Raw genomic sequence first — 114,951 nt, 5'->3', positions numbered from 1 at the left:
GATGGAATATTTCAGCGCAATCAATTCGGAATTTTAACACATGTTGAGATCATTTATAGCAATTTCTTTCTTTCAACATATAATTTTGTGGGGCAAAAATCGATCATCTGTTGCGCGCAAAAAAAAACACTGCGCCCCCATTTTCTACACCGAATGAGCGAGTTCAATCAGTTACGTCACTCTTTAGTTTGCTGTTTAAAGACCTAGACCAAAAAGTACGTTCAACTATGCTCGCGAAAATATTAACGGTCATCCGGTCAATGTCATTTATTCGGTTACAGAAGTAAAATTGGGAAATCTAATAGATTATGAAGTGATAAAATCACTTTATGAACGTCATTTTGAAGCAAAAATAGGTAAAAGCTATGCGCTATAATACCAAATATGATATAGCACCCCTAGTTGACCGAGAGCTCATTTACCGTAAGAACCAATAATTGAAGCGAAGAAAGCGAAGAATATTTAGCTTATAAACAATGAGAATGCCGCACTTTCAGCTGCCAGCGCAGTTTTTAAACAGACCAATGGAATTAAAGAAACTAAAAATCATGATTTTTAAACAGATAAATTTTGCAAAATAAAATTTGACCAATTCCATCTCATTTTGTCGATTCGTCAAATTAAATAGTTTAATAATCGCGGTCTTATTTTAAACAATTACGAGGGCAATTCTTACTTTCGTTTCCATTGTCCATTGGTGAAGAGAAAATATAGTATTATTTAGATATATAGGGTAAGCTAAAATTATAAAATGACATTAGTGTCACCTATTTACCGTGAGCGTATAATGAGGGTTCGACGAAAAGGAATGACCATTCTTAAGGATTTTCTTTAATTATGCTCTCTAACTTCCCGAAACTGATGATGGAAAATGTTTTTTTTACCATTTTTTGGTCCTTATAAATAATAACTGGTATATTAAAAGAACCTTTACTAATAAGAGTAGTATTCATTACTACAGGTAGTCCACCCTTGATAGGTGTATTATGAATCGTCCCGGAGGATTAATTCACAGCCTTAGTGTTTCAGTGACACTTGGCAACATGAACATTGATCCTAATCTGTTCCCTTCTGACGCTTCTCATAATTTATAACTCCCTGCCTGCCGATCTGCATTTTAATATTCTCAAAAATGAAACTTCAATCGAATTATTAACGTTAATCTCACTTTAATTAATTAATCTAAAATTCAATTATGTCGTCGGCGTAAACAGCGCACCATCGTTTATAAATAAATGGACTTCTCTTTCGGAGTCTGTTCCTCGGAGGTATCGTTCCCGCCCTCGGATGGAGTGCCACAAACCACATATTTTGTACCCCAAGGCACGAGATTTCGCCTCATCAGCCCTATTGGTTTAATACGTCTTAACCTTAATGTTTGATTGGTTGTTTTGAGGGTGAATGTTTATATGCAAGATGGCGATGTTGAAGTCAGACCTGGAAGAAGTCAAAGAGACCGAGAAGGAGTTCAGAGAATACATAAATGAAGGAGAAGAGTGAATCGTGTTCTTAAGTCCCGAAGAGAAATATATCATCTCTGTATTTACGTGTATAGCAAGCCCAGAGGAGAGGTTGGAGGGTGTGGTTTTTTAGGAAGTTTTTTATACTCGTATTAGTGGGCCATATTGGTATTAAATTGGCGTGAGCTTGAGCCATGCGAGTGTCCATTGCAGTGACTTTGATCTGCAGATAAAATCTTTTGCTGAATATGAAAGCATTTTTTGTCCGTGCGAGTTCTTTGGACGAGGAGTCGGCGGAAGGAATTTGTGGTGTGTGGCGTTTGGAGAGGAAGTGTCTTTAAGAAATCAGGCCTTCATAGTGAGGTGTGGATTTGCGAAAGGAAATAACATGTATGGTACATTTTTACTTGTGGAGGTATTTAGATTGAATGTAGCAAGTTGGGAAAGTGGTACGAATTCTCGCACGTATGAATCTATAATAAAGGATGGGAGGGACGAGACTATAGTTTGAAGGTGATCGTCTGAGGATGCATAAACCTGTTATATCGAAGATTTTTAGCTATGAACAATAGGACGACCGGGGATGTTGGCGTAGTGGATTTTTTTGGGGGGAGACCGCGGCGGGGGAGGCTGGTACGTAGAAACCAGTGTCCAGGTCAGACAGACTCGCGGGTGTGAGACTCTTGAGATACAAGGCAAAGCCAAGGCGGAAGTATGGAGAGAGTAGGTAGCTTTATGACTCTGATAATGAGATTTCGAAGTGATGACGAAAAGATGTCCTTGAGTAATGGGATTAAGTGACGGCCCAAAAGGTACAGGGGGTATGGTTCTTCGTACTTAATTTTTTTACACTCTGCTGTAGTTAAGAGTAGCCTCATTAATGATCATTCGGATGAATGCTCTTCGGCCTAATGGGATCAAATTCTACACTTTCTTCACTGTGGAAACATCGTCTGTTTGTGATGATGTTTCACTTCTTGGATGACCTGTTAGGGACATGACATGTGGCTGCCAGTTTAAAAATTCCTTTTCCACTTCACAGCTATGTCATATAACGGGCTATCATTTCCACAGCCATCATTTCATCGGAGACTTTCTGGGCACTGTAATTTTTCAAATGAAGGAACTTAATCACACTGGGAGGCTCTATCTTATCCATACTGTGAGTTACATCAATCTACCGCTTTCAGAAAATAAACTTATCAGCATTAATAGCTCTGATGTAGAGCATTATGTACAAAAGAATCAATGAATATGCAGAATAAATTTTAACCATATTTCTCGGTTATTTCTTAGTAAAAATTACTTTAAAAGGATACCCCCACGTACGATCTTGGCGAGTGAAAAAAAGTTTTTTTGCTTTTGATTTACTTGTGAAAAGCCATGAGTGAGGATATGGCGCGTGAATTCAAATGATTTGTGAAAAATGAAGTACACAGGTGTGGATGTAGGTTAGGTGGAATGCCTGAAAGGGGAGATTTTATAATGTAACCATTGGGGACAATGCCTAGGGATAATGGTGAGGTTAAATACTCGTAATTACTCACCAATTGGGTATTTCTGTGGAGAGCGCAAATGTAGCGAAATGGGTAGGGGGTGGGGGAGTCCATGGGGATATGTTAAAATAAGATTTATACTTATTTTTATTTATTTATTAAAATCCACATGTTCTAATAGATAGTGTCCGGCGACACACAAGCCCCAAGTAATCACAAAAGATAATAGGTGAAATCAGTCATTAATCAAAAACACACTTAAAGGAAACTTCCAAAAACAAATCTCTTCCACAAAGCAAGAAAATCCCCATCTCATTAACATCAATCAATCAGCAAGGAAAAAAAGGTGAGTTAAAAAAAATTAAGCCGTTACATATAATTTTACAGCACACATCAATCAAATTATTACATATATTCCTCACGTATTTTCTTAAAAGTATGCACTCTGTTAAAAAGGGGTCGAATAGTTTTGCGGGTAAGGAGTTCCAAACAGCATTGTTTTATTTAGAAAAGAATTTTTTTTTATTCGTTCTTTGTGCCCGGCATGCTACCCCTTGAATTTGTGGTCATATCTCACTACAAAATTCGGGTTTCCCGCCTCTTCCAATATTTGCCCAAGCTTTCTCCCCCTTCACAATGCGGAACATTCCACAAAGTCTGCTTATTTTTCTTCTAGTGAAGATGGAGGAAGGAAGAAAAGGCTAAAGAGACAGTGGTGAGAGGATGAGAACAGAACACACGAAAGACACGCGTTGACAATACCCATTAACTGGGATGAAAAGAGCGACAAATGAAGGAAACAGTATGTGAGATTCAGAATAAAATTATTATTATTAGGTAATCTGCCGGTTAAGTTAGGTTTTGGATGGATACAACTTTCAAATATGTATGTTGTTTCTCCTAACAAAACACAGCCCAACATCATACTCTACAACAAGTCCCTCTTCATCTTTGGGTACTTCCTTCCTCCCTACATCCCATCCAACATCCTTATCCCATTCCTTCCCCTGCCTCTTTTGCCTAACATTCTCCCCTCAATTACAGTCTTCAACACCCCACTCCCGATCAACACGCCCTTCGTCCATTTTTCGTCTCCTTAGGATTTCTTCCAACAAACCCCTCTCCTCGCCCACCATACAAATTACTTCCTCATTTGTTTTCCTTTCGGCCCATTTCACTTTCTCCATCCTTCTCCACACCCGCATTTTAAAAGTCTCCAATCTACGTCTATCCTCCTGATTTAGTGACCTCGTTTCCGCGCCGTTCATAACTCCGCTTCATTTCACAGTTTTTACGTCTTTTCTTAACATCCTTACTCAACGTCCCCGTCATCAATTCCCTCCTCCTTGTGAAAGCCTCTTTGCCTAGCGCAATTCTTCTCCTTACGTCCCTACTACTTTGACCGTGTTGGTCCAAAACACTACCGAGATACGTAAACTGTTCTACCTGCTCTAGTTTTTTCCCTCCCATTTTAATGTTTAGCTTAGCCTTTTTCTTTCTAGAAAATCGCATAACCTTTGTTTTCTTAATATTAATTATCATCCCGTATCCATCGCACTGAATTTCCTATTCACCCAGCAATGCTTACAACCCCTTGGCTGACTGACAAACTAAAGCTTGGTCATCAGAAAAATTAACTGATTTTACGAATTCCCCGCGCACTTTCATTCCTACCTCCAGTTATTACCATGCCTCTTTAATCATTTCCTCTGCATACAGGTTGAACAGCAACGATGACAGGGCAACCTTGCCTTACATCTCTTCCTAACACTGCCCAACCGGACTCCCCGTTCCCCACTCGCACCTGAGCAGTCTGAGACATATACAGGTTGCGGATTAGCCTCCTTTCCCTCCAATCTATTCCTATTTTCTACAATATACTCATTAGTTTTTCCCAATTCACTCCATCAAACGCTTTTGCGAGATCTACGAAACAGGCAAATACGTCCTGATTGTATTCTATATTCCTCTTGATTAGTAATCTCATTACTGCAATGGCATCGCAAGTGCCTCTACCCTTCCTTAACCCTAGCTGATCATCCCCTAGGTAATTCGTTCATGCCCTTTCTATCTCATCATCGAGTATACCTGGACCTAAGCTACCTTCTTCTACACAATGTTCTCTTTCTATGTCTAACCTTGCGGGCCTAAGTTCTTTACCATACAGTTCTGCTATATATTCCTTCCATCTTTCTTGTATCTTTTCTGTTTCAACTATTTTCTTATCCGCCTTATCTCCAACTGTTAGCATAGATCTTACCTTCTTACTTCCCGATAAAGATTTAACTCTGCTGTATAGCGCACCAATGCCACCCTTCTTCTGCAAACTTTCCATATCCTCGAACTGCGTCTTCCACCATGCTTCTTTTGCCTTATTTGTTGACCGTCTGAAATTATTATGTAACTCTTTGCAATTCCTTCTGCCTAGCTCCGTGTTTACATTCTTCCATTTTATTCTCTCATCTTTCTTTCTAATCATCTCATCCGCGATCCATGGTTTCCTTGTCCTTTTCCCATTTACGGTTCCTATAGTATCATTTACGGCTTTCGATATCCCTTATTTGATATATTCCCATTTTTCCTTAATAATACTCAGCTCTTTACCCTCATCCAATGTATTCTCTACAGAATGCTGATGATCCTTCCTAGTCAATCAATTTAATTCTTCTAATTCCATTTTCTAACCCGCCGCCCCTGCATTATCTTTTTGAAACGGATGCTACACTTCATAACAACCAAATTGTGGTAAGAGTCGGCATCCGCTCCCTGTGCGAATTTATCCGAAGCTGTGCGAATTTATCATACTGTTCCTAAACCTGTGTCTAATCAGAATATAATCTAGCTGATACCTTTCTGAGCCAGCTGGCATTTTCCATGTATACCTACGCCTTTTGTGGTATCTATACTAAATGTTGGTGATTACTAACCCCTGTCTCCTTCTTAACTCAATTGCTTTCTCTCGCCGTCATTCCTCGTAACTAAACCGTAGTCCGTCACCTGATCACCATCCCTTCCTTCGCCTACCGTCGAATTCCAATCCCCCATCACTATCAAATGTTTCCCTGCGGGAACACACGCGATTATGTCCTCTAACTGTTCGTATATCCTATCGACCCCTTCCATCGTATGGTTGATCGGTGGCATGTATACCTGAATAATAACCAAGTTCGTCGGTTCTGCTTTTATCTCTACTAATAATATTGCTTGTCCTATGTTGACTATGCTTCTTGCTATCTCTTTATTCAATATTATGGCAACCCCTCGGTTGCCCTCTTCCCCGCCGCTGTATATTATTCGATAATTATCTCTCCAGTAATCCCCGCTATCTTTCCATCTCACCTCGCATAAACCTAAAATATCTATATTTCCCCTTTCCATCTCTCGCTTAACATTCTCCTATTTCCCTGTCCTCATCATTGTCCTAACGATCCACGTTCCTATCCTAACTAATTTGGTCTTCTTCTCCTGCGTCTTCTGCCCTCCTGCTGTCGGTTTTTCCTTGCAAGGGTTTCGTTGGATGATGACCGCGGAAGCCTTTCCTCCCCCGCTGCCGGGCACGACAGAAGCCGATTGGGCCGAGCCCCGTAGTTGCCAGAACTCATATTCTCTATAGTGCCCATCATTTTAGTCTTGGGAATGATAATTGAGGTGGTTTCCCGTTGCCTTCCTCAATAGTATTTTTAACGTGACACCATCACTCACTGGCCGCCCCACTGGGGTCAGACGCCATTGCAGCCGCCTCACTGAGGAACAGACGCTGCGTGGACTACCTTTCGTCTGGTTCCTAACCTTCGACCCATCCGGTACGGGTGACCCTACCAGGAGGTTGTAGTCCATGGTTCAATCCATGTATGTAGTCCATGAGTTTTCAATCTTTAAATACAGAATTGAGAAGATAAATCATGGAGATCCACATGACAAAAACACTCTTCAAAATGTTGTGTTAAATTGAGGAGCAAGTACTATGTGCTTAATTTTAATTATGTTTCATAATATTAAAAATAGATATAAACTAAAAATAGAGGTAAAAACACAATTAATAGTAAATGCTAAGAAACAACTGGCAAACTCTAATGGCCAGTATAAGGAATAACTAGTGGTAATTTAATTATCTGACATATGCTTTACACTTTCGTGAATCGTGAATACCCATGTTAACTGAGTTTGTAATTTTCCACAGACTATGTTTAGACTTCATAAGTCTGTGGAAAATGCAAAACTCGTTTCACTATCTGACAGATTTTTTTCCGAAATTCCGTCAGCATTCATTATCAAGGAAAGTGTAACTTGAAGTAGGGAGGATATTTTTTCCGCATCAAGTATAATGTGCACAGCAAGTAGTCCGGGCTGTTTTTTCTCCTTATGGGGCTAAGCATGGGAAGTGAGGCACTCTCCTCGAAATAATGAATAATAAATTAAACGGTTCATTAGCAGAGTCCACACGCGCGATATATAATATAAACTCCCTTAAAAATTGGAAAGCTGACAAAAAATTACGAAAAGTTAATTTTTTTAGGATCATAAAACGCCTTTAAACTGTAGCATAGGTATATGAAAACTCAGACCAGCGAAAAGTGAAAATATGCTAAGATTAATGGTATGTATTTCAGAAGAGTTTCCATATTTTGATGGACACTTTTTTGGCATGCCTATACTCATAATCGGGAAGCCTGGAATCTCATTGTGAACGTTACGGTCTAAATATTTTTTCACTAATGTAATCATTCCTGAATCCAGTATGTAGTTGAATAATGAACGAAAAGAGTATTTTTTCTCAAAACTTCTAGATATCCTCTAGTCATTAATATCCATTGCCATATTATTAAAATCATGTGTAATTTCTCATATACGCATACTCAGGAGACTCTATGTATCATTATCACTGTTTACCGGTATAATAAAGTGGCCTATATCATGTTTTGAGAGCATTTTTTCACCAAGTGACTCAATTATTACTTCTAGACTGGGGGTCGACAAACTTTCACAGCTGTGGGACAGTTCATCTCACAAGCCCTCCTCTGTACTAAATAAAATTCAGTCATAAGCAAAATAAGAAAAATCTCCACTCAATTAGAGAAATAAAATAAAATATTTTGCTAGAAATCCAAGCGGAATATCGTCCCAGTACTCATCGGCCCGGAATGAAACCCTTCACTGAACGTGATTGTACCACTGCTATCTTTGGTTAGGCGAAAGTTTTTTGCTTTGAAGCAAAAATACTCTTTGCGCTGGCTCCTTTTCTCATAGCTTACCGTATACCGGTTGAGAGAGAAAATGGGAAAACAGTCAGTCCCTGTGGCTCACAGTTCCCTGCAGGGAAAGGTTTTACAATGAAGTCAACCACTCACTAACTCTTAGACAGCTCAATGTCAGTAAAGTAATTAGAATAAAAAACCTTGCTGCATTTTTTTTATTTCTTTTATGCAACATTTAAGACTTGGAGCGGGAAAGTCGTTAGCTAAATAGCACACGTTAGAAAAAACCACGAGGCCCTTCGACAGAAACTGTGAACGGTAAAAAGAAACGGCGAAGTTTTATTTTCATACTCGTAGTTAGTTTCTCCACATATAAATTTACGGATTTTAGATAATGTTATGCATGAATAATCGGCCTCGTTATAGAAGATCAAAACATTCATTTATGCCACACTATCTCCGGGATTCAACAAATATGATCTAAAATCTCCCTACAGGACATTTTTCTGATTATAAATCGATTCCATCCAGCATTTTCATTTTGAAATCGAAAAAAAGACTGATATTTTTGCATAGCAAATTTCTCGCAAAAAGTTACCTATTACTAATTAAATCACCATGACGCATGGCTAAATAGGAAATATATTTAGTTCGATTTTTACTTCCCGCAGTTGAAAGCCATGATTAATATTAATTCTCATGCCTACAAAGCCAAATTATGTCATTCACATTTATGATTTGCCAAAAACTGTATTTGAACCCACACACCATGAAGAGAAGTCGAGAGCTTTGAATTACGGCTAATTATCTTCTTTTCAAAGACCTTTAATGTTTAATTATTTGATTCAATAAAATTAGTTTTCAATTACCTCAGTTTTAACAAACAATTCCAGAAATCCTTTGACACAATTAAAATTTGATATTTCAGCCGGGTGGTTATATTTTTATTGGAACCAACCACCAAATTTAATTACTGCGTCTATTATTAGAAAATGTTTAATTAGAAGTCATTTCCTGATAGCAGTCTCTCCTGCAGAGCGCTTAAAATGGGTGTATACGGGGACGTGCATTTTATAAACTTTATTAATTTTACGACGCCTCAGTCGTTTTGTAGTTGGAAGGATTGGGACTCACAGTCAGATGGAATAATTCGGATGGAAAGTGAGATTGGCCTCACCACCTTGACCGTGAATTATTCTTGCCCCACCCAATCAGTTGCGCACGGCCAATGTCGAGGACGCGGGGGTCTAAGCATGCGTCCCTGAAACAATACGCGACACCCTAGTAGGCAGCATAACCGCAAGATGTCTCACGCAACTTCTGAGCATCAACAAAACCAGACCGATACGTGGCTCGGGAAGGCATTAAGGAAAACTCCACCAGCTGTGTCAGTCGGTGCTCTCATCAACGATCGCCCGGACACTGCTGCCTCCACCTCGCCTCTCCTTGAGTGCCTTATCTGAAAACGCACGCCCGTAACAGGTAAGTGCCCCCCACAAAGCCGTGCATAAACAGAAGGTCGAGCCAGTCAAATAGTGGAACGGAAGTTTACGTATCTTACCGCAACTAGTTTCACTTAAAATCAAATTTAGTTCCTCGCTTGACAGTCAACTGTATAGTTCAAAAGCTTTCGACAACTCGCTCTTCCTTGGACAGCTCCGTACACTTTAAAATCTCCGTTAGATCCGTTCGATCATTACTTGTTTCGGGAAAGGTGAAATGAATGGGCATTTGGCCGAAACCCGACGTGTCGTAGAAATACGTTAACGTTTTGTTGCATGGTTAATGACGAGGAAACCAATTAAGCTTCGCACAAAGGAAACTTGATGAATGTAATCTCCAACGAATTATTTATGAAGAATTCTTGAACCAACTCTTGGGGGACAGCTGCACTCAACGCGATTTTACCGCGGAAATTACACCTTTCACTTTCAAATTCAAATGAACAAATTCATCAGTTAAGGCGTCGGATTTTTTTCTTTAAAGAGAAAGTGTGCCAACGTGAAAGCGTCCGTTTAAATACGCACTGAGTACTCGCGACAACGGCATAAGACGTATTCGGTAGATACGTTGCTACATGGTAACTGACTCACCTCGGGGGATCGATCTTTCTTAAGATTGGTCTAGATTTTTTTCAATTTGAGAGTGGTCGCTCTTTTTTGCCTCCTCAAAATTAGTGCACATTCTAAAAGGGCGGGGACCACAGCCAGTTAGCTTCAAGGCGGCCGAAGGATCCTCCTGAAAACGGTTTTCTGAAGCTGGAAAAAGCTGCCTGACGGGAGGCGACCCTCTTAAGAAGCTTACCTATGATGACCCGAAACAACGGACTTCGGTGCCCGTTCAAGGTCATGTGCGGCAGGCTTGCAGACTTCTCGCTCACGCGCATTGAAAATTAGATGATAAGACGAAACGGAGACGATGATTTTCACTACCGGCATGAGCGGCATATCTTATGTGAAACAACATGAACAAAGTTGCCATGTTTTCCATTGAAGACGTTGGTATAAGCACCGTCCAGTCGCCGTAAAATTCGCCTAAATCATTCTTTCGGTCGCAGTTTAGCATTTTTGGAATCATATTATAGACACCTCTTCAATATAGCTGTTGGATAATTAGCCTATCGATGTGTAAAACCTACGCAAGCTTATTTTTTGTATTTAAATCTATTTCTTTCACAAAAAATCTCATATTTTTTGATATTTTAAAACAGTGCGCAGGTAATTTAACTATCCCTTAGTTGACTTTTTATTCTGAATTTTGAATGCTTAACTGGTGATTTTTTGTGTGACTATAAGGCACTCCTTTTCAGCTGAATTAAGCGGCTCATTTATTTACTCTTTCGTTCGACGGTCTTTCCTTGGGAAATGTAAATTTTAACCTCAACAATTTTCAAACGTCACCATACAAAAATATTTAAATTGGAGTTTTGTGATAAATATGTCCATTCCAAATCCATTAAATTAGGCTTCAGAATAGGTGGCAATGGGACGGAGCCTCTCGGCAGTGGGAGAGGAAAAAATACCATGGGTCCTTATTAAGGGCCAACGATAGAATTTCATGTGAGACAAAGCAACTGTTGATTATATTTTTTACAGAACTGCCTGAAAATTATTAAGTGAAGAAACATGAAGCAACATAACTTCGGAGTGAAATTAAACTGAGAAACTATAAACTCGAGGGCTTAATGTTAGTGAGTTCCCGTTTGTTCAATCACAATATTTCAGAAATTCATTACGAAGTGAAAAAGCAAAAGTTTAACCGGTAGGTCATTAAAAACGTTTCATGAAAATTCTTAGCGATATTTTGTAAAACAATTATTTTTTCTCCCAAAATAAGAAATAATATTACAAAACGCATGTTTAATTTGCCAAATCAAATACATTAATTTTTTTAATTAAAGTCCCGGGCAAAACACCATCCACATAACTTATTCAATTTTCCTCTTTTTGTTGGCGTATTGGCCAAAACTCCATTTAGTTTCATTTGACTAGTTATCAACAATCTCCATAACATAAAAAGGCATTTTCCCTTATTTTTAGAATACTACATTTTTAGTAAATGGTTTCCATGCAACAGCATATCTTTTGTTTTCGTATAGGCAGCATCATCTTTCGTGTTCATAGTTTCGCTTTTTTTGGACCCCAATCACCCCTTTTACATCACTAAGTACGCTTCAGGCATTTTCAAAAGGAAAAGCTCGTTTGTAAAAAAATCTCCATCAGTAACTTAACTTGTCGTATAAAATTTGGTACTCTGCAATCACCAGTGGTTACTCGAAATTCGACAAAAATGCTCTGTTTCTGCTTGAAAAGCAATGAAGAAGATTCTAATCTTATACCCGGAGCACCGGGAGGTCGTACTTGGATATACTGTCAGTTTTAGGCCACTCATTAAACCATGGCTATCAATGTGGGACACGAAAATTGGCACTGGCACGATGTTTACAAATTGTAGTGTAGTTTTGAAGCTTTCCGTGTACTCACCATCGTGTTAAAAATTAGGCTTATTTCACCGCCAAAAATTGTTTATTACGCAACTTGCCAGTTTCTCATGCAAATTGTGTGTGAAGCTTAATTTGGGTAAATATATTTTATGAGTTGTGGGATGCATAAGTATTTTAAAAGTTATCTATTGTTATAAAGTGTCTACTTTAGTATTTCTACTTCCCAGTGATCGTATTAACTAACTGCAACATTAAGTATTTAACTGCATCTGTGGGTAATTAATTGTTATATCAGGAATTTTGTGTTGTTTTTTTCAGTAGAATTAAAATATTTCAATGTATGCACAATTAGTGCCGATGTTTTTAGCCGGTGTGATGGAAAATGAAAAATTATTTTTGACGCGCTGATTCCCGTTTGCTTGGGAGTATACAATTTTAGTATTCTGCATTTAAGCACTAAGAGAGATATTTTCGAGTATTTAATTTGAACAACCATATTTTGATATACGAAAAATTATCTTTGAAATCTGGGAGAACTTGTGCCCAAATTTATAATCCTCGCAGTTTTAGAAAAATGTAACTCCTACTTTTTCTTTCGTGACTCTGTAAACAAATTCGAAAACAAAATTCATTCGTGTGTTAATTCATGTGTAATCGCAGTTCTCATTCGTCAGTTATTCCTTCGTAATCCTTAAAAATAACTAAAGCCTCTAGATGATCATTCATTTCCTCTTATCAATTACATATTGCCTTTTTGGTTTTTTTTATAAATTCCATTTTACGCATTTACAAGAAAATAGCCCAAGACTGAAAAGCACCAAGGAATTCACAACAAAGTAATATAACGAAAACATAAAAATATAGTGTCAAAGCAATGTGTCAAAAGCTAGAAAACGCGTTTAGAATTTTTGGAGTGTTCTATGATTCATATCTATGCAGTCTCCGCAGCTATGCACGGTTGCAAAATCTAAAAGAAACAAGGGGACATGTTGCCATTTTCGTAAGCCTCTGCCGCCTGGAGAGAGTCAATTTCCCTTGGTTCATTGAACAGTGTCGGAGTTGCTGAAAAAATCTGTTTAGGAATTTTCACCAAAGGCACAAATATTTCTTTAAAATAATTCTTCTCAACAGTTCATTTTTTTCAAAGAAGTTGAATAAATCGAGTCCATCAAAATTTTATGAACTAAAGAGGTCAATTAACAAAATTAATTGATAACTAATTTTAAAAAATAGGTAAACTAATGAAAATAAATTTAATTTTGAAAAAAATTATAAAAACTGGAATGTAAGAGGGCCAAAGTTACTCCGGAATCTTCATTTTTGCCTATATTTTCATTAAATCTCGACTAGAGTTATTTCTATAAATATAAACAGTAGTTAATACGATATAATAATTTTAAATTTCTTAGAGACGTGGATTCGCATTAGCTTTATACTCGAAGCCTCTATGACGGCTAGATATATTAAAAAGAAAAAAATTAGAGCCATGTATCTAATTACTGTGAGGGCAGCGATAGCCCTTGGAATACTTGCAGATTAAGACGGTTTTGGAGGCTGCTGGCACCATAACCTTGAACGTATGGACAAACTATTAATAACCCAATCGTAAATGGCTTTGAAGTGTATTCACTACATCAAGCGCAAAAATAAGCAATCACCGCCAATACATCGGTAATAATCGCATTCAATCGTAATCCAAGAGGAATTTCTCAAGGTTAAATTTAGAATAAGTTTACTTTGTGAATCCGTGCGCTAATTCCATGATTTGAATCACAGGGTCCTTCGATTGACCTTGTCGATCTATTGGATTTTTCCGGACGGTAGGCGTAGATTTGAACAATTGGCTATCAATTGATATAAAACTTGCACTTTCAGAAGAAAAACACTTCTTCATACGACATCACGGATCCCATGATAACATCATAAGTTAATGAAACATGCATAGTAGTAACAGAAAGTTAAGAGTAAGAACTCAGTCTACTTGCAGTAGAAGACAGTATAATAGATTACACCTTGGCCATAAGTTATAGTTACGGGCTAACGGCGCTTATGTCGATCGCGTTGCGCACGGACTTCAAGCTTTATAAATACACCAATTTATAAAGATATCAATTGGGCGCTAGGTAATACTATAGATTATACCATATTTTAGTGGATAAACAGTACACATTCATGACAATTTCTGGTTTAGGCAGGTATTGTCGTTTTATTATTTTGGGTATTTAATAATGCCAATTCTTTCGTTTTTTATTTATAAAGCAAAGACTTGCTAATATAAGTTGAACAAACAAGAATAAATCCGTGGATTTTAATTCATTTATATTCTCCCAAAAATTTTCAAGCGTAGTATAAATATCGTGACTTCATCGTGTCTACTAGTTGATGCCCATATTGGCTCATAGGTATTTTATGGGGATTTTGGACATATATGCGATCCTAAAGGAGCGGAAACGACTTTTTATCCTCAGGCATAAGTTTCAGGATGAGAAATGACTTCTCTGTTAATGTTTGTTGTGGTGGATATAGTGAAATAACCAATATAGCATCCAAGTAAATGTAAAAGAAGTGCTTCCAGGACCTTATCGATTTAATTTCAATATATGATTTAGGAGCTTAAGGAAAATTCTTATACTGTTTCTAGTTTATTATCACTCCCCTTACTTTCAATGCTTCACAACTGATATGAAATATTTCCGTGAGCAAACAAATAGCCGTAAGCACTAGCACTGAGGAAATAAGTAAGCACTCAAGCATGGAGAGAAATCACCAGGGTTGCGATCATATACAGCGCTAGTTGCAATGAAAATTTCGTGGCAGGAATCAAAACTCATTTAATTGGTTACTGTTGTCCTTCGTTATCAGCATTCTAGGATTTGAGTCACAGCAGACGGCAGTCCAAAGCGTATTTACGGAACTCAATTGTTTTTGCATACGAAAGAGCCGAGCTGGAAAAGTTCAAATCAGAAGTTAACCTTTGTTGATATATGCTGTTGCGCAATGACTAAATTTCTTGACGCTCGCATTTCTGTGTCCAATGCCGAAAGGAAGAATCCTCACGACTCCGTGTTCACCAGTATTTTATGTCTAGAGTGATATAAGATTGGTAGCACTGGGTCAAAATTCATGTTTTCTGTTCCCTGTAGCTAGCACACTGTGGTGAAAATGGAGCGAGCAGGTTTTCAAACGGTGGATTATGTTGTTTTCGCCCTGATGCTGGCTATATCGGCTTCCATTGGAGTGTATTACAGGCTGACTGGCGGGCAACAGAAAACCACCCAGGTATGAATAGTAATCAATTTTCTGATTTTCTTACCTATTGATTTGTGAAATGATGCATTATTCTGATCTTTTCAGGAATATTTACTTGGAGACAAAAACTTGTCAGTTATTCCTGTGGGATTTTCTTTAATGGCAAGCTTTATGTCTGCCGTAACTATTCTTGGTGTTAGTATGGAAAACTATAGTTATGGTACCCAGTTCATAGTGATAAATTTTGCCTATGTCGTGGCGACTCCTATTGCAGCTTATTGTTTTTTGCCGGTCTTCTTCAAGCTTCAAGTAACAAGTGTTTACGAGGTAAGAGCGACTAAATTTGTGATTACATTCCGTTTTTACTAGAGTATTCGGATAGGCATTATTGACTCCCAGTATCAACTGTTATATTTTTATAAAAGGTCATAAATTTAACTAAGTCGAAGTTTCATATTACTCTGTTTGCTGCATACGAGTTTACATTAATTTGGTCACTTCATTGGTAAGTTACTTATGGCGCACCTAGTCTTATAGGGTATGACCAGAATGTCATAGCCAAAATTCAGCTAACGGCCTCATACTTCCTCGCATGTGGAAAAAAATTGAAGGTTGAACTAGACTTAGCTGCTTCTTGCGGCCTTTTGGAGTTATTGATTCAAGAAAATGAATAAGGAATTAACTCTCAAGTGTAACAATAAATATCTACCCGTTTCACATGCTAAAGTCCAAAGGAAACGTAAAACATCATGTAGGCATTGAATGCCAGCAAGGTCTTCTAAGATAAAACCACAACACTCCACACAAGATAGTGATGCATTGTGGTTAAGTAGCTTGAAATGAGAACTAAAATATCATATAATTTATCCGAACATGTTCAGTGCAAAACAGAAATGGGCTGTTGCATCAGAAGTACAAGAAAATTCCTTCAACTTAATCAGAAGTAATTTTAATCGATAAATTTAAAGTATTCAGCATTCATGAAATTATTAAATCTTCTAGCAGTTATAGGTGTGTGTGTGAGACATATTCGTTCACCAGGAGGGTTCCTTATTTGTGGGTGTGAGATTTATAATCTTTGAAAAAGACAGAAGCTATAGTTCACAGCGTAACATTTATATGTTCCCTTGTAATTAAACAATTATAGCCCCTGATTAACTGTTAGTGTCCCAATTTTTGTTGCTTGATTTAGTCTGAGAAAAAAAATATTACATGCCAAAAGGGAGTGTTTTTTCCTAATTATTTTTGCTGTTTACCTTTACAGTATTTACAAATGAGGTTTGGACTGGTAACCAGGCTTCTGTGCTCAATAGCATTTTCAACTCAAATGATACTCTACATGGGCATTGTACTCTATGCTCCTGCCCTTGCTTTGTCAGCTGTTACCAACCTGTCATTAGTCACTGCCATTCTTTCCATGGGCATTGTGTGCACTTTTTATTCCACTATTGGTGGAATGAAGGCTGTTGTGGCAACTGATGTTTTTCAGGTGAGATGGATGAATGTTCTCTCTGTCTTGTGTAATTATCTGTTTTGTCTCTTGAGAGCTGACAGAAATGATAGTACAATAGTCTTGGTTATGAATCCCAATTTACCTGTGTTCTGTATTGTCAAGGTGCTCATTTAACCACTCAAGTGCAGTCAAACATATTGCATAAGAAAATTTGTTGTGGCTATTTCAAGCCAGTTAATTGCTGGCAAGTAAATGTCAGCTGTGAGGAATGCAACCTAATGAAAGTGAAGTGTTGTTTTTGTTGAGGAAAGGAAATAAAAATATTTAGTTAGTGAAAATTTCAGTTTTGAAGTTGTTTGTTTAAACATTAATAGTTAACCCTGTAGCAAAGCATGGAAATATTTTATTTTAGCCATTTTTTTGGTCAGTCAATCTGTGGGCATTATCCAAGTCTTCAATTAACGGAAATTCTTTTGGTCCACAGCAATTTGAATAATCAAAACTACTGTAATTTTCTTTAACTTTTAAATTTGGAAAGGTAGTTCAAGATTGACTATATGGCATCCTAGAAAACAACTGCTCTTTTTATTATCTTTATAAATTTGAAGTGGAAAGGGCTTAATTATTTCTAAGAATACAGTAGTATATTTATGATGTTCATTCATGATGATTCACATTTATTGCTGAAAGATAATTCTAAAATATGATCGTGTTGATGACATATTGCAAAATTTAAAAGACTATTTCTAAGGAAATTATTTGTTTGGAAATGAAGCGATGGTCGTACTTGTATTAATAAGCAATTTGTATTTTATTTAAATATTAATTTGATTTGTGGTCAACTGTGTTATTGTGACGTATTAAAAATAAACAAGATGGTACTAGTCCATACTTTCTTGCAAAATCCCCACCTGTTTAATCTAATCTCTCAAAGATGACTAAGAAGCCTTTCAAGAATGATGCAACTGCCATGGCTATGAAGTTTAATGTATTCATAGTGTACAATGTGAACTATTACAAAGTGATTTATTTTTCAATGATTTGTGCATGTCAAAGTTGCTCTCCAAACGTCAGCACCTGTTACCTGATTTAATCATTAAAAAAATTGCTCTTTAGTAGTTAATGTTCAACAGATAGCTTCAACTTTAAACTGAGAACTATTTAAAAATTGCCAATTCAATTTTATCAAGGTATGAGTTTCCTTTTCATGGTAACAAAGCCAAAATATTGAGATTTTAAGCACTTTTATTACAAGGCAACGTGGTAAAGAATATGTATTTATTTATAGTGGAAATACTGCATTAATATTTTAAATATTAGTGTGTTTAAGCTGGTTTATTCTTTCATATTTTGAGCAATCATTTCAGAGAAGATATCAATATCTTTTTAAGAGTCTATTTTAATTATACTATTGTTAAAAGAGGCACAGAAAAACTAACTTCAAAAGTGCAATTCGAAGCATTGATCTGGAAATGTGAGAAGAACAATTTCATAAATTATGCTTCCATTTTTAAAATTATATCTCATGGCATGAAACATAAATTAATTCAATTTTATTTTATAACTATTTTATATATGGTAGGGGTGATGGATATGTAAATTATGTACTCTTCCCTGAAAAGGGTGATTGTGTTCACATATAAAACAAGTAGTCACTTGTTAGAATCAATTTGTAATGTAACCGTTAAAGATTTCTTTGATTAAATTGCAAACATCCCCATTTCAGTCGCTTCTCATGTTTGCTGCTGTTTACAGTGTGATTGCAATAGCAGCCATAGATGTTGGAGGTCTTTCTGAAATATGGAACATAGCCAATGAGGGAGGAAGAATTGAATTTTTCAAGTAAGTTCAGGAAGATGTTCATGATTTGATGGATTTGATCTTTTTAGGGTCCCAAGAGAGTTTGATTTTTTGGCAACGAAACACCTAACATTGCTTATTGTAATGGGTATTTCAAAGTAATATTGTGAAATATGTATGTAAGCCTGGATATTGGTCATAACACACTAATGTTCAATAGCATAGTATGCCTCATCCCATGTTGATCGACCCCCGCGGGTAGGGGGGTAGAGAATACTCCCGCAGTATCCCTGCTTGTCGTAAGAGGCGACTAAAAGGGCGGGGAGAAAACCCCAAAAACAAACCCCAAGCCAGCAAGGGATGCGTCCGGACTGTGCTGTGGATCCACTATCTGTGAGCGGCCATGCCATCTGGCCTGCGATCCGCCCAGGTGTTTGCCGTGCCTAGAGACCCGTAAGGGAGAGAATGGGATCCTGGAGGGTGAACTTTCTGGTTCCCAGTAGGGTGTCGGATGCCCTGTATGGACAAGGTAGTGATACCCCTCTTCGGCCCCGGATTTCGTGTAAACGGGAGGCCGGGAGCTAGCCACTCCTAGTCAATCGGCTTCCGTCTCATTTTCGCTCCGGTGGCGAGTGCCAAGGTTGTGGGGGTCTGCGTAGGGAGGTCGGAGATGTAAGGGTTTTGGTGGGCCCTTGCACCGAAGATTCACCCGGAAACAGACAACCACTCCTGAAGCGCTATATCCCTCGAGTTAGCCCTGGCGACCGCTCCGGTTTGGCGGAGTGGCGTCCCAAATGTGTGGCTCCGTGGTGGGTGGGGAGGCCGAGGGACGAATCATTTATTATTATGGAGGAAAAACCCTTTCCACCACTAAAAAGATCCCGTCCGGACACCGGCGGGGGAGAGAAGTGTATTGGCGCATGTAAGCGCTATTTGATTATGTCGTGTGTAAAGGAAGGTGAGACCTTGAAAAAGGTTTCTCCTTTCTTAATTTGCAGAGTGTTGTCACATATTGTGCCTGGGGACCCAAAGAGCGTGAAGAAGCTCCGGGATGGTACACTTCTTATAGAGACCCTGAACGATACACAGAGCGAAAAACTGCTAGCTATGGGAATGCTCCATGACATTCCGATAAAGGTGGAGGTGCACCGCACTCTTAACACCTGTCGGGGAGTCATCAGTCACTACGACCTCCTATACGTGGACATCGAAGAAATCAAGAGAGAAATGTTCTCTCAGGGAGTGACTGATTGTCGTCGACTCACTACGAGGCGCAACGGAGAAAACGTGAACAGCACCTCCGTGATCTTGACGTTTGCGCATGATAGACTACCCGACAAGGTGTTTGTGGGCTATGAATCGGTACCAGTGAGCCCATTCATCCCAAACCCTGTGCGTTGTTTCAAATGCCAACGGTTCGGCCATGTCGCGTCACGCTGCGAGGGCAAGGCCACCTGCCCGCGCTGTGGCAAAGACGCGCACGAGGATAAAGAGTGCTCTTCGGAACCTCTTTGTGTCAATTACGAGGGTACACACCCAGTGTACTCTCGTGATTGCCCGAAGATGAAAGAAGAAAGGAAGGTCATGGAGATCAAAACATTAGAAAAAATCCCATATGCGGAAGCGAGGAGAAAATACAGAGCGCTAATCGCCCCAACTTTCTCCCGGTCCTTTGCTTCCGTTGCAACCACGCCATGTGTAAAGTGTACCATCGCCACGCAGACAGAGATCCCGAAAGAATCCCCAATGGACACGCAAGTGCCTAAACCCAAAAGGGTAAAGGACACGAAGAGTAAGGTGGACAAGGAGCCACCTACTCCTGTGGGCCCTTCAAAGAAGAGCCCACAAAAAACCACCAAGGGGAACACGCCAAAAGGGCGTGAGAATACACCTTCCCCGCCGCCTCCAGTCAAGCCAAAGAAGCCGGAGGTAATTGAAGAGGACCAGAGTATCTCTGATACAGAGGTCTTCGCAAGTGAGTGGAAGAGGAAACATCGCTTCAAGCGATAACCTCAATAGAGTTGGTCATCTCCCTTTTTAGTCAACTTATTTATTTATTTATTTATTCATTTTAATTTAGAACTTTAAATGTGTTCCATATTGCAGTGGAACTGCAATGGTTTTTATCGGCACAAGGAGGAGCTGGCCATTTTAATCGAAGATTTTAAACCCTCTTGTATTTGTCTCCAAGAGACCCATTTTAAGGCTGAAGATAAGGGTATTCTGAAGGGGTTCACTGTTTTTAGAATGGATGACCTAAGTTGCCAACGAGCCCAAGGGGGAGTAGCAGTTGCGGCCCGTGAGGCCCTTTACACCTCCCGAGTCCAACTGAACTCTCCATTCCAAGCCGTCGCTGTCACGGTGCACACCCCTGAGAGGATGACGTTATGTAACGTGTATCTGCCAGAGGGTGCACCGGTGACCCGCCTGAACCTTGAAGCCCTTGTCCGCCAGCTTCCTCAGCCGTTCATTTTGATGGGAGATTTTAATGCCCACGATCCTCTCTGGGGAGGGCCAGAAACCCAAAGTAATAGGAGAGGTCGAATCTTATCCAACTTTATTGAGGATTTTAACCTGTTTTTATTAAATAGCGGCAAAAAAACCCGCTTTAACAGCTTCAATTGGGAATTCTCAGCAATAGATGTTTGTTTATGCTCGAGAAGTCTAACCCCAAAGCTGAAAATGTCCCCCCACAACGATCTCTGTGGGAGTGACTATTTTCCTCTTCTACTCGTTAAAGAAGACTCTTCGCCCAACATTTCAAAACCTCCGGAAAAGTGGCGTATTAACCATGCGGACTGGCCACTTTTCAAGCGTACGTTTACATATAAACATGACGCTAGTTTCGACGCGTTGCACAACGTCGATAAACTAAGTTCAACGCTCTTGGCGGCAGCTACCAAAAGTATCCCTCGTACGTCCGTGAATCTTAATCGAGCTCCTGTCCCTTGGTGGAACGGGGAATGCGACAGGGCGTTCCGGGCGAGGAAAAAAGCGTTGACTATTTTTAAAAAATATCCCACGGCAACTAATCTGGCATCGTACCGCCACCTGAGAGCACGAGCTCGAAGGGCCGTCAAGGAGGCCAAGAGGGCTTCCTGGATAGAATTCGTCTCTACCATCAACCATCGCACGCCACTTGGTCAGGTATGGGACAAAGTTAAGAAAATCTCCGGGTCCAAGGGCTCATTTGTCATCTCGCCATTGCTTGTTGCTGGCCGGGTGGTTAATTCACCTGTCAAAATAGGCAACATATTTGCCAGTCAGTTCGCGGCCAATAGCAGTGACGAGGGCTATGCCGCGGACTTTGCGAACATGAAGAGGAGATGCAAGAGAGTCCCTCTCAATTTTGGTGCAGGTCCTACATCTGAATATTACAATGAGCCTTTCACGCCCTGGGAGCTTAAATCCGCCATCGAAGACTCCCATAACACCTCCCCAGGGGTGGACGAAATCCACAACGCATTTCTCCGGAACATTCCGGAAACTGTGATTGGGGATGTCCTAAATACCCTCAACCAACTTTGGAATGAGGGCAGTTTTCCAAATGCCTAGCGAGAGTCCATTGTGATACCAATCCCAAAACAGGGCGAGGACAAAAATGACCCGAATAACTACTCTCATATCTCTCACCAGCTGCCTGTGCAAGGTGATGGAACGGATGGTAAACCGACGTCTCATGTGGTGCTTGGAGAGTCGACACCTGCTCTCCGACGCTCAGTGTGGCTTTCGGCGTGGCAGGTCCACGACAGACCATCTGGTGCACACTGAGAACTTCATCCAGGAAGCCTTTCTCCAACGTCAACACGTCATAGCAGTCTTCTTCGACCTGGAGAAGGCCTATGATAGTGTGTGGCGATGGAGAATCCTCAACACGTTGCACAAGTGGGGATTTAGAGGCAACATGGCCCTATTTATCAGAAATTTTTTAACCAACCGCCTTTTTAAAGTAAGGACTGGGAAGCACTTATCCCGATCTTTTACACAGGAGAATGGGGTACCCCAGGGTTCAGTACTGAGCGTGACGTTATTTGCCATAGCCATCAACGACGTGGTGGAATGCATCAATGTCCTGGTGATGGCATCGCTCTATGCGGACGACCTAGCAATATTTTGCCGGTCGACACGACTGCCAAACGCTTCCAGGCAAGCCCAGGTGACTCTAAACAAACTGGGAGAGTGGTCGCGAAAGAACGGATTTCGTTTCTCCATGGAGAAAACGAAATGCGTACACTTTCACCGTCTTCGCGGTTTCCACGTTACCCCGACCCTAACCCTGTTGGGTAGGATTCTCCCATTTGTGGAGTCCGTCCGCTTTCTCGGCATGATCCTTGACCAAAAGCTGAACTGGCGGGAGCATATCCACGTGTTACGTGAGAGTTGTCGGCAAACCCTCAACGTTTTAAAGTTTTTAACTCACTCCACTTGGGGAGCAGACCGCACCACCATGCTTTTATTGTACAGAGGCTTGGTGCGATCCAAACTGGACTATGGTTCCATAGTGTATTCCTCAGGATGAGAGTCTTACTTGAAACCAGTTACATGTGTCCACAATGCTGGGATACGGTTGGCCACCGGGGCATTTAGAACAAGCCCAGTCCCAAGCTTACTTGCAGACGCAGGGGAGCCTCCGTTGGAAACCCGCAGGATGATTTTAATGGGCAACTATGCCTGTAAAATTTTATCAGAGACAAACCACCCTTGTTTTAACATAGGTTTTAACCAATGGTTTTTAGACTTAATTAACAGGCGGAGAAGGGCAACTAGGCCCTTTGCCGTTCGTTTTAATGATTTTATTAATGAGGTAAATTTTACATTTCCTCAAGTATGCCCCGTCTCCTATGCTAAGTATCCGCCTTGGTTAACGCCAATGCCGGATATTAAATTCATTGCCAATGCACGCCGCAAAGCCAAGACGACCGATTCCGCATACCAGCAGCTCTTCAGTGCCGTCCTCGGTTCACTTTCTGACTTTGTCCCCGTCTACACCGACGGGTCAAAGTCAGAATCTGCATGTGCCTATGCGGTCGTGTCCCACTACCATGGAGTCGTGAGGAAAAAACTACACACTTCTTGCAGAATTTTCACAGCCGAGCTGTTGGCCATAAGGACGGCCCTAGGAGAAATAAAAGAAAGCAATGGCTCTTTCCTCATCTGCACAGACTCGTTGAGCGCCCTAAAATCTATATCAGTCTTTGCACCTGTGCACCCGATAGTCCAGGAGATCCATTATACCCTCTTGTCACTTCAGAGAAATGGGAAACGAGTCTCCTTTATATGGACTCCTGGTCACGTTGACATAAGAGGTAATGAAAAAGCTTACCAGGCAGCGAAGGATGCCCTTCGAAAACCCGAGACCGACTCCACCTTTTTTCCAATGGAGGACGTAAAGGCTGCCTTACAGAACTCGGTTCTGCATCAGTGGAAGGAGGCTTGGCAGTCTCTGCAAAACAATAAACTAAGGGCAATAAAACCAGTCGTTTCATCATGGTCCTCATCCATCCGGAAAACTCGGAGGGAAGAGGTCATGATTACGCGCCTGAGAATAGGGCACTCTGCCCTCACTCATTCGTACCTCTTTGCGGAGGTAAAAGAACAGCCCCGCTGCAATGAGTGCCTCCAACCCCTGACAATAAAACATATCCTGACAGAATGTAGAACATACCAAGGGATCAGAGACATGTTTAATATAAGGGGAGATTTAAGTTATATTTTAGGGGATGACTCTGGGTTCATAAATCGAGTCTTAAATTTTTTAAGGGCAACTGGTTTAATGAGGCAGATATAGTTTTAGATCTCATAATTTTAATGCCTTTTGATTTTAACAATTATTTTTTTATTTATATATTTAATCGTATTTATTTATTCCTAATTAAAAAGGAATTTTAGTTTTAAATTTTAATGAGTGGTGCAAAATGACCTTAGCTGTCGACGCACCCTAAAACTCTCAATACTACTACTACTATCAATCATATTGCCATTATTATTGTGAGATTAATGCACTATTATATTGCTGCTCTTGAATCGTAGGCTTGTGCTAGCAAAATTTAAACAAAATCAGCTTAATCATCAATGTTGAATTTCAATATATCATAAGGTTACAATTTCAAATTGTAAAAATCATTCTGCTTGAGTGGGATTCAAACCCAGATCCCTCAATGTCTGGCTAAGTGCTTTATACAGTTAAACTAATGAGGTGTTCTCTTACCAACCACAATTTTGGGGGCTCTAAAGGACTTAGATATTATGAAAAAAGACCGTACATGCAATGTCACAGGTATTCAAACACTGTCTCTTCATGGTACGAGGGTCATCCGGAAAGTAGTACCCGTTCGTGCCGCATGAAGTGCTGACGACGCGAGTAGCCGCTGGACGAGGTCAGATAGCTTCAGTGGCTTGTCTGCCTTCTCTGAGCCAAGTTGCGTGACGCTAGCATTGCCTGTGTTGTTTCTGTGATTGTTTACAATGTTTAAAAAAATTGAGAATGCCGCCAGTTGTGAAGTGAGGGCAGTGATTAAATTCCTCAATGCAAGAAACGTTCGCCCATGTGATATTCATCGCCAATTAAAGGAGGTGTATGGAGACAATGTAATGGACGAGTCGTCTGTTCGGCGGTGGTGTCGCAACTTCAACATGGGGAGGGGGAACACACACGACGATGAGCGTTCGGAGAGACCGTCTGTCATTACAGACCAACTGGTGAGCTCAGTTGACGAATTCGTGAGGAACGATCGGCGCGTCACAATTGATGACATCTGTGAGCATTTTCCCAATGTTTCTCGAACAATTGTTCATGAAATTGTTAAACACCATCTGCATTATGCAAAAATTTGTGCAAGATGGGTCCCTCACGTATCTCAATGAGCTGGCGGCGAAGGACTATGCAGCAGGAATACAGAAACTTGTCACACGTTATGACAAATGCCTTAATTTGCTTGGAGATTATGTTGAGAAGTAGTTTAAAGTATCCTCTTTCAAATAAAATTTTTTATGTTTGTTAATATTTACTTTTGTGTCTTTATTTCACGAACGGGTACTACTTTCCGGATGACCCTCGTATTTACTTCATCCAAAGCTGTTGTGCACTCTGGCTTGCCTTTCTTCGGCTGTAACTTCAGGTCCTCCCCATCTGCTTTGTTGTAAGCCCGAGGGCATCTGCATAGGTGGTTTTGAAAAGATTATCTAGTGATTCTTAAAAATTTGAAAATTTGGCTGAATTTATGCATCACATTGATCTCTTTCATATTTCTCACAACTTTTGCACTTTATTCCACTTTGATATCATAGTTGGGTATTGGTCCTGTAGTGATAATATTTATCTGCAAATTCATATTTGGTAAGGTAAAAAAATGAAAAGTATAAATGTCTAAAGATAGATACACTGGTGTGGAATATCGTGGAGCAAAATTCAACGGGAAGGTATTGTATTGGACGAAGCAAGTCTGAGTCACCATCATTGGGTGCAATTGTATTGATATTAACATGTCATAAGATTGGAGCCCTCACAGGAAAAAAAATTGACTAACCAGCATGCTCCAGATTGGTTTAGGTAGCTGGAAATTGTAAGCATATTGATGGTAGTTAATTTTGATTTTCTTTTTTGTTTCAATATTTAATTTAGAAATACAACATGAGTAATATCATTGCTTGTTTTTCCTTCAGTTTGGATCCTGATCCAAGAGTTCGGCATACAGTTTGGTCTCTTACCATTGGGGGAATGTTTACTTACCTATCCCTATATGCTGTAAACCAGGCTCAGGTGCAGCGCTTACTATCTCTCAGGTGAGGGTTAAATGTAATTCTTGAACATGTACAGCTATAAAAGGTTTTTCTGTGGTTTGAAATATCATTCTCACTTAGTTGTTGAAAATATTTTTTTCTTTTCCTGATGCATAGCTTATTGTGTTAGTTATGGGAAATACACTTGACTTCACTGAAGAGGAATTTTCTCTTTTTTTCATGAATTCTTACTACTGGTAAGATAAGGTGCTACAAGATAACTGTTTTACCACATTTTTATACACAGAAATCTGGAAACGTCTCAGAAGGCTTTGTGGCTCAATTTACCAATCTTGATGTTACTCAGTTTGAGTACATCATTTTCTGGCCTGGCAATTTACTCCCGATACTACAAATGTGATCCTTTGGCGGACAAGAGGATTAAATCACCTGACCAGGCATGTTGTGATAAGTTTACGTATCTTCTTTGTTGTAGAATACAATTCAACTGCATGTAACCTCGTTTTTTTTTTTACAAGTTTTCTCAAGTTTTTAGCATGAAGAAATTTCCTGAAAAAATTTGTAATTATAGTTTGCTTGGTTTCTTTTTGAGACTTGGTTATGTATATTACTACAGTATAATGGCAGTGGACCGAAAGATTTAATTTTTCAATCACATCTTTCAGTCCATTGGTATTTTTTCTCCTCTCATATACATTTACCATGTGTGTGTGTATTCCGAATCTTATTTCCTGATTTATTTGTCATTTCCGAGAGTATATTATTGATCCCTGGTGTCCTGGGTAGCCTTAATTCCTTTACTGAAGTTTCAAATTCAGACCTAAGAATGCAGGCTCCTGTTCATTATAGTGTGTGCTCTCTTCTTCCAGAATCCTAGCATGCATTTCTTTTCAGACATAAAAATTCCAACTGATTAAAATAGTTCATAATAATGGGTGATAAAAATCACTTAAACTTCTTTAAAGTCATCTGCCTTCCTCTCTGTTTGCTTCGGGAACATCCAAGAAATGCAATTTAATATTAGTGTCCATATTTATCTTAAGTCATATTTAGACAAAATTTCACAAATGTTCTCATGGTCTGTAGCTTGGTCAACCATGAGCAACACGTGGTAGAAGTTAGTACCCAATACAAATAGCTATAGCTAATTGAATAGTGCAATGCCTCTATCTGTATCAGTTCCTGTCACAGTTCACATCCGAAGATGAAGTGCCTTTGCACTGATTTTATTTTACTTTTCCTAAGCAAAATTCGCACTATATTTTGAAAGAAAGTACTATCAGGTTTGAAGCATTGGTATTTTTCTTTGAATTACTGTTTAAATTTCATATCAATATCATTTTTCCAAATGTTGCCACTGGAAAAGAGGTACTGCCCGTAAAATCGAATCAACTCTTCTAATTTAGAATGGAAATTTCTGTAAACTATTGCTTTGTCTGGATCAACACTCATCACATTATTGTGCCTACAATATTCCTGTGTGTATGCATGCTCAAGCAGGCATTATAAGAATAATTGCCTCAACTTGGTCAGTGAACACTGCCATTGAAATCTTCCTGTCTTTTTCTTCAGAGAAATAACATTTCCCCTCTTCTGCATAGTTGAAAGTGATGCACATGTAAATTGATGATTGTGAAAATTCAGAAGAATAATTTTTCCCTTGCCAATTCAGGATAATCTTTGTTACATTCCACTCATTTAGCTGATGCCGCTGTTTGTGATTGAGACAGTTGGGCACATACCAGGCCTTGCAGGTCTCTTTGTTGTCGGACTCTTCAGTGGTTCCCTTAGCACTGTCTCTTCAGCTCTGAACTCACTCTCTGCTGTTTCTCTGGAAGATTACATCAAGGTGAGTACAATTTTATGGGTAATTTGGTTTGAGCCATTTTTTGTAATGGTCATTTATTCATTTGCCTTTGTTTCCAGTAAATCAATAGTCCTGTGTGATTATCATCGTGATCGCTGTTTCAATATTCAATAAATGATTACAGAGGTGGTTTATGTTCATAAACTATATACGAGGGTCATCCGGAAAGTAGTACCCTTTCGTGAAATAAAGACACAAAAGTAAATATTAACAAACATAAAAAATTTTATTTGAAAGAGGATACTTTAAACTACTTCTCAACATAATCTCCAAGCAAATTAAGGCATTTGTCATAACGTGTGACAAGTTTCTGTATTCCTGCTGCATAGTCCTTCGCCGCCAGCTCATTGAGATACGCGAGGGACCCATCTTGCACAAATTTTTGCATAATGCAGATGGTGTTTAACAATTTCATAAACAATTGTTCGAGAAACATTGGGAAAATGCTCACAGATGTCATCAATTGTGACGCGCCGATCGTTCCTCACGAATTCGTCAACTGAGCTCACCAGTTGGTCTGTAATGACAGACGGTCTCTCCGAACGCTCATCGTCGTGTGTGTTCCCCCTCCCCATGTTGAAGTTGCGACACCACCGCCGAACAGACGACTCGTCCATTACATTGTCTCCATACACCTCCTTTAATTGGCGATGAATATCACATGGGCGAACGTTTCTTGCATTGAGGAATTTAATCACTGCCCTCACTTCACAACTGGCGGCGTTCTCAATTTTTTTAAACATTGTAAACAATCACAGAAACAACACAGGCAATGCTAGCGTCACGCAACTTGGCTCAGAGAAGGCAGACAAGCCACTGAAGCTATCTGACCTCGTCCAGCGGCTACTCGCGTCGTCAGCACTTCATGCGGCACGAACGGGTACTACTTTCCGGATGACCCTCGTATTAGCACTATGGTGTGAAAGTATCAGTCAGTTCCAAACCATAGTGACTTATGATTTGATTTTCTATTGTGCACCTACATGTTTTATGTTTAATATGTAGGTATTTATAAATGAGAATGTTAAATTTACACATGTGAGGCATGTGAATATTTAAGTCTGGAAGTGAAAATTCGTACTGAAGGTACTCTTCTTTTTCAAAATTGTATGGACTATAAAAATGATATTTTGCTGCCCAGGGAATGAATAATTATAGTGACTCAGTGATGGATATCCCTAGATTTAAGTCAATTTGTAGTTTCCGTCAACATAGGCACTTTTTATTTTTTCTCCCTGTAAAACTAGTCTCTCGTTATTATGGTATCATCTGGCAATGTTTTGAAGCATACATTAATGTGTGAGGTGAGGATTGGAAGTAGGTTTGGATTAGGTTTTCAAAGGACGTTGAAGGGATGCCGCTCTTTTTTTGTGCCGAAAAATTTTGCCCAAAGATCGAGGATATGTTTTCTTGCTGTACTGTCATTCATTGTGGTGCTTGCATTTGATATCAATTGCAGGGTGCAATTTAAAACGAGAAACCTTTGTGATTCTTTGGCTCCTAATCTGAAGTTGTGTCCTTTAATGGTGATGAAATTTCATCACCGCAATTTATTTATATTAAAACATTATTCATATACAGCAGTAGCACCAATTTACAATGAAAAATATAACAAACATGAAAGAGGACAAAAGACAATAACAGCATAACAATAACAACGAGAACCGAGCATGGACCAGGGAAAAATTTAATTTGTTGAAAGGTGGGATAAAGCTTGGGTGGTGAAATTGCTGCATGATAAATTAAAAGGATGGAGAGTGTGAGGGAGTGAATTTAGAATGGAGGAGAGGCAAAATAAAGGTGAGCGCTTGGTTAGAGATATTCTAGGAATAGTAGGCAGATGGAGTAGGGAGTGGGTGCGGGTGGATCGAGCTGGTATCCTGAAGTTGAAGAGAGAGAGAGAGCACTTCAGGGCAATCAATAGTCGAGTTTAGGGTGTTGTAGAGAAGTTTTAAATCAGCTTTAATTCTGTGGTTTTGGGGAATAGAAATGGATAAAGAAAACAGAACAGCCGCATTGGACCAATATTGGAGAAAAGAAACCAGAAATACTTGATCTTCAAGAAAATTGATTTTGTAAGTTTTACATTAAGCTTCCATCAAATTCCATCATTTCCCTGAGTTATGCTTAGGTAATCATTATGGGCCATGGCAACGAAAATGGAATGAATTAATGTAGCCTCACACATATGATGTGGTGCAGTGACCACTGAATTGATTTTCCACAATGATACTCTCTTGTTTATTTCTTTTCACCTAATAAAAGAGAGTTATCAAATCACACATTTTATTATATAAATATGATACATGCATTTATACTGTATATATTGTACGGTAAGTAAGGGTGCAAGTGCCTTGTGGTTATTTATTAGTCTGTAAACTCATTCAGGTTCTAATGCTGAATTTTATGTTTGGCTCATAAAATAGTAGAATATCTAAAAAATTTTTATGTTCTATTTTCAGCCTGCATACATTTTCATAAAAGGGAGACACCTTCCTGATAAATTATGTGCTGTGCTTTCAAAAATCCTGGCCCTTGGCTTTGGAATACTATGCATTGCCTTTGCCTTCTTGGCACAGTCCTTTGGTGGAGTGCTACAGGCTTCCTTGACAATATTTGGTGTTATCGGTGGTCCCCTTCTTGGGGTATTTACTCTGGGAATATTCTTTCCGTTTGCCAATCAAATGGTGAGTAATTTTCAATGTATTACCCACACTTTCATGTATCTGAATGTCTAAAATTGTATGCCTACGTATTCACCATCATTGGTGATTGGTTTCAACAATACATATGTATTTAAACTAAAGGGTTTAGAAAAGTATAATTAATTTTCATGGAAATCTATTAAATAATTATCACTTTTATGAGTCTGTAATGCAATAATAAACTTTTGAAATGGTTTTAAAATGTTGCAAATGAATGGATACCTTCTTTCTTAAAACTGCTATGTACATATATGCATACATAGTTTCTAGTGTTACCTATGATTTTTGAGTAATATGGGTGTCCTTTGATGTGAACTTATGACTTTTGAAGAGTTTATTGTTTCAGAATTACTGTTATGACAATGCTAAATTTATACTATATTTATTTGATACTCAATATGCCATAAGTATTTTCTCCCTCCATTAGGGTGCTGTTTTTGGTCTATTGTCCTCAGTGTCTTTTGCACTATGGCTTGGTTTTGGTGGTCCAAAACCTCCTCTGCCTACACTTCCTATTTCAACAGAAGACTGCGGACATAACCAGCAGGAATCTAATTTTTCTGTTGTTATTAATGCAACTAGCTCATCTTTAAAGGGGTGAGTCTTATTTGAATCTGTGCATATTTGTTTGTGCCACTGGTTTTATGTTCATTTTAAAATTTGCAGAGAATATTGTGAATCCAAAAGGGTATATCAAAATTCAGAAAGGAAACATTACAAAAATGTCAGTATTTCAAATGACAAAACTCTAATTCCTATGGAACTTTGCTGTATTAATTGGTGTTGCGTGTATCCTCTTCTTGTGTGTTTGTTGTAAGTTTGATCTTTTTAAACCACATTGAAGTATTTATTTATTTGGTTCTGTGTATACATCTGATATCTTTCTCAAATGCATTTGTATTTATTGTTTAATTGAAACTATTTTCGTAATTCTTCATACTTCTGTGGTTGCTGTTTGCTTCCTTGAAGCTTCAAATTTTAGAAGAGGTGGAAGGAAATTTTGCATTTTGTTTAATTCTTTATTTTCTATTCCTTTGTCATTGTTTTCTTCACCTTCTTGAATTGAAGATGGCATTTCATGATCACAATTTTAAATTCTATGTCAATATCAGCCAAGGTAATCTTTCATCTTACTGTTTAAATTTCCTTCATTAAATGTTTGACCAAATAAACTAGTACTAACAGGCAATTAACTTCCTCTGTCTGTGTGAAGTATGCTTCATTGGGAAACTTTGCTATCCAATATTATACCAGTTGCCTTGTGTTATCGAGTTCATTGTTCTTATCCTGTTTACCTATACCAAGTCATTGATTAATAAAAACTTTCTATTTGACTGAGGATGTCATCCAGCTAGGCAGTCACAGAGGGTGGTTACTGACAAGCTATTGTATATTTTATGTATCTGATATTTTTTAAATGAAAAATCTATCTTAGCAGCCCATTCCATTGCAGTATATGTAGTTATTCTTTAAGAATTAGACTTTTAATGAAAATTTTTATTTTCTATTTTGGCAGGGAGGAGGAATATTTTATTCTGTACCAATTGTCCTACCTGTGGTGTGTGGTCATTGCATTCCTGATCACAGTGTTGGTTGGAATCCTTGTTAGTCTGGCTGTTGGAGCAAATTGTGGTTCATGGGGTTCCAAAAAATCAAATGTAAACCTTTTTACTCCCTCAGTGAGGAAATGTTTGTTGGCAAGAACATCAAAGACTAATGTAAGTATGATAATGGCTATCTTATTCTTTGAATATATTTGGAAAACTTGTATTTAATTTAAAACTTTGCTTATGGATAAGCTTAAGAAGTTATAGTGACAGTGTAAAAAGTATTGGGAAAAGATTCATAAAAATGTATTTATTTCGGATATTGCTATAATGCCACAAATTTCTTCAAAGGACATCCCTTGAGCATTGGCACCCTTTTGCCATGTGGCTCTTTGGCCACTCGAAGACTCCTTGGTAGGTTAATTGCATAAGGTCTTTCATGGGGCACTTAGGGCCCCATGGTGGTGTCCTTCAAGGGAGGATTTCAATTTTGGGAATAGGAAATAGTCTGCAGGTGCCAAGTCAGGACTGCAAGGGGTTTGGTGAATCGTCGCGATGTTGTTACAGAAGGTCTTCGGAAGCAGGCGCTCGACTCTGCTCTTGGTAGTCCATCAAGACCATGGGACGAATTTAGTGCAGATTTTTCTTATCGCCAAGTTTTCGGTGATATTGGAGGCTACTGTAATCTTTTCAATGCTAATATATGACCTGCAATCATGCACACCCTTGACTGATGGTCTGAGTTCAGCGCTTCACATACAAATAAGGAAAAAATTGATACCAATACTTTTTATAGGAACCTTGTAGCTCCATCTTTAAGCATTGGAGTCAAAGTTAATGTGATGGATCTCACCATTTTGTGAAAAAAACATTGGCAAGCATTGTTTACTCTAGACTTTGGTGATAGTCCTGGAGGTGATAGGATTTAGGACTGAAAAAAACTGTTTGTCAATTGACAGTGAGTTTTTTTATTAATATAATTTATTCAATAAATTTAATCACCAATCAATAAACCTGCATGCACCCTATCATATATTGTTTCTATATGTTTACTGTGAAACGAGTGGTTAGATTCTCTTCAAAATACCCATTTACAATTTGGAATTTTAATGGCAAAAATAAACTCATTTATTGATGCGGATAAATGCCTCTCTTATTCTGTTGTTGTAGTTATGATCCTTTTGACCTCAAGTACTTGTATGAATCAACATTCAATTTACTAAATGCACGCTGGATGCGCAAATTTGTTGCAAATCTGTGGGAGTGATAAGTTATATTGTTTCATCATCATAAATAATTTTTTCTTGTAACATCATTGTAAATTTAAGGGTAAAGAACCAGACAGAGCAAAGCACCTAGGTTGCTGCAATAGTGAAAAATGTTATGTACCACCCAAAATCAAGTTGCCTGATGTTTGCTAAAATTACATCAACCTACACGAATTACATACTCCTTTCAAATGTATCATGATTCTTGTCATGGATTTCAATTTATTGACGCTCTGCAAGGGCACTCACCAGTCTTAATGTCTTTAAATAGGAAAATTATGATAAACCCATGAATAGCCCATGGGATCATCCCCAGAAACATTTTTCATTATATTATGGGTTTCCAGGAGCAAAGGTCTCCTTGTCATCAGTGCTCATCCATCTTGATTTGCCTGGCACTGTTCTCCACTCCACTCAGCTCTCCTAGCGGTTACTTCTAATATGCAATTTTCATAATCTTCTGTTAGTTGATTCGTATGCAGCTGTGTTAGTTTTCATCTATTTGCTTCCACTTTTAACTTTTCACAATCATCCTCAGCGAGGTGTTGTACTTAAAAGTCTGTTCATCAGGACTATACGTTTGGCTTTTAACTGTTTTCCATAGGTTTCTCTCCTTACCCCAATTTTCAGAGAGTTTTTCTTTTGTCTTTTAATTTGTCCAATTGATCTGCTTCAATCTCTTTTAGCTCCACTTGTCTATTTCTAATCTTATTTACTCTGCTGCAGCCATGCACTTTCCAATTCAGTACACATGTCTTTTTTGAGGCGCTACTTGATTTACGCTTGTTGTTCATATTTTGGTACATGTTTAGTCTAATGCCAGCCTTCCTTTTGCCAGTGATCTGTGGCTAATTGCCGCTGGCTGATCCAGCAGACTGCTGCTGTACACACAGATTAAAGAATGTTCAAACCCATGTGCATACTTTCCTATTCCATTATCAAGGACTTTTCCATTTCATTTTATTGTGATGAAATCAGTGTGACTACTTTTTAATCAGGTCTCATATTCATAATTGTGCTTGACTTGCTATGTTGTAAGCTTTCAATGAATAAGCAATTTAAGTAACGTCTTTACAGGGGTCCACTGTATATGATACTGCATTGCCTGTTGTAGCTGCCTCTGAATTACTGGCTGATTCGACCATCCCTGATCTCTATTGCAATGGGTTGGATAAGACAAATGAAGAAGTTGTGAAAAGGAACTATATAACGCATCTCTGAGAGATTGTTTTAAAGCCCTATTTTATTCACTGGTGCTTGTTCAACAGGTGTAGTATTTTCTAGAGACATGACAGTAAAGTCATGCATTGTTATTTGAGACTGAATAGTGTTAATCATTTCACGTAAGTACTCAGTGTTACCATGAACAAGAACATATTTAATGCCAATCAAGGTGCCTCTCTTGGGAGATACCTGGCATTATTATGGTATTATGAACTGTTCAATTCACTTTCATTAAATTAGTTAAAAATCCATGAAAGCACATCAGGGTCCTGTATCTCAAAGCTACAAATCAGTTTATAAGTCCTTGTAATTTGCACGCATGGAGGGAGTCTGCTGATGGTAATAAATGGTGTAGCAATTCTTACTCACCAATGTGACACAGTGTGCAAATTTGAAAGTTTTATATTGCATTCAAGACTTTGTTTAAGGGACTTGTAAATTAAGTTTGAGAAATGGGTCCAATGTATCCTTTTTACGATAGGATATCGGGTTGTACAATAATGTGATGTTTTTATCAGAATTGCATAAACTTAAGTAATGCAACTAGAGAAACTGTAGCAGCTAATTAAGTAATGCAAATGCATACTGTGTGAAGAGGTTGAGTATGACGGATTAAGCATGCTTTGTGTGCATATTGTCGGCATGTGCATATCCTGTCCTCACTTTATCAATTATTTATAAATTGCAATCCATGTTACATGGTTTCACTTGGAGTGAAAAGTTCTCATAACCAGCTATTTTCCTGATATGATTGGTGCCTGTTCCAATTATTTAGCGGGATATTTGTTACTTTATCTAATTTAAGGACTATTATAGGAGAAAAGACGCCTTTGCTAACACTAGGCAAAAGATTAATATGGAAGACACTCATTAAGTATTTGTGGCTCATATCATTTCCAAATATGTTGTCAGGAAATGCTGCTATGTATGATGGTGCCTATTTGAAATATGTGATGAACACTATAACTGAAGTTAATGTTATTTTTATCTGGTTGTTGTGAGAGTCCAATGTGATGTCTGTTTTCTGCCAGCATTATTTAATGGTAATAGAAAATGAGGTAATATATGGGTACAAATGTACAATATAAAACGAGAGGAAAGCGTAGTTTAGTTTTATAGCAGGAATTAGCACAGAAAAAGTATTAGCTTTACTCTCTAGCATTTCATTCCTTGTTATTTGAAAAAGTGTGTATAATGTTGGGAGGGCAAAGGCGAAGTTATAAAGTGATGGTTTATAATTTTGTATGTAGGCAACAATTTGCAAATTTTGTACCATATTCATGAGCATTAAGATTTTATTTAAAAAGTTAAATGATGACTTTTTAGGCACAATGAGTACTTCAAATAATATGAATGGTACACAGTACACACAATGTTTTTAAATATATATTTATAAAGATATGGTATGTATGTATTGGAAAATTCCACGCCACTGCCTTTTCCTGTGTGTTATGGTTTGAAATTATTCTCATAATTTGTAAAGCACACGGAAAATTTGTTTTTTCTATTTCTCATTAAAATAGGGTTTTGTGCAAAAGCCCAAATTGTTTAGTAAACAGCTCCAGTACTTGCCATTAGATTCATTGGTGTGCAGTGATGTTGAAACTTCTTGTGGTGAAATCCATTTTAGGTCAGGTTTATTTCAAGCTATTTGTCATCCTCATGATGATCTATGGCCATTTGAAGCGCAAGCAAGCGCTTTTGTTAGCTTCCCTGATAGTGCCAATTGATGCAATCATCATCAGCGGTGGGAATACTTTTTCGATTGTAATGATGTAACACATTTGATGAAGGAGACACCAAAGAAACCACTAGCATTGTGTTGTATGAAGCCATTGATGTGCCTGTAAAGAAAATGCATTGTCACAGGAGGATGGTGTTGTGGTATCTGAGTGGGATGACGGTTCAAGAACAGAGACCGGAGGGATTCCACATTCAAATCCAAGAGATGCATTTAGATAGATGATCCTCCCTGAAACGTAAGTGATATCACTTTGTGATCGCTAGACCTTTGTCAGAAGCCAATTGGTTGTGCAGGGAAAGCCTTTCCTCCCCTATGCCAATTCCTGAATGTATGAGAGCATTGCATTCAAACAGAGTGGAAGTACAATGGGCTACAATGAGGAATGAAGAAAGACTATTATAGGCATTGTCCACAAGTGGGAGGAGTGGAAATCATAGAAAAAACAAATAAGGGTAATACACATTAGTAGTTGAATATCAGAAATAGGAATAGATTGGAGGGAAAGGAGGCTAATCAGCAACCTGTGCATGTCTCAGACTGCTCAGTTGCGAGTGGGAAACGGGGAGTCCGGATGGGTAGTGTTAGGAAGAGGTGTAAGGAAGGGTTGCCCATTGTCACCGGTTCAACGTATTTGTGGAGGAAATGATTAAAGCGGCAGAGAAAAAATGGAGGTAGAAATTAAAGTTGGAGGGGAATATTTTAAAATAAGTTAGGTTTGCTGATGACCAAGCTTTAATTTGTTGCTAAGCATTGCTGAGTGAATTGGTAATTCAGTGCGATAGATATGGGATGAGAATCAATATTAATAGAACACAGTTTATGCAATTTTCCAGAAAGAAAAAGGTTAAGCTAAGCATTAAAATAGGAGGGTAAAAACTAGAGCAGGTAGAAGTTTACGTATCTCAGTAGTGTTTTGGACCAACACGGTCAAAGTAGTAGGGACGCTAGGAGAAGAATTGCGCTAGGCAAAGAGGTTTTCACAAAGAGGAGGGAGTTGATGACAGGGACGTTAAGTAAGAATGTTAAGAAATGACTGGTCAAAACTTTAAAATGAATATATTCTATTGTTTCAGGCTTCACTTCGTGGAAGTAAAATGAAGCATAGTTAGTTTTCCTGCCTATGTGGACAACGTGATGTGAGGAATACATTGTGTGTGCATGTCTTATAAAGCTCACATTTTCTTCATTCAGACAAAGTTTCCGCCGTAAGATTTTTTTTTTAAGGTAATCTACCAGTTATGGTAGGTTTTTGGATGGACACAACTACCAAACAAACATTTTATTACTCCTAACAAAACACAAAATCCATCATCCTACTCTATATCAGGTCCCTCTTCATTTCTGAGTACTTTCTTCCTCCCTTCATCCCGTCCAACATCCCTATCCTGTTCCTTCCCTTTCCTCTTTTGCCTAACATTCTCCTCTCTATCACAGTCTTCAACATCCCACTGCCGGTCAACACCCCCTTCATCCACTTTTCCTGCCTCCTTTGGATTTCTCCCAGCAAACCCCTCTCTTTGCCCACCATACCAAGTACTTCCTCATTTGTTTTCTTCTCAGTCCATTTCACCTTCTCCATTCTTCTCCACACACACATTTCAAAAGCCTCCAGTCTACGTCTATCCTCCTGCTTCAATGACCACGTTTCCGCACCGTACGTAGCTACGCTTCATATCAAAGTTTTTATGAGTCTTTTCTTAACATCCTTACTCAAAGTCCCTGTCATCAACTCCCTCCTCCTTGTGAAAGCCTCTTAGCCTAGCGCAATTCTTCTCCTTAAGTCCCTACCACTTTGACCGTGTTGGTCCAAAACACTACCGAGATACGTAAACTGTTCTACCTGCTCTAGTTTTTGCCCTCCTATTTTAATGTTTAGCTTAGCCTTTTTCTTTCTAGAAAATCGCATAACCTTTGTTTTATTAATATTGATTTTCATCCCATACCTGGCGCACTGAATTTTCAATTCACTCAGCAATGCTTGCAACCCCTTGGCTGACTGACAAACTAAAGCTTGGTTATCAGCAAACCTAACTGATTTTACGAATTCCCCACCCACTTTCATTCCTACCACCAGTTCTTCCCATGCCTCTTTGATCATTTCCTCTGCATACAGGTTGAACAGCAACCGTGATAATGGGCAACCCTGCCTTACACCTCTTCCTAACACTGCCCATCCGGACACCCCGTTTCCCACCCGCACCTCATCAGTCTGAGACATGTACAGGTTGCGGATTAGCCTCCTTTTTCTCCAATCTATTCCTATTTTCTGCAATATACTCATTAGTTTTTCCCAACTTAATCTGTAAAATGCTTTTTCGAAATCTACGAAACAGGCAAATGCCTCCTGGTTGTGTTCTATATTCCTCTCGATTAATAATCTCATTACTGCAATGGCATCACGCGTACCTCTCCCCTCCCTAAACCCAAACTGATCATCCCCTAAGTAATCATTTGCCCTACTCTCAATTCTTTTGTTTATGATCCTGAGAACAACTTAAGCTGCGTGGGATATCAAGCTAATTGTCCTGTAGTCCTCACATGACGTAGCCTTTACGTTTTTCGGAATAGGGCCGTAAGATTGTAGTATAATATCCTTGATCCAGTGTAACTGCATGTGTGCATGCCTTGTGCTTCTCCTTTTGCTACCAGCATTATGTAAATACTTTAAAACTAAGTTTAACCTTAGCTAATTACATTTATAGTTACTGTTGCCATAAGTTTTCACACATACCTCAAACCACCCTGTAAAATGTCAGCAAATTTACCAAGGCCAATTCTAAGCAAGCAATGGTAAATTTGTTTTTGTATGCATCCCTTTTATGTTGACCCAATGTTACACTTGCCCCCTAGGTGCTGTTAATGGACATGTACTCATGAAACTAGAACTATATGTATTTTTATCCCTTCTAATTAGATTCTTGCAATACTCATGACAAGATTGCAGTTGTGCTTTCATTATTAAAAAATTGTCAACTAAGTTTTATAAGAATCTTCATTGAATTTGGCACAGAGAGTATAGTATGCTTCAAATGAGTTTTGTGAGAAATTCTGTTGATCCTTGGTTCTATGTGTTTTTCCTCTATCACCTTCATGATAGCTTTATTTAAAAATTAGATCATCCTGATGGAATACAGAAGATCCTTAAACATATACAGTCATTCAGATTAGTACAATATTTCCTGGCTCATAAGATTCCCTTTTTTTACTCCAAAATGTGCCCTAAAATCAGCCTGCGTCTTTTGAGCTGAGAGTACATGGGCATAACATTGACCAATAACCACCAGCCAATTTGCCATAAAAATACTTACTATGAAGTATTTTTGCCCGCGTCAGGCGTAGAAAATGGTTGCCTTTATTGCTTATCTTGCTAGTATCACTGTTTTGAGTCAGAAGTAAGCAGCAGAGTTTTAATATTTTGTTGGAGGTACTTCCTAAAAATTCCCAAATTAATTGTAAATTTATTCAATTTAGTACAGTTAGTTTCATCTCACATGTGGTGCTGCTGCAAAATTCAATGTGTGTTGGTCTGACAACCCTCTGCTAGCAACTCATTAATTGTATCTCTCCCGATAAATTCCGAGTCTCTAGGCAATCATCCTTAAGTAGAATAAGTGTCACAAAGGCATGGAAAATGGTTTCTTTCAATACAAATTTTGGTATTATCAAAATGATATAAGAAACTAAAGTATTGATGACATTTAAAAGTTAAAAATAACAACCTCTTGGGATCTTAAGAGAGAAGACTATATTTGCAGTATTGCATTTTAATGTGGATGCATAAATTACACTTCAGAACACGGAAACTAGGCAGCTTAAAGGTGTTTTGGATGAGTGATGATGAATTTCTGGGAATATGTGATGAATAAACGTTGACATATGTGTAGCTGCTTTTTTTAACTATAAAAGTACACTTCTCTTCGTGTTTAGTGTTATGATCAAAGTACTTTGATCCTTTTCCATCAAAGCCTAGTATTTTTTGTAAATTCTAATTATAAGAAATCAGAATGCGTTGTGTGTCGTGGTGAATAAATATGCACAGGTGTGTCTTAAGAGCCAGAAGATATGGTATATAGTATTTGGTAGTCTAACGATTAAGGTGTTTTTGGATGGACACAGGCTTTACATCGTGACATTTCTTAGCCTTGTATACTTTACACTTTCAGCCTTATATTAGCCTTTCATTACAAAACAAAATCTGACACCCCACTATAAAATAAACTATTCCATTCTACATGTACAGGGTATGGCAGTTAAATCCGGACAAATGAAACTTATTTTGAAAGCAAATGTATTAATAAAAATAAAAATCATTTTACTTATATGTAGTGGTATCTGTCTAGAGTGACATTACTCTATGTAACCCCCTTCAGCTGCAATGACTGCCTCCAATCTTGTCCCTAATTGATGGCACGCACTCTTTAAAACAACGCTGTCCATATTTGCTTATTCGCAATGTTCACTTTCAGGACAAATTTAATACGGATCTTTCTCATCACCAAATTTTTCTGTGATAATGGTGTGCACTGTCATCTTATCAATGCCAATTCGACCTGTGATCATGCATGCACTTACACGATGGTCTGAATTCAGCACTTCGCGCACATGTTAGGAACAAATTGTTACCGATACTTTTTATACAAACCTAGTATTCATATCTCCAGTTCCTCCCATGCCATTTTTATCATTTCCTTTGCATATATACACTGAAATATCTATGTATAGAGTGCTTTTTTAATTCTACTGTACTTTAAAATATTGTACGCAGTAATTATTCATTGTTTATTTTCCAGAATTAGTGCAAAATTTTATTGAATCATTTAAGTATCCAAAATTCAAACTTGAAAGGATCTAAAATTTGTGAACACCAAATTAAAAAATTTACCATGCCATTTATTTACCATTTTAAGGTAGCTTATGAAATACCTGTCACCAGAAAACTTCTCTGCATGAGAGCTCATTGGCAGTTGTTTAAAAAGCTGCTCTTGCCTGCAATGTATATTTGAACAGCTACCTAATCTTTAATTTGTGATCTAAATGATCGGACTGTTAATCCTATTCATATTTGCGTATGAATTGTTTTAAATCCAGTTTGTCCACCACTTTATAGAAGAGAGGAAAAAGATACTTTTAAATAATGTTACTTCTGAAACTCTAAAAGAAAACTCCATATTTCTAATATTTTTTTATTTAAAGGCTTCCGTTCAAAGGGGATTTTAATACAGAAAATTAGAAGCATGGTCTCCTTTTGAAAATTTTTCATGCACGGCATAATCACTGGTTACCTAATGTATTAATTGAATCATTCCATCTTATTTAAGTAACTACACATATGGTTGATGTCCATCCATGCAGGATTATCCTTCTACCTGTGTTTAGTGTAACAGTCTCACAATCACTAAATATTAATGTAAAAAAGGACCAATTGAATCAGTGATATATTTCTCCTGTTTACGTGTTACTTCTGCCACATAGTATCTCCTCTAAAGAAATATAAAGTGTAGCCGTCAAAATTGCTGGTACAAAATTCTCTGGAACATTTAATTTCAGATCTCTTCAGAATGTAATTCTCATAGATTTGAGAGAATGCTCAATTTTCGGTGACAGCATGGCGTAATTTAAGCTCAGGCTAAATTCTTGCCTGAAGGAGTTACTGGTTTTCAGATTAAACATCAGAAAGCTGTTTTCCGAAATGGGTTCCATCTGCAGTTGCAATAAAGCAGGCTTATGAGAATAAAATGGATGCATTTGCAAGATGTATTGAGGGCTAAAATCTTATCTTGCCAATTTTAGTGATGGTAGTTCACTGTTTTTGGGCATTGAGAAGGTTTCTCAGAATTTTTTATTCCCTTAACCACATCAAAGATATGTTGTGTATTTCATAATGCCCAATGTTGGTCCAGCACTTAGTATGAATTGTTTATTTTGGAAGCTAAAAATTACCTATGTTAATTCTTTCACCTTGCTGTTTTTTAATTTAAAATATTTTTCGCTAGATGACAGTGTCACTGAGTAATATTCTTAATATCTTTTTATTCAACTGTCATGATATCTGAATATGGATCCCCCAAGGTTTAATTATCTATTGCGGAAATAATACATGTGATAATTTATTAAGTACCTTCAGGAATGACAAGCCTTTTAATTACAAAGGATACCTTATTGTGGGTTTCACCACATTAGTTTGTTTTGATTTGGTAACAGTTTTGACAGTGTTTCAGCTAGCATCATTTCAACCTGAGACACTATTGAAACTGTTGTCAAAACGGAAGCAATTTCGATGAAACTGAGATAATGCAGCATTCAGAATTTACGTATCATGGAAGCCTTCGCTACAGTTTTAATCATTAGTCTTTTTGAAGCTTTAATGTCCATATTTCTCATTTGTGTGTTTTTCTAAATTTTCCCGTTCTATTTGGATTTTGTTTTATTTCACTTTGTCCTATATATATTGGTGAATGCAGGAATTTGCTCTTAATGTGAGAATGTGTGAAAAAATATTTTTTTCTAGTGTTGGTTTAATAGGGATCTTGTTTAGATGGTATATAACAACTATTTAATGCTGTTCATCACATGAACTTGTTTGCCCTTTGTTCTTTCCTTTGCCAGGCTCTTATACCTTCTGCCTAACTGTGTTGCTCTTCAAAATGCTTCTTTGCTTCCTTCGTTTACTCTGATCACTTAACATTCACCCTTATATTTTTGCCTTCAATATCTCATCATCTCTCAGTATTTTCTCCAGCCACATTTTCTCCCTTCTTTATATTTCACCTAGCAGCTTCTTCTCTTCTCCCACCACATATAAAACATTGTTAGTCCTCCTGTTCACTCAGTATACTATCTTCATTATTCTCCACCCTCACATCTCAAAAGCCCTTGAACTAGGCTCATCCTCTTACTGTGAAGACTAGGTCAGATCGATACAGTGTAATGTTCCATTCTAAAATTTTTGCTAACCTTTTTATTTCTTCTGTGCTTGGCATACCTGTCATGAGTTCCTTTTTGTGCGAATGTTTCTTTTATCAATATGATTTTTCTCTTAATTTCCCTTATACTTAGCTCAATTTCCTCAAAAATAATGCCTGATCATGTGAACTGCTCTTTCTTATTCCATCCTTCTTTAATGTGTAACTTAGCCTCCCTACTCCTTGAAAATCTCTTGGTTTTCTTCAGATTAGTCTTCATACCATATTAATGGCAATGGTAAACCATATGATAATGAGTGAAGTTCTATGTCTGACTTGATGGCTATTGAAACTGTGTCGCATAATGCTATGATAAAATTGTACTTTCCATGTATTTTATTAATCTCCATCAACATTGCAATGCTAGAACATCTCATGGTGTTGTAATCGTGGGCTTTTGATATTAGAATTATATGTGTACCTGGTTCGTACCTGGCTGGCTGGCTGGCGTACGTACCTGGTTCATTCATCTCAAGTCTCTCAGTTTTCATGAAAATAAGATAAGGGAAATACATTGATGGAAAATGGAGCATAAATTCTGCTTTATTACAGCTTGAAGGACAATTTTTATAAAAACAAGCATACCATTCCATGGCTTCCGCCTCCCAATTTAGATAAAGCTGTGACCATGACTCCGTACCATACTGCATATGATACCGAGTCAAGATATTCAAATAAAATAGCTTTCACAAACTATCTTTTGTAATATAATAGTTTGCAAAAACAGTAAATATCTTTTAATCGGTATATACTTTCAGATATGTTTGTAGATTAACTCTTCATTCAGTTATTCAGCCAGGGATCAAACTTGGCCATATTTGGATATTAAGAGTTATTTTATAATTATAGCTGGTGATAGGTAAAAAGTGAGTCCATGTTATTGTCTATTTTATTTACCCAATGCTCTCATATCCTAATATATGATTTCATCTCCGTAATAAATGTTGCTCCTCTGCTTGAAATAGTGTGGTTAAAAGTATCTAAGTGAGGAAAGGTAAATAATATCCTGATTAGATCCATTTTGCCGTGTAATGGTGGGGACCTAAACATCTGTGTTACCATTTTGATGGAGTGGTGTTTGTTTTTTGTTGTTAGTGAGTTACTCTTTCTGGATGTCCTCTGTAATAGTATTGTGATGATCTTTTCCTCTGGAGAAGCAACCTTAAATGTAATAAGCACATTGTATCTGAAGAGTATCTTTTGCCATTTATCTTTTTGATGAAATTCTTCCTTCAAGATTCTATAGCATGATTTCTTAACATATGTTTTTCTAGCCTGTTTTCATTGTCTTGCATTTATGAGACATGATGTGTAACTGAACTCACCTTTTTAAGGAATTAATCATGTCAATTTAGTTCCTTTCTTATATGTCATGATTAATGGATTGATGATGATAATGCTTGAGTATGGCTTCTCCTAACTGCTCCCAAGTTATAGTGTTAAATGTGTTGTTAGTAAGACCTACATTTAGAACAGTTTCAGTACAAAGTTTCAATCATGTCTGCTTATATGTGTAGTGGAGTGTCCTACTACTGCTGCTAAATGTAAGTTATACATTATCTTGGGGACCAGAAAAAAGTTACATAAGTACCTATAAGGTACCAATTGCGCATAGCGTATGGTCTTGCCACTTACCCCTTGCCATTTCACTGTCAAGATCATAAATAAAATCATATAAGCACATCTGAGTAATGATCAGACAGATAACTTCCTCAAAAGAGACTTTGTGTAAGGGATTATGCATGTTTGGTTTCTATCCACAGGTAAATTCAGATGGGGTTTTCATAACTCTCAGTTTCATATAAGAGCATTGCATGTACGTTACGATATTTTTCACTAATATTTTGATATGTACTGCTGTAAAAGTATATTGCGAATTAGATTTTTAAAAGTAATTTTGTACCTTATGTGGTCAACCATAAATGAAGGCATAAATGAAGTTATATTTCTCTTCATAACATGTGTGCACAGATATGATTGGGCATTTTGTAACTGGTTCTTTGATTGCTGCATTTTAAGTTGGTTATCACTAAAAATATAGGCAGTAATAAAAATTATCATAAAAAGTACATGTATGTACTTATCATTTCCTAAATTTTGTGCTCAGGATTTCGTCAGAGATCCTCATTCTTCAATAATAAATAAATTGAGTATTCCATAAATTTTAGTTCCTTTGTTATCCAGTATGCATAATTTTCTCATCCATTATGTATGCACTTTAACTCTATGATGGGTACACTCATGTGCAACCCTCTGGGTACTTAATGAAACAATTATAGCGCATTCAAAATGATTTACTTGATAAACATAGTAGTCAGTTGGGAATTAGAATCCAATCATATGACACCCAAAATACTTGCTAGAAATGTGTTCATGTTTTTGTTTGATGCATGAGGCCACCTTACATACTGTACAATTTTTTATCAAAAGTATTAAAAATATCTGCATGAATGCAATACATGCATGGTGATTAGGTCTGAATAGATGGAATTTGTTAGAAATCATTGCATCCATCTTGGTAAGCTAGAATTTTTCTTGAAATGGTCAGCACAAATTTCCTGATAAGGAAGTAATTATCAAATTGGTAGTTGTTGTGGGAATATGGTGGTCCAGAGGGTAGAATGCTGGGCTACTAACCAGAGATTGTGGGTTTGATTCCCAGGCATGCTGCTGGCTACCATAGGGGGCATAGGGAAAGGAACTGCCCCCCCCTAACCTACTAATGAGTGAATTTCTAGCATCCTTGGGCTTGGAACTAGGTGAGATCTACCCTCACCTATCAAACCAGTCCTCAGGTTGAATACTGTGGTTTGGTTGGTGCTTATCTGTAGCGGGAATAGAAATCTCATTTGCTGATATTCATGAAATGCTGTCATGAAATCAGTGAAATGTAAACAAATGTCATTACGTAAGTTTCTGTTATAATAATCGCCTCCTTGAACGCTCATTTTTTTAATTGATTCAAAGCAAGATGCATACCAATGTGGTAGTGCACTATCCTGGAATGTTATTCAAGTTGAAGATCCGTGGTTCAAATCCCTGTCAAGGAAATATAATGATGGCTAAATTGGACTCTTTACTTGAAGTCACATCTATTTGTTGTATTTTCACTCAGGTTATGTCAGATGAGCTTATATTTGCATTAGAATAATGGCTAATAGTGTAAGCTTTTCTCATAATTTTAAAATGCCCCAATTTTTTGTCGTTCACTCTTAAACCTTCATTGCATATAAATGCTCGTGTTTGCAATGTGTGTACTCTTCTACTGCTGAAATGCCCTATTGTGACTCAAAAATTTCCCCAGTCATCAGTCAACTTTGGAAATTATTTTCAAGGTTTTAATTAGCTGTGCTATCCTTCTCAATCCATCATCTCTCTCGCACTGTCAGATAATAATGTGCTTACATGAATAAACATGAATTTTGTTAAGTATTGTTCATACTGTAATAGCATTATCATTGCTTCAACTGGGGGCATGTGTTGTGGCCCTCTCTGAAATCTCAGAATTTGGTACCTTAAAGTTTCAAAGGATGACCTTTCATAACATGTCAGAGCTGAGCTCATGGAGTTGATAGTCATATTATGAACTTCTCCATCCGTCTGAAAATTATATATTTTGCCGATTAAACCCCATTCAGCAGAATGTAGAAGTTGGTTTTAAATTGTCACCAATTGTTGGAGGTAATTACCCAATGTGATTTCTTGTAGTTAGGTTGGCCATTAGTTGGTTATTTGTTTTGTATGGTCTCCACGTAAAAACATTATATTTCCAGAGCAAGATAGCGAACTGGAGTGAAATAGCTCTGAAAAACTTAACTGGCCAATGAAAGGTTGCTACAGATTTGGTGTTGCATTTGAATTGTTGAACTAGTGTCCACTCTATTTGAAGGTCTGTGAGTTGTTTGAGTATTTTAAAGATATTTTTGGGATCATTTATATTAATTTAATTGTAATAAATGGTTGTGCCAGGCAAATGAGTTGAATGTAAAATTCTAATGGCAAAAAGGATTGAATGTTACATTCTGGTGAGAATAATGTGTGTGATGTTGAAATATTTTATGGAATCTATGTCAAAAAGTCTTCCATTTGAATGCATACCATACTACATATCATGGCATTTTAGTTGATTGGTATATCTGTGAATATTAGCTACTTAGCATGATATTGAATGCTATATCTTCTCTACAAGTCATATCCCTGCTTTCATCCGACAAAAGAATCAGTTACATCTGACATCTTGTTTTTAGAAAAATTTCTGATGTTTCATTGAATAGTAATCAGCTGATTCTATGAGTCATATTAATCATAGGTAGTCATCCTTCACATCGATTTTGATTTTTTTATTGTTGTAACGAAATATGAGTTCACTTTTTTATAATATTTTTACTTCTTTTGAAACATGCCTAATTCACCATGATGTAGGGTTAGTTAAACGCATATATATACTAATGTATTGACTGATGGGTAGAACTTAAGAAACGAAACATGTTCTGTGTACTTTGTCGAAACTTAGATTTAATACACTCTGTATGAAATTTGATGTGGGGTTAGGGATATTTTCATAAGCTAATTTTTTTCCGAATCAAACATCAAGTTTGAAATTACAAATTTTATAATATTTTAAATCCTCTCACTTGTGAATGCTTGTGATAACATGTGGCAGGAGTTAGTAATTGTTAAATGAGTATTTTTTTGTTATTTGCATATAACAGTTTGTTAAGCAGTTTTTGTAGTTGACTTTGTTGTTGAAATATATGACTGCAATTGTATAACTCTTCCTGTTCTTATTTTATTTCAAACTCTCAAAATGATAACCCACTTGACTGAAAACATTGGAAGATTTATTTTAAAAGTGGATGAAACTGAAACTTTTAATCCTGCCTATATCCTGAAGATATTCATCTTGCAGAGGAAGGGAGAGATAATAGAAGAATATTGGTTTCCAGTTCAAACCGTAATGGCTGAAGAGGTGAAAAGTATAGGGATTGAAAACATTTTTGAGTAACCTTCTGAAAAATTAAGTCGATTTGATCTTTATTCCCCTATTAAAAAATTTTTCCTTTTCTTCGGTAAAACTAGCAGTATGGTAGTGTTTTAAAGTTCCATTGTAGACTCTGCATTGAATTACTATACATTTTTAGGAAGGTTGAAGTTCTAATAGATTGCAAGCTGGCTAGTGTATCTTGCGCTGAGAGTGTCAGTGTTTTCACAATATCGAAAAATATCTTCCATTCATAATAAGTATCGAGAAAGGAATCCATACAAGTACACTACAATTGATGACATTTTTAAGGTTTGCAGATCCATAAGTGCCTAAAAATCATTACCTCTCTCCTTAGTACATAAGGAAGTGCTACAGAAAATGCATTTCTGTTCCCAAAATGTTCTAAGAATTGGTATGAATCTAAGTGTTACATTTTGAACCCCTACTGTTTGAACATTCTATTTAATCTCTACCTTACATCATTCACTGTAATAATTGGGAAGATTGAATTTATAGGGCAATGATGTGTTGGTTCCTGTCCTGATTGTTCCATATTGTTATGACTCTTATTTGAGAATTGGTTTGAAGTGTATTGAACATGCAGCATTTCATCAAATAGGACAATATTAACTATTCATCCCCTCACACACTATAAAAAGAGGGCATTAATGTTAATACCAGATTTATGGTGAACTCTTCGTGGACTCCTACTGGGTTAGATTATGTACTGCTGCTGATGTTTTGAGGGATCATTGCCTTCAGGGCTGATGTAAGCAGTAATGCAGAATTAAAGCCGGTGGAGATCCCATGAAGAATTGACCAGACACGAGGAGAACACTAGATCTGTCTTAATACCCGTCTTCTCTTTGATTCTCTCTATTCTCCTCCCTCCATGAATTAGTTCAGTTTTTAGTGGCCTCTCCCAATTACTCAAAATAATGTAAATGACAAGTTTGGTGATTCCTGTATTTTAATATCTACACTTCTCCACAGTGTTGGGCAGAGCTCTTTCATGGAGGGTGTTTGGTTCAAATCCTGACAAATGCCTTTTGACAACCTAATCTAAAAATCCAAGCATTGTAATTTTCTATTTGCCATAAATTTAAAAAATTTAAATGAAACCAATTTGTGGAATGGGAAAAGGCACAGGTGCTCCTAATGCTTGAATTTTGCCTGCCTTAAGGCTTAGTTTTGGGGTGAGTTCTACCCTAGCCTCAGAAAACCAAACCTCAGGCTAATGCACTATGGGATGGTGAAATATATATATCTTCTGTGTTTTACAAATGTTGTTTAACGTATGAACGATGGCATTATGATAACTGGCTGAAAAGACTTCATTATCGGGGGGTTACATATCATTTGAAATCCTCCTTGAATTGTCCGTACCCAAATTCTCAGTTTTCATCTTTATTTTTCCTTTCATTTGTAAAAAGCAGAATAATCCTACTCTCCCAAAATGGCAGTACCTTAAAAGGGATCATGAGCCTATGCATTCTAGGTAATGCTAGTGACATTTTATGTCTGGTATTTCATTAAAACATCTCGTTCTTTTAAAGGCCCTAAAATTTCAGTGTGAATTAAGGTACCTTGGCAGATTAACTGCCTTAAACACTCAGCTGGACATCTAAGGACCCAAGTTTGAATCCTGGTCAAAGCAAATTATTTTTACGCTTTGATTGTAATTCTACTCACCTGTAAGAAATTGATTATGGTGACCTTATCTTAAAATAATTTTATGGCATGTATCAGGGACTTAGAGAATTCATGTCTGCAAAAAAATTCAGTTGCTGCCACTAATAGCCCTGTAGCGGCCGCTTCCGAATGGAACCAGTCTGCTACCGGCGACTCCCACCGGAAGCGCGCCGTCATCTGTCGACGGTGGTGACGCGGAAGGTCACCAGGGTCCGCCACCACGACACAAGTGAGAGGGCCCCGAAGAGAGGGCCCCAAAAAGAGTCTTCCTAGAGCCGTCGACGAGTTCGCGACCCCTCGTCCGCGCTCCCTCGCTTCGAACCGCTGTTCCATTTTGTACCGCGCGAAAATAAAGTTGTCGTTACCTCATTGAGGGCGTATTTATTTCGGACTGACCACCCTACTCGCTATAGCCCCTATGGGTAAATGCCATACGTATTGGACATATCCACTAACCAATCTGTTCACTTCGGATATGTGGTGTGCTTTTTCTATGGGTAGCTTTGCAAAAAATGTTCACTAATTCAATGTGAGGCTTTCCATGGATAATATGAGAAGAAATGTGAGTGATATGCGAACATCAGTGGTCTGGTTTTAGAAAACCTGCTGTGTACTTGGTCTTGCATCTTGGTCTTCCTGTTTGTTTGGTTCAAAAAACCTAAAGTTAAGTACTCGCTTGCAAAGATAGGCAGTGATATACATAATAGAATTTTATTGTTGTAATAGTGTTTGGCCCACCTATTCTTATTTCGATGAAGTTTGCAAGTCATGGAAGTGTTCTGGGTCAAGCTTCAAACATTCATTGATGCACTATGTATTTGAAAATTTTTGGATTACTAGATCAATATTATTTTAATAAGCGGAATTGTTATTTCTTCAACAATCATCATAATGTCAAAAGGTCCAGTTTACTTGATTTATCAGATGTCTCTGACCTTAGTCCATATGTTTCTTGCTTATGATGTGCAATGGTTGGTAGCACAACTCAAATAAATAAAATATATATATATATATATATATATATATATATATATATATATATATATATATATATATATATATATATACATATATGAGAAAGGAGTCTTTTCTTTCTCAAGGGTGGTTTTAAAAAGATCATACTAAGGCGTAATCCAAATTATTAAAAACTGACTATGCTTACATCATAATTAAGAGCCAAATATTGATGATAAATATAGTCTGAGTTTTAAGAAACCCCAGAAATTAAAAAAAATATATTTATCAGTTCCAAATTGAAAAATCTTGCTTAGCTTCATTTTCTTTCGTTTAGGATACAAAATCTACTGAACATGGAACTTGAAAACGGGTGCCCAAATTAAGGAAGCATCTACGAATCCCGTTTAAAAAATGGCAACTACGAAGCACGCTGCAACATACCTGCAATCGTAGTGGCATTCAAATGATCAATACTTAAGATAAATATTTCCAAAAGTTGGAGTATGCATCATGGAGGAGGAACAGATTAATATTGGCCAATGCCGTGCCGAGTGAGAGCATTCCCAGTCAAGTAGGAAGCAGGGATTGAACCCCGGGCAAAAGAGGGCGGGGGATTCCGCGAAGGAGAGGTGGGGCTCCGCGGGAGTGGGGGTCAAGGTCTCCTGTGGAAAGGGAACTATTGGGAGGGCATTGGGCACCTTACACCGTATTTCATCTGGTGGTTCTCGTACAATCCTTTTGAGAAAAAATTGCGAAATGACCTCGTCATTATTCTCCATTCCGTGCTCGTCATGTTTATGATTTAAACATTTTCACTCGATAGATTTCACAATTAACCTAAACAAGAGGGGGATATCACAGAAGTATACATTCGAGGTAGCATACTCCCAAGGATAACTCCGGGACTAATAAGTAATGAAAAAAATTTGGAAATGATTTTGTCTTTCATGGCGTAGTGGGAATGCGACTCGGAAGATTTTGTATGTACCACCTTTTTTATCGAGATGGACATTTGGGAAACGTCCTTAGTAGTTGTTCGGAAATACTTATGTTTAATGGCGTTGAATCGTTTACCGTGAGGAATCTCAATTAACGGTGAAAATAAATTTAAAAGTGTACTTATAAGAGAAGAATTCTTGGAGGTAGTTATTATTAACTATGGAAGGCATTAATCTTCAAGACTTTGAATTATCCTAGTGCGTCACTATATAGTTGTCCGTGAGTTTTTTTTCCATTCCAAACATTTTAAGTAGTTGATAATATCTAAATAATAAACATCCATGCATTTCAATCGAAAAACTCGTTTATCGTTAGAATTATTCCTATTCTGATTTTTTCTACTTTTCTTTAATTTAGTCATCATTAATGTGAACGCTCAGCACCTTCCAATTTCAGTCTTTTAAAAATAATTGCTTCAATTACATTCAAACATTTGTAAGAAATTGCGAATATTTTAATTAAATGTTCGACTTTATCTCAATTCTCGAACAGGTACCAATTAAAAAAAACGTTTTATTTCTTATCCAATAGATAATAATGAAACTGAAATTATATATTTAATACCATCTTGGGAAGCAGGTACCTGGAACATTTTCTGGATACTAGTAATGTATCCATGATTTATTTTGGCGGGAATAAACCTTATTAGGAATTCTGGATCTTTATAAACTGCACTCGTTATTGTTATCTTTATTTAGGGGGTCGATTGCAAATTTTCTATCCCTTTTCTACAAGTATTCTAACGCAAAAGCCAGACCCTCGCGATTACTAACGATACCATGAATCCCTGGGTTCTGATTGCAAGATTCGTGATCGCTAACTGTATATCTTAGATATCTTAAGAGTCTACAGATCAGAGGAGCCCAGATGAATAGCGACAGCGCGCTAAATAAAGGTACACGATCGCGCCCTCGTATTGATTACTCCAGCGAATTTTTAGATGAGTGGGATGGCGGGCATTATAGTGTCAGTTTCACTCCACTCCCCTCCATAATGCGTCAATATGATGAGCGATTAATCAAGATTTAACAAAATTGAATTTGTGTATCTGCTTGAAATCTGTGTCGGGTGATACGGGTCTTCTGGATTTCAAGAATATTATTACTTCGTTGCCTTGGCGGTAAGAGTTTGAGGATGATCTTATGTCCCATTATACCACTTATTATCAGGGCATTGTTACCATTTCCTCCATATTTAAGTTGAAAACCAAGATAATCAACATTCCTGCCATACCTCTCAAGCAATATCCATCCCAACTCTCCATCCAACACACACGCACCTGAGCAGTTAGACACATGAACAGGTTACGAATAAATCTCCCACCCATCCACTCTAATTTTATCTTGTCAATTGCATTCATCGTGTAGTAAGTGCGCCGGGTTCGATTGCCGAGGATAACTCTGGGTACACTCACTTCATCCAACCGTGTTATTTTTCGGGTACCAGATCTTTCTGGGTAACCATAGGCGTCACAGGGAAAGGGACTACCTCCCCCCTATCTGGATGTGCGCATTTCACACGCCATTGGGCTTTGTACCTACTAAGTAAGTTCCAACCTGGCCTATCAAACCGACGTTTGAGATGATAACTGGGGTATTAAATGCACTAATTCTACCCGATTAACTTTTTCAAACGCAATCTACGAAACGAACAAATACATTCCAGTTGTTCCCTATGTTCATTTATATTAGTGATCTCATTACTGAGGTGGCAACATGCATATCTTTCCTCTTCCTACAGCCAAACTGATCATCCTCTTTGTAATTATTTGTCTTCATCTCGATCTTCTCATTCAAAGTGCCACTTTTCGCCCGCCTTCCTTTTTTTAGGATGGGAACTAGCGGTGATCTAACGAACTATTCCTTCCAAATTCTTTCCTCAGAGATGGCGCGAATCATCCCATAAAAATTCTTCCTTTTAAGTTTTCCCTTAAGACCTAAAGTTGTTCCTTAGGAATGTTACGAATCTGTTCTCATGGTCTTATTTGATTTCAATACCCTTAACGCCCTTTCCATCTCGCAATCAAGTATGCCTGGACCTAATCTACGTCATGCTCTCTATGCCTAAACTTGCTGGTATAATATCCTTTCCACATTGACCATCTATGAATTATTTTCCATATTTAATGAATATGCTCTGGGTCTATTGATAATAATTCCCTGCCTAATATTTGATAGTGTGCTCGGATTCTCTCGTACTAGTTCCTGATAGCGCTTTTTCCTTCATGTACAGCGCACTAGTATTTACCCTTCCTCTGTTAATTCTTCATATTTTCGCAGTGCGTATTCCACCGCATTTTTCGCGCTATATCTATCCATGCATCAGTTCGCACTATCGTCGCACTGCTACTCTAGCTGTCTCACCCTCCACTGTACTTATAGTGCATGCACGCGAAAACTATCGCCCAGTAACTCTCACATTTCTTCCACCTGTCCTCGCACAGCTATAGCATTTCTACATCTCCAGACTCCAATTGCCGCTGTATATTTTTTTAATTTTCCTATCCTCAAAATCGTCCTTACATTTCAAGTCCTTATTCTAACAGACTTGGTCCTCTTCTGCGCTGCTGTTGTCAATTCCGCTTTATAAGGTATTCGTGTGATGAAGACCGCGCCATTATTTGGGAACAACCTACTACATTTCGGCACAGACAGTCCTGAATGAAAATCCGACCAAATCAATTAAATCCATAAGAAAGGATAATTTTGTGTATTTTCTTGTTTTTTGTGTCTACTTAGTCCATCGATTCATTCGCCTCATAAATATTTGTTGATGACATCATTCGGATGTCTTTCGGGGAATCAAGTAATTCCATTTTGTCGAAACAATATGGGATAATTTAATCTATCATTAAGATAATTACATGTTAAGACTTGGATAACTGCGGCTTGGGAACATAGTCTTTCAGGTGAGTGAATTACAGACTTGAAACGTGAACATGACGAAAAATGAAGTAAATGAGTCGGACGGAAAGGAATAACTGACATGTTACGTATAGTAGGAGAAGAGGGTAGTGAAAAAAGGACAAACATATGGACGGAGAAGATAATGAGAGGTAGTGAGATGTAAAAATAATAATGTAGGGAATAATCTCACAGGAATAGATGGAGGAAAAGTGAGGTAGAAAAGGGAAAAGATTAAGCTCTTTGAGTGACAAAAGGAGAGTTGGAGAGATTACGGAGTTGAAACATGTTTTATTGTAATGAAGGCCGGTAGGGTGTTAAGTGTAGTGCTAGTCTGGAATTAGAGGTCTGGCAGTTTTTAGTCCCCAAGAAACTGTTTAGTAGCTCGGTGATTCCATACCTCCGATAGACTACTATATTATTTTGATGTTGAGCTTTATTTCGCTAAATCCAAGAGGTTTTCTTACATCTTGGCGAAACTATTTTCGATCTTCATTCAGGAACGCATCTGGATCTCGCTAAGAGGAAACTACAGGGGAAAAAGAGTGAAAGAGAACAGTTTCGTCCGTTGTCTCGCCGGAAACTTAAAACCCCCATTTTCTTAATCCCTTAATGCATCCCCTAATACGTCACCTGTATTGTCTCCCCAACCTATTGTCCCTCTTTTAGTGCATGGCCATTCGATCCGCCCTCTTCCTACGGGAAAAGTGTCGGCGCCTTTCCATGAAGAAATCAAGCCATTTTGTTCCATTTACCCTCGCCCGTTTCCTTGGGAACGACGAGGAAGGATCTCCCATAAATACCTCATCTCACGGTAGCGGAATCCGCAGACCATAGGAACAAATGGCTGGGGTAGGTATAGTGGACGACTGCGCTCATGGACCATCTCCGTCGCTCTGTCGAACAACTCGACTCAAAAGCCAGCTGGCCATCGCGGCCATCTTGATCTTCTCTCTGGCCGCCTGCTCCAATGGCTGCATGACTTCCGATGACTCTGCCACCCAAGAGATGCTGCGGATTCCACCCTGGTCCCTGTTCAGGAGGACACAGTGTCCACCAGCGTCTTTGCCCGAGACCTCGTTCGAGAAGAGGTCGCAGCAAGGTAAGCTGGCATCTGCGTCACACGTGTGTCCTCCCCTCGGGCGAGAGCAACGGTTTTATATCGAGTACGTCGCCTTAACATCTGTGTTTCAATCCGAATATTGTTTCACAGAAGTCCTTAATTCTTCTTTATCCAGTGTTAATGCCCTCCCACTCCCTGGTAGCTTTTCTCTTTCACGCCCTTCTTAATTTGTCTCTTGTTCTCTCTCATAGAGTATTCCCTTCAATTTTCCGTTCTATTATGTTTCTAATCAATCTATTGTGCCTCAAAGTGTGTCCAGTATACCTCTTCTTATTTCCCGTAGAGTTCTGCATATTCTCCTTTCCTCTTATCTTTACTTCCCCGGTACTCACTTTGTCCATTTCATTTCCAACATTCACCTACAGCACCATGTTTCAGAGGTTACTATTTTTCGCTGTTCAAATTTTCCGATGCTTCATATCTCTGATTACGTCTTCTAATGACCGAATATTATGGGTGGGGCGCATCTAAGGTGATAACGAAAACTGGTAATGTCATGGGGTCCTGAGAAATGTGCGATAATGTGATTCTCTTTCTTCCGGTAGCACATGATGATGTCTCAGGTAAGATTTAGGCGCGATAGAAACCGTTCCTCATATTAACGGAGAATATTCCCTAGTCCATATATACGCAACGAAAAACCCCAGAGAGAAAGGGAGGAGGGAAACCCTGCGTAGACATTGCCGAAAGGGTCCATGGTTTCCGGGCTTCCACGTTCTACTTATTGGGTGTAACACAACACTAGAAGTGTTCTTCTCCCAAAGGAATCTGCGTGATAATTAGAATTCTTTAGATTGAAACCAAGCCGACGCCGGAGGTTGAACCCGAATCTGTTGGTGAATGAAATCACCTCATACCAGCACAATAGTTCGATACGGCCGGGTTTAAATTTCAAACACCACAGCAGTTATTAGCAAAACTCTATCCCTCAGGAAAATACGATATTGTGAAAGTTTTGCTGGGTCCATGACAACCGCCCTACTTCTGGTCCGCTGCCTAATACAAGAGTTACCAATTATTTTCGTGTTTGCCGTGTGAAGGCAAATTGGAATTCATCCGAAATGTTCATACACGCTAAGTCACAGGGTTTTATTGATGTAGAAATGTTCATTAGAAGTATTTTGGGCAATTACTGGGTAATCAATCGCATTCCTCCTGAAACTCCTGAAGTCTAAGGACAACTCCTGTGTTCGTAGTCATCAGGCTTAATCATTTCCCTCATCCAACCCTGTGTGAGTAGTGTCTCCGCCTCTTTTTAGTGATGCCATAGGGTTGGGATAATAGTGTGTATGGTCAATATAGTAATTATTTTTTATACGTTCTATGATAATGTACATGCACATGCATTATGAGCCAAGGGCCTAGAAGAAGACATTGAGGGGCGTCCCTCCGGTCCTTGGGAATTTATTACGTTTTTCATTGACTCACTTGTCAGTTTTAAAAAGTAGTGGGCCAAAATTGAAGTCGGTGAAGCCCATACTTTCGTCCAACGTTACATTAATTGGAGGACGTTGCCCGAGAGAGAAAATGATCTGTCAGCTATTTCAATTCGGATCAGTGACGCTTATGCACAACGTGACGATATGAAAATCAGTCGTTCGACAATAAAGGAAGCATAATTCCTCATTTCATATGCCATCTCTTTTTTTGCATTAGCAAAACCATTATATGGCGAGTACAATTGTTACAGTTTGCAATTTAGCAAAATTTTTTTTACAGTTTTCCTTCTAGTTCCTACTAATTTTCCTGCAAAGGCTTAAATTGTAGGCTTCTTATGTCCGCATCTTAATGCAGTATCCTTAAAGCCCTTTATCTTAGTGCAAGTCTCATATATTGGAAAATGTACGTTGCGATGTAATTTTCTAGAGAGATGATGGAAGTGTGCGTCATTTGCGTGGATAAAGTACGTTATTATTATAAGGTAATCTACCGGTTAAGTTAGGTTTTAGGATGGACATAGCTACTAATTAAATAACTTGTGACTCCTAGCAAAACACAACATCCTACTCTACATCAGGTCCCTCTTCATCTCTGAATACTTCCTTCCTCCCTTCGTCCCGTCCAACATCCCTATGCTGTTCCTTTCCTTTTCTCGTTTGCCTAAAATTCCCCCCTCTATTACAGTCTTCAACATCCCACTGCCGGTCAACACCACCTTCATCCACTTTTCCTGTCTCCAAAGGATTGCTCCCAACAACCCCCTCTCCTCGCCCACCATAACAAGTATTTCCTCATTTGTTTTCTTCTCGGCCCATTTCACCGATAAAGTACGTATCTACATTTTCAATGCTACAGTGAAAACAACAGCCTTTAAAAATATTTTTCATACTCCTCTGATGGTAAATCATCAAAAATTCTTCTGGGAATAATATTATTATTTTTCACTTCCACCAACATAAAATCGTGTCTGCTGCACAATTATCTCTATTAAAAAATAATTGTTATTTTTCTGTTTCATTTTCGTCAGTTTCGAACGATGGCTTTTAAGGGTTCGACTATATGTAATATATATAATCCAAAATTTTTATTATATGTTTATCATTTAGAGTGAAACTCCGATAAGACACGTATGACTGCATACTATCTTTTGTATGACTGCATAACGACCACTTTGCTTACGTTTGGTGCTGCTCCAATGGTTTTGATGCTTCACCCACGCAATTGAGCTCTTTAAATCGAGTGGTAAGTAACTGACTAATAAGCTAACGACCTGGAAATACCCCGTGAAAAACGTCATCCAAAATTAACAACATTCCGAAAAACGTCTACTTCAACGTCTCTTGAACTGGTCATTGATCCTGACGATTCGAATGTAATCAATAAATCCAAGGTAGTCTGAGCTTTTCCCGTACATTTTGAATTATTACGTCGTTCATAATTGCAATGACTGCTGAGCCCTCGATGACTTATGAATCCAGAAGTTAAACTTTTCGCCTGTCCCTCTCCGACGAGACTCAAGTTGAGTAATAATTTCACTATATCTAAGTACGCGCATAGAGTATTTTCTGTAATAAATGTAATTTTCTTTCCGGAAAGAATACATTAATTCTATCCTGAATCTCAGAAAGGGTACTTTCTTGCCTGTGTTGCAAGAGAATAACTACTTGAACTTTCAAATCTGTTTACATATGTAAACACAGTGAAGTTATTATAGAAATGATGGATAATATAGGAAGAGTAATGGAGATATCCTTCTTCTACTACTCAGAAAATATAATACCTTTAAATTGAATCGTATTCATAAGTCATAACTAAATTTCAGAAGAAAGTTATGTTAATTTTGCCTTTGGTCAGCATTCCAAATAATGTATATTTCCTTGTGAAGTCGTTCCATTCGAAATAAAAACTGTCAAAATAACTGTTTGTTTTGCTCGAAAACATTCTGAAGTTTTTACTGTAGTCACGCGGCCAGTCTGGGTAGCCGAGCGGATACAAGTTCAAGGTGCTCAATTTTTATTTTATTTGGAATTTGTATAACACAGTCAACGTCTGACCTGATCGTTGAGGCTTTTATTATCACCCTTGGTAAGTTGCATTCGTTTTTTTTTCTTTTTAATTGTGTACGCTGTGCAATGACCCTATCCCTGGAGGCTGGAATAACCTCAAAACCAAATTAATGTTTCAGTACCTACAAATATGCAACATTTAAATTCAAAGAACTTCGGAAGGTGGTGAGACAGTAATTTCGGAGTCATTCGCTAATATGCTTTGAAATGCGTCAGTTGCTTAATGTGTGTGTAAAAATCCTTGGGCGACGTGCAGATTGCCGTAGCGGGTTAGAATGTGGTTGCCTGTATCACCTTCAACGAAGACTCATTACGCGCCTCATATGAGTGAAGTTTAATTAGGATGTCACACTGATGAGGACTTGAGGTGTAATGCTCGGCCGTTATTGCACTGATATTCAGATTAGTTAAATGTTTGAAAGATAAAAAAATAATAAACATGCTTTAAATCTTGCTCATTTATATGAAAGGAACGGATTTGAGTCTCAAGTTAACTTCTGAGGTCTCCAAATTTACAAATTATCCATCCATGAAATGAACTTTCTTTTGTTCAGTTTCAGATTAAAAAGCCAATGAAAATGCTAGATCAGGATGGCATTGATGGATTCGCTTCCTTTCGGAAATAATACGTAATTAAGTCTTTTACATTACTTATGCTAAAATACGACACTCACAATATTCTGAGTATAAAATCATGGCGGGTTCATGCGTTTGAGAACGATCTGAAAACATGTTGAGCATGGCTTTAGCTCCAAGTTGTATGAATACAGGCACGCACAGAATCGGAAAAAAGTGTTACTCCTTCAATATCAATGTCCAGTTCATCATAATCATTAATTATCCATCTTGGAATAGTAGGTTCCCTTAGGTAGCCTCTGATCTCATATTTCAAATCTTCAAATGTCTTCGCTTTCGTTTTCCGTCACCAATATCCCAGCGGTTTTCTCTTAACATTTTACAGTCTGAGCTACTTTAGCGAAAATTAATTCCCTGTACCAATTATAATAACAAGAATTCCAAGCTCATTAGCGATGTATATTTCACAGGATTCGATTTACCATGTAGCACTTAAGAGTTGTTTTTAAAGGACTCCTGAATTCACTCTTCCATTTGATGAACGCCCTTACAATACATCTCTAACTACAGAATATTCGGGTTTCCAAATGAAATCATCCCAAATCTGATAGAGGAAGTAACTTCATTAATATGAAGGTTACTATGACATGTAGTAGGTGTACGCTTTGTTCTCAGAAGCATAATCAGCGTTGAAGGAGTACCATTGTGTTGGGAAACTAACTATGGTCATGGAATCATTAAATTCACCCCTCGTGAAAACGGGTAGAAAGCATTACAGTTTTGTGATTTACGATAATCTCTTGCAGTTCGCGTAGTTACGGCGCCATGTACCTGTGATGCTCAACTAAAGATCTTGGATCTTGGCTCGTCGCGGTTCCCGCGGTACTTACCATCAGTTGACTGTCGCGTGTCCGCCCCTGACTGCTCCCAAGGAATCCTCTGCAAAGAGCGACCATACAAGGTCCGTGTGCTTCGAAGGCGACATCTGTCCAACGAGGATGCGGGTGAAGAGGATGAAGACAGTGAGGAGGATGACGCTCTACCTGAGAGTTTACGCTCAGGTTGGCGATTCGAGGAGATGGACATAAATTTCGCTTGTGATTGCAAATCTTTCAAATTCCCAACAGGGAGACCGTAAAAAAAAGAAAATGCAGAATGAAAATAAGGATACCCAATACATTTTTTGTTTTATTTGAACTTATGCGTAATGTGTTTGCATTTACACGTTCATGTGGATTTAAAAATTATACCATACTGTGAGTTGGGCTTTTGGGAATTAAAAACCATATGTAACTTGAATACTTCATTTGTATATTGTTGTGTGGAAATGAATTAGCATGTACCCCTGCCTCAGGAACAATTACAATCGGAAGAAATTATTCGTTTGTACATATAGAATCTCATGGGTAGAATAGAAATGACAGTTGATTTAATTCAATTTTTTCTTCAAATAGTCGGCTATTTTGATAATGATTTTCATATCTTGAATCTACTGAAATAAATTATAGATACATATGCCTGTTGGTGCATCAATTCAAATAAATGGCAAAAAATTAATATCCTATTTGTTATTTTTCTAAAGAATTTTACACTAGGAGCAACTGTGAGTAACATTAGAGATGGAATTTTTTGCATATAGTTTTGTTTGCAAACTACGTTTCAATAATACAGTATAAAAATCACTACAGTATATTATGAGGTATGTGAAAAAAATAAATTAAATTTATATTTCAATCGAAAATTAAATTAGTCAAATTCTATGAAACATTTTCACCCCTTATGTACTTAAGAAACTATTCGGCTTAGATATTATTACTCATGGATTTTAAAGTTTGCGGGTTATCTAGCATTGGGATGAGAAACTTCAAGTAACGAATTGAGTTAATAAAGCTCCAGAAGATCTTTGAATAAGAATGCAAATCCATAGCGAATTTGAAATACTCCTTAATGAAATAAATAGTTTAAATTTGGTCAAGACAGGAAACATCAGTTCCAGCGAAACCACTCTTAATTTGTCAAATACGCTGTGTCCTGTGATTGCGAAATGAAGTTCTCATATTATACCCAATTGGCCCTCATTGCGCCGCTGTACGGTGATGTTGGCATTGATAGGTTAGTTCAAGGGAAAGTTTATTTTGTTAAGCTTTAAATGCGACTTTGAACGTCATTCAATGGGAAAATTAAGCTTCTGCTTGAGCAGGAAAGTGTTTCTGAACTCGAGATGTCACCAATCGAATATTTAACCGGAAGACATCGTGCTTGAGTTCTTGATGCGGTAAATTACGTGTGCACAAGCTTGCCTGTATTATACTGCATGTAGGACAACGAGATAGTTTATTTACTTGCTGACTAGTAATTACTGTGATTATCAGGTAATGGCAATGCACATATTTATTTTTCTTTGACGGTTGCAATTACTCGATACCTGCATGTTATCAATCTAGTTTAGGCAATTATTCTACAGTTTCTGTTGAAGCTCCTGTATCTGTTTACGGGGATGACGGGTTATCAGTAACTTCTAACTTATTTTTAATCACCAAATTAATGAACGAAATTGTCTTTTGGGGACTAGTGTCTACACCGCCTGCCACTGCATGAAATGAGTACTTGTGCAAATATTTGTGCACGCTGCCAGTATTCGAGCATTTTCATGTTTGTATTCATAAATTTACATATCGGTTTGTTCTTATTCTAAGCGGAAATTGTAATCATAGTCTTTTTAAGCTAACCTGAACGCCTTCGTGAACTACGATTTACGATAATAAGGAAATAATTCTACAAAAAATTAAAGTTATGGCACTGCTCAATACTGAATTGCCAGAGTGATACCTATAGCGGAAGATTGAAAAAAAAGTAATTTTTATGCTCCCCCGAAAGCCAGAATGTTCCTAAAGTGCTGTATTATCTGACATACCTATATTTTCCCTCAATAATGAAGTTATGTTTTGATCGATACATCTGCCATGATTTTAAGGCTTTTTACTGCATTTCATATGAACTCTGTGAAGGTATTTTGTTTTACCGTTGTTTTATTTCCATCTCAGCCTTGAGTTTTTGTAGATAATGACAGCAGCAGCATGCATTCACTCATGCAGGTATTTCACCCCTTGTTAAGTAAATTGAGAATAACTATTTAATGCATACCTTCATTGATTGAGCCATTAATAAAGATGGTGCACAATTATTATGTGGCCCAGGTTAAATGAATGTGTGGTGTACCTTTTAATTGCTTCAGAATTTTTATCAATGTTTGATTTTATTGATTAATGTCAGTTTTATATATTTTTAGGGCAAATCTCGGAAAACTATCATCTGGACATTGAGTGTATCTGCTGGGCGAATCATGTGCAGTTTATTTTTTAAATGTAGGGTTATTCATTGAACAATACTATTGTAGTTGAATTCGGCGAATAATATGGAGGCCAGCTTAATAAGTACCTTATTAGAGATGTATAAATTAAATGAAACCAACAATGATGTAGGATCTCAGCAACACCCCTAAAAGTTGCTTAAGATTGGCTGTTTCAAAAATATAGTTAGAGTGTATTATCTTTACAATAATTGCATGGGGATCTAAGAATGAGACTCTTGCAGCAATTCATTGCCTCTGGCTTTTGGAGTGTTGCTGCATATGAAGCATTATATGGTGCAGTGTTTCTCTGAGCATATTCAGATCAGAGTATCTTGGACACTCCTCATAGATCCTGAAGATGGTCACTACTGCATGAGGTAGATGCTGAGTCACATAGCACTCAATATGTAGCAACACACGATGGCTGTATTACTATGAATAGTTCGAAAGGAAAACAGTATGTTACTCTGGTGAATGTTGAAAATTTTGCGTAAAGGAGCCTGCTGAGTTACAAAAATGTTTGTGTCAACAAATAATTCATTCATTTAATCTAATCTTTGTTTTAATGCAAGCTAGGATAGATTAGAGTTCATGTCACAACTTATACACACTTTGATTAAATTGAAATAATAATTCAACTTTATTTACTCTTATGGCGCATTTTAATTCCTGCTAAGTTCCCTATGATTTCACAATTACAATATGACCATTATTTTATTCCTTTCTGTCTTCCACAACTTGATTTGAGTTTGCATATCATCAGCTCTTAAAACTTTTGCGGTCTTTGATGCCACCTCTTCAATGAATACACCCCTTTTCTTTTTCCTTCCTGACCACAGCTAAGCCTTATTGTGTTTCCTTCCCAGCAGCTAATATGCTCCTCCTTCCTCTAAACTCAGGTCTCAGAGGACTTTTGTCCTTGGGCTTTGTCCTTTTTGAACACGTTTTCACACCACACAACCGTATTCTATTGGCAGCATTTTTGTTCCTATCCATAGGGTCTCTGTCGTTAAGTCCTGTCATCTTGCAAGTGCTTCTGTTATTTGCATTATTTTCTTGATATCCCTATTGGTAGTACATTCTTTATTGGTTTCTTTGGGAATGTTAATTCCACATTCTGTAATTTTGATGCTTCCCGTGTGTAAACTTTTCTTCTTCATGAAAATATCAAGCTAGTCCTGTGGGGTAGAGCATTGGCCACTGACTGGTAGGCCAGCATTATATGGTTGACTCTCTGCATCCATCCCTGATGTCATCCTAGATGTGTGATTATTTTTCATATCAGTTCTTTCTGGAAGACCGCGGGTCTCTCTCAGAAAGGAACTAATCCCCATATCCTGATGGGTGAATTTCTCATGGCGTAGGGTTCAATGTTAGTGCTATAGTTATTTATCAACCGTCTCTTACTTTGATTACTCTGGTGTGCAGGATTTTTGTATCTAGAATTTCTGTATTTCCAGCTATTTCCATTTGGAATTTATTTTGATTCCTTGACTGACTAATTTACTAAGGTTTTGATGCTCGGTGACATAGGGTAATATTTATGATGCCTGCCATTAATTAATGGTTTCACAAAATGAAGTAATTCAATGTAAATCATGGCACTACTGACTGTAAAGCAATTTCTACCAGCCTTGAAACAAATGTAGACACTCTTATATAACTTAAAATATGAACTGTATGAATTTGACGAGTGACTAAAATTGGAATAGTACAATATTAACTTGCCAGATGACGTTTCAGAATTGAATATGCTATATAATGGTATCCAACTAAAAAGCATTCAGCTGTAGTTCTCTTGATGGTATTTGTTTTGAAGAAGCTGAAGTCAGTGGACAACCAAGCAGTCCCAGAACATGCTCTACAGGCAGTTCCAGTTGCTTTCAGTGGTTTTACAAGAGATGCCTGAAGTGTTTTTTTTAGCTAAGGAGAATAATGTTTGGAGCTATGTTTTATTTTAATGCCCATCCATCCTAATTTGCGCTCACTTTGTGTAAAATACCTTACAGACCATTGTCCTCCCATTTGTGTCATAATTTCCCTAAATTAATTTCCACAATACTGTCAAAAACATACCAAAATCCATAAAGAGACAATGACATCTTAATTATTTTCTGTTCATTTGAATTATTTACGTAATGGCAGTTGAAAAACATGAACCACTTGTATTTATTGAGGCAAAACCTAACCTTCCATAATGAAACATTAACATTTCTCTTCCATTCTACTAATAATTTACAATACCTCTATCACTGTACACAAAATCAATCATGTAGTCAAAAGTCAGTGAATTTAATTATTCAAGCTACTTTTTTTATCGGAATTTGAATTGACCTGTCAAAATCTTTCTACATCAAAAACTCCTCTTTGGTAACGTTGCTAACTTCCATCTTTTCCTAAATACATGTATTGGCAGGCATGCTAAAACATAACATGTGAATATTCCCCTTCTCAGAGCCCTGGAACTCCTGGAAGTGATAGCTATCATGAAATGTCAAATCATTTAGGCCTCTAAGGAAATAATTGCCCCTTGAATAAAAATATATAACAAAAGAACTCTATCAAATGCATTTAAATCTCCAAAAAATGTTGAAAAATCAAAAATATCTCATTTTTGGACTTAACATTTGCCAAGACCAAACTTTTTTGCACTAATATTTTTACCTGTCTCTAGCAAACTTCTTAAAAATGCCATCTTACCTGGTATAAGAGTACCAGTGCCAGGTGATGAGATAAGTTACCATTGGTATGCCAGGGTTTCATACTTTCTTCTCGTACTTTTAATGTAAAAGCCATACCGTACTCTTTCATAATTGATTTTTAAAATTGGATGCCTAATGCCGTTAGATTTAAAATCTCAAATCAATTAATATTTGATTTATTACTTAGCAGGAGTTGCCATTCACATCACTGGTGTCTTAATGTAACAAAATCCATTATGTTTATTGTTGGATTGACTGGAGGCATTGCCACTGGCAAGAGCTATGTGAGCTCAATCTTCCGAGAACATGGTATTACTGTCATTGATGCTGACACAATGGCACGAAAAGGTAATGTGCTATAAAAACATATAATTTTGTTTTTCTAAATACCATGCCATTAAAAAATAAATTAATTATTAGTTGTGGAGCCCGGAAAAAAGGCATGGAGTAAAATAAGAAAAGAATTTGGTGATGGAATATTTTACTCAAATGGGGAATTGGATCGAGAAGCATTGGGAGAGATTGTTTTTCAAGACATAGATAGAAGGAAAAAACTTAACCAAATAACACATCCAGAAATATACAAGGAAATGCTTTTTGCTGCTACCAAATGCTTTTTCAATGGTGAGTAATTCTTATTTTCTGCTTTAATATTTCTCCAAACTCAAACCATGTCTATGTGCAGAATTTTGGTTTCAGGTGAGAAATTCATTGTAATGGATCTTCCATTACTATATGAGACTGGAGCCATGTTAAAATATTTACACAAAGTCATCGTAGTTGACTGGTGAGTACATGTTTGCTTGTGGTGATGAGATAAGTATTTTCTCTACTCTGTTTTTGAAATTTAGAAAATTGCTGTATTGTTTGGATTGTATAAAAGGTATCGCTGAAAATGCAATTGAATCATTTCATTATTTTTATAGATATGCAGAATATTTTAATATTGAATGAAAATTTTAGAGGAATACTTTTGAACTTCTGTGTCTTGTAGGGGAAAAAGAAATATTTTAGTTCCACAAAATCCAATTTTTAATGGCCTTCATTAGCTCCAAAACCAAATATTTTTCAGCATCTCCCATAATTGAATGGTAGGGCATGTTGGACGTATTAATGAACCTTCTTCTGGAATGCACATATTATTTTTAGGGCTAGTTTTTACTAATTGAAATCATTTCATGGAAATCATTTGTGGAAGTCATACAGTAATTAATGCATAAAGTTCATCCCTCCTGTAAAACAATTCTACCCTTCCTCTACTTTCCATTTGCTAACTATATACATACATTCAGGAATTCCTTTCTTGTGAAAGTTATGCAGTTGCTGAATTCAGTGTCAAAGAGAAATTATTATCATATACCATTTAAAGCTAATGTTTGATTTAAAAGTATAAGTGCTGTAAGCTTTTTTGAGGGCACATAAGAAAGTTGCTGTAGAGTCTGCAAATGAACTTTCATCTCATGTTATTTTCTTGAAGGGTTTCAGCATTGCAAAACTGAATATCAGAAAATTTGTACTACCATTGTAACAAAATTTCTCACGATAAGTTCTAATTTTTTGTAAATGGCTAGGCAGCTGATGTGAGGTATTGCATTCCTGAAAATATTCACAAGCTCAAGTATCTTAGAAAGTCTTATTCTGGTGAACTAGACTGTGCTTGCATGCAGGATATAAAATCTGAAATGCAAAGGTAGACCATATCTTTGACTGCTTAGGTTTTAACTTGATTCTTCTAAAATGTGGTGATAATCAAAAGCATTGGTTAAACTTCTTGTACAAGAGTATTGAAAGTTTACAAACTGTGGAAGTTTGACCATGGGTATTTAAGAAACATTAATTGCATTTAGAATTTTAAACTGTGGCAATAATTTGCCATGCTTACTCCAGGCTTTTAGGGTGGGAAATCTTAACTTGAAGATAATTAGAGGAGAAGGAATGAATACTTCATTTAGGTGAGTTAATCAACATAGGTTTACAGGGATTTTCTAACATTTGTAGCTGTTCATGTATGATCTCCGCATGCAATTCAATTGTCAGATGCAATCATAAAAATGAAAGTCATCAAGTAATTAGTATCCATGGGAAGAAATATATCAATCATTTTAAATTCTAGGATATAATTTGGCACATTATAGCATTACCCAGACATCATTCACTACGTAAAGGTGGTGGTGTGTCGATTGTTTTAAGAGAGATACAAGTCACTATCACTAAATACCATTTCCAAGAGGCTAGATGAAAAAAAAGAGGATGGGTAGATCTGCAAGTTTCATCTGGACCTGAGTAAGAGACTTAGTCCCAATTACGGTTTCAAGCTAGCAATTAAATAGGGATGCTCTAACATTCTCCATGTGTAATTGTTAGTTCTTCAGTGGGCCACAAGAAATGAGCACTTGGTTTGGTAGTTAGACAAGGGATGTCATGTCTCATCTTGACAACCATAGATGTGACAAAAGAAATACTATATCCAAGTTTGGCTCCAGATCACTATACATGACAAGCATATTACACACGCGACTGGGTTGTCATGTTTTGTTCCTCTGCACTTAAGTTGCAGCTAAGAATTATTTTTGGCAAGGAGGGGTTTTAACTAATTATCAACATATTTTAAAATGGAATCCCATCCTGTAGATTTTAAAATTACCTTCCAAAGAAATGGTCTCTGCACAATTGGTATTTAGGTGTTAGGTTCAAAATTAAATTGACAATGGTGTTTTTTTAAACTACGTAATAAATAATCAGGGAAGGTAAGGTCTAATGTGCCTTTGCACTTCCCTGTATTACTAGGAATAGATATTTATATATTTAATTGTGAAATAAATCGTAAGGCTTCCTGAAAAATTTTTTATGCTGAGAACTCTCCTCTACTTTTTATATGGATCATTTAAAAATTAATACTTGATTAAAGAAGGGCTTTTAACTGTAAGGGGGAAAATGCATGCATTTATTTTGTAGTCAAATGATGCACCAACCAAAGATTTCCTGCACTTATACACGTTTATGTTTGGGAAATGTTTGTAACCATTGATCAATAGTCCATATGAAGTTAACACAGGTTTTTGGGGTTTTAATAGCAAAACAAATCCAGTAAAAATATGAGAATTAATGTTTTTTCATTTAAGTTCCTTTTGTTTTAAGGCATAGCTTGTGTGGCCCTCGAGATCCTGATGAGCCTATGTGTATTTTTTTCATCAGTTTTCCCAAGCGCTAAACACCATTCGGGTATGAGGAATACGGAAATCAAAATTCACTTTAATGATTGTCTTTGAATGACTCTAAGGTCACAATAGCTGCATAGCTTGGAGATTACTTGAATTATTAATGGGGTCCATCCATCAGCTGCATTTAATTGAATTACTTAATCCATGGAAATTTGGAGTGAAAAATTTGATGCTGGCACTTCATCGCAATATCATTAACATTAGCTAATATGAAATGCTTAAACAAATATTTGTCCATAGAGGGTAGATTCATAAAGAAAACTACATCAAGCTCAAATGCAAGAAATACCAAATCGCTCTTGTTTTTCATTAAAACAATTCACCATTGTAGCATGAAAATTCATAAATCCTTTGAAATATGCACATAATTGCATGTTTATAGCCAGAAAATATTTAAAAGTACTGAAAATTTCTCAGAATTTGACTTACATTTGACTTCTGATACAAATATATATACACCTATTTTTTTCAGTTCCCATTTTCTGTTTGCTAAAATTTTTCTTTTTATGAGGTATTTGGAAATATTTTTGATGAATGGATTCAACCAAGTTTTGAGTGAATTTTTTGCCTATAGCCAATTTTTTTATTTATCATATTTACAGTAAAAAGACATGTTCATTTGTTGCTTGACATTAATATATTACATCAATGAAAATATCCTAGACATACAAATGACCATCATTAGCTTCAAATAAAAAATAGACTTTCCATGGGGGTTCATTTATAGTTAGTATGATATTTTACAGTGAGAAGGAGTGCCAACTGGCACGCTTGAAGGCCAGAGGTCAGGGAATGTCTGAGTCTGCAGCCCTACAAAGAATTAATGCACAAATGCCTTTGGAGCAGAAATGTGAGAGAGCGCATTTTGTGGTTAACAACTCCGGCTCTGGAGAAGAAACTAGGCAGCAGGTCGAGGGCATCTTGTCTGTGCTGCACAAATCTCGTGCCTACTGGAGACTTCGTTTACTTTTCCTTGGGGTGATCACCTCCATATTTTTTCTTATGAAGGCTTTGATATGGTGACCTACTTGTAATCAACGTTAATCTGTAAATGACTTTATTCAGTCTCGAGGCCAGGTAGACAAAGCCTTTAGCATCTATTTCATTCACAATTTTGTAAGCAAAACAAAACTTTTTCAATGGTGGCCTAAGCAATTACCTCAAAGAGTTGAAAATGCAAAAAAATATATACATTGTCTATGTAGACCAAGCATGAATCAAGTTACATCACAATGAAAAATTTCACTAATTTCACCTTATTTCTACTGGAAGTCATTTTTAAAAAAAAATAGCATCAATAAGTTTGGCATCAACTCACAGCTTCTTTACGTTTTACCCTTATGAGTGAGTCTTACCCTGAGATTCTCATCATTAACTGCATGTATACCTCACCCTCAAATGCCAGGACATGCTCATCTCCATTACCCTTCAATAGGGATACTTTATCCCCCGTAAAGTACACAAATGCACAGCAATTACATGAGGAAGAGGCATTTTTTTTGGCTCCTTCCATCAGTTACAACATAAACCTGCACATATGCTTCAACAATACAAGCATGGAACCATGCACGTTATATGGCTTGGGACCCACAAGGGTGAAAACATTCATCGAGGAGGCATTGCACTCTGGAGGGTAGGCCTCATCCCTTGCGTTACAATGGAGTATGAGACAAGGGGTGAAGATGCACTGATGGACAGTGGGCAGGGTGGCTGTTGCTGTCCAGGTCCTGGCTGTGGTGCCACCACCCTTGGTGCTGGGCCAGCACCAGGAGGAGGGGGCTGTCCTCCTGCACCGGGCCCTGGGCCAGGGGGAGGTGGGGGCCTCCCGGGGGCCGGAGGCCCAGCAGCCATGGTGACCACTGGAAGTGCTTGTGCGATGCTCACTGATGCCATTGACACCTGGGGACAGCAGAGTCATGCTTTAATCACAGCTGTGTCTCACATATGCCATTGTGACCAATTTAAGTGACATTGTGAAGCTGCAGTCCCAGATTGGAGGAGAGTTTTTAATTTACATTTATTATGCCACTTTTAAAGATGTTGCACATCTATAAAATAATTATAACAGACTTTTCAACAGTTCAATGCAAATGTTTACATAGATATTCAATGTTAAATTTTTTGAAGTCTATCTTGTTAGTTTTTATCATTATAAAAGGAACTTAAGTGGGGTTCTGCATTTATGTGAATTAAAGGGCAAAGTGATGTATTTGATACCTTCTTTCTTGTTACCATTTCAATTACTCAAGTGTCCATGCAAGGCATGGGTGCACATCTTGTAACATCTAATACTGTTTTCAATAAAAAAAGTACCGATTTTAGTACTTACCCATGAGTTTAACTTAATGAAAAATATATCACTACTAAACTGAATTATACACAATCATTCAATGCACAATAGCAAATTGATCATATAAAACTGCATAGCGCAAAGAAATGGAAGACTTCATTAATTGTAAAATTCACTCGACTTCTCAAGTGATAATATGGTTCACTATACTACTAATAATTGTGCTGAAAAATGGTGGCCTTAAGCAGAATAACTGGAGTTCTATAATTTTAAAGACTCGAGTTTTTGTTAAGATCCAATAAGAAGTACATATATATGCATAGGCCAAACATTTATCAATAACTGATCTCTTTGTTGGAAAGATGCAGATTTAAGCAGGCAAACAAAAGCTCAAAATGAATTTATCGTAGTGTTAATGATGAAGCTGTAACTTATCATTGGGTGTTTATGAAGGAGTAAAAATAATTTACAAAGGATTCTCCTGTGATGGTATGTATTTCGAAAGAAGCAAAGGCTTGAAAGATTCAGAGAAATGCAAACCTGAGCCATTGACACTGGAGCCAGGGTTGGTGTAACTGTAGCAATGGAGACCGGAACTGTTGCCACTGCACGCAACGCCAACGCTGTCTGTTGTTGTGCAGGACCTGCACCATTGGTTGCAGGTTGTCCTCCAAGTGGCTGATGCACCTGAACTGTGGCAGGAGCAGCTGCAGCACTGGTTATGGCTACCGCTGGTACCGTTACTGCCGTGACTGTGCCAGCAGCAGCTTGCTTGCTCAGTCGCAGTTGGGCATTTTGCTCCAGTAAGAACTCATTTGTGGCAGAGAGTCCAGTCACCTACAAGGATGATCATTCACGGAATGAGAATCCATGCATTCTGCTCAAAGATGAACCTCTTTATCACCGAGCTGCATGGCAATGTCACTTTTCATCGAGGAAATGTTTTTTTGGTTGTTATCTCTTCTCTTGCATGACATATTGAAACAGTATCACATCCAGGTCATCAAGTGATCAGCTGTAACTAAATGGCTTAGATGAGCTACAATGAATTTCTGTTTAGTTACAATGAATACATACTGCACATATTGATATGCTGAATCCTGTTCATTATAATAGGTTTATGCAACCTCATTGCAGTAAGTTTGAAATAAAGCTACTAGTTTTTACACCATGTGATGAATGAACCTTTAATATAATTAATAGTGGGGAAGCCAATCAAGACTTTTAAGCATTTAATTTTTCCACTGAACAAACAATATTCAAGTAAATACCTCATTCTCTTTGAATTTTATACTTTTTATATTCATTCTGTATGATTTTTCTAGTGAAATATTTATTTATAGCTACCATAGTAGTTATTCAAGATGGAGCATCAGGTTGAACACATCAGTGACAGGATCTTTCTCATGGTGACCCAGTGCTTCAGATGAAGATTTCTTCTCATGGAAAGTTTAAATTAGAGCATCCAGAGGACCCTATTGCAAAACCAGACCATATCCTATTTTGGAGACGAAAAATCCATGACAACTGGGGCACAATCAAGAAATTACTTGGACAAGTACATTTTATTAAACCCTTGTTTTGAAATATTGATGCTCTGTTCCTCAATGATGTGAAAGTTGAAAGTTAATACTGATATGAAGTATTGAAATTAAATTTAAAATACTTCGCTTTCGACACCAGTATATACATTAACTTCCAAAGGCAGAATACAAATTTAATATCATTTATCTAACCTTTCTCCTGGCAAAATAGCGTGTGCCATTTTTTACAATGCTCTTTCTTCGCATACTATTATTACTCCATAGCCACAATGCCAATGGATATAAGCAATGGATGTAATTAGGATTCTCCACAAATCAGAAGTGATACAAAAAATATACAAGGATAATTGTCTTGTGAGCAGAATAATAATCTGGTGTTGTCGGTTTGCTGATATTTTCACAAATAGAGAATATGCATTTTGAATCCCCCCTGGTGTCTCATAAAATACTCATCATTATACCAGTTTTTAATAGCCTTCAGCGTAATCTACTTCAGTGATTTTTATTCTAATGTTAAAGTAATTGCACCTGAAATGTGCAAATAAAAACTGCAGTGTTGTAGTCATCTAAACTTAACCTTAGCTTACAGTTTATGTTAAGGGAAGGACTGACTTGACGGAGCATTTGAAAGTGAGAATGCAGTTACTGAGATTGTATCTAGTAAGTAAAAATATGGTAGTTCAAGTATGTACATAACTAAATAACTAAATATATGGTATAACATCATCAGGTGATGATGTTATACCATAACGAAACCTAGGTCGTAAATAAAAGTTTTTTATGTGGAAAAGTGAAGTATTTTAAATTTAATTTCAATATGAAGAATTTCCACCAAGTGATGCCAGAAACTGTTTTACTGAAATGAAGTATTGCTATAGTTATGTACATACTTGAACTTAATGCCATTCAAACTCCTACAAGATGAATTACAAGGTGCCCAGGAATAAAACCGGATCCAATCAAAACAAATTATCCAACCCCCTGAGCCATGGTTCCACTATCATAGATGGAGAGTAGACTTTTAGATGGAACCTACATTTCTTTAGCATGGTGAAAAAAAGTTACTGTCAATTAATTTGTCTTCCATATGAGAAGTTGCAATATAACATCCCATGAGATATCAATTAGTTGGCCAATTTTATCTATTTTCTTCTGATTGCTCTTATTAGGTAATTTCCTATTTTGATATTTTGGATACTTGTTTTGTTACAGACAGGTGGGTCTTGCATTCAAATCTAGGCAACGCTTCTGGACATCCCCTGCCAGGCTGTTTGATGTTATGGTAAACTGCAGCTAGCACAAGGAAAGGTATTGGAATTCCTCCAGCGAATGTGTGAATTTTGCCCTATGCTGAGCTTGATACCAGATTAGCTCTACTTTTAACTCCCAAATACAAGTACTAGTTTAAGACTGGTTACAGCATAACCATTTTTTCTGGATCCCAAGTCGACAGACACTCTTTCCCAATTTCTTTTGTTCCATCAACCTCATAGGCTGGAATCATATAGTCTTGTGATGAAAGATAATGAAATTGATAGTTAAGCATTTTTCAGGAAACAATCATTCGACAACATAGCAAATACTGGATATTTACTTAATGGAAAATGCTTGAATTTTACTCAATATTGGCAAAATCTTCTGAATTTATTAATTCCTTATTTTGAATCATAAAACGCCGAGCACATAGGCACACAAACAGAAATATGGAATATTAATTAAATGCTGAACCATAAGTTATAATGCTTTGGCACTGCCCCACCTCTCAATAAGTTACTGGCATCATCACTACCTGTTAAATATTTTTATTCCGTTTTTGCCACTATTTGAATATATAGTGATAGTCATGAAGTACCTGTCTAGGATTTGTAAATTGTGTGGCTTTTCACAACTTTTTCAATAATTCAGGCTATTTGTTGATTTTTTCCTTGTCTATTCCCATGTTTTTAAGAATTGAGTGGCCCCTGAAGATGATGACCTGGCATCCACGTCCTATTTTCCACAGCAATTAATTGCATACACCACACATGTGGTGTATGCAATGGATTGCTGTGGAAAATAATAATTTATTATTATTTCAAATACATTTTCAAGAGTTAAAGCTGACCAACCTACGTAAATATCATCTTTGATTCAAAATAGATTAAATAACAACAAAAGACAATCTTTGTTAATGCGCCTAGAGAATAAAAATGGGTATTTTTAAAACAAGCATTCAATGCAAAGATAAGTTTAGAGGCCTGGTCCAAAATGATTTCTTTTGCAGAAAATCAATTGGTGACCTTCCATTGATTATATTGATAAAGACAGATTGAATCCCAATTTGGATATTATCTATTTTCATTTTTTGTTACTCTATCAGAAAAACATTAGAAGTGATTTTACAATTATCTTTCTTTGATATCAATTTACAGTGGGTTGGTTCACTTACCTATAGAACCTTGTTGTGTTATTCCATTTTTCTCTGTCCATGTCTATGTCAGACCAAGCCACGACAAATATACATCCTCCCATCTCCATGATCCAATATGCTAACTGATAGTATTACTTTTAATCTTTTCAACCTAATCTGCCAATAATGATAGATTTCATTATTATGTGAACAGGAATTTTTTTTATGCAAGCATACAATTGCTACCGTGACTCTCAAGAGTAATGATCCTCTTTTTGTGAAGTTTTTCAAATATCATTGAATAGGGGGGACAGTATACACATATTATTGAATTATGCTATTAATCATCAAAGCCTATAATTTTCTACTAGACATCATAACTTTACGAGCAGCAGAAGAAGATGACTCAACTCATGACTGCCTAATCTCATAACTTAGTAAATGTAGTTGTACCATAGTTCATAAATTATGTTGCTTTCGCCAATGATGGGACATGGAGAAACAGCAACAGGGTGGCAGAAACGAGGGGGGGATGGAATTACTGTTCTTATGCCAATGGTATTAGAGTGACTCAACTTCCTGCCACTGATTTCCTCAAAATGTATCATAGTGGAATAAGTACAGCTAATTTATTAATTGGGCCATGTGAATTGCTGGTGTTCAACCTTAGTGGCATCTAATTTGGTTATACAATTAACCAATCATAAAGCAATGGAATCAAACTCCCCTTTTCATGCAAGGGAACTGAACTGAAACAATAATATCAAATATAAACCATAGAAATATTTTACACTCCAAATATCAAATAATTTTGGAGCATGACTAGAATTGATTCTGGTGAAAAAATACCCTCTCAAAAGAAACATTATGGAATATTAAAAATAATGAGAATTCGAAATCAAAAGAATCATAAAATTTAGAAAAAGGAAGTGTTTTGGGAACCAGGAGGGCCTGCTGCACCGCTGATGGAATGATGCCACGGGGTTTGGCATGCATGAGGGGCAATTTTCGCGAACCTGTTTCCTCAGCTCGTCTATCCTCCTCCTCAGGACGGCGTTCTCGTCCTCCAACATCCTGGCCTCGGCCCTCCTCGCCGCGGCCCCCGCCTCAGGGTAGTATAATATCTGCGGCGGTGGTGGTGGAGGGGGTGGCTGCGGCACGGGGGGGCAATGCCGGCGGCGTCTCTTTGCGGCGGGTCCTCCTCCCCCCCCTCCAGGTGCATCCACCCGGACTCTGTTCACGGGCTCCATCACGACGCTCCCCACCCCCTCACACACCGGGACGTTGGCGGCGGCGTCTGGGGCAGGTGCTGGGGGAGGGAGGTGGCGGAATCTGCACCTGGTGGGGCCTCTTCGGCATTCTCCTTTGAGATGGTCCTTGCAAATGGGGACTTCGACTTCCGTCACGAGATGAGGCGGCAGCTCCCCGGTTGCCTTTTGCAAGTGGGGAAAACAGAACAAGCTCTTCAAAACAAACGGCCACGGAGCGACGAGCTCCTCTCTACGGAAGGGCTGGCGGCGTTCTCCGCGTTGGGTTCAAGGTCAAGCGTGCACAAAATAATAAACAGAATGCGAGGGCGGCCCTAATCAAAAAAAAAACCTTCGCAATATTTCCTGCCTTCCTCATTCGAAGATTCTACGACATCAAACAACTTTTAAAAAATATTAAACATTTTTCGTTTCATTGTCTCCTATGATAAAAAAGTCTGTTTGCGTTAGTAAAAATTACAAATTTAAAGCAGCCATTACAATGTAACTATTACACACGACTAGGGTAAAACTGTAGAGGAATTACCAGGGAAATATAACCTATGATAGCAGCTATTTCTGAAAAAAGTATTCAATCTGGTATTTAATGGGGGTTTGCAAATATAATTGTTCAGGATGATTCCAGCAACAAATTACCGAAATCCGGTATATATCGAACACTTTGATGAGGAAATAATTACCTTATAATACTCCTCTTCTTCACGAGTGCAATGCACAAACTTGCAAGCACTGCGGGTACACTGTTTGTTCTGAAAGTCATGGCAAAACGTGTACTCCAATTTCTGAACAACTGGCTGAATGATTGCCACTGGTCCGTTTACCACATTTATTTCTTGCCGTAAGCCCACAGCCGAGGTATCTTTTTCTTCGGGGTGCAAATATTTGCAACGTTTTCCACGACGACAAACGTTTCTAAGGAAGTCACGACACACATTTTCTGATTCACAGTCACCATTGTCGGAGATTGAAGAGTTATTTTCCTCACCTATCATCTTCATAGGAACGACTATTTGTAAAAGAGACAGAGCGATTCCACAATATCCACCACTGGAGCACCTCCTCGTTGAGGGATAGCTATGAAATTGTGTTCCTAGTATGGTGTATAAAGCAATACGATGATAATATCACCTTGTTTTGACGGAAAGGTGTTATGAAGCTTCGAAAGAAGCTTGACCTTCGACTATAAAAGGAAGTTACGCTCGTGTTTTTCACAGGTTCTCGGATGCGAAATTAATAAAAATAATTATCAGTCGATACAAAACTGTAGTTACTATTTCGTTCCACCAAATTATACCTGATTATTAATTTTTTAAATCGGACTTGTCACCAAAACACTAATCTACAACTCCCAATAATCTTAGACACTATTCTTACTCCGAAGTAGTTCGTTTATTCAACACGTAGCGGCGTGTATATCACTGAATAAAGCCAAAGGAACAATAACCGGTAAGCTCCTGAAAGCTATTGAAGAGTCGGGCAATCAATAGCTTGAATTACCCGTGTAATATTGATATAAAATCGAGTGATTATGTCTACAAAACGGAAGAATGAAGAGGTTGAGGACTCCAATAATAAGGAGATGAAATTAGAAGAATCGAAAGAAAACGACGAAGAAGTTGACAAACCTGAATCGCCTAAACCCTCAGATAATGGAGAAGGAAGTCGCGATGGTTTTGGCACGGGCGTCGATCAAGCTGACAAAAACAAGTTGGTAGGTGATACGCATGCGTGTCATTTTAACCATGCCCAACACCTAATCTAGTTGAAACAAACAGGTGTTGGTTGTGCACCACATCCTGATTACTATTATTTTGCCTATAAACAAAAGCCTTAATTGCAAGGGTATGATCGAATCATGTTTTACTGTGGTTTGAAGTTGCCTTTTTCAGTGTTGATTAATTTTCTTATATGTTATGTACTCTTTAAGCAATAATTTTCGGACTAGAATTCTAACGTGACGTATCTCATTATGTTGGCAAACCTCGATAGAAAGTGAAGGGGTCAGAGCACAATGGCACACTTCTCATCTGTGGTAGCACTAATTGGGATCTTATCGGTCGAAGAGAACTCCCCAAGAATTGCAAAGCTACTTCTGGAAGAAATTTGTGGGTTCCCCATAAATTTGGTCCCTTGAGTGGAGTGAAAATACGTTTTGTGGCCACGGGAAACACGTGCGCACATAACGTTGCCGTAACCGAGGATGGAAGACTTTTGAGCTGGGGTGAGTGTTTTGCTTTTTTACGGTAGTACTCCTATTGAGTATGGTCAGTTCTGCATCCATTCCTTGTATTTTCCATTCTCACAAAGACTCACTGTTCCTCATATATGCTTTAACGAAATCTTCGTATTGCGAACGCGGAATCACAACGCCTTTGTGTTCGAATTTTGCTTGAAACCTTTTTTCACGTCGTTTATTCCCTACCCCGTATGCGGCGTTCTGCAGCTTTGCGTACTTTTTTTTTAGAATTTCGATGCCCAAACGTGGAAAAATGACGAAAACATTCGGTAAATAACCTTGCACGATGAGCCCAAAGCGTTTTAAAATTGTTTTTGTAGTTGTTAAAATGTATTTACAATGAGGAAGTTTAATTTGGAATTGGCCATTTTCAAAAAGTTGTCAGTCAAGGAGAGCATACTGACGCCTAATTAATCAATCGCGTTAATCAGTCTTAAAATTTTAAATGTAATATATATTTGATTAATTTGTGCCATAATGTTGTTTCGAACCAGGAAAAGTAATGTGAGGCATTTTGATAGATGCGATAAGGCGTTTTTCAAAATTTCCACGAAATAATTTCATACTATTATTTTAATTGTATTTTTTGTAAATGTAATATAACTCCCGGAAGGAATGTAACATGTAATGGAATATTTTTGTTATTTTTAATATTTTTCATTCCTCTGGTGATCCTTGTTTGGATTTTTATGGTTGATTATTAATATTTTTCCACAATTTAAACGGATAGGTGAACTCGAAATGAAAAGGGTTGATAAATGTATGTTAATAATTTATTCATACTACATATTTATGTTAGGTTTTTAATGTTAAAACGAAGCAGATCAGTCATATTTTAGAGTTCAAACGCATATTACTTGATATATTTTTATTCCCTTATCACCTTTTTGATTTTTGTGTCCGAGTTTCCTTTTTCATCGTTAATATGTTTTTTCAATAATATAATTGTATTTTCGTAATCGTGTTAATGATTGATGACTTTTTTCTGACAGATGCATTTTACTAATGCTATCGTGTCGAATCACCAAGGAAGTTTTAAAATTACGTTTTGCCATCATGTAAAATGAATGAGAAAAAGTGTTTACCAAACAATCAAATCCTAAAGCAGAACATAAATCTCACGTTCACGTGTACTTAATGCAAGCATTTAGGGTAGTTGCATTTCAATCCGGTTAACTGCTTATCCATGGAGCTTAACGATTAAAGTTTCAGTGCCTTGGCTAGATATTCAGATTAGTTCACAGATGCAGATTAATCATTGTAGATTGGATATCACTGTTTTAATTAATGCGACTGGCACTTGGTTAGGTTGCTTTCTTTGAATTTTCTTTATAAATATTATTAAACCATTTTTAACATAACTTCTCTTCTATAGCATAAAGCTTCTTAGTTTACTGTAAGTAAGAAGAAGATTGGTGTAATACTTTTTTTATTTAACGACTTTATTTGGGGCGAGATTGAGACTTTATTATCCCTTCTTCGACGTAACTTTTAAACATCAAATTGATGACTCTAACAATTCCTAGGTAGAAAACAACTAGGTGGGAATTGAACCCTCGATCTCTGGGGTGACGTGTGAGAATGTTACCCCAGTGCCACCAGAGTAGATTTGTTTGTGGGTACAGTTTTTATAACTCTGGATTCGGAGTGAGTGGTACATTTGGTCACAGACACATAGGTGTTGGTATCCCTCAAGCAATATCTATCAATAGTCATTCATGCCCGGTTTCCAAGATCAAATGTAGTGGGGACTTTAATATAAAATTACTTTCAACATATAGCTTCAGCTTGGGTCAACTTTTCAAGTGCAAGAGATAATTTGGGTGAATTTATGTGAGCCTAAGCTAGATGAAAATTATATGCATACATTCTTTTCACACCTCTATTTCTGGGTGGGCAGAATCAAGAGTAAAGACCAGATTTTAAATGTATTTACTGAGTGAAGGTGAGGGAATCGTGGATTGTTAGCATTACGAAATTGTGAGACAGAATCCAGGATTAATGTTATGTGCATTTTCATTATTATATGCCAAACAATTTCCTTGTGTAGCAAAATTTACTGTCCTAAATTTTTTGAACCAGTTAAAAAGGTTTTGTGGTACCAGGAATCACATGTTAGTGGGCTACATTAGTGAAATATGAGGAATGGTTGTAGTGATTTCCCTAGCCATCCTGTTAATTGTGATAACGCCAAATCTAATCAAGACCCTTTCCCAGTTATCCTCATTCATGCTAAGGAATCAAATTCTCAAGGGACATAATTTATCATTGTGGCCATCATCATTGGGGATCAGTTTAAGACCACATACGGTGTCTTATGCTTGGAAAATAGTCGTCATTATTTGGTTGACAGGATTTTTAGCTATTATGTTGTCTCATATTGGACACATTGGTGTGAAAACGTATAGATTTTTACAGTCTATTAAAAACCCTGCTACTCCACTCGTCAATGTATATTTCACTTCCACAAGAATTTTTTCACCCATGTGTGGCATCATCATTTGGTTTTACTGGGGGGAAGTTCCTTGCATTGTAATGCCTGTGGTATCCCAGGAAGATCTGATGTTCAAAAGAATCAGATAGGTTGGGTGGTGGTGATGGAATCGAACCCATACTCTGCCATGAGTAGGCCAGTGCTCAGCCAACTGCACTGCTATGAACCCCCATTGAACTGATGTTGCATGTGAAGTACTATAAATATTATTGGTACAAGCTATAAGGAATAACCTCAATGACTTTGCTCGCAGTCAAATAATGCATTAATTGGTCTGAATGGCCAATTCTCACAACTGAGTACCATATCATCATTGGGGTATCCTTACTGGAAGGGGATTGTTGTCAACAAAATCTTGACTTGGCCAAATGTACAAAAGTCGGCTGCAACTGTTAGCCTAAGGACAGAGAATTACGAGATAACATCGAGGTCCGATAAGTTTAATGGAATTGAGCAAGAAAGTTAAAAAGGGTGTTTATTCAGTGAATGTTTTTGTAAAATGGGATGAATAAAGTGGGTTTTTTGCTGCGGTAGTTAGAGTGATTTACAGGGAATGGGTGAAGATAAAATGTGGGCAGGTACAGTGATGAGCTGAGAGTAGAATTTGAATTATTATTATATAAATCTTGTTGGAATTGGACAATTGTCCTGGTGGCACCTCTACCATCACAAAAGGTCTGGGTTCACACCATACCTACGATGCTCAGTCCATCGCCGCACTCCGTCCATAATCATACGCTCTTTGATTTCATATACCGTTCATAATCACGCCCCATTAACACATCATTCACTTTTGCAATACAACTTATCATGCTCTCTGCATCTCATTCAAACAATATTGTAATAAGTACAATAGTATAATGATCACTAATCAATAAAGTTTACCACCCAGTGGCTGCTTCACACTTAATCTTAAAACTCCTAAAATTGGATGGAAAGAGCTTAAACAAACCTCCAGGCAGCTGGTTCCATTCAATAATAATTCTATTTAAAAATAAGAGTATTTTTTCTTATTTGTTTTTTGTGTTCTTATTTTCATTTAAAAACTGTGGTAGTTTTTTCCGTTAAAGTTTGGTTTTTCTATCTCTTTCCATGAATCTTCCCACGCTTCGTCATTTCTAATAATTCTATTCATCATTCCTAGCCTACTCCTTGTTCTTCTATTTTGCAAACTCTCCCATTCCAGTGTATCCAAAATTTCCATAACACTATCTGTTCTTTTGTACCTTCCGAGTACATATCTCGCTGCCTTTCTTCGAACTTTTTCTATCTGTAAAATATGTCCCACCTCATATGGATCCGATGCTGTGGACGAGCATTAATTGATGAATACTTGGAATGAACTATGGAATATCAAGATGTGGGAGAAGTAGCCCAGTATGCCGTGTTAAGCCATTGACTTGGAGTCATGGGTTCAATTCTGGGTTCAACTCTGGGCACCCCAGTTCACTGAAGCCGTGTGATTTTTCAAATGCCAGATTTTAATGGGAAATACAGAGAATAGAGCGCTAGTGATGGGTCAACCTTGAATGAGAAAATCATATTACTTGGGTCTTGAGAAATTTTGAATGATCCATATAGTCAGTCACTCAGGTAAGTGAACAAATCTTATTGGCTGATCATGAATAAAATCAAATCTTTTGCCAATCACAGGTTGTCTGTCAGATGTTGATGATATTGGTCACAGGTTTAGTCGACAGATCATGAATGATATGTGTTACAACTCTTCAACATTTGTGGGTGATGTAATGAAATCAATCTAATATTATTTTGGGTGGTCAAAATTAGTGTGGATGAGAAGTCTTTCGTTCCTGATTGAATAATGAAACTATTACATTGATTGAAAACCTAATGGAAGTGATCAGCATGATCAAAATCAATCACTCGGGTATGTGTTGCTATTGGGTAATGATAGTCTATCAAAAGGGAGCCGACCGACCGCCGAGGTCATTTGCTTTGTTAGGGATAGTTAGGATAAGGTAATTTGGTAGAGGTGGGATTTTCAGGGATTAGGGAAGGTTGGAGAGAAACTTATTAACCTCCTCTTAACAAAAAGGGTCCAAAGTTTAACCTCCCTTCTGATACATTAAGTAAAAAACCATAGGCAGCAATCAAACCGAAGGTTGGTTAGGTAGGTTCACCCAGTATACTAAGCCCTACGGCGTGTGAAATTCACACATCAGTGTAGGGGGGCCAGTTCCTTTCCCTGAGCCGGTTATGGTTTCCCAATAGGTGGAGCTGCAGGTGCACAGAGTTACTTGCCCGGGAATCGACCCCGGGCCCCCTGGTCAGTTGTCCAACGCTCTACCCCTGGATTAGTGTGACCCACGATTGGGATGTCACTCTACTTAATAAAAACGCCACGGGGATTCGAACCCGGACCTATGGAGTGGGAGGCCTAGCCATCGTATATACCAACCTGAACACGTCTTTACTGGTATAACAACTGGTGGCGAATGTCGATCTGTGCTCGAACAATAAATATTATGTTTATGTGTCGTCAAACGCATTTCATATCGGCAACTCTTCGATGATTTTTCACTCAGCGTGCAGCATATTGGATTGCGAGCTGGGAAATATAGTATACTCCTGATGTTCTTTAGTTTTCGCGCTTTATTCTGGAATTAGTGTTTTTTTTACTTCTACAGGACCCGCGGGCGTCAGAATTGTTTCTCTCTCTCTGCATCGGTTCTTTTTAGTACCTTTTACCTATTCGATTATTTATTTATCTATTTCGATTATTCTCATTAAGCTCTCTTTTACGAAGACTTGCGGGTTTTTTTATCACGAATTATTCGTTTAGTGTGAGGAAGGGCGAATTTGTTTGACGCAGGCGCCCCCGTATCTTTCTATTCCAAATATTGGATGCGTCATAGCGAGCTCCATGAAGCGACGGCCTTCCCGCTGACTGGGCTTTTAAAGGAGCCGCGCGGGAATTCGTGGAAAGTCCTTGGCAGCGATTATCTTATCGTTCGATTCCACAATTCCTCCCCTTCGACCTTCCTGGAATTTTAATGTCTGCTCTTCTATTATTTTAATGGTTTTACGTTTTGTCGACATTATTTGGCATCCGGAAACAATGAAGAAAGAAGTTTTTTATTTGAAAATAAATATTATTATAAATGTAAAAATTGTTTTCTAAGTATGTAGAAAACATGTGTGCAGAAGAAATGTGTGAAAACGACGGAAGCATCCGGGAGTGCATTCTGCATCCCATGTTTATGCCACTGAAGTGAAATCTTAGAGAAGTCTTACCACGTAATTTGTATTTTGATTTGATAAATTTTTCCCGAACCAACGGGTGTTACTACCAAGGAGATACAGGCGAAATCGCCACGACATTCTCGCCAAATTAGCGGTGTTAAGAAAGCTCGCTATTCCATTACCACGGGTACTTTAATATATTTACTATAAACAAGACCGGTTTATATCGTAAAATAGGTATTTGAACTCGGGGATTTCTAGTAGATATTCTCTCTTTCACTGACCATTCCGCACGGACGTCCCAAGCGTTCGCATAACATTTTTTCAGGGGGCTGTTTGAGGAATGTTCTTATGCCAAAATAAAGTTAATCGACAATCTTGAAAAATGTTTTATCATTATCTGCTTTCAGTGAAATATATAAGTCTTATGTTTTAATCATTAAGGTTCGCTCGCCAACTTATCGGTTGTGTGACTTTGGTTTGAACATTAACTTAATTGCAATAATTGCGACCGAGGAGTTGTATACACCGTTACTTGCCACAAAAATGTCAAAATGTTCCGCACCCAATGCTACATTGCGCAGTGTCTCCTTACAGTAAAAGATAGCTATTCAGTTCATGGAATGGTAAATGGAGGACATAATTTCGTGTGTTCGTATCAGTTTCGAGGCGACATGGTTGGCCAGTAGTTAGAGCGTTCGGTGGCAGACTAAATGGTACCGTGTTCAAATCCGGTTGTTGTGCTCTCAGCTAAACCCAAGCGGTGTGATTTTCCGTGAAACGAAGTTCCTGGGAAACCGCAGGTGGCACAGGCATAGGAACTGCACTCAAACTTCCACGTGACGATTTCACTCGTTTTTAGGACTAAGTATAAAGAAAGTTGTACACTCTCCTATCGAACCAGTTTTCGTGTTTACGACTGTGGTTTATCAATTTCGAGACATAGATAACGCGTTTTTCAGTATTTATATACGTTGAACATCGGCGTTATCGGGTTTTAAATGCTTCGCCAAGAAAATTAACATAAAACGTAGTTTTCTTGAGGTTTTTCTCTTTTAAAAATAGATATATTTCATGACCATTTTGATCTTTTAGCACAGATATGCATATGTGAGTGAACATTGAATTTACATAACTCCAGGTGAATTTTCATAATGCGTATCGGAAATCATGTAGTATTGTCGAGGGGGGATGAATGCTTCCTAGCAATCTGAATCACGTGATGACGGTGAAATTTGCGGGTGTTAGTTGACATTTAGTGAAATGGTTTGGCGCCACCGCCATACGTGGAACTGGTAAAGAGTTTGGAATACTAAACTTCATAGGTGCAACCTTCGGCGCGGAAAGTGCTGTTCGAATATTTTGGTTGCCGCCTCTCCGAGTCGTGGAATGGGGAAATTTTAAATTAGTGGAAATAAATATAGTTTCCCCTTTTGGCAAATGTGGTCGCGGATTTTTACAACATTTTCTTTTATATGCCGAAAAGTTGTAAAAAATCTAATCTTAAAAAAATCATAAAATTGACTTCGCGCCAGTGAATTATTATACAGTTTTACCCTCGGATATTATAACAGCAAGTGAAAATCTCCAACTCATATGCATACCCAATGATAATTAATTTAGAATTTGGGAACAAATTGCTGTGGAAGAAAGTTTAAAATTTGATGGCGTAATAAATCCATATTTTCACTTTTAAGTGAAAGTTCAGATTAAATCAATGATAAAATTTAGTCAAATTTTGAAGAGCATGTCCAAGGTGTTATGCGTTCACCATAGTAATTCATCCATAAGCTTGTTTGATAGGCAAGAGCAGAAGTTGCCCGAAAATAGGCATGGGGAATTCAGACATTAATATTCTTTGGGGGTGGTCTGAGGGAGGAATGGGCATTTCCTGTCCCTGGGACACCATTTGGTTTCCTGCACAATTTCAAATTGCCAGATAAATAACAAAGCTTGGATGAGGTTGTTTAAAGGCATTGGTAGAGAGATTGAACACCAGGACTTATCAGTCGGAAGCAGAAGGTTAGGGTGTATCACCATGCTATGCAAATTATGCAGAGTGATGGTTATCTTTTAATCATTTGACCTTTTAAAGTAGGACTGCTGTCTGGGCAATAAAAGTCCTGAAGCTACTAATTGTTTACACTGAGAGGAAAAGGTGTGCAAATGTGTTGATAATTGAGAAATCCGGGGATCAAGATGATGCGGTGGCTATCGTACTGGCTTCCCACCCAGAGGGCCCTGGATCGAATCCTGGTGGCATTGAATATTTTTCAGTGGTATTTTAATCCCTACTTTAGGTGCTTTGTGAAGGGCCCTTTGAGTGAGTACGCCGTCCATTGGATGGGATGTTAAGCTGCGGACCGCTTGGCGCCTTCTGTTAAGAATAGTCTAATGCCAACGCCTGTTTTCTCTCCGCCCTTCACCCTTTCCTGTCCATCCCTAATGGTGCAAATGACCTTAGCGTTGGTCGCCTCCCCTAAACATTACTACTATTGAGTAATCCATTACTAGAATAAGCAGAATCTTAAAAGTGGCTAAAAGAAGAGCTTGCAGCAACCATCTGGATGTTTCATTAGGTGTACTGAGGGAATTGAATTGATTCAGCACCCATAGAAGTAAATTTTCACTTCCATTGCCTGTGTTCGAGGTGGTTAATTTTACTGTATTGGTTCCTAATTGCATGCCATATGAAGATTATCTCAAGGGTGGGACTCAGTGTAGAATATTTAAGATGCGATCGCTGTGTTGCCTTCTGTTTTAATTGCTGGGTGTCACTCCATGATTCATTCAGGCTGAATTTGTACCATTCATCCTAAATGGTCCTAATAATCCTTACCAGGCTTTCACTTCATGCAATTGCTAAATCCACTTTAACCCTTGAAAAAGACTTTTGATCGCCCATGAAAAATATTTCTGTGTGTGCCTTCTAGAGTCTAAACTCTGTATGAGAGACAATGTAGTATTCATCAATACTAATATTCCAAGCAATATCTTGCTATCTTTCACTCCTGGAGCCCTTGTTTAAAAGGGATTTGAAAAGGGTATTGTACTTCTGTTAATAGCTGATGAACCCATTCATTGGGTGACATATTTCATCAATATCTGTGAAGAATGGATGTATGCAGTCTTTTGGGCCAATTCGTGGGTTGAAAAATTAAAGAATGAATTAACTCTTTCTTACTGATGGCTATATTTTTTAAAGCCACTGAGATTTGCAATGCTTGGTTCCAAAGGGTGATAAATTAGAAGAAAAAACTGTAAAGCCTTTTGTAAGTAGTGTATCTCAAGATCTTGAAATCATAGGTTAGTAACTAATGCTGTAAGTAAACAAAGACAAAGGAATAGTGGATTTATAAATTCTGGTAATGTTTTGAATCACACTGCAAATCTTTGATTTCCAAGAAATTATTACATTACTGTTGTTTCCACTTTAGGTGATATTTAAGGGAGTGCCAAGTTTTGCAATTTCATATTTAAAAGGGAATTCAGTCAAAATTCTTGTGTGTCTAGGTATATTTGCAAAGATTAGTTAGTTGATTCAGTGTTACGTCCACATAAACGTGAATAGTGAATGCTGACATTAGTAAATCAATGATTGCGTATTGTTTTAATGTAATTTTAATAGTTGAAAAAGATTATGGCATTGTATGTAGGAGTGTGGCACATAATTGGTAATGATTACAAGAAGATAAGTAGTGATTCAGATCTAGAGCATGGTAGTTCAAAATTACTCATCTATCAATCAGCATTGTGTTCACTTTGCCCTTGATGGATATAATATGTTCATTGTCTAGGTACTCACTACGAGTTATAAGCTTTAAGTATAGTATGCTGCTTGTAATTACAACTGATGAGGGCAAAGAAATATTTGTATCTTATTTGAGATCAATGGATAGTGTGATTTCACTGCATGTCTCTGTGCTCAGACAACATCCACGGAAGGATTTAGACGGTTTAACACCTGGGGAATTGATTTTTTTCACCTTTTTTTAATGGAATTTTGCAATATTTATCGACTGTTATGGAAAATAAAGGAGCTATGTGTAGTTTAACATAATGCCGTAGGAACTGTAAAAAAATGAGTATCAATGAAGGCCATTTTGATAAGTATTGAGTGACATGTAAAAAAGATAAAGCTTGTTTCTCTGCATGCTATTGTAAAAGTAATTGGACGAGTTTCATTTTGGTCACGTGACTTGAGGCAATAGACTCGAGGAAGCCTCAAGGGTGCACTGTTGTACCAACCTCTGGAATTATGGGAATCAACGCCTCAAACCCATCACCATTCAACACCCATGACCTAAGGTTGAGGTAATTCATTTGACTAACCCCATACAAGTTACATTTATGGACAATATTGAAGAATATTGCCACCCTTTGGAATGAATGTCTACATCAAAGTATGACAGCCTCTGACAGACTTGGTAAGAAAACCTCAGAGTGACCTCGTGGATTATTTTAAGAGACTTTGTGAGAGATTCACTTTGACTGTGTATCTCTGAAATTCCAGTAGTTTCTACTGTCATTTTTAGTGTCAATGTCTAGGCAAGGTATTTCCAATGTTATGTGGGACTTAACGAGACGAGAGCTGATTAAATAGTGAACAAAAAATATGAAGTCCATCATGTTACAAATAATAATATGGGCATTAATATAAGTAAAAGTAAGCATATAAAATTTTCAAATAAAAAGAACGCAGAAAAGGAAATTTACACCCTCTTTGGAGAAAGAATCCCATGTACTAGTCAATGCAAATATTTAGGCATTTATTTAACTAGGGATCTTTGGTGGGGAGTCCAAGTAGATAATTTGACATGGAAGGCATTTAAAGTATTGCATTGGGTGATGAGAAATTTAAAAGGAAGTAGCGTAGCCACAAAAGAAAAAGCATATAAGGCACTGGTTATCCCTATCCTAGAATACTCCTCCATAGTATGGGATCTATATGAGGTGGGACATATAAGATAGAAAAAGTTCAAAGAAAGGCAGCAAGATATGTACTCGGAAGGTACGAAAGAACAGATAGTGTCACAGAAATGTTAGATATAATGAAATGGGAGAGTTTGAATAATAGAAGAAAAAGGAGTAGGTTAGGCGCGATGTATAGAATTGTTAAAAAGGACGAAGCGTGGGAAGATTTATGGCAAGGGATAGAAAAGCCTAACTTTAAGGGAAAAAACGACCATAGCCACAAAATAAAAGTAAGGACTCAAACAAAAATAAGAAAAAATACTCTTTTTTAAATAGAACTATTATTGATTGTAACCAGCTGCCTGGAGGTTTGTTTGAGCCCTTTCCATCCAATTTTAGAAGTTTTAAGTTGAAATGTAAAGCAGCCACTGGGTAATTAACTTCATTGTAGTTTTGAAAATATTGTTTGTATGTGATGTGGACGGCATTTTGTATGTGATGTGGAAGTTTGTTTGTATGTGATGTGGAAGTGTCATTATGTAAAAATATTTTGTCTCTTATCTGTTTTTATGTGTTCGTATGTAATTTTCGTTGTTAGTAGTTATCTTTGACCTAACCTGACCGTTGCCACCAGGAAATTTGCCTAATTGCAACGTAATTGTGTAAATAAATAAATAAATGTTATTTTTTAGCCAAATTTTTATTTACTTATTTTGGATGTTGATTTTTATTTGTGATGTTGGATGATGGCATCATGTGAATGGACCTCTTCTACCAATCAATTAATGCATGTGTGAGAGTGACAAATAGAACAGGATTTAGAAAAACCCTTAATACACTTGGATCCATCCCATGGTTTGAAGTGATTCATATTTGCATGGAAAGTCTTTGTGTCTACATGTTTACATAATACTTGCTATTAATTAAATTGTTTTTACAACTTTGGAAGTAGTATGAACTCAAAGTGTTTCATATTTGATGAATATTTAAATCTTGTTTTGCTTTTGGATCCCTTGTTACCATGATAAGACCACTTCCGAGTCAACATGTTTTTGCCATAAAAATTGAAATGCTAAATTCACAAATATGGCAGTTGTCTCAATGCTTTACTCTCATATGAATATGTTTACCTCTTCAAAATAGAAGAAAAATAAGTAGACTGTGGAATATTCCGCATTCTGAAGGGGGAGAAAGCTTGGGCAGATCTTAGGAAAGAGGCGGGGAACCCAAATTTTATAGGGAAAAATGACCACAAATTCAAGGTAAAACTGCTGGGCACAAAGAACAAATAAAAAAAATTTCTTTTTTAAATAAAAAAGTTGTTTATTGGAACACCTTACCTGCAAAACTATTTGAGCCCTTTCCTAACAGAGTGCATACTTTTAAGAAAAGATGCACTTGTTAATTACCTTTAGTGTATGCTTGTCTTCTTTCCATAATGCTAAGTTTCTGATTTGTACAATCCTGTTCATTTTATTACATTCAAGCGAATTGTGCTGTTGCTCCATATTATTTCCTACTGCTTAAATGTTGATTGTAACCTTGTCTCTTTTTTGTAAATCTCTTCAAGGTTTTATAATTAATGCCCATTGAGATGAGTGGCATTCATCCTCTAGTGAATTGTTTTACTGCTGAAGATGCTTTAACAATTGTATAACAGTAACTTTTGGTCATTGATTTTCATCTTGTCCATCATTTTTCTCTAGGTCGTAATGAGAAAGGCCAACTTGGACATGGAGATGCTATTCGGAGAGATACCCCTGAGGAAATTGTTGCCCTTAAAGATGAAGTCATTGTTAATGCTGCTTGCGGAAGAAATCACACGCTGCTCCTTACTGGTAAATGTGCTCTCTTTACTTAGTTCATTAGCTGTGATAGTATTGTTCTGCTATAGTCTGTCTCATCCTTGCAAGAGATTTTTTAGTATTCATACCATTCTATTGGCATTTCAAAGTTAATTAATGTTATAGTTGAAAAATTCTTAATTTTAGATCAAGGTGTGGTTTATGGCTGTGGGGATAACAAGATGGGGCAGTGTGGTGTTGGTAATCAGCATCCAGTCATCACCACTCCAACTCAGGTAAAATTTATTACTCTAGTACTTATTTTTTCCCGAATTTGTACAGTACATTTGGTAATGACAAGTAGTTCCCTCTTAAATACACATTAGAGCGCCAATTATTCAATGCCTCATTGTTTGATGGGGGGATTAAATGTTTGTGCCAGGAGGAGGCATTCCATTCCTCTTCCATCCACTCTAGTTCCTTTCCCACCATCTCAATTCTTGCAGTTGGTGACATTGCTTGTCGTCTTTCGCTAAGGGTTGGCTAATACCGACGATGAGTTTCTCTCCATCCTTCCTCCTTTCCCATCCATTGCTAATGGTGCAGATGACCTCAGCAGTCGGTCACCTCCCCAAATAACTACTACTACTATTGTAAATCATTTTGATTTATATATTGCTATCATTAAATATCTCTTAGGCCTGAAAGTTACATTAAATTAATATTTCGTGTGTGGTAATTTTTTTCCAGCTGGCATATAAAGGACCCCCCATAGTGAAAGTTGATTGTGGGGGTGAGTTTGGGATGATCCTTGATTGCAAAGGCAGCCTGTACTCATTTGGTTGCCCAGAATATGGGCAGTTGGGTAAGCATCTTTTAATATTTTGTCACATTTTTATGTATATTGTCTCTGATAATGGTTTCACATTTTCTAAATGATGACATTGCTAAATTTTTATAGTAGAATATAAAAATAAAAAAAAGCTGTATACATTAGTGTAGGCAGACATTCACCCTATGCACAGTTGTAAGCTTTTCCTCATTTAAAAATAAATCAAAGTACTGGAAGAAAATTGAGAAAAAGGTAAAAAATGTTAAAGGAGGAAACAAAAACTTTTCATGTGAAATTTGAACAATATTCACCGTATGTGATAAGAATAACAGATGTACGAGAGGTTTAAATTACTTTTGAAAGTGTTATATTTTTCTTTGGAAAAACAGCTTCCAATCGATGAAATAAGTTGCCATTTTTAATGCCATATTCGTGATTTCCTCTGTGGTAAAACCAAATGCGATTCAAAATTAAGAAAAGAGTACTGTAAAGGCAATAGGAAATTAGAATGAATAAAGTTTGAAATTATTTTTCTTGAGTCAATATTCCAATTGATTTTTCATTGTTAAGATGTTTTAAACATAGTTTATGAAAGTATCAGTTGTTGTCTGCAACAAGATGTCTATGGACAAAAATGTTCTGGATCCATGCAAAAGTTTTCATATTATCCCTTATAAGTTTTGTGCTGTGGTTTTGGAATTGTAGTTTCAACTGTAGTCCTGATATCAGTTGATCTTTGAACTATTTTACTGATACTATCAGCATTGTCATGAAATATCTTATTGCAGAATCACTATAACCAATACTTTTATGCATGTCAATGTTTCTCCCACGATGATAAAACCTTCATGAATTTCGACTTAATTTTCTTAGGAAATAGATTTTATAGCTTTATTTGAAACCTTCCTTCCTTTGCCAAAACCGTTGAGAACACTTCTAGAAGCCATTGTAACACACGGTGATTTATAAATGATTCCTAAGAATTGAAATTGCAAACTTAAATAAAAGAAAAAAATGACAAATATTAGCACCATAAAAGGCAAACTGATGAGCTGGTTTATGTGTGTGCCAAAGTCCAAATTTGTCAAAGATGCTGTGCGTAAGTCCCCCAAATATATACTATCCTTGTCTGCATACTGTATTGTATGTATTATGTTCCTTGTATATATTCAGTATATCACTGTTCCATTGTACAATGTCTTCTGTTTGCCTTGTCTTCCCTATTGCAATGCCCATTGTGGTGGCGCGTTCTACTGCGACCATCCTATGTGTAAACGCTGTAAACTGTGGATCACATGTATATAACTCACACTGTACATTTAATGGCAAGTGATAAGGTTCGCATTCGCTGGATTATATAACATTGTCTCAGAGATAAATAATGTGGTCTGTTTTTGGCTTTAGCATATTGTCTGGTGGTTTAAAAATTATTATATTTGCATGTTCTTTGTAAATGAATTTAAAATTAAAGCATTATAAAAAGGAACGGAATAAATAAGTCTTGAGTATTTCTATTTTTTGAGAATACTGAATATCAATGGAGAAGTTTAAGTATGTGTGTATATGAAAAATTCCCTGGTAACCTCCTTGATTGTGTATTGATGCTATTGATAGGCAATGGAATAATAGTCAATTAAAAATTAGGAATGCAATGCAAATGTGTTATGACCGTATTCAACGAAGATGCCCAGCGGAAGCGTTTGAGGCCTGCTGCACTCCCAAGAGTGCAGCAGGCCTCAATTATCAATGGAGTGCTTAGTTGTGTGCCCGCGGACGCGAGGAAATTTTCAACACATGCTGTTTGAGAGCAGACGTCATGCATCCCCAAGTTTGTGTTTGTGATAAATGAGTGATTTTGCCATCCATGTCTGATCCTGTAGACGTATAATTATTTTATGCAATCCTTAAGCTCAGCGTGTAAATATTTTATGTTAATCATTTTATGTCACAACAAATAGGAAATTGGTAGCTCTTTATTAAAAGGCTAATATACATGTGTGGGCAGGCAATATCCTGTCTATCTTTAAAATATGGGCAGTGGCCATAGGCATATGCTTTCAGTTGGTGTATTTTACAGCCATTGCCATTATTGCTAGTTTATACAACATGCACCCATGTTTTCTTGAGTAATATAATTTCATTAAATTTGGTTTTGTTTTCAGGCCACAACACTGATGGAAAATACTTTGCCACAAGCAATAAACTTGCATTTGCTTGTATAACCTCACCAAAACGTATTCTTTTCTTTGTTGAGAAGGGAAGGGATGGCCATGTTGTTCCAGTTGAGGGTGTCGAAGTGACGGATGTTGCTTGTGGAACCAACCATACGGTTAGTAGTTTCTGTAATTTTTAAAGGAAAATGATTGCAAAAAATCTTTCGTGTCGTGAGACAGACTTGGCTGTAGTGATATAGAAGAAACTCATCTATTACCTGTATTTTTATCTGAAATTTCATATTATATTCTAGTGTTATTATAATATCTTAGTATTTACCTAAACAATTTTCTCGGTGTCAAAATTTTCTGATGTGGTCTTGTGTGTTGTGTTGAATGCCACATGTGAGTGGAGGATAGAACCTCATAAGGTCTATGCAACGTGCTCAACTGTTGATCATCACTGATCTTTGGGAAAGAGATCTAGAATGTTTAATTCTGAGGTGAAACTGGAATGAAATCCCATGTCTCTTTGTTAAAACATGATTTTTAATGGAAAAATATGTGCAAAAACATCATGCTATAGTTCCAATTTTGATGCTAATATTTTGCTATAATATTAATGGATACTGAAGTAATTCATTTTGTCTCTCACAATTAGGGAAATAGGTAATTAAGGGTAGTTAGATACCTAGTTACTAAAAAATGAGTGCAGTCACATGCAATATTTAATCTTTGGCAAAAGGATTACTGGTTCATCATGAAGTCTGAGCAGTTAAATATAGTTTCTTCTGAACTTAATTGTTTCCAGAGTCCTCTAAAGAAATTGTTCCTTGTTAGAATCAAATAAACACCGTTTAATTCCACAAATTTATTTAATGTTTACAACCCAGCTTGTGTGACATTGCATCATCTTCAAGTGACCTGAGTGTACTGCAACTTGATCAATCCAACATATTGAATAAATTTGTGGAATGCAAAGTTGTTAATTTGATTTCAATAGTTTCTTATTGTCTAGTAAGACATTTAGCTGAAGTAAAATTTATTGAGGTGTGTCCATCCTGAAATGGGTTTCTACCTCTTTTAGGTATCATGTAAAATACATTTCATGAAAATGCTAAATGGAGGTTATGCAAATGGGAGATTATTTTCTACCGAAGGTTTTCACAGCTTTGTGGTGCTGGAAGTTTCTGCATTCTTGGGTTCTCTCCCTGTAATGGCCCTTCATTCCACTGATATTGTTTCTAATTCATTATAAAATACATCTTCAGAAACCAGAATGAAGATTGATGTAAATTTAATCATATCAATCATCAGTCAGTCATAGGAGAGGCAATCCGCTCCTTGCCAAAAAATTTCTTTCGTTAAAGTATTTCCAATTCTTTGAAGGCAGTTATCTCTTGTTTTTATTGAAGTTCTTTGAGGGGGATCGAGATGGTGCGGGGGCTAACGTACTGGCTTCCCACCCTGAGGGCGCGGGTTCAAATCCCAGCGGTGTTGAATATTTTTCAGAGGTATCTCGATCCCTACTTGAGGTGCTTTGTGGAGGGCACTTTGAGTGAGTACGCCGTCCGTCGGATGGGACGTTAAACTGCGGACCCCTTGGTGCCTTTCGTAAAGAGTAGGCTAATGCCGACGCCGGGTTTCTCTCCACCCTTCATCCTTTCCTGTCCGTCCCCTATGGCGCAAATGACCTCAGCTGTCGGTCGCCTCCCCTAAATACTACTACTACTAGTTCTTTGATTGCTTCTTATTCCAATCACTCACAGTTGAGACCCAAGTAGAGGTGATGCCTCACAGCTGATGGGTTGGATTGAAAGAAGGTTACCCTGCTGACTCTTGTGTGTGTCATTTCATTTTACAACAATCATCCCCCCAGTGCTGATCTAAAAATGTTCGCTGATGTGGGAAGTAGGCATCATCAGTCGAATGTTGGAACAGCATAAGGGAAGAACCCTGGCATTTAGAGCGTCACGGAAGGGGATCTATTTCATTTACCCATTCTTTTGATTTTGAACTTGCAAACTTATTTTTGAATAATTATTACCTTATTTGACTGAATATACTCCTGTCCATTTATGGCACCTGTTTTCAATAAATAGTTTGTTCTTTTGGATGTAAAACTATTTCCTCTTCCCCAATTTTAGCATCTGTACCAAGAAGGTGGAAACTATGTTCAGATCAATGGATTTTTCATTAAGAGGATTTATTTTAGGTAATTGATTTTCATTTGGTTTTAATTTTCTCCAGCATCCTTTGTTCCTGTGCTGTCTTTGAGCTCAAGGTGAGTATGAACAAATATGTTTGCATTTGACATTAATAGTTTTCTCCTGCCACATTTGTGCATTACAAATGTGTATAGTGATTGGGTACCCAACTGGCTAATTATATGTTGGTATAATGTGAAATAAAAGCTTACCTTACCCTGTATCTTGCTATTGGCAAGATGTTATTATCATTTTCCCTTTAAAATATTTATGATGCAAGACAAAGTTTAATAACTATAATGTACTGTTACTAGAGTAAAAGGTTATGTTATTAACTCTATTGTTTGTGTATCTACTTCTATTGTACCCAGGATGATATAATCTCAACTGACAATGAATATTATTTTGTGTGCTTCTGAGGATTGGGATGGTGCGGTAGCTAACGTGCTTGCTTCCCACCCATAGGGCTGGGTTTGAATCCCGGAGGCAGCAGATATTATTCAGTGGTATCCCTATTTCTACTTGAGGTGCTTTGTGGAGAGCACTTTGTTTGAGCACACCATCCGTTGGATGGGACATTAAGCTGTGCACCCATGGCGCCTCTTGTTAAGAGAAGGCTAATGCTGATGCTGAGTTTCTCTCCACCCTTAATCATCCGTTCCTTTCCGCTCCCAATGGCGCAAATGACCTCCGCTGTTTGTCACCCCCCCTAAAAACTACCACTTGATGTGCTTCCATTGTTTCTTTGTTACTATTGCCTTGCTTGATTCCTTTGAGTGGTGCATGCTCCAGGATATGAATGTAATAAAATTTCCACGTGCATCAGTGGTCCTCTTTGAGTTATATATACTTTTCCTGTTGATATTTAATGAGCTGATAGTCTTATGTTTATAAGTGTCCAGATGAGAAGATTATAAAAAAATAGAATTAATATAGCGGTCATGTTTTTATGATTGGTTTTTTTTCAGAATATTTGATGAACACTGCATTTTTTTTCGTTGGTTAAACTATCCAAGAGGTCATCTCATTTATGTATTCACATATTTGCAGGTCATAGTAGATGCACAGAAGAGAGTCTTCTCATGGGGATTTGGTGGCTATGGGCGTTTGGGACATGCTGAACCTAAAGATGAGATGATTCCACGTCTTATCAAGGTGTTTGATGCCCAATCTCGGGGTGTTCGCTCAGTGTACGCTGGGAATTCATACAGTATGGCGCTGACTGAGCTAGGTGAGATATTTTGAAAAGTAAAGCTTCCAAAGTTTTTCATTTGCTTGTTAATTGGCTCCTGGTATTGTAACTCCTCGTAATTGCATTAGTATTATCCGGAGGATGTCACAGCAGGACGTGGTGTGCTATGCCCAAAATGAGGTCAAATTAATATAAAAATGTCTAAAGATTTACGTGCATGTTAGTGCCTCTAAAAAAATCTAGGGATCCCAAAATCCATGGGTTTTGCGTCAAATGTTATGTTACCTTCCCCTCCCCTCCCCTTGATGGACCTTTCACAATGTGTTTGCACACACTGGTGGAAAGTAGGCGTCAGAATATGGCTAATAATATGTATTACAGATCCAGACAGTTGTTTGGTCTGAATTTCATTCCATTAATTTGCAATACATGCTTGTAATGCAAAACCCCAAAGAAAAGCATCCGGTCTTTTTTTGCTGTCATTCCAATAAGAATGGATACTAAGGCCATTTTGGCCAGTTCTGCTTGAAAATTTGAGAAAAATCAGGAATGGGTGAAACCATGAAAAAGTTTTGAAAATCTATTTGCATTCCAATTGGACGAGCTCCAGAGGGTAACCAGAAATGATAAGTTTCAGGTTTCAGCCATTGTTGAGTATTAATGTTCTTTACCAGGGCACGTATAATCAATTTTGAAGAAGCCAAGGTCATCTCTAGAGAAAATAAATAATTTCCAAGGTTAATGTGCGAGGCATAGAAATTGTTAAAACATCAGAGAATTTAACTGAAGGGATGATTGCACACTCTTTGGCTTGGAAAAGGATTTGTAATAATAATTTGCAATTTGCTTTACTTTTCATGGAAGAATTACCTTAGCTTCATAAGTCTTCATGCTCATGGTGAGAATGGTTCTTGGTGATGTTTTCCCTTTGAAATACCAACATTGCCCTCTTCTTCATTATGCTTGTATTAATATTCATGTGCTCTCCCACTGTGTTTGTCAATGACTTAATTTTCTTTTTAAATTGTCCCTTAAAGTTTGGGTTGGTACTGGAAAGGAATCTAAAATTTTTACATTAATGTCTAATGTAGTAATGAGGGTAGAAAAAGAAACTTTGCACTTCCTTTTCTGTTTCTTTCTTTTTCTACCCTCATCATGAAGGAATTCCGCAAACTTTAGCGTGAAACTTTTATGTCTAATGTAGTAATTTGAGCTTTGGGCAACTTAGCATGGGAAACTTAGAGAATCTTTAACTCCGAAATTATATGAGAGTAGAGTGGACGAATTTGAGAGGTAGGCATGTATCAAGAAAGTTGTAGATATCTAGGGTTAAAGAGATGCTTATGATAAGACATTTGAATACACAGGAACTGAAGAGTATGAAACAAATGAATGTGTCCGATGTGAATGTAAACTGTAAGACAGGGAAATTTGAAAGAAATCAGTTAATGTTGAGAGGTTGTCTTGTGCTCACATATTTCCATATTTCAAGAATAAAAACTAATAATCGGTTGAACCCAAAATTTGCTAAAATCTGAATCATAAAGTAAAAACCCTTCTCATTTAGGCCTCAAATTATACACTTTTTTGATTTGTATTTTGAATTTTGATTCCCAAGTTGTGGTGAAGTGTCCGCACCCTTCCATAGTTGATGCAGGGCCATGAGATAAGAGGGATGAGGATGCAGATGCTTACAAATGAGGGTGGGAATAGATTAACTGGGAAATGGGACTTAGTGGGTTTACTATGAGCAGGATGAGGCGGCTGACCATTACATGCCTATCCATGAGATCCGCTCTTCAGTTCATGTTCCTCCTTCTCATCACTCTTTGCCGTCATTCATATTTTTGGTGTTCCACTCTCAGCGAACCTGTCCAAGTTTTTTCCTCCAAGGCAAATCAAATTGGTTACTTGGGTCCTGCAAGATGCTAAACATTCACTTTGTCCTTAATATTCCGATTTATTGGTTGATTGTTCTCAAAATGTTGATCCACCTGTAGCAGGAGCCATCATCAGTGTGAGCATAGCTGATATAAATTGGGTCAGCCCTTTCAATATTAGTTGACTGTAGTCATCCATTAATGCGTTAGATAAAATGCTACTTCTCTTGAACCAATTTTATTTTCATACCATATTATTTGGCACAGATATTTGTCCTGTTGTCTTTGTGTTGGGAATTTATATCTATGGTGTTGTTGTTTTAATAATTATTATTTCACTCCTGTGGAAAAAGTTTTTCTTCAAGAGTTTTCCATTTATATCATGAATAGGTGTGCAAAAATCTGTAATTGTGGTAAGGAAATTGTGGGAAGGCAGACATCTGAATAAAATGAAAAATTCTCCACTAGACTAATGTTTAATATTCGAGTCTTCTTATCAGTTGATTAGAACATAAATAGTTCAAAATTTTCGTCCAGGATAATTTGGAATGTGATCTGGAGGATGACGTTGGGGATGGTTAATGGAATGCCCTTTGGGTCAGAAAAAAATAAATAAATTTTTTTTATTTCAGAGACATAATTTCACATTCTCATGTTCGTGAAAGGATAAAAGATGTTATTGCATAGAATGCTATGCTTTCTTTTTGCTTTTCTTTCATTTTAAAATGACTTATTATGATCTTTATACTGTTTCAGGTACTCTTTACTTATGGGGTCAGACCAAACGTACTGGTGAAGCCAACATGTACCCCAAGCCAGTGCAGGACTTGGCAGGCTGGCAAATCAGGTCCCTTGGCTGCTCCCACACATCAATTGTTGTGGCTGCTGATGAGTCCGTTATAGCTTGGGGTCCCTCACCAACATATGGAGAAATGGTAATGAGAAATTTACAAATATTCTTCCTGGTGTATTGTTTATAGTATTTTTTTCAGCATACAGTAAAACTGTATTGTTCCAAAATTCAGGAAAAACAAAAATTGGGCTTGGAAAAATCTAGGCTTAAAATAATGGGAATGGGCTTTGGTTTTCTTCAATTTTGCACAATTTAAGTATGTGGACAGTTAAATTGTGATATAGTTAATTATTTCTATAAATTGAAATACCAAGGAATGATCTGGCAAGTAAGTCATTTGGTTTGTTTGTACGTGATGGAGAAAAGAAGCACCTTTGACTTCAAACATTTTAAAAAACTTAGGAAAATATATGCCTAATAATAGGTATCCACTGTTGAACAGTGGACTTCCTATCACACAAAATCAGTGTAGCATGTATTTTTGGAACAGATGTGGAACATTGAAAGATTACCCTACTTCAGTTTTTGCAATCGACAATCTTGCTCCTCTATTGTATGTTGTTCATCTCTTGCTTCTTTTGAAATCATCTAAATATATCAGTTTGCTCCTCACGCATTGGGGAGTCTCTTTCATTATCACTACCAAAGGTCACCCTCCGTCGAGTGTTAGTATTTGTCAGTATCTTGCAAACCACCGCTATGGTGTATGGCAGGGGGTAAATACATACCAGGCTGATTTTGACCCAATTACTTGATCCTCCTACCGTGTTTGGACATCGTTATTCTGTCTGACCCCTGATCATTTTGGGGGAAAAATAAGATCTTAAATCTTGATCTCGCCTAACTTGGTACGATGGGGGTAATAATACATTCTCAACATCATTGCTAAAGAGACATCCTTCTAATTCATGCAAGAGATTTAATCTGTAATTTAATCTTTGCTCCGTGAGTGTTTTCCACCCTAGCCCCTCTAATATTTTTGATCCGCTACAAGTTCATCATCGCAACAAATTTCATTTTCTTAAATCAGGAACTGCGCTGCAAATTTCTGAATACATCAAGGATAGAGTAGGTCTCCACTCTCTGAGCTGATCATATTTTTCACGGCCCTCTTGATACAGTTAAATTCAGTGTGTTTGTATGCTTCAGCAGTACTGTGGTGCTTTCGCTTATCCTTCGGCCTTTGTCCTGAATTGTAATGAAATAATTGACTTTGTAATTCCACACACTTTATTTAAAAACACGACCAGGTTTCGACGTTGAACGTCATCATCAGGTCCGTCATCATCATCAGCACCTGATGATGACGTTCAACGTCGAAACCTGGTCGTGTTTTTAAATAAAGTGTGTGGAATTACAAAGTCAATTATTTCATTACATTTCAATATGTTATGCAAATTCCACAAAGTTACGTCTGAGACAATAAATTTTCTTCTGAATGATTATATCTATGCAGAATTTTCGTTTAAATGGCCTTTATTTCATGCCGTTGGTCATCCAAGTAGGTGTGTCATGCCATTGAATTAGGGATTCCTGATACCTGGTTGTAGGGATTTAATTCTTTCCACATGTTTTTGCCTTGGCCAGAGGATTGTGTAAACCCAAGGGAGGCCAAGGTTCCTATGCTATCACAGCTGGGCTCTTGGGAGGTGGGTGGCTCTTAGATGGAGAAGCAGTAGCCTCATGAGGCTGGGGATGCAGGAGGTGTTGGTTATTGTTTTTTAGAGAAGGGAGTAAACAATGAAAACTGTTTAAAATGTTAAGTTTCCAATCTCATCTCAAAGTCTTGAAACCAGGACCAAAATGCTTAGAGAATATTTAGAGCCTCTCAGCTGTTTGTGTTTGGGGTTACCCCTGTACTATCTCATGGAGGTGTGCAGTGGATGGGACACTTATGATTTTAGTGCAAAGACCAACCCATTTTAGTGTCTAACAAAGTTATAAATCATGTCCCCCTTTTGGGAAGCAAATCCATTCAAATAATTCTGGTTTTCACATGTTATGGTCATCTCTTTTGTATGGGTGAATTCTTCTCGGGTCTTCCACCGGACAATGGCTCCATAGCTGCCGACGTTTCGATTCCCGACTCTGTCATCGTCATCAGGGCTGATTGCCGTTCAGCCAAAAAGTGTCCAATATATATACCCGCCTCCACGGCTCAGGTGTCATCTGATTGGTCCCCAGACCCACCATTGTCAGGGCGCCTCGTGATTGGCCGAGCATTCTTGTTCAAAATTTCAATAGGGATTCAGGTTTTCATTTGAGCAATACCTGGAAACCTATTCTGAAATGCATCAGGGAAACAAGGCAGAACGCTCGGCCAATCACGAGGCACCCTGACAATGGTGGGTCTGGGGACCTATCAGATGACACCTGAGCCGTGGAGGCGGGTATATATATTGGACACTTTTTGGTGGAACGGCAATCAGCCCTGATGACGATGACCGAGTTGGGAATCGGAACGTCGGCAGCTATGGAGCCATTTGACCCGGTGGAAGACCCGAGAAGAATTCACCCAACTAATACGCCGGGAAAGCACCAGATCTTTCATCTCTTTTGTATGTTTAACTGAAGCCCAATGTTGAAATCAGTCTCTGTGTAAATAGACAGCCCTAGGGTAAAATCGGCAAAATTTTTTTATAAATATACCTCCTCATATAAAAATATCATAATTGCATCAAATGATGTTTCATTTAAGTTGTGTTGTCACTTGTGTGCGGTGTGGTACACACACGGTATGAATGTCCTATTTTGTTTTATATGATAACAACTAAACATGCATTTGTAACCATTTTTGTTTTTTGATTTTTGTCTCTGTGTGACCAAAATAGATATTGTATTATTATAACCAAGATCAACCAGAGAGAAATATGTTGCTGAAAGGCTTCGATTGAAGAAATGTGTAAACTTCCCCAAGAAAAGGGAAAAAAATACCCATATTGGAGGATTGACAGTGGGAGTAAAGTATCTTTTGGACAAAACAAGATTTTAATATCATTGCATTTGGTATTATTTAAAGAAATAAAAATGTAGGAATTCTTGTGGGAAGTTCCATTATTTCTTAGAAGTTCTTGTCACCAGTACAACATCCACTGTAAATCAAATCATATTCGATGATATTTTTCAGACGTCTGCCACAGCTGAAGTTGTGTAGTTATTATTCTGAACACTGTAATAGGTAAATTTCTATGTAATAATTGTCATAATTAGGAACAGTTTTATTTTTACTTAATATAATTAGAGAATTCATCAATTTTCAAAGGAATGGGTTGAGAGTACTAGGTGTGTTCAAAAAGTAAGGTTACTTTATATTTTTATGAAAAAATATTTATTTATCCTTCAATATTCAAGTTTACCCCATCAAAGTAATCCCCCCCTGATATAATACACATGTGCCAATGCTTTTTCTGATTCTCGAAGCAATTCTGGTAAGCACTTTTTCGCATAGTCTTCAGCTCTTCCAGTGATCTCCTCAATTGTTGCAATCTCTGTCCTTTCATTGGTCCCTTTAGTTTTGGGAACAGGAATAAGTCGCAGGGGGCCAAGTCCGGTGACTATGGTGGCTGAGGCATGATTTTGATGTTGTTTTTGGCCAAAAAATCTCTCGCAAGCAATGATGAGTGAGCTGGTGCATTATCGTGATGCAAAAGCCATGAATTGTTTTTCCACAATTCTGGACGCTTTTTATGTATAGTTCTCGTAAATGGTACATAACTTCAAGCTAATGAAGCTAATAGTTTCAGGCTTAACTTTGTGGAATTCTTTCATGGTGAGGGTGAAAGAAAGAGAAAAAACAACTTTGCACTTCCACATACTTTTTAATATAACACGACCAAGGTTTTGATGAAGCGCAGAATTGTATAGTTCTCGTAAATGGTACATAACTTCAAGCTAATGAAGCTAACAGTTTCAGGCTTAACTTTGTGGAATTCTTTCACCCTCACTTCAAGCTAATGCTCCATAGTGACCAAACAACCTTGTGGTTAGAACTCCTGATGTACTATGCCATGGTAATCAAAGAAAAGAGTGAACAAAATCTTGACATTGATCGAACTTGGTATGCTTTTTTTGGTCTTTTTTCTCCTGGGTTCCTCCTTTGGGACAATTGGTCTTTGGTTTTGACGTCATTACCATATACCCATGGTTTATCATCAGTTATGATCCTTTTGAGCAAATGAGGATCATCAATGATGTCATTTAACAGCTCCTGAGCGATGCTCATGTGACAATTCTTTAGAAAATTTGAACACACCTTGTACACCATGCACATTGTACACTCGTTAAAGCATAATACTTAAGCCCCTACGAGCATAAATTTAAATTGTATTAATGGAATGTGCTGCAAAGTCATAAAAGCATTTATGTGTCAAGTATGCGTTATATAGGTATTGATTAAGAATTTACATGAAATGCATCATTTATATTTCGTAATATTGGCATAAAGAAAGTTTTTACCATGTGTAATCGCCAATGAGCTACAAAGTGAGAAGTACCCATCAAGTGACTGTCGTAAGTTACCTTCCCTTTATGGTATGTTACCCACATTTCAACCCTTACCTTGCCATAGAAGGCTAACCCTGGTTCACATGTTTTACTGTTTCATACGGTCAGAATTCTTGGCCCCTTCAAAACTAATCTAACCAGAGTCCACTGTAATTTGAAGATTCTGAACTCATTGCAATAGTGTTCAGGTGGTAGGGTGTACAAGAGGCTGACGTCTTAGAGCACTGCACTTTCTGCCAAAATCTGTCTCATTTCAACGAAACTTCCATATCTTATGTGAGATTCTAGCCAGTTATCATCACTTATCGGTGAAGTATGGGTGAAAGTTGTGACTAACAGAAATTAAAATAATGTCCTCAATGAAGATTTTTGCTTTTCCTGAACTAATTATCTGTAAAAATTTGAGTGCTTGCTTATTTGTTTGCTTTCTGAATGACACTGAATACGTGAATATGGAGCACAGCTTTGTATGGTTCAGAACTTGGTTGTTGAGGCCAGAGTATAAGTATAGTTTGGAGATGTGGATATTGAGAAGAATGGAAAAAAATAAAATAGACAGGAAAATAAATGACTAACTTTTACGCTAAGTTCTGTTGGAAGAAATTCAACGAAGGGAGGATAGGTAATTGCAAGAGATACCGCGAGACAGTTGGATTCTTACGATGGTAATAGAAGGGGAATGCTGGGAAAGTGAGGAATAAGGTAGGAAAGAATAAACATATCGGACAAAATTAAGGGATGTATAGAGAAAGGTGCCTCATTTTCGGGCTTAGAAGTACAGTGGCATGGAGTGCCAAGTTAAATCAAAAACCTGCCCTAAGCTGGTAGACTACTACTAATAATAATGTTGAAAATCAACTCATCAAATGAAACTTTGGGCTGCTTCCATCTCTCATTTGATTTTTTTATTTATAAGTTAGATATTGCATTATTTAAAACAAAGTATTATCTCTGCTCTCATCTGAAATATTATCGATCATAGTTTGTAGCCATTTTCAAGCTTATTTTTCTAATCGAATGCATCTTTTTTTTTTTACTCTGGCAGGGTTTTGGTGAGATTCGCAAGTCTTCCACCACGCCAATCGAAGTGAAGTCTTTGGAAGGGGTGCATGTTTTGCAGGTTGCCTGCGGAATGGGTCACTCTTTGATGATTGCAAGGGAGGAATCGGAGCAGGAATCCATCCGCATTCAGAAACTTCCAGTTTACAATGTTTGAGAGCACAACTGAAGCACGAGAGCACCCCACCCATGGCGGCCGAGTAGGGCAAAAGATCCATAGAAAAGCATGTTCAAGCAAAAGAGCTCATGTTTTGGGCTCCTCTTCTCTATCTCTCTCTCTCTCTCTCTATGTAAATCTGGTTTACTGTGTCATCAGTCCCTTTGTGAAGTATTTGGTAGAGGGTCCAATATATATCCCACTGCCACAATTACCTCCCGTCAGTATACATCTTGTTTGAATGATACATCTGCTGTATTATTATGTCCTTATTTGCAGTGTTCTATTTCATGAGTAGTCATACTGAAGAAAACGAACAGGATAGTGGAGTGGCAAGCTGGGTAGATCTCTCTTGTCATCTCGTTTCTAATTGAACTCCAGCCATGTTCTTTCTGCATGGTCTTCTGGACGGGTTATCGATTGCTCCTTGTAGCTCTCTGCTGTCTTGCATATTGTATGGAGCATTCCATGTAGTTGTATTCCATCCTGTTGTAAATGGTGTGATGCCCTTTTAGTTTTTATATGACCTAATTTAACTTAGTAGTGTTTTTGAGAGTAAGATCATTTTTTTAAGACCCTGTGATCACTCCTAGAAGAATAGATATCCACTTTTACCTTAATGTTTTAAGTAATATTTTTTACTCTAAGGCATTTGAGCTGCCAATATTTAAATATAAGGAAAGTAATAAAAATCATTTTTATATTTGGCTGTTTATTCTTGCTGCTGTTCCAGGAGTTGGTTTTTTGATGATGGATTTTGTATTAGGTTTCAGTGCTCTTCTCAGAAAACTGTGCATGTGAGGTTATACACAATGAGAAGATTTTGATTCAAGTGGTTGGTTTTGCAGAGTGATGTATTGTGGTGCTGTTTTGAAGCTTTGATAGTCCTTTTTGCCGTTTGGGTTGTCATGGCTGGAAAGGATTCAATGTCCTTACAGGCCTTCTTTAAGGGATACTCAACGACTGCAATTTGGTGTAGGGATATAAAAGGAACTGAATTTAGAATATGTTTGCATTGTATATTGTACCAGCATTTTGACCAACTTTTCAGTATTACTTTTTAGATATACTTTTTTTAATGGTGACGAAGGATCTCAATTTTGCATTTCAATATTTTTCCTGTACTTGAAGTGTATATGGTGAGTGGTAAACCTCCATTATTCATTGGTTGTGTCAATGGTTGCTGTGGTGACTGATAATCCCCACTTAATGTGATTTTTTGATGATAAAAACATCCAGATCAAATTTTAAGAACACCTTTGAATAGAATATTGGTATTAAAAGTTAAAAAATCAAGAAAAATGGGAATTTTATTACTCTACAGGGCAAAAGTACATTACTATGCAAGAGGCATGGTGTAGTCATTTTGTCAATTGCGGCCCATAGTCTGATTGGATGAGGATTTAACCTTGAAATAATGACTTAAGTGAAATAATGTCTTTATACCGGGAAGAAAGTGCTCTTAATGTTTCTATTGGATTGCTCCAGATGATGGATTTATATTGCATGTAGTGTACTGAAAAATTGTTTCTGTGGTGTAGGCTCTGAGGCATCACAGATCTACCTCAATTGATCAAGCCATTGTTAGTTTTTTATATGATGGGGTGAGGATTTCTAATGGGTAATGTAATATCTTGGATATCTCTTTAATATGACCAAAAGTCAGAATGTTTTCTCATGAAGAGATTATATTGAATGAGAATGTATGAGTGTTTGAGAAATAAAATTGAAAACATGATGAACTGTAAAAAGATTTTGGTTATTGAAGATACTTTTTCAGTAAAAAAGTGCACGTTGGATTGGAAATAGCAAATTTTTTAATCAAAGAATCTGTGCATATTTGGACAAGACTTTGATGCTGGCCTATTTATTTACAGGATATCTTTGAAATAAATTTCATGGTATTTCAATCATCAAAAAAGTATTTTTGATTGTTGTATTTAATTTCTTCTCTGAACATCACATGTTAAGAGTAAAAATTGCTGCAATTAGGCGGTACTGAAAAATCGCTGCCAATGCATTGACAGGGAAGAAAGCTTAAAGCATTGCCAATATTGTAAATTGTAGAATTGATTTTAATTTTTCTTGTGCTTAGCATTGTTTGATATTTGCAGATGACATGGACAGGTAGAATTTCCTAGTAGTGAGTAATTTTGAATATGGTTATTTAAGTAAGGAAATGGCGGGATTCCATGCGGATTCACTCGCAAATAGAGTACTTAATTATTCCTCTGACCAACCCTGTGTTTGTTGGAATGTTTCCCTGCTTGGCTCATTGACATTTAACTGTCGAACATGGTGTGCATTTTCGACTTAAAAGTTTATTGCAAGTTTCCCCTTTTTACCATAATGTGATTAGCTTTTGAGATGGATTTAAAAAAAAGATTTGTTTAAATTCATAGACTCATCAACCGTGAAGTTTGCCAAATATTCTCAGCACTTTGAAAGTGGTTGCTGGAGGTTCTCTCGTATCATAGAATAATGTCAATTTGTCACTTATGGTAAAATAATTTTTGTCACTCTGCGTGGAATAATTTTTGTCAGTTGTTTTATTGCACATTAATTTTAAATGAGACTGTAATCTCTTGTGAACTGAAGCGCATATAAGTGACACCTTGACTATAACATCATTACTGTTTTGTGTTAAATCCCATCTGTATTGACTTCATGATTAAAACATGAAACTCTCTCGATCAGAAGTACTGCTCTTGTTGAGTAAATGGTTGGCTTGTGCAGCCATGTTTAAGGGGTAGTGTGTTCATCTATGATTAGTGAGAGTGGGTGATGATTGTTTTTAACCAGTGGAATGTTTATTGACATACTGTGTTAAAAGTAGAATATTTTGAAATTTGGGGAATGTATCTGATTGCATTTTATTGTTGTGTGTACTTTTTACAGAAATCATACACAGATAATAATGCCTACCTTCTGTGAAGTGTGAGTGTGCTGTTTAACCACGTGTCGATAGTTGCTCACCGCAATGGAAAATGGGCATTTGAGTAGAGTTATTGTGCAATTAGGTGATTGTATTATAGTTAGTGTGATAGTCTTTTGGGAACATGAGAAAAGCACTAATGGACAGGGTAGAAGAAGGGATAAAAGGGGGCTGATAAGTGATATCAGAACTGTGATGTAAGGAAGTGTGTTTGCAAAGAACCAGTAGCCAGTATTATGACTCTTAGACTTCATCGGTAATAAATTATGAGAATGGGTGCATCCCTTCATCAATCATTGATCCGTTTCCATGAAGACCTAAAACTATGTATATTGAGGTGAATAGACATTTATCTCTTATCTAAGTTCAATTGCATTCGTACATATCTCTGATTCATGTGGACAAAGTCTGAAATGAAAGGTCTTGAGTTTGGAGGATGGCATTTTAAAAATTATTGTTCCCTTTCAGGATTCAAACCACAATTAGATAATGTTGATTGCAGGGTGTCTACCAATCTACTTTCTTAATGCTGCAGAACCTCAATCTCATACCTTCACATGGTATAAGAAATTACAAAATCAATTAAAAATTTTTTGTGCAAAATTTCACCCATATTCCTCCAGTTTTTTTGAAGAATTCTATATAGAGGAAAGTAGCAATTTTATTTCAAGGCATTCATTACTCTATAAAAATGATTTTATTTTGCTTTTGAGTGATTTTAAAATTTTCTCTCAATATTCCTTATTAATTCAATGTTATTTTGATGGGAGTTCCTCATTGCTATTAACATTCTTGTTAGGGGCATTATTTAAGTGTAAAATGTAAACTACCTTGGAAAACTGAAATATTCTGTTGTAAAACTTGGGGAATCCCTGGCTGGCTGGGTAGCAGGGCATCCAGGGTAGCAATCTGAGCATTAACAGCATAGGTTGAGAGAACCTTTAAGGCCTTGCTGAATTTATTTTAAGACTGCGGACGATGGTTATTGTTCTCTTTTATTTTTATTCTCCAGTAAGGCCTAAGAGCATATTATTTTTCAATAGTAACTCTCCTAGCTTTTGGTAAATGAGAAAACATTCTTTATATGCAAAGTCACAAGATAATTTTGTTTACATGTGAGAGATGTTTTAAGGAATTTGAAGGCATTATATTGGCTTGATTTGTGAGGCACCCTGATATTTGCTCTTTTTAGATATTTCTAAGTTTTTGTGTGTGTATTTTAAAAGATTTTGAGGTACGATTGGGTTCTTATCGTAATAGAATTAATTTGAAGTACATTGAAAGGTAGGGTCATGTAACATTGTTATTGAGTCCACCAATTTCATTATCAGAGCTTATATTAGGTGTTTTTTGTGGTAACAACCTTCTCTGAATTTATTCAAATAAATATGTAGTATTTATATACCTAAATTGTGTGTTGATTTTAATATGTAGTTATTGAGCAATGCATAATTAGCCAAGTTAATCAATGCCAATGAAGTAATTTACATTGGAAAGTAGTAATGACAATTGAATATCTTTAAAAAGTGTTTTTGTGCTAAAATATGTTGAGTTTTACAGTTAGTATGTTAAAGTAAATGTGCTCATATGCCAGAATTAGTTTTAAATGATTTTCAGGGAATGGGTTTCTTGGCTATTGCGAGCTCTTTGAAAAAATATATTCGTCCGTGTGAAAAAAGATCTAAGGTTGAATATTTTCAATTCTCAAGTGATTAGAAAAAGTGGCAAGAGTTTTATTTTAAGATGAAGGATAATTAGAATATTAAAAATCATTTACCGAGTTTCTGGAGTATATTTTAATCAACACAAAGTATTTGTGAAATTGCATTCTTTTATTGATGTACTAGAAAGCTGTCGATAGTGGTTTATCCTTTTTTTACTCGATTCAAAAGTGATGCAAGACATTTCCATATAAACAATAGTAATAAGAGAATGTGTGAAGTGCGGTGCTTTTTAACTAATAATGGTTTTAGTGTGATGTTCCTTACGTCCGTGCACATTGGATGAGTGGTTTGTGACTTGTTGGGTGATGAAAAAGTTTTCTAAATGCTCTCACTTCAGGCTATTGTGTTGTGAATTTATACTGGAGATTAATACTGCCTCATATAAACAGAAAAATGGTGAAGTTATCTGAAAATGATATATTAAGATGAATTTTCTCCTTCACCAAACTCTTTTGAATGAAAATGGTTTTGAACTTTTAAAGGTAATCGACGAAAGCAAATTTTAGAAAACATTTTCACTTTGACTGTATTGGGTCAGGTTGTCATTCACCACTCTCTGAATCAGTTTAGACTTGCAATAAATATTAATTAATTGCACTAGGTGAAATTCCATTTACATGTAAACGGACACAAGTGTCTGTTAAATGAGAACTACTTCATTTTCCGCTAATAAATTGGAAATTGAAGGAAGTCCACAGATGTAATTATTTGGGCTTCATTTTTCAAGTATTAAATTGTATACCTCTACTTTTTCTAATGTAGATTGATTTTTATTATTGAAATAAATGTACATTTTTGTATTTTAAATAGTCTTTTTTGGTACCTACTTATGTTTATGTTGTATATTTACTCATTTTCATTTGTTCCACAATGCAGTCATAATAGTGATTTTGAAGTTAAAGCTTTTGCATATTTCAGTATTTATGTGGTAATGTTATGCTGACTCTAGTGACTTCAGCTTGCAATTGCTACTTGACAGTTTCTTGCTGTATTTAATTTTCAAGATGAAATTAGAAGTACATTGATAGCATTCAGTTTAATAATTGACTATGGATGTATTGTTTGTTTATGTTTTGTGGAAAATTTTGCATATAAAACCAGGAATTATTTATGATGCCTGTTTCAATAATAGTGCTTGATACATTTTTTAACTTTTTAGTCGTATTCAAATATCCATAGGCTTTATCTCTCTCAGTCTGATTCCTTAGTGATAGTTTTACATACTACTCATTTGAAGAGTCATGGTATATTAGATAAACTATCGTCAAAGAAGTATTTAGTAGTTGATGAAGTGTTAGCAGCATGAAGTTTTATTCTATATTTAATGTATTTTAGTAGCCTGAAAAAATGATTTCAGTTACCCCATTTAGTAAATTATCATAATTTTGATTAAGGGGTCATCTGCTGTGGATGGTCAGTTCATGGAGGCCTCTTCTCTGCTATGTTTTCCTTTGCCATGCCCTCCTCTCCATTTCCACATACCTAACACCTTCTTCCCCTTTGACCTCTACCCTAGCTTGCATTACCATCCCTTCTAGCACCTCCTTCAAGAGGTAGTCCCTTTGTAGCATAGTCCAAGCCAAAATCTTTTTCTTTTCTCATATGTTTTCAGCAATCTTCTTTCTTCGTCTGCTCTCCTCAAAAATCCCCTCATTCCTCACTCAGTCTGTCAATCTTCAGTATTCTTTTCCACTCCCACATCTCAAATGCCTCCAGTCAGTCCCTTTTTAATACAGCTCATATTTCACAGCCATGTAGAATAGCACTCCATACTACATAATTCAATAGTCTTTTTTTCTCAGTCCAATATCCATTTTTATACTTGAAGCCCCTAACATTAAGGGGTAAGTGAGGTGAATGAAAGTATGAACCTATATAATACTCTGTAGTCCCTTCTATCTTTTAGTATCATTAAAAAATATTGTGAAGAGATTCCTGCTACTGTTTGAAACTATGGAATACTTAATGGTATTATTTCCATGTATTAAAAAAGTATTTATTAATCGGAATCTATATTTAGGTTGATGCTTGGAAGAGAAGCACCAGTCTTGGTGGCCATGAGTTAACACTCTTGCCTGAGAGGGGAGTTTGTGTGTTTGGCAATCAATTTTTATCCCTTAAGAATTGTTGAAGGGGCTCTAGATCTTAGATTTTGAATCATTGACTCAATGGCAGATTTGAAATACTGAATTTTTCCTTCTAACTTTCATGCCAGAGTAATATCTTTCTTATACAATAATAATGTTCACAGCAGTTTCCTTTTCTTCGCAAAAATACAGACATGTCCTCATTGCTCAAAGCTCAGATATTTCAGACATCTAATCTTCCATTCCATTGCTGGGGGTTGTACTTGGTGTACATCTTCAGCTTGCATGCTAGATTTGGATCTTCAGGGAGACCTTAGGATTTTTTTGTAGATTTCTGCTGTGAGGTGTCTGTGCATGAATGCATTCATTATGCATGAAATTAATCAGAATGTAGGCCCTTATGATTTATTGTGCATGAAGACATTCTCATGAATCACAAGATGCAACGGGTGCCTCCATAATCTCTGTAACGTCTCCTTAATCTGATTTCTTCCTCCGTGGGCACCCTATATCCATTAGTCTGGCGTTGTACCAATCATCATACAGATTCATCATGCTTTAACTTAAACACTCATTTTGTGTTAATAAGTTCCTTCTCGGTTGGTGGTGTTGTCATGAGCCCTGGTATTATTTTCCTCGAGAGTTTCTTCATTCATCTCCTCATACTATTTTTCGTAGTCATGTCTTCCTTTGATATCATGGTAATCGTTAGGAAGATCTTGCTGGAAGGCTTTTGCATTAATTCAACGTAAAGCGTACTCGTAGTGGCCCAGATATAAATTCATTTTTGTTGCAAAATAATCACTACTTCCTTTTTCTCAAGGGTTATTGTTACTGTAACCAAAGATTCATGGTTAAAGTCTTGCTGCTATAACTTCTGAGAGTTTGAAATTGTGATAGATAATGCTTATAACATTCGCGAGCATTATTTCTATTTTTGTCTGGGGGGAAGATATTTTATGGAAGACCTTTCAAGGTGTAGGGTCTTCTCTAAAAGGTAAGGAAAGGCCTATTCCTCTGAAAGGTAAAATTAATTATTTTTTGTGCGTTTCCAGTTTTTGCTTGTATTATTTTCCCTCTCATTGTTTTACTTTTCATATTTTTCATCTACATGTGACATACGTGTGCATTTTTTAAAACTATAATGTAAATCTCAGGATAGGGGTGATTGTTCTTGCCCTTCCCAAACAACCCTGCTGGTAATTCCAATAAGGCGTTTTTATCAAATGAATAGACATCTTGCATGTCGAGTAGTCAGACCAACTAAAACCAAGAAGTCATAATAATTTTCTATGAAGCAAAACTGCATGTGCCAGGCACTGAAAAAGAAGGTATCACATGAGTGTGATTCTAGAACTCCAATGTGTTATTTAGAACTCTTCGTAATTTTTCACAGTTTGGTTAAGAATCTACTTGGATACAATTTTTATCAGTTATTAAAATTCTTAATGGCAAAATTGATCAGCTAATTGAATATTGTTTGACAGATGTACAGTATTGAAAAATGAAGTATTCATGCTGTTAAGATATTAAAATATAGGTATAATGAAGTTTTCTCGGGTCTTCCACCCGGGTCAG

The 114,951-nt window shown here is 37.2% G+C and overlaps 4 protein-coding genes across 10 annotated transcripts; 3 read left to right on the top strand and 1 right to left on the bottom strand.

The window, feature by feature from the left end:
- Window positions 1-15,144: 15,144 nt before the first annotated feature.
- LOC139696408 (putative sodium-dependent multivitamin transporter) lies at window positions 15,145-36,225 on the top strand. Its single transcript, XM_071595157.1, has 11 exons — window positions 15,145-15,373; window positions 15,449-15,670; window positions 16,608-16,832; window positions 18,523-18,638; window positions 26,259-26,378; window positions 26,623-26,773; window positions 28,039-28,185; window positions 30,666-30,890; window positions 31,336-31,505; window positions 32,425-32,626; window positions 34,801-36,225. Exons 1-11 carry the CDS (start codon window positions 15,257-15,259, stop codon window positions 34,942-34,944), a joined length of 1,839 nt encoding a protein of 612 aa, XP_071451258.1. The 5' UTR covers window positions 15,145-15,256; the 3' UTR covers window positions 34,945-36,225.
- A 26,255-nt stretch (window positions 36,226-62,480) lies between these two features.
- Window positions 62,481-70,691, top strand: Dpck (Dephospho-CoA kinase). 7 transcript variants are annotated; one of them, XM_071595667.1, is made up of 6 exons: window positions 62,485-62,505; window positions 63,683-64,122; window positions 66,635-66,795; window positions 66,868-67,071; window positions 67,147-67,234; window positions 70,415-70,691. In XM_071595667.1, the coding sequence occupies exons 2-6, from the start codon at window positions 64,025-64,027 to the stop codon at window positions 70,689-70,691; spliced, it is 828 nt and encodes a 275-aa protein (XP_071451768.1). In that variant the 5' UTR covers window positions 62,485-62,505; window positions 63,683-64,024. The 7 variants fall into 7 exon arrangements, with proteins under 7 accessions (XP_071451773.1, XP_071451768.1, XP_071451770.1 ...); XM_071595668.1 differs by lacking the exon at window positions 62,485-62,505 and adding an exon at window positions 62,512-62,765 and having other exon boundaries at window positions 63,988-64,122; XM_071595666.1 differs by lacking the exon at window positions 62,485-62,505 and adding an exon at window positions 62,512-62,765.
- A 582-nt stretch (window positions 70,692-71,273) lies between these two features.
- On the bottom strand, window positions 71,274-78,523 carry LOC139696806 (zinc finger CCCH domain-containing protein 10-like). Its single transcript, XM_071595665.1, has 4 exons — window positions 77,840-78,523; window positions 76,908-77,324; window positions 72,499-72,795; window positions 71,274-71,567 (listed from the first exon to the last, which is right to left on the bottom strand). The coding sequence occupies exons 1-4, from the start codon at window positions 78,155-78,157 to the stop codon at window positions 71,274-71,276; spliced, it is 1,326 nt and encodes a 441-aa protein (XP_071451766.1). The 5' UTR covers window positions 78,158-78,523.
- A 61-nt stretch (window positions 78,524-78,584) lies between these two features.
- LOC139696805 (protein RCC2 homolog) lies at window positions 78,585-108,370 on the top strand. The gene is made up of 9 exons (XM_071595664.1): window positions 78,585-78,870; window positions 79,149-79,380; window positions 91,714-91,845; window positions 91,999-92,087; window positions 92,542-92,656; window positions 94,786-94,952; window positions 98,034-98,214; window positions 100,812-100,990; window positions 106,457-108,370. The coding sequence occupies exons 1-9, from the start codon at window positions 78,688-78,690 to the stop codon at window positions 106,625-106,627; spliced, it is 1,449 nt and encodes a 482-aa protein (XP_071451765.1). The 5' UTR covers window positions 78,585-78,687; the 3' UTR covers window positions 106,628-108,370.
- The last annotated feature ends 6,581 nt before the right edge of the window (window positions 108,371-114,951 follow it).

The sequence above is a fragment of the Hetaerina americana genome, unplaced genomic scaffold (assembly GCF_022747635.1).
Source record: "Hetaerina americana unplaced genomic scaffold, ioHetAmer1.1.p SCAF_7, whole genome shotgun sequence".
Classification (NCBI taxonomy): Eukaryota; Metazoa; Arthropoda; class Insecta; order Odonata; family Calopterygidae; genus Hetaerina; species Hetaerina americana.
Note: the sequence above shows the minus strand (reverse complement) of the source record. Positions and strands in the feature narration are given on the sequence as shown.

What these genes read in the sequence shown, in the direction of transcription:
- LOC139696408 (XM_071595157.1), top strand. Translation starts at nt 15,257, where the DNA reads ATGGAGCGAGCAGGTTTTCAAACGGTGGATTATGTTGTTTTCGCCCTG. An exon ending in GGAAGAATTGAATTTTTCAA is followed by an intron (nt 18,639 to 26,258) that starts GTAAGTTCAGGA and finishes TTTTTCCTTCAG; the next exon opens with TTTGGATCCTGATCCAAGAG. An exon ending in ACTAGCTCATCTTTAAAGGG is followed by an intron (nt 31,506 to 32,424) that starts GTGAGTCTTATT and finishes CTATTTTGGCAG; the next exon opens with GGAGGAGGAATATTTTATTC.
- Dpck (XM_071595667.1), top strand. Translation starts at nt 64,025, where the DNA reads ATGAAGCATTATATGGTGCAGTGTTTCTCTGAGCATATTCAGATCAGA. An exon ending in GATGGTCACTACTGCATGAG is followed by an intron (nt 64,123 to 66,634) that starts GTAGATGCTGAG and finishes TTTATTACTTAG; the next exon opens with CAGGAGTTGCCATTCACATC. An exon ending in TACCAAATGCTTTTTCAATG is followed by an intron (nt 67,072 to 67,146) that starts GTGAGTAATTCT and finishes TTTTGGTTTCAG; the next exon opens with GTGAGAAATTCATTGTAATG.
- LOC139696806 (XM_071595665.1), bottom strand. Translation starts at nt 78,157, where the DNA reads ATGAAGATGATAGGTGAGGAAAATAACTCTTCAATCTCCGACAATGGT. An exon ending in AAGAAGAGGAGTATTATAAG is followed by an intron (nt 77,325 to 77,839) that starts GTAATTATTTCC and finishes CACTTGCAAAAG; the next exon opens with GCAACCGGGGAGCTGCCGCC. An exon ending in TAGACGAGCTGAGGAAACAG is followed by an intron (nt 72,796 to 76,907) that starts GTTCGCGAAAAT and finishes TCATCCTTGTAG; the next exon opens with GTGACTGGACTCTCTGCCAC.
- LOC139696805 (XM_071595664.1), top strand. Translation starts at nt 78,688, where the DNA reads ATGTCTACAAAACGGAAGAATGAAGAGGTTGAGGACTCCAATAATAAG. An exon ending in TCACACGCTGCTCCTTACTG is followed by an intron (nt 91,846 to 91,998) that starts GTAAATGTGCTC and finishes TCTTAATTTTAG; the next exon opens with ATCAAGGTGTGGTTTATGGC. An exon ending in TATGGCGCTGACTGAGCTAG is followed by an intron (nt 98,215 to 100,811) that starts GTGAGATATTTT and finishes ATACTGTTTCAG; the next exon opens with GTACTCTTTACTTATGGGGT.